Here is a 144,179-nt window from a genome sequence, read left to right as displayed (position 1 = left end):
TAATATCTGTTAGAGTGGTGTAATGACATAGGTTTTTTGAGTTATAGGGAATACATAATCATTGTCTTCCTATGTCAAAAGTAACATTCTGTGGATATATGTCCTCTGATCTTACCCTCTGTTGTCAGTTGATTCAGAGAATTTTGATGTTTGTGTTGACTTCTGGGTAGATTGAAATCTGGCTCTCTCTGCTATTTATGAACCCCTTTCAGTACTCCTTTATGACTATGAAAAGCTTGGTGTGGGTGTCTGTAAGGCACTTGGCGCTTTTGTGATAGTCCAAAAAAGACAAAGGTATTCTATTCCTCAAGACACTCTTCTTTTCTTAGTATCATGTCAAAATGAGTAGAAGCTCTGGGATGCTAACTGAGGCTTACAGACCATTTCTACATTGGACTCAAGAAGTTTCTGTGAGGTTGGATTCATTTCCTAGGCATTAAATTTCTTTCTGTCAAACTCATTTTTTTTTTCTGGTATGAGTTTAAAAATTCAAAAGCCATAAATTGACTACTTTATATTTCTCTTCCTTTCTTCTATAATATTATTACTATTAAGCAAAGGCTATCATAAGTTTTATATGTTCAGTAGAGAAGTGTTACTGATGAACAGGAAATACTGGCAAAAAATTTGGTTAATAGCTTCAAATAAAATCTCACATTCATAAACTAGATGTTTTGTTAAGACAAAGCACATACCATTAGATAATAGCTTGGACTTTGTAGACTCTTATACCTTCCCAATCAGATTCTGCTGCATGGATGCAATGGAATTACTGCTCATCAGCAGACTGGGGTCCAAAGATAACTGGAAATCCCACCTACTCACAAAATATGCAGAAATGAAAGAAAGCTTAGGGAAAATTGCCTTCCAACTCTTGAACTCTTGGGATGTTGGCATGTAATGATATGTCACAAATAAATTAGCATTGGTCTCATGTAGATTTAAATTTATGGATAAAGTTTCTACATTAGATAAATTTATCCCCTCTAGTTTTGGACCACATACTTTTAAGTTAAGGAAGCCATCCTTAATTTAGAAGAATTATTTTGCAAATGCAAACCAAGTTGTTTCCCCTCCCCCAGTAGGATTTGACCTACCCTTCAGCAAATTACTTCCATGGCAGTATAATATAGGCTTCTGTTAGAATTATAGAAGTTATAGATTGGAAAGGGTTCTTTGAAATGATCTGTATTCTCTTTCTTAATCCATTTGGGCTGCTATGGAATTTCTTTTAGAAGGGCACTAATCCAATTTAGAAGGGCTTCACCCTCATAAATGATTTACCTTCTAAAGGCCCCACCCACTAATACCATCATTTCTAGGGGTTAAAATTTCACTCTATGAATTATAGGACAAAAACATTTTAGACAATGGCACTCTCATTTTATAAATCGGGAAACTATATCACAAAGTAGTGACTTGTCTAAGAGAATTTATTCAACACATGTTTATTGAGTGCCAGTGATATGCTTGGTACTGTCCCAGTCCCCAAGACAGATGCCCCAGGTCTTCTCACAATGGAATTTCACATCTGTCACACACATTACAGTGAGAACATAGTTGTCCTCACTTTGTTAAGTGTTAATTTTACAAAAAGTAATTTATTCTTTAAAAATACAGAGCAGACAGAGATAAACAAACCAACCAACCTTTAGCTAAATATCTTTAAATAAGACAATCCCACTTGCAGAAAATTCCTGTGAGAGTGTAAAGAAGAGAGAAACTAGGCTTGGCTTAGGAGCAAAGTGTGTTCCCTTCAGTGATGCGGACTCGGAGGTTTATTCATTAGACTCATTCCTCTAGTAAGAGAAAGTGTGTGACCACTTCTTTTCCTTTTTTTTTTTTTCCTACTGTCCAGCTCTCTAGAGTGGTAGGACTAGATTAGAAGTCTCATTTTTAGATTTCTTATGTAGTTGAAAGGAATAAATTCACTTTGTGGGGAAGGGGGTAGAAACTTTAGGGGACTTTGGTTCACTTGCACTGACCTGAATAACTGCTGCAAGCAAAAGTTTTCCATAGAAAATATAGAAAAGAGAGGGGCACCGGGGTGTCTCAGTTAAGCATCTGACTTTGGCTCCTGTTATGATCTCGGGGTCCTGGGATGGAGTCCCTCATTAGGCTCTCTGCTCAGCTGGGAATCTGTTTCTCCTTCTGTAAGCTGCTCCTTCCACCTGTTCATTCTCTCTCTCTCTCTCTCAAATAAATAAATTGAATCTTGAAAAAAAAGAAAGTTGAAGTTAAAAAAAAAGAAAATTTAGAAAAGAGAGTCTCAAAATGATAACTTTATTTTTCCTGTTTAATTGTATTTTTCTGATTCCAAAGTAGTATCATTCTAAAGTAAATTATTTTAAAATTAGGAAGATAAAAATAAGAAAATATAAAATATAAAAATTGCTCATAATCCTATCATTTAGCAGCCACATTGACGTTATGTTTTATACTGTATATTGTTAATATTTTTCTAGAAGCATAGTCCTTTTAAAATCACTAAGGGGCACCTGGGTGGCTTAGTTGGTTAAGCATTTGCCCTCAGATCAGGTCATTGATCTCCAGGTCCTGGAATCGAGCCCCATATCAGGCTCCCTGCTCAATGGGGAGTCTTTTTCTCCCTCTCCCCTGCTCATGCTCGCTCTCTCTTGCTTTCTCTCTCTCAAATAAATATATAAAATCTTCTAAAAAATAAAATCACTGAGATCATGCTATACATATTTTTGGTAAATTTTTTCACATTATATTATCGATCTTTCTATATTATTAGGGAATTTTCTACAATATGGTTTTTTTAAATTAATTATTTTTATTAATATATAATGTAGTTTTGCCCCAGAGGTACAGGTTTGTGAATCATCAAGCTTACATTCTTCACAGCATTCACCGTATCACATACCCTCCCCAATGTCCATAACCAAACCATCTTCTCCCTACCCCCCTACCTCCAGCAACCCTCAGTTTGTTTAGTGAGATTGAGTCTCTTATGGTTTGTTTCCCTCCGAATCCCATCTTGTTTCATTTTTTCCTTCCTTACTCCCCCAACCCCCCCCCACTCTGCCTCTCAAATTCCTCATATTAGGGAGATCATATAATAATTGTCTTTCTATGACTGACTTATTTTGCTCAGCATAATACCCTCTAGTTCCATTCATGTCGTTGCAAATGGCAAGATTTCCTTTCTTTTGATGGCTGCATAGTATTCCATTGTATAGCTATATACCACTTCTTCTTAATCCATTCTTCTGTTGATGGACATTTAGGTTTGTTCCATACTTTGGCTATTGTGCACATCACTGCTATACACATTCAGGTGCGCATGCCCTTCAGACCACTACAATTATATATATTTTTAAAGATTTTATTTACTTATTTGACAGAGAGAGATCACAAGCAGGCAGAGAGGCAGGCAGAGGGAGAAGGAAGCAGGCTCCCGGCTGAGCAGAGAGCCCGATGCGGGGCTCGATCCCAGGACCCTGCGATCATGACCTGAGCCGAAGGCAGCTGCTTAACCCACTGAGCCACCCAGGCACCCCAATTGTATTTTTAGGGTAAATACTCAGTTGTGTGATTGCTGAGTTGTAGGGTAGCTCTATTTTCAACTTTTTGAAAAACCTCCATTCTGTTTTCTGGAGTGGCTTCACCAGCTTGCATTCCCACCAACAATTTCTCCTCATCCTCTCCAACATCTGTCATTTCCTGACTTGTTAATTTTAGCCAATCTGACTGGTGTGAGGTGGTATCTCATTGTAGTTTTGATTTGTATTTCCTTGATGCCAAGTGATGTGGAGCACTTTTTCATGTGTCTGTGGTCATCTGGATGTCTTCTTTGCAGAAATGTCTGTTCCTGTCCTCTGCCCATTTCTTGATTGGATTATTTGTTCTTTGGGTGTTGACTTTGTTAAGTTCTTTATAGATTTTGGATACTAGCCCTTTATCTGTTATGTCATTTGCAAATACCTTCTCCCATTCTGTCAGTTGTCATTTGGTTTTGTTGATTGTTTTCTTTGCTGTGCAAAAGCTTTTGATCTTGATGAAGTCCCAGTAGTTCATTTTTGTCCTTGCTTCTCTTGCCTTTGGCAACGTTTCTAGGAAGAAGTTGCTGTGGCTGAGGTCAAAGAGGTTGCTGCCTAGGATTTTGATGGATTTCTGTCTCACACTGAGGTCTTTCATCCATTTTGAGTCTATTTTTGTATGTGGTGTAAGGAAATGGTCCGTTTTCATTCCACTGCATGTGGCTGTCCAATCTTCCCAACACCATTTGTTGAAGAGACTGTCTTTTTTCCATTGGATATTCTTTCCTGCTTTGTTGAAGATTAGTTGACCATAGAGTTGAGGGTCCATTTCTGGGCTCTCTATTCTGTTCCATCGATCTATGTGTCTGTTCTTGTGCCAGTACCATACTCTCTTTATGATTATATTTGTAATAGAGCTTGAAGTCTGGAATTGTGATGCTACCAATTTTGGCTTTTTTTCAACATTCCTCTAGCTATTTAGAGTCTGTTCTGGTTCCATATAAATTTTAGGATTATTTGTTCCATTTCTTTTAAAAAAAATTGATGGTATTTTGATAGGGATTGCACTAAACATATAGACTACTTTAGGTAGCATTGATATTTTCACAATATTTTTTCTTCCAGTCCAGGGGCATGGAACTTTTTCCATTTCTTTGTGTCTTCCTCAATTTCTTTCATGAGTACTTTATAGTTCTCTGAATACGGATTCTTTGCCTATTTGGTTAGGTTTATTTCCAGGTGTCTTATGGTTTTGGGTGAAGTTGTAAATGGGATTGACTCCTTAATTTCTCTTTCTTCTGTCTTGCTGTTGGTGTATATAAATGCAACTGATTTCTGTGCATTGATTTTATATCCTGACACTTTACTGAATTCCTGTATGAATTCCAGCAGTTTTAGAGTGGAGTCTTTTGGATTTTCCACTTAAAGTATCATATCATCTGCAAAGAATGAGAGTTTGAATTCTTCTTTGCCATTTCGGATGCTTTTTATTCCTTTTGTTGTTTGATTGCTGAGGCTAGGACTTCTAGTATTATGTTGAATAGCACTGGTGATAGTGGACATCCCTGCCATGTTCCTGACCTTAGGGAAAAAGCTCTCAGTTTCTCCCTATTGAGAATGATACTTACTTTGGGTTTTTCATAGATGGCTTTGATGATATTGAGGTATGTGCTCTCTATCCCTACACTTTGAAGAATTTTGATCAAGAAAGGTTGCTGTACTTTGTCAAATGCTTTTTCTGCATCTATTGAAAGTATCATATGGTTCTTGTTCTTTCTTTTATTAATGTATTGTACCACATTGATTGGTTTGCAGATGTTGAACCAAACTTGCAGGCCAGGAATAAATCCCACTTGGTCATGGTGAATAATCCTTTTAATGTACTGTTGCTTCCTATTGGCTAGTATTTTGGTGAAAATTTTCACATCTGTATTCATCAAGGATTTCGGTCTGTAATTCTCCTCTTTCATGGGGTCTTTGTCTGGTTTTGGGATCAAGGTAATGCTGGCTTCATGAAATGAGCTTGGAAGTTTCCCTTCCATTTCTATTTTGTGGAACAGTTTCAGGAGAATAGGTATTAATTATTCTTTAAATGATTGGTAAAATTCCCCCGGGAAGCCATCTGGGCCTGTGCTCTTGTTTGTTGGGAGATTTTGGATGACTGCTTCAGTCTCCTTACTGCTTATGGGTCTGTTCAGGTTTTCTATATCTTCCTGGTTTAGTTTTGGTAGCTTATATGTTTCTAGGAATACATCCATTTCTTCGAGATTGTCAGATTTTTGGTGTACAGTTGCTCATAATATGTTCTTATAATTGTTTGTATTTCTTTGGTGTTGGTTGTGATCTCTCCTCTTTCATTCATTATTTTATTAATTTGGGTCCTTCCTCTTTTCTTTTTGATAAGCCTGGCCAGGGGTTTATCAATCTTATTAATTCTTTCAAAGAACAAGCTCCTAATTTCGTTGATGTGTTCTACTGTCTATTGGTTTCAATTTCAATGATTTCTGCTCTGATCTTTATTATTTCTCTTCTTCTGCTAGGTTTAGGCTTTCTTTACTGCTCTTTCTCCAGCTCCTTTAGGTGTAGGGGTAGGTTGTGTACTTGAGACCATTCTTGTTTCTTGAGAAAGGCTTGTATTGCTTACTATATACTTTCCTCTCAGGACTGCCTTTACTGTGTCCCACAGATTTTGAACTGTTGTGTTTTCATTATCATTTGTTTCCATGAATTTTTTTCAATTCTTCTTTAATTTTCTGGTTGACCCATTCATTCTTTAGTAGCATGCTGTTTAGTCTCCATGTATTTGGGTTCTTTTCAAATTTCCTCTTGTGATTGAGTTCTAGCTTCAGAGCATTGCATTCTGAAAATACGCAGGGATTGATCACAGTCTTTTGGTATCATTGAGACCTGATTTGTGACCTAGGATGTGATCTATTCTGGAGAATGTTCCATGTGCACTAGAGAAGAATGTGTATTCTGTTGCTTTGGGATGGAATGTTCTGAATATATCTGTGATGTCCATCTGGTCCAGTGTGTCATTTAAGGCCTTTATTTCCTTGTTGATCTTTTGCTTGGATTATCTGTCCATTTCAGTGAGAGGGGGTGTTAAAGTCCCCTAGTATTATTGTATTATTGTAGATGTGTTTCTTTGATTTTGTTATTAGCTGGTTTATATAGTTGGCTGCTCCCATGTTAGGGGCATAGATATTTAAAATTGTTAGATCTTCTTGTTGGACAGACCCTTAAATATGATATAGTGTCCTTCCTCACCTCTTATTATAGTCTTTGGCTTAAAATCTAATTGATCTGATATAAGGATTGTCACCCCAGCTTTCTTTCAATGTCTATTAGCATGGTAAATTGTTTTCCAGCCCCTCACTTTAAATCTGGAGGTGTCTTTGGGTCTAAAATGAGTTTCTTATAGACAGCATATTGATGGGTTTTGGTTTTTTAATCCATTCTCATAACTTGTGTCTTTGGATTGGAGCATTTTAGCCCATGTACATTCAGGGCAACTATTAAAATATTGTCTCTGTAACCAGCTTCCCCGCTCCAATACCTTGCAGCTCTGCCACACTCAGATTCCTCTGCTCTTTCTGTGACCGTGGGACCTGAGACCACACTATTCCCATGAGGACTCCACCCACGCTTAGACTCTGGAGCTATGTCCCTCAGTGGAGCAGGCTTCTAAAAGTTCTGATTTTGTGTTCCACTGCTCTGCCACTTGCCAGGAGCTGGCCCCTCCCCCCATGGTCTATCTTCCTATCGCTTCGGATTCACTTCTCTGCACTTCACTTTCCTTTCAGAATTACTGCTCTTTTTCTCTTCTATCTTCTGTTGAGTTTGTTTGATACCTACCAAGCTGAACTCCTGATGTCATTTCAGTCTGCTACTATCCTGCTATATTGCCTCTCTCCACGATATGGTTTTAATGCCAGAATAATATTTCATAACATTCATCTACCATGTTTTGCTTAATGTTTTTTTCCCTAGCTGCATTTTCAGATCATATTGTTTCTATTTTATTTATTTTTTTAAGGACAAAATCATTGAAAGTGTTTTATAAACTTGGGATCATAGCTTTTAAAGGCTTCTGGCAAGGGATTTTCCATTTTACTTTTTTTCTATTCCCTATTATTATCTTTACTATCAATTTACAGAATATCAGTTTTTTTATACAAAGAAATTATGACATCTGCTTCCCCTTTGAGTGAGCAGCAACTTATTAGAAAAATAACTGCTTTTTATTCTTTTCTGTTTAGATGGAAAATGTACTTTGGGTTTTAGTCTTTGCTTCTAATTAGCAATTATCAAGAATCATCAAAGGCATTTGTATTTCATAGAAGCATCTTCTAAGCTGACCCTAAAGTAGATATATGGAAACTTTTTTTTAACACTTCCCTGTGGTGCTCGTAGAATACAAGAGTTTTGCTTCAACCAGAATATATTAACTTTAACAATTTATTCTACACTCCAAAATACTTAACATTTTTATGTGTAAAGGGACAATGATTGTTCCAAAAATAAATTCTGATTCAGTCACCTGAAAACATACCTGTCCAGCCAAGCAAAGAGTTCATTTCGTAAACGGGAATGAAAAACACATCAATCATGACATGTCAGGAAGAGCAGAAGGAGAAACAAAGGAAAAAAGAAGAAAAAAAACTTGGAGACCTCTACAGTTAGCTCTTCACTGTTTTACCCAACTTCTTCATGTGAAATTATGTAAGTCATTATGCAGATGTAGGATAGAGTAAGTGTTGAGAGTGAGGCTTACTGAATGTCTCAAATTAGAATAATGAATACTTTGAGTTATGTTTTCCACTCCAAAACTAATTTTTACATGAGGTGTATTCACTATTATCCTTTATAATCATAAATTTTTCACAAGTTTATTCAAGTAAGTAAAACAAAAATAAAGGTAAATTATTTTATTTAGAACTTTAAAGATATTTTAAAAAATATTTGGAAATAGTTATTTACAAGCAATTACAAACCATTTTAATATATTATCAAAAAAAAAGATGACAAAGAATTAGCCCTAGAAATTTAGATGTGGGAGAAACATAATTATAAATTCTTTTGGTAAGCAGAAAATTAAACCAACTTTATATAATTGCCTGACAAATTTACTTATTGAGAATTAAGCTGGAGGATTAACAAATATGAAATAGATTACTTAAAGAGAAGAAGCTCAGTATTTAATCCAGCAAATGTATTTCAGTTCATGGAAATGGGTTTTTTGGTCTGTTTTACTTAATTCTTTTAATCTTAAAATTGGCCTTCAGTTTTGTGTGGAAGGACAAATGACTGTTAGCATCACAGCCCACAATGGTGTCTTTCATATAAAAAATGTAATCAAGTGTCCCATTAAAACTATTGGATATTTAACATCTTATTCTAAGTAGAGGATCTGACTAAATCTGACTTGCTACAAATCTTCAGGTGGTTTATGGCACTAAGGAAATAAAATATTCTATCTTGCAGTTTAACGTTATTTTTACTTTCAAATGCATTAAGATAATGTGTAGTCCAACATTATGAAAAACAATAGAAACCTATATTACTTGTGTTGTAAGTATTTGAAATTTTAGTATTTCAATAGCCTTTCCAATTTCCATCTCATATTACTTGAAGGATTAAAAAAAAAAAAAAAGAACCTAAAATTTAAAGTGGTATCAGTGATAAAAACTTAGTCTTTTATACAAGTAACATATCAAGTGCATCATGCTGGATTGCGAGTGTACATTTTAGGTTGTGTGAATATGATGCTATAGAATCTAAGATAAAATCAGTTTCTAAAATGCTGGAGAGATGATGATGAAAGGAGAAAGGGATAATGTTCTTAGAAAGCCAAGGAAACTTTCCCTCTGTACAGCTGCCCTTGTCTGTGGAGTACTCTTTGCAAAAAGGAAGAGCACTTGAAGCAGGAAGTTAAGCAGAAGCAAGGGCACATCGTGGAGAAAAGGGAGATGTCATGTACACAGATTAAAGAAAAGATTGCTAAGAGATGCAGTCACCTCAGAGACACATTTGAGAGAAAAATTTTAGCTACAGACATTAAAAACTTGATGCAGAAAGACAGATATTTGATTTCTAGGGAGTGGAACTTTCCAAACCACGTAGCACAAAATGAAAAACAGTTCTCAGGTGAGGTGTGCTATTATCATCAAATCACAGACCAAGTGAAATAATGAAGTTAGAATCAGTGATAAAATGGTGATGCTAAGTAATATACTTGAGGATTTGAATGAAGTGAGTGTGTCCTCCAAAAATTCTGGCCCTGGATTTATCCTCAAAATAAATATGCATGAGGTACAGAATTTCCTTTTTGGGGCACCTGGCTAGCTCAGTTGATTAGACATGCTACTTGATCTCAGGGTTGTGAGTTTGAGTCCCTTGTCAGATGTAAAAATTACTTAAACATAAAATCTTGAAAAAAAAAAGAAGAAGAAGAAGAAGAACAGCGACAATAATAACAACAACAATTACTTCACGGGCTCCTGGGTGGCTCAGTCAGTTAAGCATCAGTCTTTGACTCAGGTCATGATCTTGGGTCCTGATTTCAGCCCCGTGATTCTGGCTCTTTGCTCAGCCAGAAGTCTGCTTCTCCCTCTCCCTGTCCCTCTGTACTTTCTCTCATATTCTCTCTCAAATAAATAAAAAATCTTAAAAAAAAAATTCCTTTTCATTCTAATGATTATATTTTTTGAATCAATAACTTATTTGCCATTACTATCCACAGTTTGTTATTAGCTTTTGGGCATGCATAAGAGAAAAAAAAATATCACTTCATTTTGCTAATTTGTATTTAAGACCACAATCAAAACCTACTTTTGTTTTCTCCCTATAAATAAATACTTGACTTCGGAAATAGTAAAAATATATAAGTCTCTATTTGTATATACCAGTTTGTAACTTATTTGTTTTTTAACTAATGGAAGCTTAATTTGTAAAAAGCAATGTATTTTAGAACTTAAGTTCTATTGTTTGGGTTGTATTTCAGTAAAATTAAGGTGTGAAATGACTTAAAACCGTGAAACATCCATGGTGCTTTTGCTAGTTAGAATTTCCCTTGCTCCATCTCCATCTAAATATACATTTTGTTTTCTTAAGTGAGTTTAGAGTTTAAAATGGTTTGAAATGCTCCACAAAGAATAAAAACTTATCTTAATGCTAGCCGCTATAACAAATTACCATAGTCTGGGAGGCTTAAACAATAAGTATTTATTTCTCACGTTCTACAGGGTGGAGATCAGGGTGCCAGCATGGTGGGTTCTTGGTAACTGCCTTCCTCCTGCTTGACAGAGGACCTTTTTTGTGGGGAGGAGGGGAGCAAGTGCTAACTAGTTCTCTAGCCTTCCCATATAAGGGTACTAATCCCATTCATGTAGGCTCCACTTTCAGACCCAATTACCTCACAAAAGCCACATCTCCAAATACTATCACATTAGGATTAGGATTTCATAATATAATATTTGGGGGGAATACAAACTTCCAGTCCATTGCAGTACTGAGTAACTTTGCTAATCCTTAATTCATACTAAAACAGTCACTGGGAATGTGTGTTCAGAAATGGAAAATGATTTTTTTTTAAAGTAAATTAGTCAAAGCACTCTTGTTTTTGAACACTTAAATGATTTATGTAACAGTTTTCTTATAAAGTTATCTTATTTTGACTGAACCTGAGACTTTGCACTATTAAAGTGGATTTTTCTCTCATCACTGTTATTTAACATGGTAGTGGAAGTCCTGACCACAGCAATCAGGCAACAAAAAGAAATAAAAGGCATCCAAACCGGCAAGAAAGAAAGCAAACTTTCGTTATTTAGAGATGACATGATGCTCTTTATGGAAAACCCTAAACCTCCCCCAAAATAACTGTAGAACTGATGTGCAAATTCAGTAAAGTCCCAGGATATAAAAATTAATGTATGAAAATCTGTTTCATTTCTATATGGCAATAATGAACTAGTAAAAGAAGAAATTAAGGACTCAGTTGCACTGACAGTTGTACCAAGATGATGATAATAATAATAATAATACCTAGAAATAAACCTAACCAAAGAGGTAAAAGATTGTCTTCTGGAAACTATAAAACACTGATGAAAAAAATTGAAAGCAACACAAGGAAACGGAAAGACATTCCATGTTCAAGGATTCAAAGAACAAATATTGTTAAAAGATCTATACTACGCAAAGCAGTCTACACATTTCTTGCAAACCAATCAAAATAACATCAGCATTTTTCACAGAACTAGAACAAACAATCCTAAAATTTGTATGGAACCACAAATTACCCCAGATAGCCAAAGCAATCTTGGAAAAGAAAAGCAAAACTTGGTGGCATCACAATTCTGGACTTCAGGTTATATTACAAAGCTGTAGTGATTAAGATTGTATGGTGCTAGTATAAAAATAGAAACAGATCAACAGAACAGGACAGAAAACCCAGAAATGAACCCACAACTATATAGTTAATTATTCTTGACAAAGCAGAAAAGACTATCCAGTGGGAAAAAGAGAGTCTCTTCAACAAATGGTGTTGGGAAAAGTGGGCAGCAACGTGCAATAGAAAGAAACTAGACCACTTTCTTATACCATACAAAAAAATAAATTCAAAATATATGAAAGATCTAAATTGAGACCTGAAACCATAAAAATCCTAGAGGAGTACACAGGCAGTAATTTCTTTGACCTTGGCCATAGCAACTTCTTTCTAGATAGGTCTTCAGAGGCAAGGAAAGCAAAAGCAGAAATAAATGGTTGGGACTTCATGAAAATAAAAATGTTCTGCACAGAGTGGGAAACAATCAACAAAACTAAAAGGCAGCCTACAGAATGGAAGAAGATATTTGCAAATGACATATGTGATAAAGGGTTGGAATCCAAAATATATCATGAACTAATAAAACTCAAAACCCCAAAAATGAATAATCCAATTTAAAAATGGGCAGAAGACATGAGTAGACATTTTTCCGAAGAAGACATCCAGATGGCCAACAGACACATGAAAAGATGCTCAACATCACTGATCATCAGGGAAATGCAAATCAAAACTACAATGAAAGATAACCCCACACCTGTCACAATGACTAAAATCAACAGCACAAGAAACAACAGGTGTTGCATGAGGATGTGAAGAAAGGGGAACTCTTGTCACTGTTGGTGAGAATGCAAAGGGTGCAGCCACTCTGTATAGTGTGAAGGTTTCCTTGAAAAGTTAAAAATAGAACTACCCTATGATCCAGCAATTACACTACTCAGTATTTACCCAAAGAATATGAAAATACTAATACAAAATACAAAATGCATACACCCCAATATATGTAGCACCACTATCAAAAATAACCAAATTACAGAAATAGCCCAAATATCCATTGAATGATAAATGGATAAAGAAGAGTGATGCATATATATATATGGATATATATGGATACATATGGATACATATACATGTCCATATATATCCATATATATGGATATCCATATATATCCATATATATAATATGGATTTTCTTCAGCCATACAAAAGAATGAAATCTTGCCATTTGCAATGATATAGATAAAGCTAGAGAGTATTATGCTAAGGGAAATAGGTCAGAGAAAGTCAAATACTATATGATTTCATATGTGGGATTTAAGAAACAAATGAGCAGAGGGAAAAAAGAGAGAGAATGGCAAACCAAGTCAAACTAAGAAACGGACTCTTAATTGTAGAGAACAAATTGATGGTTACCCTGGGGTTGGGGCTTGGGGATGGGGGATAGGTTCAGTAGGTGATGGGGATTAAGGAGTGCTCTTGTGAAGAGCACTGACTGTTGTATGGAAATGTCAGATCACTGTAAAGTACACCAAAACAAATATTACACTGTATGCTAACTAACTAGAATTTAAATAAAAACTTTTTAAAAATTCTTGATTTTTCTTGTTGCAAACATGGTGTAACTATTAAAATATGTTTCTGTGATTATATTTGTTTCCATCATTCCCAGTGTATAAATCGGGACTGGTTTTTAAACCAGTGTTTTATCAGTTATTGAAAAGACTTTTTTCTCTGACAATTCATGTACTAAGATATAAGGTGAAAAATTACTGACAAGTAATCATACTATTCATTCAACTTCATTTTACTCTTACTTGATTGGTGGTTGCAAATAATTGGACAATTAATAGGACGTCTTCTTCGCATTACTGATCATTTACCAACTCTGTCCACCTGGCCCTTTATTAATGATATTTTCCTTTTTTATATAAAATTATAAAACTTTAAAAAATCTACTTAGAACCATTCAAAACCTATACTTAATTCTAACTTTATTACTGAAAATAAAATGAAATTTAGTTCCCACAACTCAGGCAAATTCATCTCTTTTATGTTTTAGCAATTTATTTTAAACTCAATTTAGATTTACAAAAATTTGCAAAAATTGTGCTGATATTCCCATATACCCTTCATTGAACTTCCTCTGAAATTATTATTTATATAACCATGCTATACTTATTGAAACCAGGAAATTAGTATTAGTTTAATAGTCACAGACCTTGTTCAAATTTCAGAAGCTTTTCCACACTAACATCCTTCATTTGTTCCAGGATTTTATCCAGGAGTCTATATTTCATTTAGTTGTTATTTTAACTTGGAATCCTCTAGTCTGTAATACTTCCTTAATCTCCTGTCTTTCAAAATCTTGGCACCTCTGAAGAGCACTTACCTACTGTTTGGTAGAATTTCCTTTAATTTGGTTTTGTCTCATGTTTTCTTCAGAGTAATTATGTTGTTATGTTTAATGTTGTTTAATTCATTTATTAGGGTATGGATTCCACTTTGGAATTCCTCCACATCCTTCTTAGTTTTAATTGTTTATTCCTGGGGGAGTTGAAGGATATGTAAAACACTACTACGTTTCTAAAAGTCAGATATAAAATAGTTATACTCACAGAAGCTTTTCTTCTTCATCTCTACTGCCCCTTTCCCATTCTTCCCTTCTTACCACCACTTGGCCACATATCCCCTGCAGGTAACTGGCGAACACTTATGTGTCTATATTTTAATGCCACTCTTCTTCACATGAAGGGTAACATAGTATGGGTAGTCTTCTGAACTTTTTTTTTTTTTAACAGTATATTCTATAAACCATTCTGCTGTCAGCCAGTAACTGTCTTCCTCATTATTTTTTACAGCTGCATTGGTTTCATTGTGTAGATGCACCATGGTTTTTTTTTCAAAAACATATTTTTGACAGTTTTCTCACTGTCCTATGTATGAGTACTTGGGTTGTTTATAATATTTTAGAATTACAAGCAATATGAATATATTTTTTCAAATAACTGGATCTACATCTTCAAGATAGTTTCTGACCTGTAATTGCATAAAAGTAGGGAATTATATAAACACTTTTATTAAGTATAATCAAATATCTTCATAAAAGTGTTGTGCTACATTCCATTGTCACTAGCAATGTATTTGAGTACTTATTTCCCAAAGATTGCCTCCAAAATGTGTGATGATAGACAGATAGATAGAGCAATCAATAGATAGATGACAGATATTGCTGGTCTGATAGGTAAAAGTATTATCTTTGTGTTTTTATAATTTCATGTTTTTAATTAGGAGTGAATATAAACATTTTATTATATATTTAAGGACAACTTTTGTCTTTTTTAAAAAAATTATCTGTTTATGTATTTTTCCCATTTTTGCATCAGGTTTTGGGTTCTTGGCCTCTTAATTTTTAAGAGGAATATTTATTTTAGGGTTATAATTCTTATATATGTGCTATATATTGTGAATGTTTTCTGCTGTCTTACAGTTGTCTTGAATTTTTCTTTTATAGTGAGTTTCACCATGTTTTTCTTTTAAGTAACAGAAGTTAGTAATATTTTCTTTTAGTGCCTCTAGATTTTGTGTCAGAGTTCAAATCTTTCTCTACACCGAAGTTAAAGAAGAATTTGCCATCTGTCCATTTGCTGTAGTTTTTCTGGTTGCTATTTAGTTGGATGAAGTTCATCCTTTAGTATATTCCTCAAGAAGGGCTAATGGGTGCACAATTTCTTAATTTCTTGTATGTTGAAATAGTTTATTTTCCTACTGGGTTGATATTTGAAAGACTGTCTTAGCTAGATAGGAAATCTGTGTTCCACATTTTTTTTTTCACTATTACTTGCTTTTAATGTTGCTTGTTTCCTGACTTTTAGATTGACTTTGATATATTAAATGCTAGAAAATTTTTTGAGTTTATAAGTCATTTGAATTTTTCTTTGTTGTCCTTGAAGATTTAATTTTTATCTTTGAAAATCTATTTTTTCCTAAGATATATTTTGTTATTGATCACTATAGGTTAATTTTTTCAGGTATCCACTAAAGCTTTTTTTAATGTAGATTTAGAATTTTTGCTATTCCTGGAGTATTTTCTTGGGTTAGAGTTTCAGATATTCCCTTCCATTGTTTGGTTTTTCTACTTCAGAGTCTATAATATAAATATTGTTCCATTTTGTCTGTCTTACATTTTCCCTACTTCGTCTTTTGCCATGTTTATTCTTTCTTTATGCCATTGACATATTCTTGGTTGCTTTCTTGCCATTCTTCAAAGTTCCTTAGTAAATTTCAATTGTGTCTAATCTCCCCTATGCTTCTAATTTTTCTTTTATTTCTGAAGTAATTTTTTCTTCTCAACTACTTTTCAGAGTTTAATCAACTGTTTTAATTTCTCCCAACTTTTGTGGACATTTCTGTTCATAGTTTTTTAAATTATAATTCACAGAATAATTGACGTATCTTCAAGTGCTTGGTTGGATACATTTAATTCTATTGTGCTTCTGCTTCATTATTATTTTTCAGGGGAAATTTTCCCCAGTTGTCTTTTGTGAAAATTTGCTTCCTGATTTACTGCAGTAATTGTCTATAGACTTTTTCCTTTGTTTATTTTAATGATGTTAAGTGTTTTTCATGGGCTCCTGGGTGGCTCAGTCAGTTAAGCGTCTGTCTTCAGCTCAGATCATGATCCTTGAGTCTTAGAATCAAGACCCACATCAGGCTCCCTGCTCAGGAAGAAGTCTACTTCTCCCTCTGCCCCTCACTCTACTTGTGCTCTCTCTCTCAAATAAATCAATAAAATCTTTTAAAAAAGTTTTCCAGACTTCAAGTTTAATGGCATCCTTTTCTGCTTGTCTCTTAAAATCCAAGTGTATAATAAGGGTTTTTCCTTCTGTGTTTTACTGGTAGCAGAGGTCATGAGTCTTGTGAGTTGTGAGTTTGTCTTTCAGGATCCTAAATTTCAACTTTCTCTTCTTTACCACCCAGTTGCCAAAATGTGCTTATTTCTTCTGTTTTGCCTTTGTCTCAGTCAAAAGCTATGTCTTTGGAAGTGTGTCCATGTAAATCAGGCTCGCCCATGTAAAGCAAATCTTTAATTTAAATAGCCTATCTGGCCCTTTATTTGGTGCCTGACCCATTAAATTATTCTTAATTTTAAACCCCTTTACTTATTCCATACTCCTGTCTATTCAATTACTCATTATGTATTTCCAGATTTGTGATGAATTTAATCTTTCTGATGTTTCCATAATTCTCCCTTAGTCCTGGCATTAGTATCCACTCTCTGTTTCCCATGTATATTTTTCCTGGTGTGACTTTGTTTGCTACAAGCATTGTTGTACAGTAGGGGTACATGGAAGCATGTAGAACCTAGATGGGGATTTGTTTTTCTTTTCTTTTTTTTTCATCATAGCTACATTTTTCAGTGTTGTTAGCATTTTCTGTCTTCAAGTAATGCTGATGCTAATAGTATACTTTTTCATAGAATTTTCGTAGCTGTGAAGACATTTATTACCTTTTAGGTACTAAATTTGAGGAAGTTGATTTCTAAAGACTACCATTTTCTTCCTTTATTATATTCTTAAATGCACATTTTCTCAAGTTGTTACATACTAAATTGTATAGATAATCTGGATGCTTTCCTCCTTCCCCCACTTTTGACCTCATTAAAAATTTAAATGCCACTGAACTACAACAACCTATAAACACATTTTATCATTTTTCTTGACATTTAACAATAGTTTGAAAGTAATTATTTTAGCTTCGAATAAAATAATGATTGTAATCCATCATCCCACACTTCAATAATTATTGAATCTGCATAGAAGATCATATCATATGCACAATAATTTTCTCTAAGTAAAAGAAGTTTATAATTTAATAAGTAGCAATATTCCAAGTTCTTAACAATAGATCTTTGTACATTATGTACTTCAAATGAAAAAAAAAGGAGAATTGTTGAGATTTTCTCTTACTTGACTTTCAAATTATTCTAAGATAATTGCTTAATAGAGTAAAAGTGTAGCCCATTATTCTTATTTTGTAGTTTTTCTTTCTGCAAACTTCCTCAGGTAGTGTGAATGACAATCACACTTCTACCTACTTTGAACTCTATGTCAATATAATTACCTTACCAGCAGTACTGCTCAGTTCTTCCCTATGTTCTGACTCATCTCAAGAGCTATTACAAGGTTATATGTGTTTACCAGGGCCCAACTTGTTCTATTTTTCTTGGACTCCTGCCAGACTTCATTTTAGTCTTCATTGCAGTTTAGAGTGGATCTGTGACTGAGTTATGGTCAACGAATGTGCATAAAATGATTAGTACCACTTCTAGATTCGGTCTTTAGAAACACCTCAATAATCATTCGTTCCCTTCCCTTAACTATTGGCTTAATGTAATGAATTCACACAATAGTAGAAGAAATGTGGGTTCCTAAATGAGTTCAAAAGTCATTGCATGCTCCCTTATCCTAGTTTGGATAAAAGATAGCTTTTATGGTGAAAGCTTCTGAAATTTTGATTATTATAGTGGTAAACTATTGCTAGCTAAATCAAGGACAGTTATCATCTGGGATCAAGACTTACTATGCTTCTATCCCTAAATTCTTGCTGAATGAGTAAGAATTTTCCCTACCAAGGTAGTTACAGATTGTTAATATTCTGTTTCTACTAAAATTAATTTTTTTTTTCAGAAATGGTTGAATCTACTGAGATAGTCTGACCTTGTAGACATTACAATTTATTTTAGGTCCTCAGAATTAATTTTCACCTTGTTTCACAGCTTCCTTCATCAGGAAACTTGGAACAATATGCTGAGACTGAGCCAGAGAGTATATATCACTATAACATCTGTATATGGTATATTCCAAATTATTCTATTCTGATATTGTAGACACAGTGAGACCCCACCCTGATCCTTGTTTAAGGATAGATTTATTTCCATCTGTGGGAGTGCTTCACGAGAAAGACTCTAGGTATCACCTCGTTCAGGGATTACCTCAGCTTCAAAGAGCTGCCTTGCCCAAGGTCCTGCCCTCCTTGGAGTAGCCCAGATCCTGTTGATGAGTGAGGTGGAATATTAAAATCTGAGCATTCCCTTCAGAGTTTTCCATTGTTTTGTTAGGCCAATATTGTAACTGAATTATTCTAATTACTTCTGATACTACCTTATTTTTCCATAGATGTTGATTCAAATAAGCATCGTGGAACCCAAACTCCATTTTATTGTATGTTTCCAGAGCACCCAACTCACTATACTTGACAATATATTACAATTTTTCTTCAAAGCTTAAACAGGTTAAATTTTTTTTAATTTTTAATTTTTTAATTTAATATTATTATTATTATTATTATGCATTCTAAACCTCTTGAAGGCTTTTCCTGTTAACCTAAATTATCTGAGGGAAGAATTCTTACTAGGTCTGACTATAATATTTCTTATGATTTAATTGACAAAAAACAAATGGATACCTAAACAAAATAAACCAATCCAGTAAGTAACGACAATAACAACAAAACAGATGAGTAGCCAGGCTGATAAGGGGAACTTAAAAAACGTGAAAGAAGGCAGCGTGATAAATTACACTGCCATGTTATTCTATTTAAAAAAGCAAGGTAAATACTAGTCCTACATAGAACAACTTACAAAAACACATAGTTTTTGTGAGGGTAACTACATTCCACAGTGACTGCTTAAAAAAATCATTTTATTACAAATGAGACCTATTTCTTCCTCCCAACCACCCCCCCAACAAATAAAATTAAAAGTAAAAGCTAATAACATCAAGGCAAATGAATAAAAGAACCAATGAATAAATATAGTTAAAACAAATCAACTGGGGTGCCTGGGTATTTTAGTTGGTTGTGTATCTGACTCTTGATTTTGTCTCAGGGTCATGATCTCTCTTGGGATCAAGCCCTGAATCAGGCTCCATGCTCATCGGGACTCTGCTTGAGGTTTCTCTGGTTCCTCTCGGTCTCTGCCCCTACCCAACACATGCACACTCTCTCTCTTTCTCTCTGTCTCTCAAATAAATAAATAAATCTTTTAAAAAGTCCAGCCAACAAACAAATAAGCCCACTCATGTTCTCTCATCATAACAATTATACTATGTCCCTTGCATCTCATTCAATATGGTGATTGAATATTCCTGGAGGCAGTGGATTTGTACCTACCACTCTTATTCTACAGTGGTGCTTGAGGGATCATTTTTTGTGGACACCAGGGATAATAACTGGGGTGCAACAATAATATTAAGGCAATATATTCTGCAGTACGTTGAAGCTGAGCTAGTAATTAGTTAAGTAAACTAGATACTCAAAAGGATGGAAATCAAAAAGGTTGGAAACAAGAGAAAATGATATGTGAAAATAGTCTGAGAGAGTGAAATAAAAACCTGAATGTTGGTTGAGGGATGCCTTTTATGAAATGGGAAGTATTCATTGCTAGTTTTAAAAATAACTTACTATTTTGAAAGTAACTCAAAGACAGATTTGAAACAAGTGACTAGGATATGTTATAGTGATTATGTATTCAGTTGAGAAAGATTTTGATTCAGTGACCAAAAATATAACATTGAAATATTCAGTTTGCAAGTTTGGTATTATACACAGAGCTAAGGTTTTGTTTTGTTTTATTTTTTTTCCTGAAAAATATCCCATTATGCATAGAAATTCCAAAGTATCTGCAGATTTTTGAAATGGATGTATTAAGACTCAGTTTCAATTCCCAAAGAAAGTCTTGTTGACAGAGCAAAAAGACATGAGATATGCTTGAGAAAGTGGAAGTAGTTGTTCTGTGAACACTTGAAACATCTACTGCCCTAATTATTGACTTTTTTTGTAAAATAGTCATTTGTAGTAGAATTAAATGTATTTCATTTAATTGAAGGATAGAAACTTCTATTTCCTACAATATCCAGCTGAGAAAAATAACGTGCAGAGATTTCACATGTTTTCTCAGTGACAATTAATGGGTAGCAGATTTAACAACAGAATGTATGTTGTCTGGCTTTCAAGGCCATCTAGCTCCCTTCCAATTCTCTATGAATATGAATTCAATTACTGAGAAACTATTGTATTTCTCATAAAATGAATATGTTGGTGAATCTCTGTCAGAGTAGTAACACCTTATATTAGGGGCTAAATGAAAGAAAGAAGAACCTCTTATCACAGTAAAGCACCAGAAATGAAAAAGCCTTCCACTCTCCTGTTGAGTGCTTCAAGTAAGAAGGACTGTAAAATAGAAATTAATAGTCCTCTGCTTTCTGGTGGAATATGTCCATTGTCTAGAATTAACCACAAACCTATATACTCAACCACTGTGTGATAAAATCATATGAATTGGAATAGAATCATAGTGGAGACATTTGAGTCTTCTGCTCATATCTGGCATTCTTTTATCCTATTATCAGGCTGTAAATATCTACTGCACATTGTAAATTTTAATTATGCAGCCATAAAATGTTATAGCACTAAAGACTATAGTATATTTGGTATTTATTTGATTTTAAGAAGATTTTACATACTTTATTTAGATAAAATTCAACCTAATTAAGAAATCAAATGATTTGTATATTTCACATAATATATTATGTAAACTTTAAAAATGTAAGATATAGATTATATTCAATAATGAGAATAAATTAGGTCCAAAGCACTTTTAAGATACCCTACAAATGTTATTTTTAGAAAAATAGCAGATGTATGAAGCTACTCAGTGGTGTGCTTTGAAATTTGTCAGTTTAAACACATGTCAGTCTTTGCGAAATGGAACAAATTAAATCTTTTCTATTTTTTATTAAAAAAAATTTATTCCATACCCAAACCTTGGTTATACATGTCTTTTATCTTAAACTGTGCTCTTTTTTATACCCAATTTAGCAAACATATTTGTATATGTAAGGTATTCTTCATACAGCTCTCCAAACTTTGTTCTTTGGTAAAATATATTTTTTTTGTTTTAATCACATGATCAAATGATCATATGGAAGCTACCATACTTTGCATATCCCAGTCTTCTCCCACAATTGATTGACTCAAAGATGGCTATTTGACTTAAGGCAGACCAATCGTTTCTATCCCACTTTGGTCCAGGTAATTTATTTAAGGTCAGGTATACGGAATTCTCTAGAAAAACAGAACCCCTAGGATGGATGAATGGATAGATAGATGTTAGATAGATAAATATATCTATTTTAAAGTATTAGTTCAGGCAGTTTGGAGCATGGCGTGTTCAAAATCTGCACAGTAGGCTGGTAGAGAGGAGACGGGGGCAGCACTACACTTCCAGTTCAATTCCAAAAGCCATCTGCAGGTAAAATTTCTTTTTCCAGATAGGTCCATTTTGCTTTATTAAGACCTTCAGTTGATTGAATAAGAGCCACCCATCTTATGGAGGGTTACCTTCTTTACTTGGAGTCCACCAATTTAAAAGGAGAAGGATTTATACAATCTGAAGAGAAACCAGAATATCAGAGTCCACCAATTTTAAATGGTAATCTCACCCTAAAAACACTCATACAGACACATCCAGAATAATGTTTGACCAAATATCTATGCACTATAGCCCAGCCAATTTAATACATACAATTAATTGTCATAGGTACATTGGTGAAGCTCCATTAGTTAATACTCTTGTCATGGAATTTAGGTCTTTGAATGGATTACTCAGTCAGTCTCACATGTTAGTCTGAAAGTTTCCAACTGCCACATTGTTCAGTTGTATGAGTGAAGTTATTCAGAGGACCCCCCCCAAAAAAAAGCCCCCCACAAAAAGTAAAGATGAGAAACTGAAAGAGAATTGAGAGGCCAATGGTATAAGTCTTTATCTGAGTCTGAAAGGATCTCCTAGGGCAGGAGATGGTGATTTTCATGTCTCAGTTCAGAGAGAGGGGAATTACTCTTTTTCTACCTATTTGTTCTATTTAGGTCCTCAAGGAATTGAAGTATGCCCACTTGTGTTGGTGAGGGTAATATTCTTTACTCACTTGTGGTTTCAAATGGTAATTTCTTTTGGAGACATTCCCAAAGACATACCCAGAAATATTTTACCAGCTATCTGAGCATCCCTTAGCCCAGTCAAGTTGACATGCTAAATTAACTATCATGTCAATCAATACATGCTAATATGAAAAAGATGCCAACAGTTCAAGGCAAGATTTCTCCAAGTTTGTTTTAAATGAAGTTCATTTAAAAGAAAATATTCTCAACTGAATAACCATTTATTTAAAGTATTTTTATTAAAATACTAACTTTAAATTATAAAATAATTATAAATCCCTTATGCTTGTAGCTATTATATACCATAATAATAAAAATACAAGAATAAATACAAATAAAACTATAAAACCAATTTTTAAAAAGTGAAATTAACATTAACCTAATAGAATGAATAATGATTAAGTATTCTAGTCACACCATGATCTTGATATTTGGTATTACCTGCTGAGGCACAGATTTTATTTTCCTTTGTTGCATGTACGAGTTTTTTATAAGGCTGCCTCAACAAAGAGCCACAAACTAGGTGGTTTAAACAGCAGAAATTTAGTATTTCATAGTTCTGGAGGCCAGAAGTCCAAGATCAAGGTGTTGATAGGGTTGGTGCCTTCTGAGAGCTGTGAAGAAGAATCTGCCCCATGCCCCTCCACTAACTCCTGCTGGTTTGCTGGCATTCTTTGGCATTCCTTGGGTTGTCGATCTCTGCCTTCATTGTCAGTTGGTGAAACATTTGTGTCTGTCCAAATTTCCCCTTTTTCTAAGGATACTGGCCGTAGTGAATTAGGGCCCACTCTACTAACTTTATCTTGATTAACTATATCTCCAATGACTCTGTTTCCAAATAAGGTCAGATTCTGAGGTACTGGATGTTAGCACTTCAACATATGAAGGGAGGGGGTGCACAATTCAAAACATAATAGTATGTCTCTTTTCGTTTGGTGAATCTACTTTTCTCTATTTGAACTTCTCTGAAACCTCCATTTATATAATATGACATGACTTTTTTTTCTTGTTTACTTTTTAAAATGTATACCTCTTAATGTGACTTGTCACTTAATCACTGAAACTGCCAGATAGCAAACAATTTTAAGGTCACTATCCAAGATTCATAATATGCTTAAGCTATGTTAAAGTAAAATGATGTATATTCTTTAAAAATTATGATTTATTGTAGAAATCCATACATAAAATCTCAGTTGGAAAATAATGGTTTGATGTGTGTAACAGATGCTTTGTAGTTCCACCCAAATCTTGGCACTCACAGTTCTGACAGCTTCTTACTACAAACACTATGACTCTCTGTCTGGAGGCATTCTATGGCTATAAAAATATTCTCAGTCTGTGGGCAAGGGTCAGGGCAGAGTGCAAACAATTTAATGCCCCATGAGTAGTATACAACCAGTTGATGGATGGAGCTGATGAATGAGAATCACACTATAGGTAGAATAACTTGGAAGCATTTTCTAGTGAGATTGAGCTTCAGTAACTCACAGTGGTAATTTGCTCACTTAAGTACCTATATTAACTTCCTTTCCTTCTCTGCCTCATGTACCTGCTCTCCTACTAGTGCTTCTTGAGAAGACTTACGTAGTAAACTGCTTATACCTATGAAAGTGTTTGCTTATGTGGGAAACTGCGATGAAATAATATGTTAGCTATAGCTCAATGCATAAATTTTAATGAAGACATTCCTGAACCATCAGTTAAAAGAGCAGTTTTATTTAGGGAAGCTATACCTTATCAATAATAGTTCTGTGAATCCCAGTTCCAAAGATCTCTCATATTCCAGCATATATCTGTATTCAGTCCTCCTTTCATACCCATGCCCCTTTTAGTATCTCAACATCCCCAGCACTCTTCACTAACTACACTGGAACTTTCTCGAAAAATGATTGATCCTTTCATCCATCGCTCCCTCATTCATGCTTTTCCGTCTGCTGCAAATGCTCTAGTAATTCTCCAGAGGAATTTCTGCCACCATTTCTAGACTCCACAAAGAATACTTCCCTTATTCTCTGGCATCTGTCTTACCCCTTAAACATAGTGTGGACTCCTTCTTATTTGTGGTGTACTTTTATACCTGAGCATTATTAACACATACCAAAATACTGTAAATATTTCCACATTATTAAAGTTTCATCTGTTTAAATGGTAAACACCTTAAAAGAAAATCCTATTCATTTCATTGTTTCCTGTGCCAAGTTGGTAGGTGTTCAGGAAAATGGTACTGAATAAGTGAACAGGCCTCACAGTGATGTTCAAGACTCCCTGCCTGGCCTAGAATCTGGGTCGGTATGGTGAAGTACTCTACTGAAGATCTGCTGGCAAAGGACAATATTAGGGTCAATGGTCAAGTACGGTGCATCCCCTATTCCCAAACTGCAATTAGATTCTTCTGCTGTATTCTTGAACTTGCATGCAACCAGAGGACCTGGGCTTATCATCTCCTTAGTTTTGACTGAGAAAATGAGATTTTGAGCTGAGAGGTGATGATGAAGGGGGGATTGGTATTAACCTGTTACTTGGAGAAGATGGTGGGTGTGGGAGAGCCGCAGGGAAACTACAGTGCAATTAGACATATACATGCTCTCGGGAAAAGAAAGGGCGACACTCCATTCCTCCTTTAGCCCGGGTTGCGCATGACCACGCACTACTCCCCGCTTCACCCAACCTATCTCCCCATCTGCTAGAGGAGCTCTCCTGGCTTTTAGAGAAGGGATCAGAACAGACAGCTCCTGTAAAGAGCCTTTTATCCTGTCTACAGCCTCCTGGAAGCCAATCCCAAACTGACAGCTTTGACCCAGGTTTGCTACTGCTAAATTGTAAACAAGAACATTGGTTATTACAGGTTCCTGGAGGTGGAGAAATATACACTGGTTCCTTCATAGCAGTGATGGCTTGTTGCTTGTATTCAAGAATAATTAGGGAGGAAAGGAAACCACCTGAGCAGGTGCAGCACCAGCCCTCATGAAGAACTGATTTTTTTTTTTTTTCACTTTGTTGGGGATATAGTAGCTGAGTTGGTCTTTCTCAGCCTACGTTTTCATTCTAGCCACGTTGATGGGAATCTTTATCCTTTGCCTATTTCTTAAATATCAATATTTTTCAAAGATCTTCACCCTTTATTTTCCCATGTTTCTTTTTTATTTCCTTACTAACTCATATATAATTTGCTTTGGAGTCATGAGTAATACATATATGTCCCAAACTTAATTCTTGGATCTGAGTATGATTATATTTTAACTATATATTAAAATAATGAAATGTGGAAACCATTCCATCATTCAGCTATCCTAACAAAATTATTGGCAGTGTTTAAGAGTTCCACTTTTAATCTTAATCTTTTTACATATGTGTATCATCTTATTACATATGTGTATCATCCTATATAGCTATATTTTCAAACCATATATATATATACACACACACACACACACACATTAAGTAGGCTCCATGACCAATGTGGGCCTTGAACTCATGACCCCAAGATTGTGAGTCACATGCTCTACTGACTAAGCCAGCCAGGCATCCCTTTATGTAGCTTTAAATAATTATGTATTTATAATTGTGACCTGACTTTCACTTGACTCTATATCTATATGCTAATCAAAAACCTTCATAAATTATTTCCACTGAGAGAACAACCATAATCTAATTGACCATTCCTTTATCATTGGGTACATTGACTGCCCTCAGAAGCTTCATGTAACATTTCAGGGAGCATTTGCATAGTTAGAACTTCTTCCCTTCTCTTACTTTTACATAGGAAAATGTCTCATAATAGAATTGAAATTAAGAATGCATAGGGTCAAAATGTGTGAATTTATAGCTTTTGATAAATATTCTAACAAAACATTCCATAAAAGTTGTCAATGCATATCCTTTTTTTGTGGCTTTAATTTTGATCTCATATATTACTATATAAATATACATATATATATATATAAAATTTACTAGGGGAAATAAACTTGCATTAATGTTATATATATATTTATATATATATATTATATGTTATATATATATTTATATATAACATTAATTGAACTTGCATTAATGTTATATATATATATATAATTTACTAGGGGAAATAAACTTGCATTAATGTTTCCACATAGGTTTACTTGATTGATTTGAACAAGTTAGGATACTTGTTGTTGTTGTTTTTTTTTTAAAATTTATTTATTTATTTATTTATTTGAGAGAGAGAGACAGTGAGAGAGAGCACGAGCGAGGAGAAGGTCAGAGAGCGAAGCAGACTCCCCATGGAGCTGGGAGCCCGATGCGGGACTCGATCCCGGGACTCCAGGATCACGCCCTGAGCTGAAGGCAGACGTCCAACCAACTGAGCCACCCAGTCGTCCCAAGTTAGGATACTTGTATATACTTTCTAGGTTTGTGAATTTTCTTTCATGTTATTTGCTGTATTTGTCAGCAGTTTTATATTTCTAGTTCAGTTTTAATGTGTTCCCTTAGATATGCTTTATTTTTTTTAATTCATTTATTTATTTGAGAGAGAGAGCAAGCTGGGAGAGGGGCAGAGGGAAAGGGAGAGAGAGAGAATCTCAAGCTGACTCCCAGCTGAGGGTGGAGCTGGACACAGGGCTCAATTTCATGGCCCTGAGATCATGACCTGAACTGAAACCAAGAGTTGGATGCTCAACCCACTCAGCCACCAGGGGCTCCTGGATATGCTTTGATCCATTTTTGGTATGCTTCTTTTTTAACCCTTTACATAATTGTGATCATGTTATAAATAACTTCGTCTCTGCTCTTTTAACAGGTTGACGTAAGCAAATTTATATGATTATGAAGTCCTCAGAAATACTATTTTTTATAATATATCCTGCCATGTTATAGAATGTTTACTTTTATTATCTTCAGTTTGTATCCTTTGAAATTATTTTTTCATTTCCCTGAGATAGATAATACAGTGAGACATATATCTATGAAGATAGCCTTTCTAAGGCTTTAGATATTTCCTTCAGAGAAAGACTAACATTTGTGCTTTGTGTTATTATTGGCCCATAATTGAGTCTCAATAAATATTGTTAAATAATTATATATATGAATTTAGTGTCTAGAATGTGTGAAGTAATTTTCTTTGTCTTCCCTGAGTAGATGATACCTAATATACTAAGTATAGTCCTTGATCATATCTTAGGAGGCAGATAGTCAACAAGTTGGATTTTTCTGTCAGGATACTAAAAGGATTTTATATTCTAATACTCTACTTCAGTTTCAAAATTAGTCCTAGAAATATAAGCTTGTGGAAAGATACATTAGAATCGGTGTTGGAATACATACATTTCTTTCCAAAGGGTGACGCATTCTAAATATTCTCAGGACTTTTACTCATCCTGCCACTTTTTCATATTAATTTTTTCATAAGTTAGAATCCCTAATGTGTTTTTGTTATGCCTCATATTTCCCATGCTGTATTTGTGAAAATAAATTAAATGTTCCATTTAATGTTTCAAAATTCAAATTCAAAATCTCATGTGTTGCTCGTCTTTTCATTTTATTGACATAATTTTGTATTCTGACTCTGTCCTTTAAAATATTAGTTATCTCTTGTCTATATATGTGATGAGAAAGACCTTAACTACCTCTTTAAATATTGCTTTTAGATCCTGCTCCCATGTCACCTCATCACCTACAGCCTTTACAGCTCATTAGGAATCCCTGAAATAGCGACTTTTGTAAGGGATTCTCTGGTCAGCTGCAAATGCACTGAATTTTACCATCATCTAGGTTTGCTTTCTTATTTGTAAAGTCTTTTAGGAGACACTAATTATTAATGTTCGCATTTTATTTTGCCCTTTTATATATAATAACAAATGAAAAATGGGATTTTGAAATTCTTTTCTCTCCTAGTCAGGATCATTGGTCTAGTCATTTTTTTAAAAATCATAAATACAATAAAATAACCATACTAAGAATAAATAATCATAAAACGGATAGCCATGTAGTAGTTATCTTTATTCACTGGCCCAGAGTTTTAAAATGTTGCCAAGCTATAGCTATAACGGCAAACTCTTACGATACCTCACCATTTCATCATGTTTTAATGTGATTCTTAATTAGAAGGATGAGGGAAAGGTGAGAAAGGGACTGAAGGGTACTTACTACTCACATCAATTCTTTTGGGAGGATGTAAATGCCATTTCCTTGGCATGACACCCTCCTTCATGCATATGTATTACACTATCATATTGACAAATAGCAACATATGTTCCTATAACATTAACTGAAGTGCTGCATGATATTAAGGGATCAAAAGCACCACAGATGCTAACAAAGATCACCTGAATATTACATAGCTACTTCTACAATTCTACCAACTTTCATGTGAGCAATTGTACCTGGATAATCACAGCCATATTCAGATTACAGTTCATAATTCATCTCCTTTAAAAATTGAAAACACCACCTGTTTTCATTCTGCTTAAAAAAGAAAAAGGAAAAAAAAAAGGTTTGATGAGATTAGGAAACACATCCAGTCTTTGTTTTTAGCTGGCCCATTTTGAAAATTGGGGTCATGGATGATGGCTTCCTGAGTGGGGCAGCAAAAGCAGTGGTAATGGAGAAACATTAAAAAGATTCAGATGTGTGGTTCTAAGCAGCACTCTCAAATGTGTGAGTGCATTGACATGCTTGATTATGCAAAAGCTGAGCTGTGCAAATCATAATAATAAGCTTTCTCATTAGATTTCCTGCATTTTCTGCTTCTTGATCAGCCAGAAATACGGCCAAGTGTTCCTGTTCTTTTGAAATTTCCCATTTACACTTGTTTCAACTACTCAGAGAAAAATGGGGAAAATAGAGCAGTGAAATAAGATTTTAATTAAAGGGGAAAATGGAAAATGTTCAAATTTCATAAAACTCAAAAGACGCGTGCTCTTTGGTTATAGTCAGCTTGAAAACAAAATTTTACTTGGCACTCTTTAAAGTTAAATCAGTTCATAAGTCAGTTCCTAAGTGAAGAATGTGGTCCAACAACTTTAAAAGTAAACCTAAAAGTGCTAATTTAAGAAGGCTAATCAAATCATTTGTTTTATAAAGAAAGTTTTGTTCAGAGAATCAGGGCCATTCAGAATAAAGTATAATGATAATAATGATGGTGATGGTGATAATAATAATAATAATAATAATAGATTTTTTTGAAAGGAATGACAAGATTACAAACATCCTACAAACAACTGTACATCCTACAATTTTCAAACATAGGCTCAGGTGTATTCAAAACCAATTTACTAGTTCAAAATGTTTTATTTCCTATTTGTAGTGGAAATAAATAAATGTAATTAATAGTTACTTTTAGGGGGCACCTGGGTGGCTCAGAGGATAAGGTCATGATCCTAGAGTTTCAGGAATGAGTCCCACATGGGGCTGAGTCTTCTTCTCCCTCTGATTCTCACCCTTCTCGTGCTCTCTCTCTCTCAAATAAATAAATAAAATCTTTTTTTAAAAAGTTATTTTTAGGAAAACTGTAAATAAAATTAGGAACTCATTAACATAACCAATGCTGTCTTACACCTGTGATGCATCATGTACATCTTATAGATACATAGTGGATTAAAATAATTTTGTGGTAACAGTCACACGGTTTGTTTGGCTTTCCAGTTTAATAGCAACTAAGGAGAAGCTGAAAAAAGTCTTGGTCTAAGTTACATACATTGACACTAGGTATTCAACGAATGAAAGCATTTGCTCTGTGGTAGATAAAAGCAGAGGCATTTTCCCCTTATTTATTGGAGCCAAGTTTGCTTGATTGTCTCATTATATTTGAAATTATGTTGCATACGTTATTTATGTTAGTGTTATAGTAAGAAAGAATCACAATAGGAGCAGGGGTGGGAAGTAATTTAAAGAGCAATTTTGAACCCCCCAATCCATAACGGCATAATTACCACAAGCTCTGGACTTCCCAGGCTTAAGGAAACTGTAGCTCCTAAAGTCCTGTCCTTGTTGCTTCATCACGGATCAAGAACAAATACATACCAGGGAGATGGGGACCTCAGATTTCCAAAATCTGACTGGACTCTGGGTCACGTATCCAATGATCTCCTATAACCTGCCTATGTACCTTAAGTTGGTTCACTCCAGCCATTCATATATTCCAAGCATTAGTTGCATGAATATTGTGAACATTAGAACATTCTGATATTTTCTAAGTCTAAGTCAGTGGTGTCACCTGGTTTGTATCTTCCATGCCCCAAACATATATTTTACTTTTCTATTACTTGTATATTCTCCTTACTGAATTTTAGTGTTCATTCATTAAATTCTTGCAATTGGCAGATGTGGAAACCACACAGGGTTCCACTCAGGAAAAGACCATGCAACCCTTTCCTGGACCTCGGGATGTCTCAGAGCTACAGTCCCCATGCTGCCCACCTGTCTTTCACAATGCTCTTAATTTCACACACTCTTAGGTATAAAGGCATCTGATTGTCTCACTTTGTTATCAGGCACATGAATTAAAAAAAAAAAAAAGACTTATTACAAGCACATTTCATCTCACCTCTATAGGAGTTTATATTCCATGAAGATCTTTCTACTTTCTTCCCTCCCTGACCTAGGCTGTTTCCATATTCTCCAGAGTTTAGAAAATGTTCCGTAGGACCCCTATACTTACCCTGCCCCCACCACTTCAACCTCTCTGCCCCACAGACACACCTGTGTTATTACTAATCCTGCCTCTGAACTACAACTTGCTCCTTTTCTGTCTGCATTTGCTCAGTATTCACTATGGGAATCTAACCAAAATCCCCTTAAGGGCCCAGTCATGTTGAGCTTCAACTGAGTCAAATGGATCGAAGTTACATGATTAAGATTTTAAGAACTTAAAACTTAGCACTTGGGGTATTTCATTATATTAATAACCCAAATTACAATTTTTTCAACAGTAGGAGGCAAGAGAAATTAACTTACTATTTCAATAGTTAAAAGTAATATGCAATTCATATTTACCATTTAGTAGAGAAAAACATTTAGATTTAAATATTCATGTCATAGATATGCAGGGGCAGCTCTAAGCAAAACAGATAATGTGGAATTATCGAATTGTGCTAGAAGTTATCTATTCCTGACCAATCCTCACTTTGTTCCTGCCTTCCCCTCCCTGGGAGTCAGCACCCTGGTCATGTTTCTTGTCTATCCATGGGACCATACATACTCACCATCTAATTTCTCTAGCAATATCCTGCAAATTCCTTTCTCATCTTACAAGGTTTACTAAGATTCCAGTGACTAGCCATGATATTTGTAAATCTGTTTTCATAGAGTGTTCAAGAAACAATTCTTTAAGCCAAAGTTACAGTTTAGTAAGGTGCTTACCCAACAACTGACCATTCTTTTTCTTTCTCACCAGACTTGTTCCACTTAAAACTATAAGCACTGTAAAAGCAAATACTTAGCTAACAATATTGTATTATATATTTGACGGTAGCTAAGGGAGTAGAATTTAAAAGTCCTCACCACAAAAAATTGTAATTATGAGAGGTAATAGTTGTGAGTTTGTGTGTGTGTGTGTATTATATACTCATTATGATGTTATCACTAAAATATATATCCTTTGATATATATATATCACATCATGTTGTGCACCCTATACTTACTTACACAATGGTATATATCAATTATACTTCCACACAGCTGTGGTAAAAAGCAGATATTTTTTCTCCCACTATTGTGTAGACAATGCTGAGTACTGAGTATAAGAAAAGAGAAGGTAGTCAGAATTTTTAGAAAAAGTTAACAAATTAATAAATACTAGTGTCTCTGATCTTATCATAAGGATAACTTTTTATATAAAAAAGCATGATGAATATATTTTGTATACATTTATAAATGATAATGCTAAACACTGTACATAGAAAACAACTTATAAACCCATATTTATTTAAAAATCAAACAATAGACTCACTTTATTTTGTTTTTAGACAAGGTGATGTAATTTTTTGAACTTATAAAGTGTTCATAAACTATTGTAAATCTGTAAGAATCATCCAAAGCACCCCCCATAACTCTATATTGTCCTTCCCTTAGCACTTAACATATTTACTTTCATCAGTCAATCTGGTAACATAAATTTTACTCGGCTCCAGATAATTCTTTAATGGGAAAGATTTTTTTCTCCTTGCTCAATTGTAGAAAATTGTTTCCATGTGATATCTCTTACTGGAGGCTTTGGTCAAAAAGGGTGTTATTCAACAATACTTTGACCTTTGACTCCTCCAAAAGATGCATCAGAAATATATCCATAAATCCTAGAAATAAATATTCACAGGCACTCTCTGTCAAGTCTTAAGACTGATTCCAGTCACTCCCAATTATATCTTAAGTATCTCATGAATGAAAAATCTTAATTTCTTTTCTCATTTGTTTCTTATTTTAAGATATTTTAAAATCTTTATATTCTATTGAAAACAGAGTAATGTCCAGGAAAAACATCTGGGGCTGCTTAACTAATCTGATGTTCTCAGGTTATTGTACTAATATTCAGTCAATTAAGAAATGGTGGTGCTCTTTATGCTGCTGTTCAGTGTGATCAGCTTTATCGTCTCTATTTTTTTTATGAGACCAATGTGTCCAATGTGTCCAATTAATAATTAGCTCCACAAACAATTAATTTTATATTAAAAATAAATGGCATCAGTTTATCACAATTCTAGTCAACTGCTAGAATTCAGTGCTGATTTGGGAATGGAAGAGAGTGTAGATTCATAAAGACTAGGAATTAAATCTTAGTTGAATTTAAAAAAAATTTTTTTTGGATTAGTAAAGAGTGGTGCTAAAGTTTCACAGTGAGCAAGGATATGCTGGACTTCATGAATGCTTGAATGCTGAGATTAACCTGTCCAATAATGTATATTAAAGAATAAATGATCAAAGACACCTTTGAATTATACAAGAAGCATATTTATAAAGGAAAGTTAACTAGTATCTGTTATTAAGAGAGAATACTTAGAAATTTTTAAAATTGTGAATTAATCCTGTGTCATATATTAGAAGTTCAGATTTACTTTTAACAAGTTATGGTATTTCCTAAGGTCTATTTTAATAATAATTAGTACTTACAAAAAAGCAGTAATTCAATTTGAACTCAGTAGCATGAAGATAATCTGTAAAACATTTCAATAGTCCTGGAACAACTGGACATCCTTTGCAAAAAGATGAACATAAAATGGTTCACAGATATAAGTGTAAAATGAAAACTATAGAGCTTTCTGAAGAAAATATAGGAGAAAAAAATCTGTGTGACCTTACATATAGTGATAAATTTATGAGATAATTTTTTAGTAAGGAAAAAATGATAGATTGGACTTTATTAAAATTAAAACCTATTAATCTACTTGAAATATCATTAAGAGTATAAAAGACAAGCCATATACTAGGTGAAAAATATTTGCAAAACACGTATCAGATAAAGTACTTGTATCCAGCATGTGTAAAGAAATATTAAACTCAAGAATAAGAAAATAACAACCTGATCTTAAAGTAAGCAAAATATCTGAAGAGACACCTCACCAAAGATAAACAGATGGTAAATAAGCATACAAAAAGATGCTCAATAACATTTGTTATTGGAAAAATGCCAATTAAAACAATGAATTAATAATAGAAATTAGAATGTTAAAATCTAAAACACTGACAATACCAACTTTTGGTGATGATGGAGAACAAGAGTAACTTTCCTTTATTGTTGATGGGAATGCAAAATGAAAGAGCCACTTTGGAAGTGTCTTACAAAAATGAACATGTTTTCTTAACCATATCATTCCACAATTGTACTCCTAAGTATTGATTGAAAATTTGTGTATGTCCAAACGTAAACCTGCATACAGATGTTTATAGCAGGTTTTTTCATAATCTCCATAAACTGAAAATAATCAAGATGTACTTCAGTAGGTGGATGGATAAACAACTCTGTTATAACCATAACAGAGAACACTTACCAACATTAACAACAAATGAGCTCTTAAGCCATGGAAAGACTTTGATGACTCTTAAGTATGTATTGTTACATTAAAAAAAAAAAAAACTCTTAAAAGAATACATACTGTGTGAGGCCATTTATATGACCTTCTGGAAAAGGCAGAGCTAGATGTACAGATGACAAATGGATCAATGCTTGCCAGGAATTCAGGGTGGGGGTTTGTGGAGGTCAAGTACAGGATTTCATAGGCTGATGAAACTACTCTGTATGATAATGTAATGTTGAATATATGAAACTATGAATTTGTCAAAACTCATTTGTTTCTTTACAACAGAAAGAGGGGATGTTATTTTATGCAAATTAAAAATAAATCATCTAAGAAGCCAGAGGATCCAGCAAGGAATGCAGAATGTGAACACATAGTCTTACTGTATTATAAATGTAGTTAACAGCCTCATCAAAGGACACCAGGGAAAGGGCACTAACTATCTTGGGAAATGAGTGGAGTGTACAAGACCAATGATAAGAGTAACTGTACATAAATATTGAATTCTAGTTGATATAGTTACTTCTAATGGGTGTAATGTTTAAAAAGGCTGAAACTACTGTATGGATACACAGTACTTTTATAATTAAATAAGTAGATGGAGGTAGTGAAAGCCAGGTTTCTTCTTTGGAGTGGGAGGTTGCAGACAAAGAAAGGGAGAAAGCAAAGACAATCCATATGACAATGTAATAGATTTGGAGAAATGAGTATGGACTCAGTTTTACTGATATATATGTAAATATATATATATATATATATATTTCTTATTTAGTATGAAGGCAGAATATACCATGGGAAAATAATTATTTTTCTCCTTAAGATTATGGAGAGCCACTAAGGAATTTTGAAGAGAATGGGATAATATATTTTAAATAACTTAGAACAATGTCTGACACAAAGTAAGCACCAAGTAATATAAAGAGTGCTGTTATTAGAAAGATCAATTTAGCAGTCGGGTTTCGGAAGGTGTATCATTGTAGTTATCAGGAGAGAGATGACAACACATATCTTTATCTTTTAATGAAAATTTAATCCATTTAGGCAAAGTGTATATCAGTCTGTATTCCTATCATTAGAAAAGTCCATAGAGAATATGTCTGAGGTCAAGCCAAGTGGTAAAGTCAAGATGAGACAAATGAATTTAGTATTTCCCATTCTACATGCAAATCACACAACTCCTATTTTCAGTAGCATATCACAGAATCAGGAAATGAAGGGTTGATGAGAATTTGCCTAGTTCTTTTTATTTTTTGGATTTTGCCCAATTTGTTCTTGTTTAATATCAAGAAGAAATAGTAAACACTGAGTTTAGATGTGTAAAGAAAAATATTATGGTATCTGAGGTTATAAACATACTGCAATATTCTTATCATTGAGAAGTTCATCAAATGTTTGGGAATATAAGCATAGACATATTGTAAAGATTGTCAGGATTCTTAGAAGTTCTCTGGAATTTAAATCTTTTATTTTACTGACTAAGAAACTGGTTCTGAGAGCCAAAATCTCTAGCATTAGGCCAAACATCTGTGGTGGACCTGGACCAAACCAGGACTTGTGCTTCTGTTTTCACCTTTTCTTCTACTTTATTTCAATTTTTCTGTAGCTGAATGTCATATACAAATTATTTCATTTAAAAATAAGTCTATCAGGAGAGGGTGGTGGGGTTATGGACTTTGGGGAGGGTATGTGCTATGGTGAGTATCCCTGGGACTAATAATACATTATATGTTTATAAAAAAAATTTTTTTTAAATTATGAAAATGAAAAATAAGTCTATGATGGTGTGCCTGGCTGACTCAGTCAGTAGAGCATGCAACTCTTTTTTCTTTTTAAGATTTTATTAATTTCTTTGACAGAGATCACAAGTAGGCAGAGAGGCAGGCAGAGAGAGAGGAGGAAGCAGGCTCCCCGCTGAGCAGAGAGCCCGATGTGGGGCTCGATCCCAGGACCCTGGGATCATGACCTGAGCAGATGGCAGAGGCTTTAACCCACTGAGCCACCCAGATGCTCCTGAGCATGCAACTCTTGATCTCTAGGGTCGTGAGTTTGAGCGCCACATTGGGAGCAGAGTTTACTTTAAAAAAAAAAAAAAAAGGCTTTGTTTTATGTTCTTGAAGGAATTAATTCCTCAGATTTCAATGAAGGTGGATTTTATTTGCTCTTCCCCATGAAGTGGAAATAAATTACCTGATTGCTAAACGTGAAGGAGATACAGGGTACATGTGGATCAGTCTCCTCTTCTCTCATGAGGGATGTCCACAAGAAGCATATGTTCTAGATCATTGTTCCATGGTGTTTGGAGGCAGCTGCTCCAGGGATGCCAAGGGATTATGATTATTCAGGGTTGTGGGTAACTGCTGGGTTAGTGCAGTTCGTAGGATAATTTTGCAAATTTGACCACAAATAGGCATTGTGTAGCATTAGAGAGCAAGTAGGCTTAATCATTAAAATCAATGATGTAAGATGAAAAAGCTGGAGTATTTAGGATGGAAGCATATCCACATGTTGCCTAATGGGTATTTTTTTCAAACATTTCCAGTAACCTGGTCCTTTCAATAGAGATCGAGTAGAGTTACCTGGAGGGCAGTAGCTTTTGGCCTGCATGCTGTGATTGGAAACTTAGTTAAGAATTTCAGTCTTTTTCCCTTCCAGGCATACCAGCTATAAAGTCATAAGTTTTTCTGCATGGCAGGTTACAATTTTCCTTTGGTGGGTTGTTCCTGTGGAAACTCAGCAGATCCATTTAGATGGGGATTATTATATGCCCTCCAAATTAACCTTGTTATCAGTAATAAAGGTGATATTTTGATTTCTTGATGCCTTTTTTCCTGGGGCACAGATATAGCTGCTGTTTACTGAGCATTTTCAAACTGCCATGGAGAAAAGTGTATGAAATATAATTTACCCTTTTCCTGATTATAAAAAAAGAATAGTATGTGGAAAATAGTAAAGTAAGAAGAAAAGCTCACCTTTAATGTTATCACTTAGTTTTTTAAATATATCATACATAAAGCAGGAAATAAATTTGACTAACAGTATATTCCTTTTCTATTCAAAATTTCAATTTTAAAATCTTCAATCTGCTTAAATATGGACAGATCAGATATATAGTTAAACTGAATTTTTTAACACATTTTAGTATTAAAAAGTATATTGCAGACAACCTACAAATACCTAAATTCTCATCAGCTATTTCTGGCAATTTTTATAGCATAGATATTTAATAGTTAAATATTCTTGACTAAGTGGCAGGTGGTTTTTTGTTTGTTTGTTTGTTTTACACTTAGCAAAAAAAAATTTTTTCTGGCATGTACATTTATTAGCAAAGAAAGTTTTATTTCAGAGGTTGATATTTATTTGTGCCAGGGACTTGAAGAAAGGGTATGGTTGTGGTGGGCAGATCATATAGACCTGTGCTGGCCGATACATTAGTCACCGTACGCATATGGCTACTAAAAGTTAAATTAGAAATTTAGTTATAGAGTGAATACTCCACAATATTTGGCATAAGAATATATGAATAAATACACTGAAGGAGGATGATTCAGAACTAATGGGTGACTCCGCGGACAGCAGTTGTACCACATTGTTGAGGGCGGAAGCCCTACTACCGTGTGCTTGAGGAGTGATAGTAACTGAGGCAGCCCATACACATTACATTGAAAAAGTTAATCCAATGGAATAGACAAAAACCTTAAATGTATTTATCAGCAATTATTTACAATACCTGGAAAAAACCCTGAAACTCTTAATATATTTTAAAGTGTTTGCCCTAAGTTCATCGATTACTTTTAGATCATTTAGACTTCAGTTGTGTTGTGCATGAATTCCTGGTCACATAAACCAACTTCTGGACTATTGCTTGTATATCAAGAAAATAAGAAAGAACTAAATCATAACTGTAAAATGTCAATAGCATATAAATTATTTATAATGGGTACTACTAAAAGTAAATGTCATCTAGACCCCGTTTTATAAACCATAAGGAAATAAAGAAAATGGATAGTTCCCTTCTTATTCTTAGCCTATCTATTTTAAATGCTTTGGTTAATAATTATTTAATAGAAACTTTATAATTCACAGTGTTAGATAATAAAAGGAACTGGAATTACAGTAATTTTGCATCACAAAACCACAACCTGACACTTAAAGCCCTGAAAATCAGGAAACCAGAACCATTACTGGGAAGGGAGGTAAAATACCTTGCTTGTATTTGTTTAATAAAAGGATAAAGCTCTCACCATTATAAAGGTGAAGGTTAATTTAATTGAGGGTTTCCTTTTCTGCCTTTCCAGAAAGTCAAGCGTTTTATTCTGCTGCAATTGAAATTTGTCTTCCTGTTGCCATTTTGTTCATCTTTTCATTTTGACTCCATAGAACTACTTTATATTGCCTCATTTTGCCTATTTCCAAAGGAATCATAATTGAAACTGAGATTATTTTTAAGGTCAAAGAGAAAACTGAAGGCAAAGATTAGGGTATTACTTCTGTGAGATCGTACTCTTCTTTCTTCTTCCCTTTCATGGGGTGCCTAATGAACTGTAAAAGAACCACTGTTTAGAGGAAGGGATATGATGAACAATCTCAGTGTTCTCAAAACTAATGATTACAGAGGAGAGAACATGCTCGAGCCATATTGTAACTGTGACATGCTCAGAGTACACGAATTGGTGTTGCTATCCTGTAACATTTTGCTGTCTAAAAATTATTTTTTTCTCAAAGGATATATTTTTCTTCATTTTCCTAGAAAATCAACATCTAAGTATAATTCCTTTAAACATCCTTTCCATTTCTTTGGTTTAAAATCTTTACCTGCCAAAGTTAAATTTTACCATTCTGAACAGTAATCACAATAGAAACACTTTCCCCCATATTTTCAGAATGATTAACAAATTATGAATATGAATTGAAAAACTTATTTTTTAAAAAAAATATCTTCTTGCTTTCTTATAGATTTCTACTAATTGGTCGTTCAAGATCTACCTCAAAAGGGTTCTTCAAAAATTAGTTAAAGAGAAATTAAATTTTGCCACTCAAGCCGTAAGTTCCTCTAGTGTGTCATCATCAGATTTGAGAAATCATCCCTTCCCCTTCCGTTTATTACTGACTTTCAAAACTTCCAGAGATTCATCTTTGCTCCTAGTCAGTGCTAAATTGCTGGGCTTTACCTATCTCTTTCTTGTACACTCTTCTTCAGTGGTTTTCCCAATCAGTTCATCATCCCTGTTTGGACTCCTTTGATTACCTGATAATGCTGGGATTGAAGCCAAATATACATCTTTACAGTTAATTTTGTCAGTGATATATAAATACTTTTCTTTAATAAAAATAATGCCCTTTATGTTTGAATGAAGTCATCTTTATTAATTCATTAATTCAATATTCATTATTCATTATTAATTCATATTTGTAATTCATTATTAATGACAGGAGTTTCTTTTTTTTCTTTGTTTAGATTTTTTAGTTTCTGATAAGACGTGTCTCTTGATTGCTTGTATTTTTAATATGCTTCACTTTCTTTTGTTAACATATTTTTTTTCATTTTTTGAATAATGTTATTGAAGTATATATTATATCTCATAAAATTGGCCTTTTTAAAATTTAAGTTCAATTAGTTAACTTATAATGTATTACTAGTTTCAGAGGTAGAGTTTAATGATTCATCAGTCTTACATAACACCCAGTGCTCATTACATCAAGTGCCCTTCTTAATGCTCATCACCCAGTTACCCCATCCCCCCAACTACCTCCCCTCCAGCAACCTTCAGTTTATATCCTATGATTAAGAGTCTGTTTAAAAAAAAGAGGGAGAGTCTGTTATGGTTTGTCTCTCTCTCTGATTATTTTAAGGTATACTGGATGAATGAGAGTAGTGTTCAGTAGGAATATAAACAGCATGTGATCATCTGTTGATACTGTTGGTTCAGGCAGTGGCTTGAAGAGTGCACTTAGCTGTGAAATACACTTATTTATTTAGTTTTATTTCCTGCCTGAACAGTGAATTTGACCAAATACATGACGTAGTGGGAAATTGTATATCTTTTAGAATCAAAGTTGGATAAAAGCATAACATCAAACTTTGTTACCTTCATAAAGTCGTTATAATACATGACTTGCAGTTTCTTCCACTATATACTAGGAATAAAATTTTTTTAAAAAAATGTATCTTCATCTCAACAGAATCCATGGAGAACTTTTTTTCTTTTTTTGGTACCAGGAAAAGCTATGATGTTTCTTTTCAACTTTTTTTTTCCTTTCTAAATGGAAACAATATAACTACTTACCCCATACTTTGGCTTGACAGTTCAGCAGCTCATGTGGAATTTTCAGCTGAACTTGACAATAGTCTGAATAGTCTTATGCTTTTTTTGCACTAGCCTTACCCAAAATATTTCCGTATTAAATAATTTATTTTATCTTCCCCTTTATCTTAATGTATTTATTTTGCTCCTGTCTTATAGCATGCATTAGTAAAAAGCCACTTCAGGACCTCATTTGAAATGAGGTGAGGATTAAATAAATTAATGTACTAAAATCCCATGACATACGTAATATAGATTATATATTCTAAATTATATGAAATGCTAGCCACAGTGTCTTACTCAAATGAGGACCCCATTCATATTTTTTCTTCCTTCTCTTGTGTTCCTTCCTGAGGCCAAAATGGAAATCTCATTCCTTTTAGTCATTCAATCACCTCAAAACAATTATATAACTTTAGTATCACTGGGATTTCTAATCCCCTTGGAACTTTGATAAATATGACTAACATGCCCATTTATGAAACATGTGTGGACTCACCGCCCTCCTTACAAGCTCTGCCATTATCTTCTTGTAGAAAAATTTTAATTCAGGACAGTCTTATTATAAAACACTGGCTCTCCATGTTGTATGGAGGATGTATTGAAATAGTAAAGCAGGAAGAGAGTAGGAAGCTGTTTATGTGGCAAGAGAAAGAATGCAAGTCAACATGAATAAAAGCCAACATGAATAATATATGCAAAATGGGAGATGTCCTTGATCCCCTTTACTGCAGCCTTCACTACATGACTACTAACCTAGTTCAGAAAGTCTAGGGCATCCTGTTTTTTTAGGATGGCTGGTGTTTGAAACCATCAGCAAATAAGTTCTTGATTTTTTTGGAGGGGGGGATGATCATGAGTTCTTTTCTACTTGTGAAACAAAGGAATTAGGCATATATGTACACACATATGTATATATATATAATGAAAGAGTATATATTTATTTTATACATTTATTTTATATATATATAATATGTGTGTGTGTATGTGTGTATATATATATTATATACTCATCCATTTTAGAAAGAAAGTGAACAGGTGGAGAGCCAGAGGGAGAGGAAGAGAATCTCAAGCAGACTCCTTGCTGAGTGTGGAGCCTGACGTGGGGCTGGATTCCAGGACCCTGAGATCATGACCTGAGCCAAAATCAAGAATTGGACACTTAACCTACTGAGCCACCCAGGAACCCTCAGTTTTGTTTTGTTTTTAATTAACTTTCTCCTTACTGATAAAGTTAATATTGAAGAATATTTCCTTCTAGAAGAATGCCAACTCTTCTAACTGGTTCTTCTTAGCTCCTGGACCTAAGTCTTAAAACAAGCAACCTGAGGATTAACTTGAGTATCAGCACAGACATACTTACCCAGAGTTAGTGTAAACATCATAGTTGTCCAGTGTGGAGAGAGGGAAGTGAGGTCCTGAGTGTCCCACACTCACTGTCTTATAATATATATTAAACACATCTAACTGAGAAATGAAATTTAACCCCTATTCAGGTACTCTGTAATGTAGAAAAGTAAATAAATGGGCAACAGATTAAGATTATTTAGACCTGAATCTCACTTTATTAAAACCAAAAGAATGAAGATATAAAGGACAGTGTATGATTGTAAGGTACATATTACAGAAACATCAGAGTACAGGGGGAAATGGGGGAGATTAAGAACCAATACACACATGAGACTTTTGGAATGAATAATCCAAATTTGTGATATTGTGTTCCATAATTAGGTCAACACAGGCTTTAGGCAAGGCATCCCCTTAATAAGCATCACCATCTCCACCATCTGCCCAAAGCTGCCCAAAAATGACCCGCTTTTTGGGGGGGGGGGTTGTTTTTTGTTTTTTGGGTTTTTCTGGTCAATGACATATAAGCCCAGTAGAATATGAGTCTGTTGTTTTAATCTATTTACAGCTAAAGTGTAGGGAATCTACAAGCTACTGACATTTTTACTAACTAGTCTTGAATTAAAGTGTCAGAGGCCTGAATCAATATTGTTCCCTATACTCTTCATTGTGGCATATTCAAGATAATGAGCTCGCTTACTCGCAGTAAGTACCTTTAGTTAGTAACTGGTGTTAAGTAGAAGAAAGACTCTTCTGATTCTCTTTTTTCCTTTGTACTTGTTGGTATTGCCCGAACCCAGACTCTCCTTACAAAATATTCTACATTGAGTCCCTCAAATTCCCAGGATGTACTCTGCTACCACCTGTGCTCTTTCTAAAACCACAAATTCTCTTTCATGAGAGTGAAAGTTTTAAATCTTAACCAGGACTGTGCCAGTCCTTTTCCTTTTGATGTGCGTGGTGCCAGACACGTGGTTTGTCACATAATTAACACTCAATAAATATTTGTTGGATGAATGAATGAATGAATGAATGGCTGTGATATTATCTATTTAAAAAAAAAATCTAAAACTCTGAATCTCTCTAATGCATGCAGGTAACTAAACTACCTGTACAACTTTTCCTAAGTTACCCAGTGTACTTGAGGAGGCTCCCAACTTACTGCCCTCTTCATTTGTTCATTCTTTCACTTACCTACTGGGTTATGCTTTGTGTGCAAGGACAGGCAGTAAACAAGAGACACATTATCTGCCCTTGAAAAGCCCATACTCTTGTGAAGGACAGACAAGAAAAAAATAATAAAACGGTAACATGTGAGGTGGTAACACATGAAAATAAGTACAACTGGGTAAGAATAATGTTGCCAGTCAGGTAAAGCCTCTTAAATAAGAAGGCATTTGAGAAATGACCTGAAGTAAATGAAGGAATTAACATGTAAATATCACAGGGCACAGCATTCCAAGCAGGAACTCTGATGGTGTGTGCTTCACCAAGATTGTGTTGGACCTTCTGTGACACTGCATCTTGCCTTTTACTCCGGGTTAAATGAAGAACAAATGGAGAGTTTTGTTCAGAAGACAAATGTGACCTGGCCTTTTTTATGGGATTGCTCTAGCTGGCTGCTAGGTTGAGAAATAATGTAGATCAGAAAAAGGTGACATGTTCGAATACAAGCCAGTCAATCAAAATAAGGTGAAAAAATTTATATGTTGATATTCCAAGATGTTGTGACTTCATGTAACTAAGTAAGATAAATTATAAAGAAGACTATAAACATGACCCTAGGTGGGGGGGGGATGAAAAAACAACCAGAAAGGTTGTATATGAAATAATCGAAGTAGTTTTGCTCTGGCAAAATGAAGTTGAAGAATATTTTCACTTTTTAAAAATTCCTTCATGTAATCTGAGTTTTATTATATTTATTTAATTTTAATAGTTAATTTTGTCCTATATGAATTGAATGGCTGATGTATGCCATGCCCTTTTTTTTTTAATTTTTAAATTTTTTAATAAACATATAATGTAGGGGCGCCTGGTTGGCTCGGTGGGTTGGGCTGCTGCCTTCGGCTCAGGTCGTGATCTTGGGGTCCTGGGATTGAGTCCCGCGTCGGGCTCTCTGCTCAGCAGGGAGCCTGCTTCCCTTCCTCTCTCTCTGCCTACCTCTCTGCTTACTTGTGATCTCTCTCTGTCAAATGAATAGGTGAAATCTTTAAAAAAAAATAATGTGACTAAATTTCTAAAAAAAAAAAATAAACATATAATGTATTTTTATCCCCAGGGGTACAGGTCTGTGAATCGCCAGGTTTACACATTTCATAACACTCATCATAGCACACACCTTCCCCAGTGTCCATATCCCCACCACCCTCTCCTGTCCCCTCTCCCACCAGCAATCCTCAGTCTGTTTTTTGAGATTGAGTCTTTTATGGTTTATCTCCCTCCCGATCCCATCTTCTTTCATTTTTTCTTTTCCTACCCCCCAAGCCCCCAACATTGCATCTCCACTTCCTCATATCAGGGAGATCATATGATAGTTGTCTTTCTCCAGTTGACTTATTTCACTAAGCATAATACTCTCTAGTTCCATCCACGTTGTCACAAATGGCAAGATTTTGTTTCTTTTGATGGCTGCATTGTATTCCATTGTATATATATATACCACATCTTCTTTATCTATTCATCTGTTGATGGACATCTAGCTTCTTTCCATAGTTTGGCTGTTGTGGACATTGCTGCTAAAACATTCGGGTGCACGTGCTTCTTCGGAGCACCATGTTTGTATCTTTAGGATATATACCCAGTAGTGCAATCGCTGGGTCATGTGGTAGCTCTATTTTCAGTTTTTTGAGGAACCTCCACAATGTTTCCCAGAGTTGTTGCACCCCTTGCATTCCCACCAACAGTGTAGGAGGGTTCCCCTTTCTCGCATCCTCACCAGCATCTGTCATTTCTTGACTTGTTAATTTTAGCCATTCTGACTGGTATGAGGTGGTATCTCATTGTGGTTTTGATTTGTATTTCCCTGATGCCAAGTGATGTGGAGCATTTTTTCATGTGTCTCTTGTATGCCATGCCTTTTAATAAGTCCTTGTGGGTATACAGAGATGGGATTAGTGTGTTCTCCATTCTCAAAGAGCTTAGAGATGAATGATTCTTTTACTATAAATGACCTACCAGCAGATGAAATGTGAGGGGTCAAAGTCAAAGTATGTCACTATCTTCCAATTACAGTGTCCTTACTGACAATATTGCCCCTATGAATTGTTCTTAGAGATTATTATATCCTTTTGATAGTTCTTCAGTATCAACTAATCAATAAATCTCGGACTTCCTTTACAGTCCTTTAAAAGTGACCTCTTCCACCCTAATCCAGGACAAATTTGTTCTTCATCCTGTCACCCAGACATTTAGTAGTATTATTTCAATTTCATTATCTTCTATAATCATGTTCAAATAGAGTTCAGTAGTTGGTGATTTCTACTTCCTTTTGTTTAATATGTGCTCACGTTTGTTAATGTCAGGTCCACAAAGTTATCAGTGACCCACTTTCATTCATTTCACATCACTAAATATTTGTTGCCTGAATTTTCTAGTGACTGAGTGAGGAGAGTGTTCTGTAGTTGTTTGACTTATGCTTTCAGACTCTATCTACACATCCAGGTTTTGTTTCTTGCACTTCTGACAAACATTATGAATACATTAAACCCAATTGTTTTGCCTACTCTACAGACACAATTATGCTGCATTTGAGGCTTAAGACACTGTAATTGTTTTTGGTCCCTAGTCTCATTACCTTCTTACCCTTCTCAACCTCCGAATGTATGCACCATCTGTCAACTCCTAAGTACTTTCCAACAGAATCCAAAGCAGCATCCCAATATTCTCTTTCATCAGTCTCAGCAATTACATTTGTCAATTTGGGAAACTGCAATAATTTTAAGTCATATATAATCATTGTGAATTTAACAAGTAAATCAAGGAGCCAAGGGCTACTAGGTTTGTCCCTCTCCCTAGTTTGTATTATTCACAGGCAAAATTCAATTTAATCAGTTGTGTTTCCCACACATTTAAAATGAAATCTTCTTAATAACCTGTTTTCCTTGCTGTGCTTCTTAGCTCGCTTCAGATGCATGTTTGATGTGAGCCAAGGCATCAGCTGTTTTTCAGAAATTAAATCATTAGTCCTATTGTTTTATTTTCATCTCATGTTTTTACCCAATTACATATTTTGCAAAGTTAATTTCACCTTATTAATGTGTTCAATATAATCTGTGCAAATGATATGAAATTTCCATATCTCCAGCAAATTCTTTCCTGATCCCTTCTTGAATCGTGGGGATAAGATAGAGAAGTTGAACCTCCCACCTTTTGCCCTCTGGACACAACTTTTCTTCCTCAGGGGGCTATTGAACAGATTCATTGGAGGTCTTATTTTCCCTTGCTTCTTCTAGAAATCAGGAATATAATTCATGCAGGCTTAGTGCTTTGTCAACTTTTAATAGCTCTAATTGCCTAATTATCTGCTCGGGTGCAATTATGAAACCTCCATACTGAGCTTGTTTTCAGGGCTATGCACACTGTTATATTGTTTGAATGTACATTAGTACTTTGCTTCTTAAACTAGGCACAGAGAATTTATCTGTGATAATGACTATTGGCCCCACATTCTTTCTACTATTGGGGAAAAGTGAGTGTCCCATCACAGTGAGTAAATGGTGGAAATGATCAGTCAAAAATTTTGTCATTGATTAGCTTGTAATTTGAGAATTTCCGTCTTTGTTTTGATTCTGTGAACCCATTTCAGCTTTGGCAGTATGCCCCAGCTTTCTGTGAATAATCCATCTGGGAATAAATTGGTGAATAACCTTGTCCACACTTGGAAAAAGAGTAAAAAAAGACAATTCAAATACGTTGTTTAAAAAGTAGATTTTAGCAGTATGAATACAAATGGACAATGACTGAATTTTCCCTTTAATTTGGATCTAACTTTCACTTAAATCTTGTTTTTAAATTTGACTAAGTTGATTGCTACCAAAGCTCTAGCTTATCAAAAAGTATTGTTGATAACGGCGTTCCTCAGGGTCACACAGCTACAGGCTACATAAAAGGTGTTTTCTGATTAGAGATACAAAAATGAACTCATTTCTCCAAAAAGTGTAATTGACTAAAATGAAGTCCTATACCGTATGTGTTGTGAAGATTCATTTGGTCTGGGTCTTCTTAATTACGGTTAGGTTGTATGCCATTCTTTGGTTAATTATACCTCCTTACAATAGTGAATAATATTTAATTAACTTAAATGCTAAAGAGGAGTTGTTTCTTCTTTAAACACATTTTGATTACCCACAAATCCAGCACATTTTTACACATACTGTATCTATTTGACAAATATATTTTGGCTTAAATATATGATAGCAAGTAGAAAAAGTAGGGTAGAAACGAATACATGTATTTTTTTTTTAAAGATTTAGTTTATTTATTTGACAGAGAGACGGTGAGAGCAGGAACATAAGCAGGGGCAGTGGGAGAGGCAGAAGCAGGTTCCCAACAGAGCAAGGAGCTTGATGTGGCCTTGATCCCAGGACTCTGGGATCATGACCTGAGCCGAAGGCAGACGCTTAATGACTGAGCCATCCAGGCACCTCAGAATACATGTATTTTTACTAAAAATCTAGTTCATAATGATCAGGAAGGGTTGATGGTAATGTGAGAAAGTAATCCCCTCCTTACATTTTGTAATGTCTTATTTTTTTCAAAGTACTTTACATCTATTAATTAATTCAATCCAGATTTATACTTTACACCTTTGCAACTTCCAAGTACACAGGAGTAGAAGTAGATAGAGAGCTATATTTGACTCATGCTTATGTGCCTCTACTTACTTGCTGGCATAAAATTTCTGACTGTAGAACTAAGTTAATCCTACAGCATAATGAGGACTTCCTCTGTGGCTCTATTAATTTTCTCTTGCTGCATAATAAGTTACCACAACTCGGCAGTTAAAACAGTACAGCTTTTTATCTCACTCTTTCCCTGGTTAGCAGTCTGAGTTTGACTTAGCTGGGTCCATTTCTCAGGGTCTCACAAGGCTACAGTCAAGGTGTTGTCCTTTCTGAAGTGTAGAGTCCTCATTCAGGCTCACTTGGAGTTTTTGGCAGAATTCGATTCCTTGTGGCTATAGGACCGAGGCCCTCAGCTCCCTGTACAGGCTCCATGTGGTGTTCTTCCATTGGCTCTCTGCACAGGTAGTTCACACCATAGCTGTTTGCTTTTTCAAGGCCATCAGGAGAGCATCTCTGTGGCTGTTAGTCTCTTCCTTCAGAGAATGTCTGGATCCTCTTTTAAAGAACTCACCTGATTAGACTAAGCTGATCCAGGATAATCTCCCTTTTGATTAGCTCCAATTTAATTGTCTGCAAAATCCCTTCACCTTTGCCATTTTCTATGGGTTAGAAGTAAGGCACAGATTCTGCCTGCATTGGAAGAAAGGAGATTCTGCAAAGGCATGGGTACCAAAGGATAGAGACCATCTTAGAATTCTGCCTACCACGGTGGGATTCAAGTTGAGCCATTTGTCTGTTCATCTTAATTTCTGATCATTACTCCTCATCATTTTTTACCCATTGATTTCAACAGCATCGAATCTTTTCTATAAGCAAGATGTGATGGGTACTAGAAATACAAAGATGAGAAGATCCCAATCCATACCTTAAAGGAAATTAGTTTAGTGAAGAAGAGAGAGCAAACATCACCCTTCGAAATTTAATACAAATCGAAGTCAAGGCTCAAAATTAAATACTATGGATATCAGGTGATATCAGAGAGGTGATATCAAACTGAGCAAGGTATGGATCACTTCATAAATTACACAGCCATTGCATATGAACAGTTGTGACCTTAAGCTCCCATACCTAAACAGAGCAAGAGATAAAGCATGGACTATCCATTTTTAACTAGTGAAGAAATAATATGAGGAGGAAAATTATAGTTTCTTTCTTAGCTACTTTATTTAGAGTAAGAAAGAACTGCCAATTAGAGCTGTCTGTAAATGCAAAGATGCATTGAGGAGTAAAAAATTTGATTTCTTGAAATTAGTCATAGGCCTGAATCCCTACTCTTGAGGAATGGTAAACAAAGAGATTTCTTACTAGACTTGTGTTTCAATCTGCTACACATAAGATTCATTTCCTATTTTGTGGATTTGATACTGTGGAAAAAAAAATTCTGTTCTAATTATTTTAACTCAACTACACCTTTAAATTTTGTTTTAATTTTATTGTAAGTCTCCTCCAAATTTAAGAGACCAAGCCTATTTTTCTATCTAAGCAAATGGATATATAAGTACTCAAAGTGTTTTCATTTAAAAAGAATGAACAACCACAGGAACCAAGATATAGAATCACAGGTTAAGAAGGGGCTTTTGAAGTAATCTATGAAAACCCTTATCGTCTTTCAGGTCAGATTATGTTGCTTGCCTTACTCTACAACATCTTGGAACTTCCATTTATTCCATTTTTCTATTTATTAGATACATATTTAGTTCTGCATAAATTAGGTTACAAAAACAAAGTTAAATAAAGGGTCATTTTGGAAATGGGTAATTATTTTTTTAACCATAGGAATTATACATAAATAATTATCTAATATTAGCAGCTAACCAATTTAGAAAGTATTGTACCTTGTCATTGCTGGTGCCTCCTTGGCTCAGAGAACTGAATATCTGAAAAATGAATGTCCATGCCTACTCTTCATTTTAGGTCATGGTACGAGGAGAAATACTGCTTAGAGTGGGAACCTACAGCTGCCCCCTCAAGCATTTATGAGTTAAACATTTACTAAATATGGAACAGAACTCTTAGCACCTCTTGCTTTAATTTATTTTTTTTCAATGTCATGCTGCTTGTAATTTTGAATAACTGCTTTTACCTGCTGGGAGGAACAGTAACCACTGAGCATTGTGTTTTTGCTCAAATCCTATTTGTTGTTATGGAAACAGCATCTCTATTAAGCTTCCTGCTGCACAACGGTTGTAGAAAATGTTACTTAAAATGTTCACCAGCAAAGGAAACGGGGGAAAAGTGAATTCAAACAATACCTGACTATTTCTGTTATATGACATGAAGATGTTTGAAATACAAAATGTAAATAATGATGACTGGGCAACTTCATTATACCAAATCAATGCATTGAATAAGAAAGGGACTATTGTGTAGGTATGCAAATGAAAAGAGAAAAAAGTAGAATGAGTTATTCAATTTTATGGAGTTCAGAGTGGTTTTGAGTGCATAGAATAAGAGGTTTTTTTGATTTGGTGGTTTCATGAGAGATGAAGCTTGGAGTTCACCTAGGTAAAAAGCTGGATTAGGTTGTCTATTATTCTATGGAATGCTCTTTCCCACAAAATGCATTTGTATTTAAACAACATAAATTAGATATCATTCATCTATTTCAAAATGTGACAACAAACTTATTTTCATTTACTTACATGATTTGCTTATGTAACTTATTTATATACTTATATAATTATACATTTGATGGTAATGGCTATGACTTTCCAACAGACACTTATATATATTTGTGTTTATAATCCAGTGGACTTCGTTGGCTACACTTCAGTATTTCAGCCCTGTATAATATTTAAATGAGAAAGATAAATGTAAAATAAGAGCTCAATTCCTAGCACAAAGAGTTTTTATCCTTCCATCCCCTGTTCTTGTAGGCAGATTCTAAGAATGAAAAATGTTTACGCAACATATTTGATTGTCAATATTATTTCTAACACAGGGAATACACAAAGCTCCATGCATTAAAGTTGTATTAAAGTTCTGTGTCAACATGAACGAAACAGAAGCCACCGATCCTTTGCCATTTACAATTTCTATAGCAGAAAATATGCGAAGTTATTTACAAACCTCATTAAGCTTCTTATAAACCCTGTGAGATCAGTAAATGGATATTGTCCCCATTTTACAGATGAAGAAACAAATGCATAAACAAATAACTTTCTCAAGGTCACAAGCTAGGGAGTGATAGAGCATTTCCAGTTATCTAATTTTTATAATTAATTGGTAAATTTTTACCAATAAAGTCTTTGGTATATTTGGACTTTATAAAAAGTAAGCTTGTTTGCAGTGATAATGTTATCTTTGATCTCATAGAAATGATGGCCATGTCTTCAAATTAAAAAAAAAAGTCCAGATTCCTCAAAAATAGTTCCCAAAACTATAATTTTTATGATCACTAGAAAGTAGTTCTAAATAAGAACTAAAACACAAGCTCACTCCCTGCTGAATAAATATGTTGACACTATACTCTAGAATAAAATATATCTGATTTCTTATATACCCATGGCATTTGTAAAGGAGCATACGGAGAAAATCAGTACAAAATGGAAGGGGTATAAAAATGAGGAAGGAGAATTTGGAACACCTTTGTGTTCTTACTATATACAGTTACCTCTAAAATCCTTGTAGAATTTACACTTAGAAAGCTGGTTACAACGTGATTTATTTTTCTTAAAACAGCAACAACAATAACAATAGGAGGGGAAGTGAATGCTTTGCGATACACCACTGGGCCCCAGCCAGATTCCTCTTCAGGGCTGAAGGACTGATGTTTATCATGTCCTGAGAATCCGCTGGGCAGCCACCCTGCAGCACTCCATCCTAGGCAAGAAAGAATTGTCTAGTCCAAGGACATGTCCCCCTCCCAGGGCAGACTGACTCTTAACTAGTTGATGCAGGAGTATAAAGGCACAACCGCCCCCCACCCTCCCCAAGCTGCAACTTCTGAAAGCCTTCCCAGCTTCAGAGTTCCCTTTGGAGCTCCTTAGTTGAGGCCATGGCTGAAAGTGCATCACACCCAAGTTTTGCCTGTAGACTCTATTTCCCCAGAAATCTAACCTACAACAGGATCTAACACTTGTTGTAAGTCCATACATATGCAAGTAATTTTTCTAAGTGTTTTATCTGTTTTAATTCATATATTCCTCTCTACACAATTAATATCTGATTTTCAAGATGAGACATCAAAGCAGAGAAATTACATAATTGGTCTGAGATCGTGCAGCTACAGAAATTCTGGACACCTGAAGTATGATTTCAGAATGTACGCTCCTAAACACTAGGCTGTACTACATACTAGCCCGTGAAGTTTATGACACTCCACAGATTTGAATCTCATTTGCATTCACTAAATACATAGTGCTGAATTATAAGTGGTAAAAGATGGCCAAATAGCAAATACATTTTATGTAACAAAGTAAATATGAAGTACATCAAGGAAAATATTCAACATTATGTCCTCACAATCTTCTTGTGAGTCTACATTTAAAGGAAAGTAACACTTTCAATATAACTGAGTATCAATGTGGCTTGCAAAATTGGAAGGAGGTCAGGGATCAATGTAGAATTCTTAAAGAAAGCTTCACAGAATAGAATAGAATTGATAATGTCTTTGAAGGATTAGTAGGATTCAGAGAGGCAGGAGGGGGTTATAAAATTGGAAAATAGTGCCAGCAAGTAGGATGCAACTTTCAGAGATTTGAATTTTACACATCATGCTGGCTTTCAGTGTTAGATATGGGAGAGTAAACATGCATACACAAATGCACACACATATTTATGCATACATGAACACCACATATAAGGAAAGATATGTGGTAGAGCCAACTACAGAAAAAGCACATTTAATTGCCATTGTCATCTATGTGGAAAGACATGTGTGACCAAATATGCTTGAATGCGTTATACCAATGTTGGGGGTTGTTGCTTAAAGAGCCTGGATATAGCAAATATTTGTAAATGCCTTGTTATATTTTTCTCATCTGATTTTCTTTTCTTTTCAAGATTTTATTTATTTGTTTGTTTATTTATTTATTTACCAGAGAGGAAGAGAGAGAGAGAGCACAGACAGGGGGAGTGACATGCAGAGCAGGCAGAGGGAGAAGCAGGCTCCCCGCTGAGCAAGGAGCCCGTCACGGGACTTGATCCCAGGACCCTGGGATCCTGACCTGAGCTGAAGGCAGTCCCTTAACTGACTGAGCCACCCAGCCGTTCCCCTTCTGATTTCTATAATGAATTGTGTAACCAGAAAAGAGGGAAAACATGTACCTCTAGCCTTCTTTATGGTTTTAATTTATTTAATGTTTTGAATAATTAATATTAGCCTTTTGTTATATTAATATGATGATTAACAATCCTAGAAATATTTTTCTATCATATAAATTATATCGATATATCCATTTATATAATTTAATTAGTACATGCTCTACTATTTTTTAAATTAAAGTGTAACACTCTTGTATACATGGAAACATGTCTGGATTTATCCTAAAGAAACAATTTTTAAACCAGAGTTTCAATATGAATAACCAGCAATCTAAGTTAGAAAAATAAGTCAATCAGAGAAACATAATTATATGATTTCACTCATAATGTGGAACAGAAGGAATAGTGCAGAGGTCAGTAAGGGTGGTGGGGGAACGGAATGGGAAGAAATCAGAGAGGGAGTCAAACCCTGTGAGACTCTTGACTCTGGGAAACTGAGGGTTGTGGAAAGGGAGGTGGGTGGGGAGATGGGGTAAATTGATGATAAGCAGTAAGGAGGGCACATGATGTCATAAGCACATGTTTGTTATACCGAACTGATGAATCATTGGACATTACATCAAAAACCAATGATGTACTATACCTTGGCTAATTGGATTAAAAAAAATAGGTCTTAACTTTTTCCCAGAGCAGTACTTTCTTGTGATATTTAATATAGGATAAATCAGGGCACCTGGATGACTCAGTTGGTTAAATATCTGCCTTTAGTTCTGGTCATGATCTCTAGGTTCTGGGATGGAGCCCCTCATCAGTCTTCCTGCTCAGCAGAGAGTGTGCTTCTCTCCTCTCTCTCCCTCTGTCCCTCCCCATTACTCGTATTCATTCTCTCTCTCTGTCTTTCCTTCTCAAGAAAGTAAATAAAATCTTTTAAAAAACAATATGGATAAATCAGGTTAGGAAATCTCTATTAAATAAATATTTATTGGGCTCCAGAATGCTAACATGCATAGGTGGGTAGAAGGCAATGCTTCCCACACTGATCTGAACATAGGAACTTTAATTGTTGGAGATTTTGTCGATTGGTGTTCTGCAAAATATAATTTGGGATACCCAGTTTTAATTTATATTTGATTACCTGTTGTGCTTGTTTTGAAAATATGCAAATATTTGTGTGTGTGTATTTTGGAAGAAGGGTAGTTTGTTTGACAGACAGAATTCTGCTTCGTTCATCATTTGACTTGGCAAAATAGATATACCTCCACCACCCACCACACACATGCATACATAAAAAGAGGTTATGGTTTAGCTTGGAATCAGCAGTTTTTTCCATTTTTATTCATTGATTCATAGTTTTTATTGGTTCTAGTGTTAGCTTTTACTGAGTTGCAATTATTATCACATAAGATTTTACATGAAGAAAATCAAATAACATTTCCTTCCCGATTGCTGCTAAAGTAATCAAGATTTAACAGCTTCTGGATATAAATCAAGTCACACTAACATCTCCAATCCGATTCTTGACCCAAACTGCTCACACAGTTTTCTGCAAGTTGTTACAAATGCCCTATTCTCACTAACACCATCTGAGCCAGAGGGGAGGGAAACCTAAATCTGTATTCTAATCATCTATCAGAGATATCTTATGTCCCCTGAAGTTTGAAAATGGGGACTTGCACTAAATCTGACTATTCTGGGAGGAAACAAATGCAGTAAAAAAGCTAGGTTCGAGGGGCGCCTGGGTGGCTCCTTTGGTTAAGCAGTCAACTGGGGTTTCAGCTGGGGTCATGATCCTAGGAGTCCTGAGATTGAGCCCCAGGGTCAGACTCTGTGCTCAGCAGGGAGTCTGCTTGAGATTCTCTCTTTCTGCACCTCCTCCCATGCCTGTGGGCACGTCCTGCTCTCTCTCAAATAAATAAATAAATCTTTAAAAAAAAAAAAAAGTGAGTATGGATGTATGGATGGGATGGGATGGAAAGAATAGTTGTTCCTCCTGGACTTGATTGCAGATTGGTGGCATTTTAGACCATAAAAGAGCCAGAGAAAATATGCGGGAGAAGGAGGTGTCCTTTTTTATGCTTGCTACATCCTCCATCTGATTTTCTGTTCCGCATGACTGCAGATAGCGAAGTAGAACAGCTGAGTTGACACTATAACAGAGGCATGCGACTTGAAACAACAGTTCATTAGTTCCCCCAACAGTAATAATGATAGTTTTTTTTTAGTCACTGTTGTTACTTTATTACTCCCTTATCCTTTGTCTGCCAACTCCCCTCCACCCCCCCCCCTTCACATTAGGGTAACTTTTCAAATATGTACATGTAGGGGGAGGGAGGAAGGAAGATTAAAAAAAAAAAAAGATATGTTTAATAAGCAAGATTCAATCTAAATGCCTGCCTTCATGTATCATTGCACACTCTCAAGCTTCACTTATATGCATTTAATTTGTGTGCTAAGGTTATAATCCTGTGTTCATAAACAAATACAAGAACACTTTGCTCTCTTTCCAGGCTTGATCTATATTAATTTGATTAAATTAAGTTAATTAATTTAATAAGCCCTATTGTTCTGAGCAAAACCCAAGACCTTTTATTTAAATCATCTATAGTGGCCTTAAACCTACCCTTCAAAATGAACCTTTTTCTTTTTGAAGCCTGGATGCCAGCCATGGATGCAATATAAGTTAATGCCAAGAGAGATCGTTTAAGTGCGGTTATTAAGGAGACTATGATTGATGGAGTTTGTAGCTGGTAATGTGATTCCCCTTTGGCTGCTCAGTGAACATCGGCAACAGATCAATATCTCATCTGCATGAGATTACAGCCACTTTTGACAATAGCAGTGAGAAGAGGTTAAAAAAAAAGAGCAACATATTTGGCTGAGAATCATGATGGCTATTCTAGTTTAAAAGGTAATGCAAATAAATAACTCCTTTCTTAGAGAAAAATGATCTGATAGAAATTTTTGTTGTTGTTGTAGTTTTTGTACAGCATTGATCAGATTGATTTTTTTTTTACCCCTCTCTTGTTCATTTTTTTTTCTGTTTTAAACAAGATAGATCTTTAACACGAGCATGCAGAAAACTGTGTCTACCCACTAAAAGAAATCACAACAGGTTTAACAAAAACTTTAACATTTTTCCATCTAGAATAATCCAAAATGTTTGAATCATTTAGAAACCTTGACAGCGAATCAAGACAGAAAAAATTCTGTTTTTACTACTTCCTTTACATTAATTAGATGAATTATGCTCTTGAATCTAAACCCGCATAATCACTGGTACTTTTCTTTTCCCTTACTCTGTGTACCCTCTCATCCTCCACACATCAGGTTGGATTCTAGGGTGACTCATCTATTCCTTGACCCTACTCCGGACCTTTCCTAAACTGCCGGAAAGCAAGACCTTAATATGTATCCCTACCTGGCCTGTGTCAAGTTGCTTTTAACCTACTGAGTACTGTCATTTTCCCAAAGATTGCTCCCCTTCAACAGTAGAGTAGTGGACCTGAAGGCCAAGAGAGTCTGGGCAGTACCAAGTTGTGAGACAAAAGGAAGCTGAAACAGTGTAACCACGGAAAGGATAGGAAGCTCATAGGGGTGTGTTTCTCAAGCTCTTGAACTGATTTGTATACAGTAGATTTGTATACAGAGAATTTATATACAGTGATTTAAAGTATTTTGTTTAAAAAAAAAGATTTTTATTTAGATTAGATTTTTTTAAGTATTGCATCTCAAACTAATTTTCCAAGGTGGTAAATTATTCCTCTTCATGAAAATAGTATTGAATCATCTCCCTATGCTGTAGTATTGTCTACCTTTAAACAGACTGTAATTTTTATTCAGTTTTATTCAATTCTGCGGGCTATTTATTTTGATGTCATAAGCTCCTAAAGTCCTGGCAAAACAAGTAGAATTGAAAAGAAGGGATTATGGAGGTGTAAAGCTTAACAGAAATAAGGTTCAAAACAAGATCAGAAAATCCATTTCTGGCATAAGATTACTTATTAATATGGAATAATTTTCAGACTGAGCTTTTAAAATAACAAGGATTTTTAAGTTAAACTCACATTCAAATGACATGATTTTTAAATTTTTTTAAAAATTAATTCTTTGTATACATAGATATAGTTTAGCATATATGGGATTGAATATAGCTATCTCTCCATATAGATTTCTATACTAACTTTATTATTTTTTTCTGCATTAATTTTAAAAGATTTAGTGACCCAGCACAAAACAGGTCTTGTAAATTGTATTGTGTCCTCTGGAAATCTAACGCAGACTGAGATTTGCAAATTGAGATTTAGGACTGCTTACTAATGTGCCTGTTCTTGAATATTAATGGCATGCATGCAAAGATGCCTTTCTGAAGAAAAAAAAATCAAATAGTTAGTTGCATAGCTACCTACCATCTGAGGCTGACCAGCTAGTTTTGATAGGCTTTAGTAAAAAATGGTTCAAAATTAAGCATACCTTTCTGTGTACCACTGTTAAGGTTTTAGTTATTCTTTTTCTTCTTTTATTTTTATGGAATGGGGAGGAGGATCATAGTATAATGGGGACCACATGTATTTTGAAAATTCTCTAAGGAGTAGAATCATTTGTAACCTATAAGGCATCCATCTAAAGCAAGTGAAAATGAGCCACACTTGTCAAGAATTAGAGAACTGAATGTTCTTTTAAAATCATCCTTTCTTAAGCACGAGAGTTTTGCTTTTAAGAATGTACTTCTAGTCTCACTTCTGAGGATCTTGTTCCACTTCCTAATTTAGACTCAGGGAACCAAATGAACAATTTTATTGATAGGGCTTTTTCAACTTTGATTCTAGGAGTTTATATTCTTTTATATTTGACTGACCTAATCCTCTGAGCTGACCCTGTCGTATTAAAAGCATTTCCCATGAGAAATTAAATACCTATCGATTTAATTCTTTTCTTTAAGAAAAGAGCTTCTAAGAAAAACTTATCCTCTCTATTGTGGAAAATAAAAGTACTGAAACAAAGTTTTTGGCACACGTTATAGCAGTTGTCTTTTAATTGACTATACTTTAATATTGTCCTTCCAGGTGTCAAAAGTCAAAAATCTTGCCGTGTCTACCATATATGTAGTATGACATACCATTAAATATATATATAATATATATATGTATGTATGTATATATGGGAATGAATATATATATATATTCATATATGTAGGAATGAATATATATTTCCTAATATAGAGATGTTTTGTTGCTGTTTTTCATTTACACTGATTTCTGTGAAAATCAGACTGAAAGTATGTGACATATTGTGGTTCCAAATGGCAAGTATTACATATTATGATGATTCTTTTCTAAGCTTAACTTTGACACAGTGTTTATCTGTATTCTTTGAGAGTTAACCTAGCATTGATAGTAACTCTATGATACCTATTTTCTCCATAAAACTTGGACTTAGCTTCAAGTAAAATGTTATAGAAATCAGATTAAGAATGTTTCCATTCTGTCAATATCTTTTGTATTGTATTCCTTCCTTTCACTCTGTTCACTTCACCAATTCTAAAAGAGATATTTTCAGTAAGAATATTGGCAAAGAATTGAGCCTTTTAAAGTTCAAGAACTACTGCAAATTTGCCTTTATATGTTACTATTATGCATCTTCCCTTATCTATTACCTATCTCCATCATATTGGTTCTCTTAAATCACTAAGCTAAGAAAATTAACTCCTGCTTTCAGAAAGCAAGGCTATTCTGCCCTGCAATGCACATTCCTATGAAAACTACATAGACAAACTAGACAAGAGCTACTTTCTGACTATCCCCACCTTCCCACAGGATGTGCTGGGGTTACTGACTGTGAAGGACCCAACTTTATGGGTCAGTAGTTGCCTTCTGAAGCTCCAACTTAGCACTTCTCAAACCTTATGTAGTGAAGGAACACTTTTCTCTTATCTCAGAAACCACTATTTTTGTAAGATACAATAAAACTGAATTACTAGAAAAAATATTCACATACTTGGATGTCAGAGAAATGTCACACAGCTGTAAAGATTTCTAAGTGCTGATGTGACACAGAGAAACCTGCCTCACAATGTGCCACTTTGGCAGGTGGATTATTTTGAGCTGAAGACAATGAAGGCCCAACAGACTCAAGACAAATTTTGTTCACTCCCCCTTAGCTGCGTGAAAGAGCTTAGATAGGAGGCTTATACCGTGAATGAGCTATTGCCAGAGATAAATTTTTACTTAGGCAAGGTATGGCAAACATTTGTTTACCAAAAAGTTGCTCTCCCCATCTTCCTGTGAATTGTTTTCCTCCCTTTTGGAGTCCCAGAGACTCCTACTCCCTTCTCCTTAGCTCAGAATGGCATATAAACCTCAATCGCCTGACTGTTGGGAAGCCTCAGATCTTTGGGGTTAAATTTGTTGGTTTGTTTTTTCTTTTTTCCCCATTAGTCTGTCTTACGTCAATTTAACTATTAGATCAGCCAAAGAACCGGGAAGGGAAGATGGGGAAGGTTTTTCTCTCTTGCAATGTTGTAAAAGTGACTTCTTCAGGAAGGCTGGTATGTGCTGCAGTGCTTGAGCTCTTGTCATGGTGCAGAGCAAGCGTCTCTTGACTGCCAGGCTATTGAGAGCACCCACTGTGGTATGGAGAAGTGTGGAAGCTGTATTTTGCTGTGTTCTTTCTGTATTACACTGATGAGTCGAGAAATAGCAAGTGATTCCTCTTTAGCAGATACAAGAGCCAGAGAGTGTAGCTGTTTTTATCCTCAGACCTCATTTCCTCGGGGGGAGGGTAATATAGCAAAGATGATGATGATGATAACAGTAAGAATAACGAGGGAAAGGAGAGGGACAAGGGAGAAGAGGGGTAGGAGATAAAGAGGCTATCGGGGTTAGCATATGCTTCTCTTGATTCTACTCTTGTCCTATAACGAGCTGCAGGAGGAACAAATGCAGGGCTAATTAAGGTGGCTATAGAATTTTACTCCTTTTGCCCTGAGAATTCTACTTTCTCATTTGTACTGTAGAAATGCTTAAAAATCTGAATGGATACAACTATGGCAAATATTGAGACATCAATCCATTAGCAATTCTCATAGTGCAGTACTGACTCCAAGAATTTAAGACAGATGAAAATCTTGGCAAGGCTTTTTGGCCAGTCTTTGATAAAAATATGCTTTAGGGCATACTTATTCCTCTGCGCTATTTTTTTTGTTGTTGTTGTTTACTTTAAAGTGACAAAGTGTAGTCATGACAACGTTGATAAGGTTACTGTCTACAAATTCCTCAAACTCAAAGTAAATGCAGAACCACAGTCAGAATGCTAATATCTGGCAATCTATATTCTACAAATAAGTAGCATAGAACTATGATGTCAGAGATGACTGTGAAAAGGAATTTGGAGCACTTTAAGCTATTTTGAGAAATCATTATCAGTAACTTCTTTGATCCTATAAAGTTCATCCTCAACACCTTAGAGGACTACCATTTTTTTTTTTAACATGACTTAAATTTGTTTATGCAGATGCCGCTTTGTCATAAAACCCCAGTATAATCCAGTAGAACAGAAAGCCATCAACCTTTCACTGTATCTTGAGAGCAGGTGACTCACACATTGCAGTTTGTTGGGTTGAATACTAGGAACTTTGATAAAGCAAACTTAGAAGTTTTATTTTCTGGTTCTTACCTGCTTCTTAGAAAGCTAATATAGGCCTGCCTAGGTGGCTCAGTCAGTTAAGTGTCTGACTGTTGATTTCAACTCAGGTCTTGATCTCTCAGGGTTCTGAGTTGGAGCCCTGCATTGGGTTCCATGCTGGGGGTAGAACCTACTTAATAAAAGAGAGAGAGAGGTGGAGGGAAGGAGAAAGCGGATGTATATCAGCTATGATATATGCCACTTCCTGAAAATTTCCCATAGGTTTTTCTATGTTTAGACTATTATTAGAGTTTTATTAAGTTATGATATGTTTTCTGGCTCTATTGGATCTTCTGATAAATTACCAGGACAAGGATTATTAGTTGAAAATCTTAACGTTATGTGGGCCTTCATTGACTGGTGATTGTTGTATCTGACATAGCATAATCAGTAATACATTACTGATAATAACAAGTGGTTATATTTTCAAGAAAATCATCCAACAAGAATAAAAAATGATTTCATTGAGATGTTTTATTTAAGTTTTATTAAGTGCTTTATTCATTATTCATTATTGGGACAAATAGGAGTATAGACTCTAGAATGAGTCTAACAGGATTTTTAACACAATCTTGTTATATCTCTCGATTTAACATTGGAGGAGATACGCTACTCCACTTATGTCAGTTTTCTCATTATAGTTGGAATAGTAATGCTACTTACACCAGATGATTTCAGTGAAGTTTAAATGAGATATTCCAGCAGGTGCTCTACACAGTGCCCAACAGATAATGCACAATATATACTGGTTTCACTGAAGTTCATATTATTAATTGGTATATTTGCATTTCTACAAAGATTTTTATATCATTTTTATTACTGCCAAAGTTAATATAGCCCATGAGATGTGAGTGGGCACATTTTTTCCATAGAAGCCCAAGTGTTTTGTTTGAATAACATCTTTTCAGAACAAAAGGTAAATTCCTATTCCTTGTTTTCACGTTCATTGTTATAAGGCTTTGATCCAAAACTATACTAGTTTTCCTTTTCATAAGATCATGTTCATAAGCTCTTGAAAACTTATTGTTACAGAAGACACTCCTTCATTTTACTTATTTATTTATTTTTATCGTGTTATGTTAGTCACCATACAGTACCTCATTAGTTTTTGATGTTGTGTTCCATGGTGCATTGTTTGTGTATAACACCCAGTGCCCCATGCAATCTGTGTCCTCCTTAATACCTACCACCTTCAAAATGATAGTTGGAAATGGTAATGAATTCCTTCTGAAGATGCTTATATACAACCGGCTGGTGGCAGAATCTGAGATTTTCTCCAGTAAACAACTGTTGTGTTAACAGTGCTAGCAATTGTATAATGTTCCTCATTTTAAGGAACGCCTCTGAAAAACAACTTTATGAGAAATTGTAGCTTTCCTGATTACTGATATACCACAACATTGGTGCATCTTGAATTTAGGGTCTTTCATTAGTACTGATAGAATCACAGCAAGTTCTACAAAAATCTATCCCTCAATCTTCTGGAATTCCTAGGTTTCATTGTTTTGGTGTGCTTTATGGTTTAGTAGTTAATAGCAAAGACTCAAGAGCTAGATTTATTGGTTTACATAATCCCAGATTTACATAATCCCAAATTATGTTTTCCCAAATCCACCCAAATTTATTATTCAGGCAGGTGGCTTTCCAATGTAAGCAAAGATGTTTTTAGCAGTATTGAAATCTTTCAACTGTTATAAATGTGGTTCAAATGCCAGCTGTGCTGCTTACTAGCTAGGTGAGCTTGAGCAAGTTTACCTTTTCAGGGTGTTTCCGTTTCTCCATCTATAAAATAATAGTAAGAGTTCCTACTTCATCAGGGCGCCTGGGTGGCTCAGTGGGTTAAAGCCTCTGCCTTTGGCTTAGGTTATGATCCCAGTGTCCTGGGAGCGAGCCCCTCATCCAGGCTCTCTACTCAGCAGGGAGCCTAGTTCCTCCTCTCTCTCTGCCTGCCTGTCTGCCTACTTGTGATCTCTGGCTGTCAAATAAATAAATAAAATCTTAAAAAAAAAAAAAAAAAAAAAGAGTTCCTACCTCATAGGTTTGTTTGAGGTCAAGCAAGTCAATCCATGCAAAGAGAATGTGCCTTATCAGGATCAAGGTATCATGTCATTTGGAATATTTTAATAGTTACTAAGTTATGTTCTCAGTTGCTTTTATTCAAAGTATTTTCAAGATAGTTTCTTCCCCTGACAACATGAACCACACATTCTTGAAATTAAAAGGATATGTGCATTGCATATTCCTGGAAAATTAAAGCAGATATTTATTTATTTGCACATGCTACAGAGAGCAGCTATACGAGCCAGGTTACATTTATTCTGATCTGAAGATATTTTATAAATAATCTTACTTTTAAATTTTGTGGTCACAATATTGTAGAGAACCCCTTACCCTAAAATACATAAATACTATAAGTAGAATCTACTCTTTCATTTGTGAATCTGAGTTTTACTGCATGAAACCTTCAGTTGGATAATTATGAGTCAGTTTTTCATCAACATGTGCTATTAAAAAAGACTTTTTGTGAATTACACGGGCAAGGCAATCCCCAATTATGTATTCCAAAATCTCCCCAAATTTACTGTTTAGGCATGTGTTTCAGCTCCCCAGTTTAAGTAACAGTGTTTTCAGCATTGTTGAAATCTCTGAACTGTTACACAAGAGGCTAGTGAGAAGTGTGTTTATAGTCATCAGACAAGTTTATAAAAGATCATTGTCTTAGGTGAGGCAGGGAAAGGGGAAAATCTTTCTATGGCACAAATGCAGGGTATACAAAGTTCCATAATATCATCTTCTTTATTAGCTTCAGAATTAATGAAACTTTCAGCATATAAATATAAGGAAGCAAATGAAATAATGTCAAATTATAATGAACTCCAATCCTTTTGGTCTCAGGTAAATGTTAATGCCTGATAGGAACCTTTTTTCAGTTTCTATCTATAGTTCTTAGAAAGGCAATTACATTATATGTTGTGGCCCAGCTTTCTTTTTAGGAGGAATCTTATCCTCAGCATTAGAAGATTTTGATTTTAGAGTTAAATAAATATCTAATTTATGTCTTAGTTACTAATTTTCACTTTGGCCAAAGCTACCCTGATCCAATTTCTTTTAAGTTTGGTAATTTACAGGAAGAATAAAAGACTGAACATACACACACACACACACACACACACACATAAAGGAAAATATATCTTGATGTGAGAAGCCTGTTCTGATATTATTTATGTTCTGAACATACAGAGAAATCATTATGGTCATTTCTGATATGGAAGTAGGAATGAGTGGGGAGGAAATAATAAAAGATAAAATGATAGATGTCTGTACTGTAGCAGAATACTCTGGACATAAATAACTAGATTAATTTCATGTCAAATACACTGAAAGGAAGTAATCATGTTACTTTAGTTTTATTTCTAAATGTTTAGAATGCCTGCATTATATGTAAGTTTGATTCAGTTTTCCATATTTCCCTTTCCAAAGCAAATGGAGGAGATAGTGTAATTCAGTGCTTATCAGAAATTCAGTGCTTTTTTGGTTTGGAATATTCACATATAACAACTCAAAAAGTATCATTAATCCTTTTCTATATTTATTTACGTCCATGCTGGAAACAGAAAAAAAAATCAGCTTATAACATCAAAGACTCCATGATTTTTAGCACATTATATTTGAAGGAAACTGAGTTTTGAACAATTGATTCTCATTTTTGAAATCCCATTGCATAAGCAGCTTTGCCTGGTAACTAGTACAATCGTGTGTGCATTTCATTTCCATTCACTTTGTATATTCTGGATGAGTCTGGGTGGTAGTTTGTTTTCCTGCATAAAGAGAATGTGCAAGCTATTTGAAGTCTGAATTGTAAAACTTGATGAGCAATCATAGTGATTGTAAAAAACATCTTAGAGAAAAATGTCAGTGAAAATGGGGGAAAAGGTAAACAGATTTAAGGACTTAGTAGTAACTCATTAAGTAATATGGGCTTAATAGAAAACATTCTTTTATATCCATAATTGAGATATGCAACAAATAAGAGTATGTAAGTATAGGCAGACTTAAATGAATATTTCAGCCTCTTAGATATGTCATAGTTATAATAAGGGTATATTCTTTTGAGATTAAAGATAAAAGTGACAAAGCATTTTATGCCGGCTTCTCAGAAGATAATGTGGAGGAATATTAAGGGGAAAAAAGAAAAAGACGAATCAAAGCATGGTTATATAACATATATTGCCCAAGCTCCCTGAATTAATTTAAAAGATACCTTGGGTATACCAAATAGATGTGAGTAAGAGACAAAAAGAACTAATTTGTGTGATATGGAAACTTGAAATTATTTTGACTTCGGCTTCCATATCTATAAAATGGGGGTAAATATTATGCCTCTAACATCAGACTATTCTAAGTATTATGTAAGCTAATGTGTAAAGAATGGTTACCTTGTTTACTGAGGCCCAATAAATAAGAGGATGATAGATTGCATTTCTCTTCCCCAGAGCACACCAGTGTAGTTGGATCATAGTAATAATCACTGCTGGTCTGCCACCAGCACCAGTCATTAGAATTCCAAATACTTTCTTTTTTCTTGTTTGGGAACTTTCTGAAGTGTTTGAAAACTGACAGTACTTGGTTAACACTTGAAGTGTCTTTGGGTAGTTCTCTAAACTGGCGCTGCTGATTATCTCTCATAAAATTCCCTCAAGCGCAAGTCTGCATCCTTGCCTGCTCTCAAGGCCCTGTCAGTTTTACGTGCACCCCCTACCCAATCTACACTCTGTGAAGAGTTACTATGAAAAAAGATGCAAACTTCATCTGTCTTCCTCTGCATAGTTGTATTCAGGCCATAGAAGAATGCATGCTCTAATCTTCCATTATTTCTCTGGTGATAAAACTCTTTGATGTGTCTAGCTTGATTAGAGCCTCTCTCTGTATAAAAACCTGACATAGGTTTCTGAGGATGGGCCAAAATCATGAATGTCAGTAGAAGTACGTGAAAGATGAACAATATGGAGTTCTTCCATAATCAAATCTCTCTGCTTTTTGCCCACCCCACCATCTGACTCTTTAGTGCTGACATTCATATCCTTTACAGTGAATTTCTTCCTGTTCATGTATATGGTCTGGGAGTTTAAGTGCAGGTTTCTTGGGATGGGAGTCCCAGTTTAGGGAGTGGCTATTGCCCTCAAGTGTCCAGTCACCATCCCCACAGTAATGCTCAGCATGTTAGAATCTCATGCTCAGCAGTTTGAATCTCAGCACATGTACAAATTTTCTAATGTTTGAGTCTTGCTCTGGGTTTCCTACTACATAGGAGTTCTTAAGCAAATTTTGGAGATTAAGCATTAAAATACATATAGCACTAATCTGCATGGCTTAAGGTTTTAAAGTTTCCTTATAAATGAAGAAAGATGTACCTTATAATTAATCTAAGGCTGTGGGATCATGGTTGCATAAAGGAAGGAGGAAAAGGAAGCAAAAGGGAAAGGATCTGACTTTGGTGGGAAGGGAGACATGAGGGACAGATAATCTGACAGGAAGTGCAGGAATCTGATGGTTTTAGTGGTATTGAGGAGCAAATGATATGGATTAAGAGTATAAAATAAAAAACCGTGGCTTGACATACAGAATACCATCAGTTTTGATGTCAGCAGTGAGTGAACCTGAGGAGAACAAGATCAAGGATACTGTAGAATATATTATCATAATTTATAAATGTAAAACATGAATAAATGATGTATGTATTAGGAATACTTCTGCCTTGAGGTTTCAAAAACTTGATCAGTGGTTTAGAAAGATCTGCTATCTCTGCATTTGAATGAATGGATACCTGTTTGCAGTTCCAGGAATGATATTCATATTCAGAGCAAAAACAAAGAGATGGGCAGTATTAGCATTTCCTGGCTTCTTGTTAGATATTTCAGAATGTCCTAGTTGACTTACAGACACACACGCGCGCGCACACACACACACAGGGTGATGGTAGTTGTTCTTGTTTTTTGTCCTTTATATGTGTGTATTTGCTTTTCCCAGATATGTCACAGCCCTGTCCCTAGCTGCAAAGTAATTTTAGAAATTTACCAGTCAGCTTTCCAGTCTCCACATTATGGTTGGCAAAGAAAGAGTTTGGGAATAAATGTTGGGTGACAGAACAGATAATGTCTGCCATAGATGTCAATTATTTAGACAATTAACTCTACCATGAGCAAGTCTGTGAGTTTCAAAAAAAAAAAAGATAAATACATGCATGGAGTAGTCTAAGGGCTGTCAAATGTCATTTCATGGAAAAATGATGTATTAAAATATAAAGGTCTTTCTATATTTGAGTCTGAATTCCAGTACCCACTCTCTCTCTTGAGCAGTTTGTCCAAGTTTGTGAAACCAAGAGATCATAAAATTTTCTCGCTAAGGAGAACATAGAAACATAATAGCAATTACATTAAAAAAAAAAGCATGTTGAGCTCATTTGTGGGATAAATGTGAAGATTCTATTTCCTTTAATATTTATCTTCTTATCTTGAATGAAAAATCTATGCTTTCTTCTTGGATTTATAACAAATGGTCATAATTCTGGGATTAAATTTTAAAAACTGAGTTTCAAGTGGAGTATCTTCGAGAGCTCCTTTCCTCTTCCCTGGAATCATTCAGAAAGGGCCGGTATTTTATAACAGAATGATTTAGCTAGGTAAAGCCTTGCCTTATCAGGCTAATACTCTGCTTATGATGCAAGTGTAATCACATGAATGTAAATAATCTTGACTTTTCCTTTTTGCTGAAAAGGACTGAAAGCTGTAGTAGTATCTTGAAGTACCCAAGTATTTATGTCAACAAATTTCATTTTCTCAAGTCTTCTCAGACATCATCATGACCTCAGTTTCTCCTCTAATTTTGATCATGGCTAAAGAGAAAGGCCTTTTGTTTTGTGTATTTTTCAGATGGCTTATAATATCTCCAAAACTCTCCAAGCCCATGACTTGCTCTGTTTTGTTTGGCTCCACCAAACCTGACAAACATGGCTTTGTCATTTTCGCTTATAGCCATTGTGATTTTAGGATAGATGATCAAAAGCGGGAACAAAGATTCAGTTTAGCACATTGGTAACGGAAGCCTAAACTGCATCTGAAATCGCCAAAATTAAGGGAAAAATGAGACAAATTACACAATTTCATCACCATTGTAACAAGATGAGTGGTTGAAATGGTTATTATTCTCTTGCACTCCTGGAGAATTATCAATCCATAATTAGAAAAGTAATTTTCTTATTCTTTTTCATTGAAGGTAGAAGGTCCACATAAACAATTCAGGGTGCCCGGTTATATCTGAATTTGAATTTCAGATCAATACAAAGTCATTTTTTAGTGTTAACTATTTATAAAGTATTATATAGGATATACTCATACTAAAAAAGAACCAATCTTAATCTGAAATTCTGATTTAACTGATTATTTATATTATTATTACTAAGTCTGGCAACCTCACTTAAAGGGAGATTCAGTGTTTTGTTTTGTTTTGTTTTTCTCTTCCCAAGATCCACAAGCTCCAGAGGAAAAAGGTGTTGGAAGTTAATAGCTATTTTGATTTATGTTCATAGATGGGGGATTGTAGTTTATTATCTTAGATGAAGGAAGAATGTTTTTTTCTCCAATGTACTAGATATGTATGACCCAAATAGTGGAAATCAGGAAAAAGTAACCCTTGAGGTGGAGTGTGAGGGCAAAAGTGGTAACAGTCAATGAGCACCAGGAAGAATCTCCTGTTGGTGACCTGGAGACAGGGTCCGTGGCTTCCTCTGGTGTTACCCGCAATCATAAGCATACTAGTCTGAATAGAGATTGGGTCATGAGACTGCTACATGGAAAGCCACAGTATCAGAAGATTAATTTCCAAGAACAGGGCTAAGTGATTACCTAAGAGACTCCTGAAATATCTAGTCTACTGGTATAACTTTGGAGAGGAAAATGACACCGTGACAAAACTATTCATATGGAGCTTCTTGCTAACCTTGGCTCATGGATCTTAGAGCCTCCCCTTACCTTATTTACATAATGCTCATGTGCAAGGTCCCTAGCACCTAATGGGAAAATCCCATCTCTCCCTGAGGAATAAGGGGACAGGTATATGGGAATTGCTTTTGTCAGACTATGATTTGATACCACCTCCTAAGATGGCAGAGCCTTCCCCACTGGAAACTACTATATTTAGAGAGCCACTCAGTCATACCCTTCAAGTGAACAGAGTTCTAAAATGTGCATCTCAACCACATGAAGTAGAGTCAAGAGAAAAGTCTACTTGGAGGGTAGAAATTAATACTAAATATTGTATTTTAATGGAGATCATTTTAGAATAAGAGGAGTGTGTGTGTATATAAATATATATATACATATTATATATAAAATATGGCATATATATGGCATATATTTTTCCTCTCAGTATATTAAGATACCAAGTAGAAATTTTGTGTTATCAAAAATCTGTATGCAGTTCAGTATCTACCATAATGATATCTGGTTATTAAAAATTTTTTGAAAATTTGCAAAGATATTAAAAGCTAAGGTAATAAATCAAATATGTCATTACATTTTTTAATTTTAATCTGTTTTATTTTGTACTCCACCTATTCACATTCTTTTTATATGAAAAAAAGAGGTTTGCAACGGAAGGTATTAATTCAGTTAGAAGCCTCATGAGTTAAGTGAGATAGGAGAACTTCCACAGCTTGTTAGTAAGGAAGAAAACATGTGTTTTTATAAAACCCAACTCTTGTACTGCAGTACTTAGTTCACATTTTCTGAGGGAATTTTAATAAAATTGGTTCTGGTTTCTTTGAAAATAACTGATATTTTGCTCTGCATTATGCCATAGTTCAAACATAGTCCCACTGAGCTATCTCAGGGCACATTCTTTCCAAACCTACCTCTGTACAGATATGGTCCTCTGCATTTGTAACCACCTTGGTAAATTTGTAGGTTGCAAGACTAACAGACAAGTATTAGTAAGCATCATGTTCACCTTTTAACAATGCATCAGTGAGTCACTTCTGAGACGGACTTAAATGCAATTGAATGTTCAATCTAGTATGAATGTGAAGGCATTTAAATAAATGCAGTGTGTTTATCTGAATCTGAGATCATGTTGTACATGTTTATTTGAATGCATGATGTGCAATCAATCAAATAAATGCACTGAGTAGATTTATGTCATTCTTTGATAGCACATTCAAATAAATGACTCTGACATTCATAGCAATAAAAAAATGTAAACTAGTAAGGATGTTTTGTTTCACCTTTTTTTTTTCCTAAACAAAGTATAAAGGTGATATAATTTCTTGACTGGAGTGGTAAATATTTTGTGTAATGACCATATAAGACTGATTTTCATTAATCATATGCAAAACATCTGCTCAACATGTACCCTTCCCAGATGAATCTGTCACAGGAACTTTGGTCAGTTAATTTTGGTCATTATAGCCATTGATACCAATCTCTAAAAAATTTGGCTATTCATAGGGAAAAACTGCCAGTTACCCCCAGTGACCTACCTGTGATTCTGGCTGCAAGAGAGTAGATTAAGACTCAAGTTTACTACCTTTGGTGTAAAGATACTTTTGGTGGGCCACAACTAATACAAAGGAGAATATAGCAAATATTTCCTGCAGAGATATATACACCAACTCAAGGGGAGATTGAACATTTGTTTTATTTCACCAAAATAAACAGCCCAAAACAATACCAAAAATTATACCAAATAACCTTAATTTTTATAAAAATAATTTTAAATTAATACTCCATTGAGATGGATTCCTGAAGCCCCTGTTTTAGTATTTTCTGTTATTATTTTTGTTTCTTTTTGTTTTAAATGAGAAAGATGGGGAAGTTTGCCACGTGGTTCATTACATGGATAGTAGTTAGGGGACTCGTTGATTCTGAAAGAACAACCAAGGGGCACCTGGGTGGCTCAGTCCGTGAAGTCTCTGCCTTCCGCTCAGCTCGTGATCCCAGGGTCCTGGGATCGAGCCCTGCATCGGGCTCTCTGTGCAGCAGGGAGCCAGCTTCCCTTCCTCTCTCTCTGCCTGCCTCTCTGCCTAATTGTGATCTCTGTCTGTTAAATAAATAAAATCTTAAAAAAAAAAAAATGAAAGAACAACCAAATAGTTAGTAGGTAGATCTTCTGTTCCTAAAAGCAAGGAATGTTACATCTGGCATAGCTGGGCAATAACACACCCAGGTAGGCATTTGACAGAGATGTTAAGTTGAATACACCTTTGACAGTGATCCTTTGCCACAGTGATCATAGACAATACATTATTCATAAATATGGTAACTTCCAGTAGTGTTGAGGTATCCTTCTCTTTACACAAGCAGGCACACACACATCCTTACTCTCATGTGTATTTCTCAATGAATGTGGGTATCCTCTTTGTGTTAAGATTCTCAAGTATCCATCTTTGTTCTCTTCCAGAGGCACTAAAAAATATAAGCTAGTCTGAGCATCAAGGTGAAGTGACACACATTAAAGCGTGTGTGCACATGCTGTCTTTGTTATGCTCATTGTTCTGTTTTGCACCTAGCACAAGTGCCTGGAACATGGTGGGCACTAATTGTCGAATGATATAATGGATTTACCTACCCCAAATTAATGTGATTGGGAAAGCTGTAGTAATCCAATGGTGAAATGGAAAACACTTGGTACAGTGGAAAACAGACTGGTTCCAACTCTACCACTCACTACTTTAGCACTTTGGGTAAGTTGCTGAACTTCTCTGGGCCACACTCTCTGCAACTACAACATGAGGAAATTGGGCCAGTGATAGCTCAGATCTTTTCAGATCTAAGATTTTATGATTTGTTAGATCTCATCTGAGAATTTCATTTTGCTATCAAATCAATTTTCCTGATAATAGTTTATTAATTCCAGAAGCTCACTGTATATTTGTGACCACAGACTATCATCTGTAGTTAGAGACTGCCAATTCCCTATTATATCTAATTTTGTTTAACCTGAAATTAGAATATAAAATTCACCAACATTTTACTAGTCTTTTAATATATATATGCCCTTTGACAATTATTTTTGTTGTATCTAATTAGAAATATCATTAATAACCTTAACAAATTAATTACCCACGTTCTGAGCTTTGTGTTTTATTGTCAATAACATTTTTAATTGCCTACAGCTCAATTCCTTTAAGACCTGATCCATTTTTTTCCCAGGTAATGGGTCTTTAAGCTTATGCTAATTTACGGAGCTAGATGCATATTATGAATAGTTAGTAATTGGTGCTTCTTACCTCAAAAATCATCTTTTTCCCCCCATTGTATGACCGTGCTATATTAGGTAAACTTAAACGAGCTCACTTACATTTGGATATTTTCATCCATGGTCCACTTCTTTATTGGGATTTGAACTGGATTTTCTTAAACTCTACTAGTTTAATGCGTATAATGGATATGAATATTCTTCTGATTGCATAATGCTTTTACAAATTACTCTGTTCATTATATACCAACGTATCTTTCTTCTAAACTACTGTGATTGTGTGTGTGTATACATGCAGATTATGTTCAGTTCTTATATTATAATTTGACACATTTCTCCAAACTTTTCATATGACTAAGATCAAAATAGTAAATATTAGAGTAAGTGAAAATAATACATAAAATATTTGATATTATGTTTTTAAAGTATTCATTATATGTAACATTAAATATGAAATATCTAAAGTATAACAATATTTTGAGCTTTCCTCAAAAATTCACAAGCTTATGGGGCACCTGGGTGGCTTAGTTTTAAGCCTCCGTTTTCGGCCCAGGTCACCATCTCAGGGTCCCGGAATCCAGCCCCACATGGGACTCTCTGCTTAGCAGGGAGCCTGCTTCCTCTCCCCTCTCTGCCTACTTGTGATCTCTGTCAAATAAATAAACAAAATCTTAAAAAAAAATTTAAGAGAAATTATCAAGCTTATACTCCACAATAAATCTGTAGACTAGGAAATATCCCAAGCCCATTGAAGTATTGGAAATTAAATAACATGTGCTTACTTTCTCTATGAGTTCCCATTGTTTTTCAAGTTATGGTGACAGATTATGCTGAGTCATCCATACTTTTCTGCTTTTTACAGCACATTTTATTGAAGTGACAGCTGAGGTTAGAGATTATTGTTAACTTCTGTTGGTGCTTGCATGCCATTGGTTAATAGGAGTCTTTAGAAGTATATGGTGTACATTATGCATTTAAATTTCACACATAGCCATTTTTCAAATAAGCTTAATATGGGAGCTTCTTCCTTTTATCTCAGAGAAACCTCCCTTTCCTCAGGGAAATGAAACCCATTCAAAGACGGACCATATGTGAATTCATACTAAAGATAGTTTTTACCATATGTGCTATAAGACTAACACTCCAAGATACTTTCAGCTTTGACTCTGAATTTCCTGTCTTTTGTCAGTTTAAACTGAGCTCTTTACGTTACAGTGAATTGAATGTAACTCATGTGTATTATATGCTGAAGGTAATATTTTAAAATAAGTGGAAGGTAATTATTCACTTATTTTGTATTCATTGAAGTAACATTAATCATAGTGACTCCATTTTGGATTCATATGGAATATAGTTCATAATTTTAAAGAATTCAACTATATGTGTTATCTATATTCATAATCTGCCTTTATTGTAACTATGATTGTCAAACAAAAAGTCATTTCGGTGATCTAACAAGGATATATTTTATTCCTATGTTGAATTTATTATTGTGATAACACACTAGCTATACATGAATAGATGATTCACTTCAATCCTGTGACTAAGTTTCTTTAAACTTGTACAGCAACTAATATTCAATATATAACCTAGAGAAGTAGAGAGAAACATCAGTGCTGACCTAATTTCTCTTTTTCCACTTATTTTGGGGTCAGTGACAGCTCAAGAATCTTAATAATCTTAGAAGTCAAATCAAATCCAATAAAAAATCATATTAGATTTTAAACTGCATCAGTGGTGATCAGAGAATTTATTTTAAAGCATTTAAGAAGATTCACAAAAGAAACTTTACTAAGAATTTAAATATACCTATAATGTCAGCAACCACCAAATAATGTAAAAATTGTATACCTTGCTTACCAAAAAACAATTGCTACCTTCTACAGTTTCCCCCTTTGTTAAATTCACAGTTTTGTTTCTGCCATACTATCCTTATAGAGGAAATTTTAATATCAACCATGAATGAATTGATTTGAATTGCATTGGCATTGAATTCTTATGTAGTAATTCAGGAGGTGGATTAGAGAGCAATTGTGATCCAAAGATTGTTTTCCGCAAAGTTCTTTTGAATTATGCATAAATGACATTTGGATTTTGCTGTTTAAAGTTTATAATTCGTATAGCTTTTTAAATATTAATGAGTTGTTTGGGAAGTTTTACCAAACAGATAATGACCAGTCAGACCAACTGGATAAGGATCCTGAGAAGTATGTGGGGTATTTAAACATTTTCACTTAGTTTATTCTATCCACTGGAACAGTCATGTTATTTACTGCATTATAATGTTTAATTACTTCATGGAAGTCTATTGAAAAGTCATTCTCAGTTCTTTCAAATGTGATCTATAAATGCAGAATACCTGAATGTAATGAACTTTCCAGAAATAAATGGATTACAGTGAAAGACTTTGATCTGTTTGGGAACTGATCATGTAAATCAAGCTGAAACACTAGAGAAACACTGTAACAACTCATGAATTATCCAAAATACATTGAAAAGAGAAAGGAAGTAAAAGGAGAAAGATTGGAAATCTTCTGACTGACATGACTTCAAACCGTGACTATGTCTCCACAACCAAAAGAAAAAAAGAAAATGTCATATCTTACTGCAGCGACAATGTTTTTCTGCACAATTTAAAATTATAGGGGTCTTTTAAGAATTGTTTTATTTAACATCCAGGTTAAATAATTTGGGAATTATTGGAAGTTTTAAATTCTGTTACGTTTTTAAAATTATGCTTTACTGACTTAGCCATTATTCAAGAACAATGGTTTTACCCTTAAAACGTTGTATGGGAATTGAGTTGTATTAAAACGTTAAAACGTTGTATGGGAATTAAGTTGAGATTATAAAGTGACTCCAGATATTTGCATTATGACTATATGTATCAGTTTATTTCTACTATGTAACACCCACTCCAAAATTTGATGGTCTAAAATAATAACCATTTGTTTAACTCATAAATAGGTTGGCAGTTTTTCTCTAGGTTTAGCTTAACAAATTTCCTGATCTATATTGGGCCTCCCTAGGTGTCCGCAGCTGTGTACCAGATCAGCTGAAGACTGGAGGATATTGGTTGGCCTCAGCTGAGGTGGTTTGTGTCTGGTACAGCAGAGGAGCCCAGGCTTGTTCATATGGTAGGTCATAAGGATTTCGAGAGAAAGAACATCATGAAGACTTGGCTCAGAACTAGATCAGTATCTCTTTTGCCTCATTCTTACTGACCAAAACAATTCACAAGTGAGTCTGGATTCCAGGAGTGGAGGAATCAATGCGGGCGATTATGACATTTCTGCCGCAGCATGATAAATATTCCTCTTCTTCTTCTTGTGAAATTTATAAAGTTACCAGATTGACTCAAAACTGCTACCAGAGGCTTTCTTGAAGACATTGTTTGGCTTACAGTCTAATATATTTCATTTGTCTTAGAGGCATTTTGTCCTTTTACTTATGGAATGGAGGGGCTGTCAGAGAATGATACCGAGAAGATGTCAGATGAAACCAAGCTTTCTGAAAATAGCTCATTATCATGTTTGCTTTTCATTTATGCCATTTCAGTGGGTAAATTTAGCTTGTGTTCTGTGGTTTAGTGGATGGTTTTCCCACCTTCCCACCCCCTTCCCTGAGTTAATGTTGCACCCCTGTCTGTATAGAATGGGGCAATATTATTTAAAGACCTAGCATATATTAAGTGTTGAAAAAAGACATTTTAAAAGCAAACTCTGTGGTTCTCTGATTATTGATATCATGGTAGATGATGAGATACTAAGTTTGTAGTTGCATTAATATTTTATGGATAGTAAAGGACTAAACTGGTATAAGAAACTAAAGGTTTTTTTTTTTTAGAAACTAAAGGTTTTTAAAGTTTATATTATTCAGTTGTAGAAAAATAGATAAAATTTAATGCATGCAAAAACAAAGTGCCAAGCAAAAAATTTGCACTGTTCGTCTGACATGTGATGAGAAATAACAATTACAAGCCAGGAAAGGATCACTTGCCACATGGTTGATTATGCCTAGTGAATACCACCTCATCAAGATAGGTATTTGAGAAAATTTAGACAACATGATCTTCTTCTGGGAGAATGTTTATTTTGCAGCCAGGTGTATTCTGGATTTGCATAGGTAAGAAAAGGTATCCTGGAAAATGAAACAAAGTTTAGAGAAGAGGAATAAAAATTATCAGGTGAGGGAAGAAGATCTTACCTGATAGTAAACTAGGACTATTATAATTTTTCAATCTAGAATGATTAACTCTAAGTTGGTATTTATGGAGTCTAGAAAATCATGAAATTTGCAGCTAGAATTTTCACCATATCCTGAAAAACTAGAGCTTTGGTGTCACCTTTAAGAATTATTTCTTAGTATACTATCCTGGTTATTCTCATTCTGTTAAATTTTCTAAAGTTCTAAAGATGGAATCCATTGGAAAATGGTTAACCATGGTTAAGCACTCATTATTTCTAGGGTTTAAAGTGATTATAATCTAAAATCCACAACCGAAGTGAAATGTTTATGCCTTCCCTCTAACCCCTAAAAATTACCAAGACTTAGTTCTTATTACTATCTTTATAGGGCTGAACTTTATATAAAGTCTCTATAACTCAACCCTTTCACCTTACTGGTAGAAGAAAAGAAGGTCCAGAAAAGCTGAATGACTTTCTCCCATCACACAAGTAGTTCATGAATCCTAATTTTGAGAGTAAGGTCTCAGACCCATATATCCAATATTTTCTTTTTGCCTTTAACTCTGGTCTAGCTTTCCCCCTGCCTGTTAACCTTTGCCAGTGGATTTGTCAAGGGTACTTCAAGGGTAATCTTGTGATTCTCAAACCTCTGTATCAAAACTGCTCTTTCTAATTCCTTTATTTTGGTAGTTGAGCGTTATTTCCTAAATAACCAGTTAGGAAGCCTGGAATGAGGCTTTCTATTTTATTTTTTTCCTGTACCATTTCCATCAGAAAACATATTATTCATACATGAAGTTAATAAATATTTATTCATAAACTATCATGTCCCAGAACTGTGTGAAGCTCTTGTTATGGAAAAAAAAAATTTAATTGATAGGTTCAATAGACCTATGTATCTTTTCACTCAATTTCTGTATCAATTTCTGCCTTTCTATCATCACTACTACCAAACAGTTTTTCTCTTCACTATTTCTCTTTTCCAAAGAAATACTTCTGTAAGAATATCAATTATATTGCTTTCCTAGTCAGAGTTTTCATTGATCTTCTATATGTTCAAATCCCACCTCAACCCCTGTTTATATTTCTTGCCTTATAATTAATTTAACTGCTTTTATAATTTGAATATAATTTATCTGCTTTTAACCTCTATTTCCTTAAGTTTATTAATAAGAACATTTATTGAGCATTTCCTATGGTTAAAACTCAGTGTTAATTATACTGAAGAAGACAAATATAAGATATGGTATTTGAAATCTGAATGCTAGCACTTTATTAGAGAATATAGAATCTTGGAAATTATGAATAGCATTAAAGCCAAAGGGAGAACATTCACAAAATTCAAAAGACAGAGAGGCTTCCTTTGATTGGGGAATTCCTAAAGGAAGGATTTCATGGACATTTTAATTTAACCCTTCAATTACTTTCCCTGCTACTTTTAGTTTATTTTCCATCCTGACTTTAATCTTAAATAATTCTATTCTTGGGCACTTGGGTGGCTCAGTCAGTTAAGCATCTGCCTCCAGCTCAGTTCATGATCCCAGGGTCCTGGAATGGAGTTCCGCATCAGTCTCCCTGTTCCACAGGGGTCCTGCTTCTCCCTCTGCCTTTGCCTCTCTCTCTCATGAGTAAATAAATAAAATCTTTAAAAAAATAATAATTCTAATCTTGAAAAATCAGTGTTTCTGGATAATACAATGTGTGCATACTACTTTTAATGAATGTTTAGTGAAACCAGAAAATTAAAACTTTTGCAGCTATGTTACCTGATGATCTCATATAAGTGTCCACATAATATATTCTATTTTAAGTTCTGTATCAAAAAAAAAAAAAAAGAGAAAAAGAAAAAGAAAAAAAAAGTCTGTTGGTAGTCACCCAGCAATGTCCCTCTACTTGATAACTTGGGTGCTTAAAGGAACTTGCTGTGGAACATGGTCTGGATCCCAGATAATGATTTCTGTGGCTCTCCTGCCTAAGCCTGAGGGCTAGCTCTGCCTCCAAAGCTAATTTCTTCTTATGCTTGCCTCTTCCTGCACCAGGACAGACCACAACACAACGGTGTTTACATTGTAAGAAGGGCAGTAGAAAGGCTTTGTCATGGTGGAGCAGTGCTGCAGTTTGGTCAAATTTTGCTTTTTGCTCTACGTCCCATCCTCTTCTTTAAATTTTTACCATGGCATATATAATTTATACAATTGAAAATACTTTTTGGGGGTGCCTGGGTGGCTCAGTCGGTGAAGCATCTGCCTTGAGTTCAGGTCATGATCCCAGGGCCCTGGGATCCAGTCTAGCATGGGGCCCCTCTGCTCTGCTCAGCGGGGAGCCTCCTTCGCCTCTGCCCCACCCCCTGCTCCTCCTCTCTCTCTACTCTCAAATAAATAAAATCTTAAAAAAAAAAATCTTTTTGGAAAGATCCACAAGCTTTACAATACTGAGATTATGATCATATTTTCTTTGAACACTTGGAATAGTTCTTCTCCTGATTCACACTATAATTTCTTTCACAACCATTCTAAACTAATTATCTTCTGTTCTGGTCATCTGGTTAAAAACACTGTTTTCAAGTGTATGGCTCATCTTTACTAAGCAACTTGCAAACTCTTTTGCATTATATTTTTCAAATTTTAGAACAATAAACTTGTGAGTAATTATTGATAGTGACTGATTACTTTGTTACTAAATTCTAAGGTTATCAAAAATTTGGACAGGAGGAATATTGTTAATACTGATCACTCTTCTTAAGTAGGGTTTTTAGCTCAAAACATTATTTATAAGTAGATGAAAATAATTTAAGAAATTTGAGAAAACAAATCTAAGTTTTCATCAAATTCTTTTACTCAGGACACACCAAAAAATAGTGCATATGTTTGTGGTTTCTATTCTTTTATATTATCTATATTATCTTAGAATTTCTATTTGAAGAAATCTTATCTGACTTAAGATCTCACTCACAAGCCTCTTCTTTTTTGAAGCACCCCTTGATAAATTTCTAACAATCAGTTGAGGTTAACATACAACCCAAAAAATCTCTGGCTTACAACTACAAAGGCTTATTTTTCATATTTTATGTCCACTGTTGGTCAGCTACAAGTCTGTTCTATGTCATTTAGATGACAAAGCAGGCTATATCCAAGAGCCTGCTAGTCTTTTTAAGAGTTATAAGAGAAACATGGCAAACTCAAACTAGCTCTTAAACTTGGAAGTTATTCATGCATTTCTGTTCCCAAGTCATTGACCAAAGCGGTTAATATGACCCCCTCTGAAATCAGATGAATGAGGTTGTACCATAAGTCACATGGCAAATCAGGATGCCAACAGGATAAGGGAGTATAATCTACACCCAGGAAGGGATAGAAAATATTTTGAACAACAATATAATCCATAGCATTGATCATTATGATGGAGGTCGGAGAGGAAAACAATACAAAGTTTTAAAATGTTCCTTTTGTGTTCTTACCAACTACGTGATTTCCTAGAATATATATAAATCTTATAATATAATATAAATCTTATATATAAATCTTAATGGATTTTTGTTTTTTGTCATACCATTCACTTCCCTTCTTTACCTCTTCTTCCCAGGTCAAAATTCTACCATTTCAATCACAATTCTGTATACTTCCTTGAAGGTTTTCTTGATGTATTCAACCATATTTAACTCACTTCTTATTCAAACTAATGTACTCTTGACCTCTGACAGGGGTATTAGGTGTGCCACCCTTACCCCCACACAGTAGAAAATCCATGTATAACTTTCTGCCCCAAGACCTAACTACTAATAACCTGCTAATGAATGGAAGCCTTACCAATAACATAAACAGTCAATTAACACATGCTTTGTATGTTTATATGTATTATATCTTGTATTATTACAATTAAGTAAACCAAAGAAAAGAAAATGTTGAGAAAATCATAAGGAAAAGGAAATACATTTACAGTCCTGTACTGTATTTATCAGAAAAAAAAATCTGCACGTAATTGGGCACACACAGTTCAAACCTGTGTTGTTCAAGTGTCAGCTGTATATTGATGTTTTTGGCACTAACTTTATTCAGGTCTCCACAGTATTTTTGCAAATGGTGTTTGTGTATTTTCTCCCAAGTCAAACGTATGCTAATAACTTGACAAGTCTGCAGCATTGATCTATTTTTCTCCATTACGCAGGAGAAACTGAATATTTAGGCTGCAGTACCCAGTGCTGCCACTACAGCTAGACTCCCTAAAGACCTTTTCTGTGCAGGATGGAATGTGAATAAATGTATTATTTGTAAAAATATGGATAGCTTTTGATTTCGTATTCCATTCTCCCAGTATGTGCTTGGTGTATACAGAAATCTGTATCAGTCCCCTGTTTCTCTGAAATGTTTACTGATTGTGTTAATAGACAATCCTGGGATTAAAGAAAAAGCATATAAAAAAAAAGAAAAGAAAAGGTATATGGATCTCTGGCTGGAGATCTAGTGTATTTATAACATAATATGTATTTGTGAGAATTGAGGGACTTGCTTCCATCTCTTTTTTGAAAAGAATATTTGCGTATCATAGGGCAAAAGGTAAGAAAATCACCAATTATTACAGAAACCACTGGAAGAGAGAGTTACTTAAGGAAAATGATGTTCATCAGAGTAAAATGCTCTATAACATCAAGTATAGAGGAGCTAGAAAAGCTTCTCTTTGACCAGGGAATTAGAAATTGAAAATTGGGGACACCTGTGTGGCTCAGTCAGTTAAGCCACTGCCTTTAGCTCAGGTTGTGATCCCAGCACCGGGGTCAAGTCCTGCAGAGGGCATCTTGCTCAGCGGGGAGCCTGCTTCTCTCTCTGCCTGCTGTTCCCCCTGCTTGTGTTCTCAATCTCCCTCTCTCTCTGACAAATAAATGAATAAAATCTTAAAAAAAAAAAAGAAGAAGAAATTGAAAATTTGGAGAAAGGGGCACATGACCTAAATATTTAGCCAGTATGGTATGTGAACACCCCATTCATAGAAGTATGGATGAAGCTATTTCAAAAAAATGCAAATGATTTCCCATGGCCATCGAGTCACCTTCATATCACACTATTTGTTATTCTTATAATTGAGTACTGAGAGATAGAGTTATAGTTCTTAGAAAAATAAAGACCGGATGAAAGAGAGAGTTTGAAGACATTTCCTAGTGTTTTACCATTTTTTTCATGAGTAGCTCCTATTAAAAAGGCTAACATTACAGTAATACAGTAGTGATCTTAATGAAGCCAAATCAGCATAAATGAAATAAGCACTTATCTGTTGTAGAGTATGATCAATTAACTCTTAATAATTGATTGAATTTTCTGCTACAGTAGAATCAGAATCCTGGTCATATTATTAAGCACCTAAAATATATATGTTTGCTATCAGGAAATAAACTTTGACATTTTGGACTTACAGTGAAAGGAAAAAATGGGGGCTAGATGGATGAGAGATAAAGCATGTAGAAAAATCAATCAAAAGGAAAGTTGCTTGACATCTGTCAGAAAAGAAATTTCAAAGAAGTTAAAGGCTAAAGCAAGGTAGTAAAGGACATAAGCTCAGTTTAACGACTTCAACTGTGAAAATAAATGATGAATTGTTTGAAGTAATCTTGGTAAAGTACCAAAGTGGACGTTCTATCTGCAGCCCTTCAGAACTAGACTTTCCTTTGGGAAACTGAATTCGGTCCAATGTTAGTTCCCATTGCTTGGTTGGGGCTGATGCCGGTCATTTCTCCGTTGCTATTCCTGACCTAGCTGATCAGAATTCTTTCTGCCATAAACAGAGGGATGAGATCTGAGATAGATGCATAATGAAGCCAGCCTAATGAGAATCATGCTATTGAGTTTTCTTGAAACAATTAGAAATCTGGAACTATCCTTTCCATAGAAGTATCAGCTGACAGTCTGGAGGTAGTGGTCATCATTACTATTATAGCCCAGAAGACTGTTGAGAATGGAGCCACAGACAGGAAAGAAAGCTAATAAATGAGGAGAGACACCATAACAACTCTGTTAGCCATGTGCTAATATTACCATTTTACAGAAGAAGAAACTGAAGCTCAGATACTTAATTTTCCAAGTCATTCAACCAGTAGAATTAAGTGGGTAATTCAGGACACAAACTTAAGACTGCATGATTCTAGATCTCATACACCTTCACAACATAAGCCTGAATTTTATACATGCTTTCTTATTTAATTTACTCAGAAACTTTTGAAGTTTATAGGGTGTGTGTCATAACCCAACTGGAAATGAAAATCCATGTAGGCAAAGTTAAAATATACATCCAAGATAACAAAAGAAAGGGACGATATATATATATATATATATTATGAATTGAGCCAATAGATATCATTAGATGTATTGGGAATTTTGAGGAAAATATTTAACGTGATAGGATGATTTACTTCATATCAACTCTTACCCAGTCAAAACTCCTCAAACACTGACCTGAAGTGCAGTTTAAATTGAGCATATGAGAGATGTTGGGAAAGGAATGAGCTCTATGCCTTCAAAGAAAGACTGAACTGATAGGAGATATTTTCCTCAGAGCATTAGATTTTGAGTTCTTAGAGGAAAAGATCAAGTTACTGATTCATTCCCTAAGAATGAAAAGCAGAGTATTTATTGTTCAGTTTTACTCAATGGATTTTAGCTCTTTATCAAATTACTGGGCACAATTTTCACAGAATTTTTGGAAATTTACATTCTAAAAACACATACAGTTCCAGACTAGCCTTTTAAGCTCCAGGAGATCAGAAGCCCTGCCTTTTGGGGCGCCTGGGTGGCTCAGTGGGTAAAAGCCTCTGCCTTCAGCTCAGGTCATGATCCCAGGATCCTGGAATTGAGCCCCGCATCAGGCTCTCTGCTCAGCAGGGAGCCTGCTTCCTCCTCTCTTTCTGCCTGCTTGTGATCTCTGTCAAATAAATACATAAAATCTTTAAAAAAAAAAAGAAGAAGAAGAAGAAGAAGCCCTGCCTTTTTTCTTTGTTTTTTTCTCCTTTTTTTTTTTTCTTTTTCACCATCATTGTGTGAGTTAGTCTTAGATTTGGATGCATAAATAAGATAGAATCTTATTTATGTCTTACATAAAAGATGTCTAGAGGTCTAGAATAAGCTGTCAGTCCAGGTCTGGTATGCTGGCATGAAGAAGCAGTAAACACACTGGGACAAAAGGAGCCCCTTCACATCTGAACCCTTTACACCCTTTTTCAGAGGAAGTGGCATTATCTTCTTCCCACTTAGATATCAATGGCCAGAACTTAGACTACATACCTAGTTGCAAGGAAGGCTAGAAAATGTCTTTTTTTTTTTTTCCTAGCTGCCGTGAGCCCCGAAAAAGAAAAAAAAAAAATTCTGTTTCTAAAGAGAGAAAGAAAAGCACGTGGACTTTAATCATTACTAAAATTACCATCTCTAAAGTGCCTAGCATGTAAAGGTCCTCCTATTAAACTGTTTTCCTGAAGTACTTTCACTCCTTCAGATCTTTGCACTTGGTTCCCTCTCTTAGGGTACACTTGCTCTTTTGCCTGTTTGCTCCACGTGGGAACACTCTTCCACAGCAATAAAACGGGAATAGCACAAATTAGCTTTCAACAAACATGTTGGTCTTTGTTACAAATTCAGTCTTGGATGAAACACAAAAGGGGTTTTATAAAAATCATTGATGTTGAGCCACAGTGCTCCTTGACAGTAATGAAAAGAATAGGCATCGTTTTTATTATTTAAATTGTATGGTCATTCTTGACTAAGGCAGCTGGTTCCTTGTAAAGAAAGGTTAGGAAAGGTCCTCGAAAGTATCTTTAATAATGCAGTCAGACATTCTCTTCTGGTTTTGACCTTGATTTTTCATTTCTGTGAAGGTCTAAAAGATGCATTAGCTGTGTGCACAAAGGTTTTTCTTTCCCCCTTTTTATGCTTAATGGTTTTTCTTCATGAGGGGTGCTGAAGTGGTTGCTATTAAAGCACATATGTCTTAAATCAAAACGGTCCTCATTTATCTTTGTTTTATTAATTTAATTCATACATGAGGTAATATTAAGAGCAACTATGATGGGGCACCTGGGTGGCTCAGTGGGTTAAGCCTCTGCCTTCAGCTCAGGTCATGATCTCAGAGTCCTGGGATCGAGCCCCGCATGGGGCTCTCTGCTCAGCGGGGAGCCTGCTTCCTCCTCTCTCTCTGCCTGCCTCTCTGCCTGCTTGTGATCTCTGTCTGTCAAATAAATAAAAAAAAAATCTTTAAAAAAAAAAAAAGATCAACTATGAGTTCTGTGTTGGCCTAAGTTCTAGTAGAACACATACACATTACATTCTAGTTGTGTAGAGCTTGCTTTCTAAGTGGGAGAGAAATATAAAATAAGTGAATCCACTACTAGATATATTTTTACAAATTTTGATAATTCTACAAAGCAAGGGTTCCATAAAAGAGAACAATATATAGGAGACCTAGGATTTCAGAGGCAGTCTCTCATTGAGGAGATGACCCCAGTTGAGCCATGGTCTGGAGAATGGGCAGGAAGAGTTATATAGGTAAGAATTAAAAGGGAATATTCCTTGCAGGGGGCATGAGTAATACAGATGCATCTATGTAAGGGAACTGGAGTAGTGAAGTGTTTCCGTTTATTCCGCGGACATTTATAGAGCACCTGTTCTAGGCATATGGCTCGGCAAGATAGTAAGGTATTGATTGTGGCTGGCCTCAAAATGCTTAGGGGAAGGAGAAGAAAGCACTTATAGGAGTGCAGTGTAGCAGTATACACTGTGTGTACGCTGTAGACACAGTGTAGCAGTATACAGCTACTTGAAACATTTCAAACTTATAATAGGTAGAAAAGATCATTGTCTATTTTTCCTAGAGATGGGAAGGAAGAGGTTCATTATTGGTAAGGGACTAAATTTTGAGCTGTGGGGGCATAATTTTCTAACTCATGAGGATCCTGATTCCGTGTCTTGTTATCTTCTGTACAATTTGTCCCTCTTTGTCTTTATGCTGTGTACAGCTTTATGTTGCTAACTGAGGAGAAACAAGAAGACTTAGAATCAGTCATTTTTGAATTAGGCATGCTGGCAAGTTTCCTAACAGAGTAAGTTAAGAACTTTTATCTATTTATTTATTCACTTTTCCACAGAGCTTTTTAGTACAAGCAAAATCTCAGGTAGAAGCCCAGTATTTAAAATAGAGGCTGCCCAATAACTACTTTTGATTGAAATCTTAGGGTTAGGAAGCTGACAGCCTGATTATAAACCCTGCTCTCAGTCCATGAGGAAGCAGGTGTGTGACCCCTGTCCTCTGGTAATGTAGATTTTGGAATATAGGAAACGATATTCTGGTTATCTTTACGTTTGTCTTTTAATATACACCTTTTATTAATTGACACTTTATCTATTTAAAAATACATTTTTTGCCAATTTTAGAGGTTTCCACATGAACAACTAATTTTTAAATATTGATTTTTTTTCTGCCTTAGCTAAACAGAACAATTTTATTTTATTTATTTATTTTTTTAGATTTTATTTATTTACTTGACAGATTACAAGTAGGCAGAGAGACAGACAGAGGGGGAAGCAGGCTCCTCACCGAGCAGAGAGCCCAATGTGGGGCTCGATCCCAGGACCCTGAGATCATGACCGAGCCGAAGGCAAAGTCTTAACCCTCTGAACCACCCAGGCGCCCCTAAACAGAACAATTTTAGAGGAGGAAATAGTTCTTTCTGATTTCGCAGAAAGCAAAAAGCATCAGAAACCCTTGAAAATAAAGCTACTTCAAAAATATAGTTTGATGAGAAATGTATATATGAGGTGATTCTGAAGACTAGTGATTTGTGATCAAGTTGTTATTAAATAAACACTTTTAAAGAGACAGTGATAAAAATGTAAATGAGAAGTCCTTTCTGAATCTCTTAGCTCAATAAACCTAGAGTGAAGCAGCATAATATTTCTATAACAGTCACAAGTTATATCCAGTGATGTGATTATCAACTAATAACAAAAGAAATTCTAGTTGAACCAGAATATTGTTGTAGAGTAAAAACTTTTTTTTAATGTATAGTTTCCTCCTCTTGAATTTCATTTATAAATCATTGCAGGTTCCAGCTTTTTCTTAAGGGGAGATAAAAAACAGGAAGTTGAAGAGATTTGGTTCTAACATTTCCAAAAATCAAAGAAGAAAATCAAATAGAGAAATTATGGCTATGTCTAGATAATGCAAAACTTACCAGCCATATAATTAAATTCCATTAAAAAAAAAAACTACTTGAACAATTAATAAGATAAAGGCAGAACTTTGACGTTATACTTGAACAGATAAAAGTATTATTGATATTTTCTTTATTTTAATTTCCTTTGTTGATCTTGAGGAAAAAGAATGGCTGATTTTTGACAGTTTTTAAAAGGCCTAGGGAAAAATTCCTTATAAAAAAGAATATTGGACAATGTATGATTCATTCCTGCCTGTGGAAAGCTTATGTGGTTCATCATGTACATTGAAAGTCCATTCATATGGAAGGGGCCACAGGAGGAAAAGTCCAGCTGTAGTTGCTAGTCACATTTCAAGAGGCAAAAACCTATCAAAAACTCAAAACCTTTTTTCTCTCAAGTCTTAGAGAACCACCTCCCCCTGAACTCCTTACAAGTTTAAAAATCAAAGTACTAAACAAAGTACTGAAATATTATCAATGTGCATTTTCAAAAGGATATTTCTTCCATGTTTCAAAGAAAAGAACATGATAGAGGTATGAAACACTATTTTTAATATCTAACAATCCTTGACTGGTATGAAACAGGATGAGTCAATCCAAAAATGATGATCTGGATTGAGTAAGTAATCAAATTTATCCATTAGAGTTCTGTTAGTAACAAATGGCTGAAAATCAAACTCAAAATGGCTTTAGCCAAGAGAGAATTTATTAGGTCATATTACTGGAAAGGCAGTTGTCTGAACTCATACATTGGCTGACTTTGGGCAAGAAGACAGGAACTCCATGAGATCATTAGGCCCAGTTGCTATATCTTCATCTCCTTTTCCTTTCTCTGAACAGGGTGTACTCTTGGATGTCTCATCATCATAACAGGGATGATGATGTTCTGTTCCTACCTCTTTTTGTATTTAATCCAGTAGGACTATGTGCTCATATATCCCCCATTAGGCACATGCAGCCAAGAATATAGGACATGTTGATTGATCTGGGTGCGTATCACATGACCCACCCTTTAGCTGTTGGTGAAGCCTCTCTTGGAACGTATGATCCAGGACTTAGTTGGGAAAAATGCACAGAAGAAAGTAGAGACTATTGCTGGAAGAATGGGAAATGGGTACCACTGCAGCAAAACAAACAAAAAAAAAATCATTATTATTTAATACAAATTTTTGATCAATTTTGGGAGATTATTTGTGCTTTGGACTGAATACGTTCCTCAAAGATTCATATGTTGATACTCTCATCACCCGTGTAATAGTATTTGGAAGTGGGGCCTTTGGGAGGTAATTAGGGTTAGACAGTGTCTTGACGGTGGGATCCTCATGGGATTAATGACAGTAGTAGAAGATGAGACAGATCTCACTCTTGGCACCATGTGAGAAAAACACTAAGAGGGCTTTCACCTGAATCAGACCATGGCGCCCTGATTTCAGACCTTCCAGCCTCCAGAGCTGTGAGAAATAAATGTCTGCTGTTTAAGCCAGCAAGTCTATAGTATTTTTGTTATAACAGCCAGAAATGACTAAAATAATTTGCAACCTTAATGCTATAATATGTAATTTTAATTGATACAGTGCTCATAATACACTGCACTTAATGACTTCTTAATCATTTCTTTATTATTCCATTATTGTTCCACGTTTCAGAAATAATAAAATACTAAACAGAATCACAATATACATTTTCAAATATTGATTCTTAATGAGTACACAAAAAATCATGAAATGGACAGATCCATGAGCTTAATGTCTCAAATGTTCTTGAGATTTGAAAATTATCTTTAAATAATTAGGAAAGAAAAAAATTCTTGCCTCTACTATTACTTCATGAGCAAACTAATCTCCTCTCCTATTTAAGTCTAAGTTTTTACTATGCTGCTGTCCTTTTTGAGTGTGCTAATTTTAAATTATTATAACAGATTAAGGATTATGTAAAAAATCTTAGAAATATTTTAGGAAAGAAGCAGAAGAAAGATGAGATAGAGAGTAGGAGAGGAAGAAATGAAAGATAAAAGGAAGGAAAGAAGGAATAAAAAGAAAAAAGGAAAGAAGAATACATTTTATTCTTAGCATCAACAGCAAAGCATTGTTTATTTTTAATGCAGATACTTTAATGCAGATACCTATTATTAACCAAAAGAATTTATTTTTGGTGTCTAAGTTTCTTTAAAATCATTCTGTTAACTAAGATTTCTTTGTTTAAAAAAAAAAAAAAGCACTACTGAAAAAACAAGCCCTTTTCCTTGGCTGGCTTTCAGTCATTTTTTTTCCCCCTAAATGCAGAAACAGCAGACTTTATCATCAGAGACAAAAGCACACCATTTCCCAAACCATCCTGAGTGTGAGCTACAGGGCATGACCACGGGATGGTGTTATCTGGTCGTGTTTTATGTTTTCTATCTCTCAGCCACTGTTTAGTTAAATAATTTCCTTTTTGTCCTCGGTAGGTGTGAGAAAAAGTTTGTTTCAATGAGAAATTCTTTCAGTGTATTTTAACTTAAGCATGAGAAGATTCAGTCCATGCTATAGCATACAAACACATCTTGGAGAGTTTAAATAAAGAGGGGTAAAAATGTGCTAGATATGTACAGATGTCTCAAGCAACACTGGCTCAAAGATGTATGGATTACACTTAATTGTCTTCAGGATGCATTCTCATGTCACATCAAGTGATAAGCCTTGTTTTTAAAATGGATAATGGTATTTTTTTCAAGATTTTATTTATTTATTTGACAGACAGAGATCACAAGCAGGCAGAGAGGCAGACAGAGAGAGAGGGAAGCAGGCTCCCTGCTGAGCAGAGAGTCCAATGCAGGGCTAGATCCCAGGACCCTGGGATCATGACCTGAGCTGAAGGCAGAGGCTTACCCCACTGAGCCACCTAGGTGCCCCATATTTTAATGTGTAATGTGTAAAGACAGGAAGACAGCAATAGAAATATTTTTATGATTATTTCTCCATCACATTCTGTGTGGCTTATTCCAAATTTAAATATGATGATTCTACAGGATTTAACCCCCTGTCAAGTTACTTTGTGTGGCATTGAAATGATTTCTAAAGGTGCTTATAACCGCTCAATGAGAAGTCAAAGTAAAGTAACCTACTGAAACTTTCTACTAAATATTTAACTTACTACACATTTTACTCAACGTTATATAAAAACACAGAGGACTTCATATTTTCTGTAAAAGGAATATTTGTTTTTTAGCTCTGTATAAGATAGGAATGATTTTTTCATCCACAACTTAAATTAGGAAACCACTAAAGTGTTTAGAAGGGACTAGAATGTCTTTGTAAAATGTTCCCTCTCCCTCTTGGGAAGGGTCAGAATATACTACGGTATCTTGAGTGCCCCTGGCCTCTGGGCAGTGAAGCCAAAAGAGCTTGTCTGATGCTTGGGGCTCATGCACACAGAGCCACAGGCCCCCAAAGCCTGACATCCTCTCTACTGGCACCTCCCTGACTTGCATTCCCCCCAATTTTCATGAATGTAAATTGGGTTGCTCAGGTGGGGTAGTACTGATGACTAGTTATAGTTAACCTGCACACATCACTTGAACCAGATGGATTCTACTATTAGTCACTTCTTTCCACCTTACCAGCACAAACTAGTTTACAAATCAACCCATCATCAAAAGGGAAAGCCTAGAACAACAAAGTGTTTTTCAAGGGAAGAAGCTGGTCACTTTATATTTCACTGTAACTTCAAGCCAACCTGTAGTTCCAGGGCAAATCCTCTATCCTAAGTATGTAGGGCCTGTCCCTCTTCCCTCATTTGAAGATTATACTTCTTATTTTCTCCTTTCATCCTCCAGCAGTTAGTTTTATAAGCTTAAGAAAAGAGAAAGTCTTAGAGCTTAAAAAGCAGACATAATTACTACCTTATAAAATTTATGGTTTTTTGTTAAAAAGGAGGGGTTGGGGAGACATCTATCTTTAATGCCTTTAATACTCGGAAATTTTCTAGAACCAGGACCAATTGATTAAGCTGCAAACCAGTAGAGCTGCCCTTTAGCTTGTTACTGCTTTCAGCCCTCGGTCTTTTTTTACTCATAGGACTCTTGAGGATAAAAGCCTCCCCACTCTCAGATTCTGGTTGTTTATCTGTGTATTTACGGTTTAAAAGTATCTTTGCAGTTGAACAGAGTGTTCCTTACCCAATGGAACCCTTTCCCCATACAAATACAATCAATGAATATTCTGTGGGAGCTAATTTTTAAATGCCTTTCCTATTAGTTGTTATTTCAAGCAAAAGAATGAAAAAACTCCCACCCTGGTAAGTGAACTGTCATTCAAAAGATCCTAAGGCCCAAAGCCAATTTTAGGGCTTTTTCTCATTTCCTTTCCAGGGTGACTGCCAATTTCACATTAACCAGAAAATATCTCTCTATTCTTTTTTCAGCCTTTCTTCAGCCAGGAAAATTAACCTTCTCCAGGATGTGTTAATCCCTTTATGATTTTCTTTGTCTAGGTTTCTCATTGCACCAAGAGATACATTGTTTCTATTTTAAGTTATTAGACCAGTCCATATCTTCCTATAAGACCTTTATACTGGCCAGGAGATCATGTGACCTGCCACCTAGGAGCTGTGTGTCTCCTCTTCATATCAGTGTATAACACCCTTCCAAATAGTTAAGTCATGCTTGCATTGCATTTCGTTTGGACTGCTTCTAAGCCACATCGGTCTCTCCCAAACTACCATATAACATGAATTGTTTCGCACTCATCTTTCATTGGGACAGTAGTCAATGTGTGTAGTTTGATTGTGTTTTTTTCTCTCTTCACGCTCCCCTGGAGAACTATTACTAAACGTATTGTTTGGCTTACAATTTATGGAGTATGAGAACTAAAAAAGCAGCATATTTGCTTGTATGTCAGATCTGGGGAGGACTTAATGCAAACAAAAGTAAACTTTTGTTCTTTAGGGAAAGGTTAGACGTTTAGACTAAGAAAACAAATGATCTACGTTTCACAAAAGAGGTTTAAGAACTTCACAGCTTAGAAAATTAATTTACAGCTTAAAAATGAGTAAGCATGATTTTCTCGAGTGCTTCCTACTCTCATATACATCGCTGAAATGCCTTAGTACAGCTGAGCATGGTTGGCAGACTGGAGGCAGCCTGTTTGAAAGCACAATTTTCTCTTAATGCTTAAGGATCACTTTGCAATTGCTGTGATTAATTGAAACAATACATTTAAATGTTGCTGAGCTGCCACTAGTTTATTAAAGGAGGCAATTCACTTCCGGAGCCTCTTTATTCCATGCAATGCCGCTGGGCTCTGGTTCCCAGACAGAAGGGACAAGGTTGCAGGTACCGAGTCACTTTCCACAATGTATAATTCCACACAGGAATGTATCACAATAACTGTTTGGTCTTTACTGTCGCCACTCTTGTGATTATGAGGGCATTATATTTAGAGTAGGGCAATTTAAGTTCCCGTTAGCCAGAGCTGGTGATCATCTCTCACCCCTGACCTTCAGGTTAATGAGAAGTTCCTCTGGGTAATTGTCCTCCCTTAAGACAGCCCTGTGCTATGTAATCTTTATCGCTGTAAAATGACATTTAAAGTTTGTTTTACATGAGCAAGTAGGAGAACATTATTTCTGCAGTGAGCAATAATTATCTGCCTTCTAGCTGAAAATACATGCTGTGGATAAATTGTGTTCATCTGGTAGCCTTTGTTTGTAAGACAAGTTAATTAAAAGAGGAATGTTGAAAAATATGTTTGCCCACTGAGTGCTGATGGAGTAATATTATTACTTTACAAGAAGACATTATGTACAAAACAACTTTGGTTTTGTTCCGAAGTTATGAAAGAAAATGAGGCAAATGAGATGTTCCCGCAAGCAAAATTTTGATCACAATAAAAAAGAACAGATGAGGCAAAATATCTATTTATTCTAATCAAATAATAAAAGTCTACCATTCTCTGTACCCAGGTGGTATTTGTTCCATTTAGTCTGGACAAGAAATATTAAACCTAACAACATTATCTTATTAAAATATCCAAATAATTCTCTATACTTAATATTAGTTGGCTGGACTCTTAGTGGGATCAGTGTCTTTACTGAAAATGTGTTAACTATCTAATGCACACACATACTATAGTTATCTCCTATATGCCTTGCAAAAAGCATGCTTGTTATTTTTGTGAAGAGACCAGTAACTCAAATTGGATTTTATTCAGCATTTGCTAGGGAATAACTTACTAATTTTTCATTGTAGAAATTTGTCCTTTTAAAAAGCATCCTCACAATCAGTAAAGTTGTATATCTAATCATTGAGAGCAGGGTTCATACTTTGTGTGGAAAATAAATTTTTTTATAGATTTTATTTTTTTATTGGACAGCGATCACACGTAGGCAGAGAGGCAGGCCTCTAGGGGCTAGGGAAGCAGGCTCCCTGCTGGGCAGAGAGCCTGATGCAGGGCTCGATCTCAGAACCCTCGGATCATGACCTGAGCTGAAGGCAGAGGCTTTAACCCACTGAGCCATCCAGGCGCCCCTAGAAAATAACTTTTAAACTAATTTTTTCTATCAAAAATTTTCAGCAGCCCCTCACTTTGTTCATTTTAACAGTAACTGATCTGATAGCCGATCTGTCAACAAAATTCAACAGTCCTATCCCATTATCAAGAAACAGAGGTAAATCTTTCTAAGATTACCTCTTGTCTTTACTAAAGTAACACTTTCATCAGGAGACCATCATCACAGATGGGGGCTTTTCTCTATTGCTGCTTCAACTGGCACAGCAATGGGGGATGATACTGCATTAAAACCCCTGACTTTTCTTGGGAAAGGCGACGGTGACATACAATTAGGGTTGGGCTAATGACTCCCATTTGGTTAGTTCAAAAACCTGTTTATATAATCAATATTTTCAAATATGTTTATGCCTTAGAGGTGAATATTTTGATCTTTAGCATTAGGAAATGGAGGTAAAAGGGATGTGGTCCATTTGTAAAACTTCCCCCAAGCTTATCATGTTTATGCTCACCAACTTTGAATTATTTCAAAGAAACCTGTGGAGAGTCTTTATTTCTGACTTAGGCTATTCGAGAATCTGATGAAATATATATAAAGATATAAAGCTTCTCCAAAAAAAAAAAAAAAGACACATCACACGATTTTGCATGCAGCTTTAGGAGATTAACGGACAACCTGAAGTTCATGGATTCATGAATTCAAGGTTAAGAACATCTGAAAGCAGGTCTTCCCAAATTATAATGTCATTTCCATTTTGAATTTATTACCACCCCTTTCCAAAATATCTTTCTTTATTTAAAATTATCCTTTAAAACCCTGGTAATCATCGGGCATTTTATACTATTTTCACTCACTGAGGCAAAATGTTAAATTTCTATAAAGGGGATTATCTATTTTGAGAATAAATCTTTCCCAAGGTTAACTCTAGTTTGAAATATGAAATATGAAGGTATGATATATCACACCTTCCCAGTCTTTCCCCACTTGGTTCTTCTCTGTCACTCTCTCAGGAATCCACTTCTGCTTACAGCTCTTGTTCATTCTGTTTTTCTATCAAGCCACCCTCAGGAAGTGAATTCAAATGCTAGAACTTTATTCCTACATAAACCTTTCTTCTAGTTTTCAGGTGAAGAAACTTTGAAATGATTTTCTTATGGTCTGCTCAGAGTCTCTAGACTAGGCAAGCAGAGTCAGGATAAGAATCCAACATTGCTAAACTCCCTGATGAGGCTAATAATTTTTCATTTTATTTTTAACCTATGCAAATGATTTAATAGTGGAGTAGCACTCTAATATGGCATATTGGTCAGGTAACCAGGATAATATAGATGTCATATGTAAAAAAGATGGCAACTGACATTTGTGTTGTTCCAATCACTTGGATTCTATTAGATTCAAATGCCCATTTATATTTTGTGTAAACATGTGTGCATTTGGTTCCATTACTCAGAGATACCCTTATTTCCATCCTGAACTCATAAACATATGTTATAACACTGTATGTAACCTCTTTGCAAGATGTATCGTATTCACTTGGAAATGGCAAAACATAGGTGTTACTCTATTAATAAAGAAACAAACATACTCATAAATAAACATGTGAGTAAATGAATATATACTTTTATACATTCCTACCTATAAACATTCACACACGCATGTATAGCATAAAAAGGAAGGTATGAAATTTAAAGAGAGAGAAGATGGGCAACTTTAAATATCAAAAAGTATCTGTTAAAAGAAAAATTAGAATATAATAAAAAATAAAATACATGAAGTGGAGTAGAATAGTCCATCACAATGCCAAACTTCTCTTATATGTAAACCTGGTCATGGATTTACAAAAATATGGAATATTTTAAAATAAGTGATGAAAAGGAATGTTTGGACAATAAGACAATACATTAAAGATATCATTTAGACTGACAACCCACTGTTTCCCAGTTATTTATTCCTGTCTATAACACTACTCTAAAATTTAGTGGTTTAGAATAACCATTTTGTTTTGTTCATGATTTAGTGGGTTAGAAAGTGAAGGACGGCTCAGCTGGGCAGTTTGTCTCTGATCCAGGTAGTGGCAGCTGGGAAGCTGGAGTTTCCATTTCCAAAATAACTTCACATGGTTAGGTTTTTATGTCTTCATTTATTGATCCTTATAGGCAACCATGAGGTTTCCAGTTCAGAGAAGAGACTGATTATTCACTCACACGGTGATCCCAGCACTAGCTCACCATATCCTAGTCCCTTACCAGGTGACATGTTGAGGGTAAGATGAAATCTGGGTGTAAAGGGTATTGTACTACGGAAGAGGAAACAGAAATTATGAATTATTGGAGCTTATATAAACAGCTGGCATGCCAAGCCTTCCTCCCCTTTGCAAGACAGAGACGGTGAGAGAGACAAACAAAATTCTCTCTGGGGAGAGGAGGAGAGGGTCTCATAAAGAAATGACCTGGGGGAAATAGATTTCTAAATCTCTGAAGGTCTTTTCCTTTAGGGTTATTATCATACTCCTCCACCCACAGTAGTCTTTGCTCATAAAGCCCTGACTGAGCAGAACTATGAAAATACAAACACTATTTTCCAACACACGTATCTGACACTTCAGTTCTCTTTGGCCCATTGTTCTCTTTCATTCTCTCTTTCTCTTTCCATAGCATCTTATATCCAGAGCTTTTCCAGGGTTCTCACAATGTGGGTTCTCAGGGAAACTATAATTCTCACAGGATAGGTGGTTTCCAAGAGGCAGGAAGCAGAAACTGGGACCAGCAACACTTCTGCTTGTTCTGTCGATGACAGCAGTCACTGGGCCTTCCCAAGACTCAAGGGGGTGGAGAAATAGTCTTCAGTTCTTTGTAGTATGGGAAGAAGGTTGACAAGATCACATTGTGGAAGACACAAGATATGGCATTATGGTCATCTTTAGAAAATACAATCTGTTAGGTGCCATTAATTTTGAAAGATGGGCATTAAGGAGGGCATGTGATGTGATGAGCACTGGGTGTTACCTGCAACTGATAAATTAGTGAACACCACATCTGAAACTAATGATGTACTGTAAGTTGGCTCATTGAATTTAAATGTTAAAAAAGGTATTTTGAAAGAAGGAAATCATTACAACGAATGAATACTATGGTTGGATAGATAAAACCTACCATTCAAATAAATAAGTAACAAATAGACAAATAAATGCCTAATTATGGTCTGGGTATACCCTACTGAAGATCCTGATCTATTCCCAAGGCTCCTTAGACAGAGACATTGAGCAGTTGTTCCAGAGAAGAGGATATTTGACTAGTCCTTGCAGAGGTTGATTTGGTTTGGATGGATTGAGAGTCTAAGCAGTATTTGGCTTCCCCCTCAACTCATTACATTGTCTAGTTAGACTAGACCTAGGAGCTCATTGGACCTAGGAGCTCAATTTTATTTTGTAGGTGAGCTTGAGACTTGAAGATTTTCTTAGATTGCTTCTAGGCCTACCTATTATTGCACACTTCTCAACCATTCTCCATTCGTCAAGGTTTTGACTAGGCTTTGAAGTCTTACAGCCATTATGGGATGATGAAAAACAAAAACAAAAATGAACCTGAGACTGGTTCTCTCTTACTCCATCATCTACCTTCCCAGTTCCGGAAGCCATATACTATCACCCCTCCAGCTTTTTTGAAGATACTTGCTAAGATTTGCAAATGGTATTTTATTTTTTCTCCTTTCCAAGTTTTAAAATAATAATAGCCTACCTTTAAGTTACAAATAGATCTCAAAGAAGGAAGATGGGGTTGGGAAGAGGGTCAAAGACAGTAGTCCTGGTTCTGCCTTGTAAGCTGCATAAGTCATTCAGAATTCCTGGACTTGTCATCTTGGCATACTGGATTGGATTATCAGAAATGCATCCCTGAAAAGGCACTCATGGAGCTCTAAACACCTGATTATGTTCATAGTTCACTTCTGAGGAAGGCAGCCACGAACAGGTCTTTTGTCATGAAGTTGCTTTATCTCATGCATAAAAGATATGTTAAGCAAAAGCAATGCTATATCCCAGGCACAGGCTAACATTTATTGAAGGAGTGAAGCATGCAAGTTCTTTGTAAACACTATTATATTCAGTTCTTCCTCCAGCTCTGTAAAGTACTATCATTTCTCATGTTTTAAGACCAGAAAATTGAAGCGCTTAGAGATGTTACAACATCTATGTACACACAGCAAATGAAGAGAGGACCTGAGAGCTAAGACCAGCGAGTACAAATACAGAGCCTGCCCTCATAACCAACGTGCTGTATTGCATAGGAAAAGACACTTCCCGTAAAAGGGCAATAGAGCATAGAAGTTGAAGGCTTAGATTCTGGAGCCACATGTCTGAATTTACATTCTGGCTCCCCTTCTGTGACCTTGAGCAAGTTAATCAGCCACTTTTTTTTATCAGTATGGTCGAATAACTATAGTACCCTCATACAACTGGTGCTGTGATTAAATAACATGTTAATGTAAAATTCTTAGAAATGTACATGTTCTATAATAACAATAACAATACTATAAAAGTATTGGCAACCTCATTATTGTTTCTTTTCAAAGTAGGTAAGACAGCATTGTCTCTTGAGAAATGTGACCAGCAGCTGGCCGCAACAATGGTAGATCACTTAATCTCAGGTTTTATTCTAAATAATGCTGAGATAGTCCTTTGGTTATCCATGGGTTATGAATACATCCTACTTTGTGAACCACTGGGATTCACACTGAATGCCTATGTACTCAGTTAATCTTGCTTTTCTGTCTCTGGTGTGACTCTTACAATAAAGTCTGTGAACTCTAGTTCTAGGTGTCTTTTCTCCACGACCTACCAGAGAATTGCTTTAATTACCTAATTGTGCCACCATAGTTATTCTAATTTAATATTAACATGTAAATTAAAGATGTACACACTTCATTTCTGTAAACATGCTAGCATGTTTTTTTTCATCATATTGCTCACTTTGGACTTTTTCTCTTATTCCATTCTTTCTCGTGCTTTTCATGCTCTCTCCCATGCTTTTTTGGTTTTGTTTTTGTTTTTGTTTCCAGTTGCTTTTATTTTGACTCTCACTTCATGAAAGGCGAATTTTGAAATCTGAAATTTTGAGACTAAAGTGGATTTATGTCCAGTGATAAAGCTAGCTGAAACCCAAATGTGAACATATAAACCATTATATTTTCATCCATTCATTACACATTCCTTCAGTTTATTTTGTCTGTCATTAGAAATCAAGCATGATGTCAGCGTTAGAAAGCATCTCACTTTGTTTCCTAACAAAACTTAATTCATAGACTGTTATTTATTTTTCACTGACATTACTATATTAGTGTGAGTTGTTGATAAGCTAATTTACAATGGGAGACAAGATCAAGGCTTACCCTTAGGCTGGTTTATCATAGTTCATATATTTGCTAACAGGCTAGCAAGTGAAGCCTTTGAACATATAATGAATTTACAATGTCTACCCATTATATCACACCAGGTGATTAGTTAACTATTCCTTGTATATTTATATTCTTTTATATTGAGTTTCAGCAGCAAATGAATAGAGTTGTATTACATCAGTAGGATAAATTCCAAATGTTCAAATGTTTAGTCATTCTGAAATCATACACCACAATTTATTATATTGATAGTTTACTACAGTACCTTGCATTCAATTTATAAATTAATTACAAATCATAAAAAAAAAGCACACACAATTTTGGAGCTGGAAGGGAACCTTAGAAATGATGTTGTCCAAGTTCATTTTATAGATAACAAAATGAAATGGCAAGAAATGGAAAATAACTTGTCAATGTAATGGAGCTAGTTTGAAACAAGACTTAGAGTAGGCTTCCCTGACACTTCTTATTTGGTAAAGCCTTTTCATTAAACATCACATCAAATCATCCTGAAATTACATTTGTTTTGCTGTATGAATAATTGCTAGTAACTGAATGTGTTTTTTAGGGGAAGACATTTTTATAAGTGCTTAACAAATTAAACGATGCTTTATAGTCATTGCTGTTTTGTATCAAAGAGAAAGATACATATACTGGAGTGGTAAAAAAAAAACACCCATAACTGTTGAGAGAATAGATGGTAACACTCATCTCGGTAAGGTTGAAGAGGCAAACTCTTATTATTCATTGTGTGTCATAAAAAGCTTACATAAAAAAGGACTGAATATAGTTAATAGGGATAACTCTTAAAAATTATATGGTTTACTCATACCAAAAATAATTTCGGGATGTTATTATACATTCAGTTTAATTTCCTGGTTTAACTATCCAGCATACCATGTTTCAGTCATACTAGATAAAACTTATTCATCATGTTTTAATTTATTTTTTTAAAGATTTTATTTATTTATTTGACAGACAGAAATCACAAGTAGGCAGAAAGGCATGCAGAGAGGGAGGAAGGGAAGCAGGCTCTGATGTGGGGCTCTATGAGGGGCTCGATCCCAGCACCCTGGGACCATGACCTGAGCCGAAGGCAGAGACTTTAACCCACTGAGCCACCCAGGCGCTCCCATCATGTTTTTAAACATGTCAGAAATATTTCCCTAACATTATTTTTATCTCAACAATTTCTTTGAAAGTGTATGTTCATAACATTTAATTAAGAAAAATTTGGAGGTCAGATATTCAACTTTTTTGACCATCTAAACTCTAATTTACTGAACTTAAACTGTGGTGCTCATGACGATGCTAACCTGAAGATGTTTGTCTTCTGGTCTATCTCCTAAAAAGAGGCCTAGAAATATAAATTGCGAATGATAGCATTATATGGTTTCCTTTTATGGAATTATATGGGACTGAGAAATCAAGTCCACACTGGGGATCCAAGTTCTTAAAATAAACTTTAATATTTTATACTTCAATTTAATTTCTGTAAGATGTATCTTTCTGTTTCTAAGAGGAAAAAGACATTTAAAAGTCTCCCTTAAGAATCTTTCAAGAATTGAAACAATGAAAAGTTCTGGAAGAGATAATAATTTGAGAAGATAGGGATTGGTGAATCAGAAGATTGGTTACTAAATTTTCCTTAGTATGCATTTATAGTTTTAAAATTTTTAATTATGTTTTGATCATTAACTATAGATTTTGGACATTCCAAATGTAAGATCAACTTGAAATATATCCATATGATATACATGTATTTTAAAGTCTAAGTGTGTGTGTGGTTTTTTTTTCTCTCCATGATAGCTGCTTACCAAACAATGAAAACAGCAGCCATGTGAAGAACACTTTAAGAATATTTACATAAGAAACGCCATGTTCATATTTTGGTCGAATATTAGAGTATTTCATATACAAGCAAAACACAGCTGAGATGGAGTGTAATTAATTTACACAACTGGATGTGGTGTATTTTACAAAACAGTGATATTTTTCACAAAATTACTACTATTTACATCATTTCATCATGTGAGTCAATTAGATTCCTGTCAGGAAGGCCAGAGGCAGATTAAATGAAGAAATAAGCAGGTCATTGTAGATGATTGAATAAAGGAACAGAGAGGGAGGGAAGATTCAAGGTCAAGATGGATACTTCAGGGGGGCCTGGGTGGCTCAGTGGGTTAAAGCCTCTGCCTTCAGCTCAGGTCATGGTCCCAGGGTCCTGGGATCGAGGCCTGAATCGGGCTCTCTGCTCAGCAGGGAGCCTGCTTCCTCTTCTCTCTCTGCCTGCCTCTCTGCCTACTTGTGATCTCTGTCAAATAAATAAATAAAATCTTTTAAAAAAAAAAAAGAGTTGCATGCTGTCTGTGATCTCTGTCTGTTAAATAAATAAATAAAATCTTTAAAAAAAAAAAAGATTGATACTTCAAACCCAGTTGATGACTGAAGTAGAAGAAAGAGGGAAGTTAGAAGGACAAGATGGAATGGAGCAACTTTTAAACTTCTCTTAAAAGAAGTTTAGCTGAGGGACGCCTGGGTGGCGCAGTTGGTTGGACGACTGCCTTCGGCTCAGGGCGTGATCCTGGAGTCCCGGGATCGAGTCCCGCATCAGGCTCCCAGCTCCATGGGGAGTCTGCTTCGCTCTCTGACCTTCTCCTCGCTCGTGCTCTCTCTCACTGTCTCTCTCTCTCAAATAAATAAATAAAATCTTAAAAAAAAAAAAAAAAAAAAAAAAAAGAAGTTTAGCTGAGAAAAAAAGCCAATCAGTAGGATGCTTTAGACATGCATGGTAGACATGCATGGTAGACATGCATCAGTAGGATGCTTTAGACATAGACATTAGAACAATTTTTTTTCTCAAGCTCACTTTCTTTCTGAATGTTTTAAAATCTTTCCTGGCTTATTAAATGGTTCAGAAGCATGGAGATACTGCCTTTTTTTTTTTTTTTTTAATGACAGCTATGTTGAGATATAATTCACATAACATACAGTTCATCCATTTAAAGTATACAGTTCAGGGGCGCCTGGGTGGTTCAGTGGGTTAAGCCGCTGCCTTCGGCTCGGGTCATGATCTCAGGGTCCTGGGATCGAGTCCCGCATCTGGCTCTCTGCTCAGCAGGGAGCCTGCTTCCCTCTCTCTCTCTCTGCCTGCCTCTCCATCTACTTGTGATTTCTGTCAAATAAATAAATAAAATCCTTAAAAAAAATATAATAAAGTATACAGTTCAGCGATTTAATATATTTACAGATTTGTGCAACCATGCATACAATCAATTTTAGAACATTTTATCATCCCCAAAAGAAAGTCTTCATGTATTAGCAGTTGGTGTCCATTTTCCTAAACACCCTAGTCCTAGGCAACCATTAATCTACCCACAGGCACTGTGGATTTGCCCATTCTGGACATTTCATATGATGTAATCATTCAGCATGTGATCTTCTACGAATGATTTCTTTCACTTAACATAATGTTTTCAAGGTTTATCTCGGTTGTAGCACGTATCAGTACTTCATTGATTTTTATTCCTAATTAATATGTTATTGCATGGATATACCACAAATTATTTATCTATTCTTCAGTTGATGTACATTTGAGTTATTTCTGATTTTTTTTTTTGGCTGAGATGAATAATCTGCCATGAACACTGGTGAAGAAGTTTTTCTGTGGATATATTTTCATTTATCCTGGATATATTCCTATCCTTGGCATTCCTGGGTCATATGGTAACTCTATGTTTACCATTTGGAAGAAATACCAGAGTTTTCTAAAGTGGTTTTTTTTTTTTTTTTCCCCACAATAGTTGCATCATTTTTTATTTTTGGTCATTTTAAATTGGGTTATTTGTCTTTTTGTTGTTGAGTTGTTAAGTTTTCTTTATATATACTAGATTCAATCTCTTATCAGACATATAATTTGTATATTTTTTTCCATTCTGTGGTTTGTCTTTTTATTTTCTTGTAAGTGTTCTTTGAAGCACAAAATCTTAAATTTTGATGAAGTACAGTTTATCAAATTTTTGTCTTTTGTTGCTTGTGTTTTGGTGCTGCAACCAAGAATGATTTGCCAAATCTGAAGTCATAAAGGTCTATCCTTAGGAGTTCACCGTTCTAGGATTTTATGGCTTCAGGACTCACATTTAGGTCTTTGACGCATTCAGTGTAAAATTTGTATATGAATATCCAGGGTCCTAGCACCATTTGTTGGAGCATTAATTATGTCCCCACTTAATTATTAATAAAATCAATTATTATTGTTATTATTATTATTATCATTGTAGAGAATGAGAGTGTGAGTGGGGTTGGGGAGAAAGGACCTGAGGGGCAGAGGGGCAGAGAGGGGATCTTAAGCAGGCTCCACCACCCTGCTCATAGCCTGATGCAGAGCTTGATCATAACCCTGGGATCATGACCTGAGCCAAAATCAAGAGTTGGCCACTTATTTGACGGAGCCACCCAAGTGTCCCCCGACTTAATTATTTTGGTACCCTTGTTGAAAGTCAACTGGCCGTAAATGTGAGGGCTTATTTCTATTCCACTGATGTATGTATCTATCTTTCTGCCAGTACCAAACATAATTACTGTGGCACGGTAGTAAGTCTTGAAATTACAGCAAGTCCTCCAACTTTGCTTTTTTCAAAATTGTTTAGATATTTTGGTGCCCTGAATTTTGATATGAATTTAAGGACTTGTCAGTTTCTGCAAAGAAACTGGCTGGGATTTCATTAGAGATTGTGTTAAATCTGAAGATCAGTTTGGGAGTATTGACAACTTCACAAAATTAAGTTTTACAGTCCATGAAGATGGAATATCTTTACATATATTCATATCTTTCATTTCTTTTGGTAGTGTTTTGTAGATTTCATAGTATTATTTTTGCCATTTCTTTGGTTAAGTGTACTCTTCAATATTTTATTTTTTATCCTTTTACAAAGGAAATTGTAAATTTCATTTTCATATTGTTCAATGCAAGGTCAGAGGAATAGAATTGATTTTTGTATATTGATCTTATGTCATGCACCCTTTCTGAACTCATTTATTAATTCTATTAGTTTTTTAATAGAATATTTAAGATTTTCTATTTACAAGATCATGCCACCTGAAGATAGAGGTAGTTTTAACTCTTTTCCAATCTGGATACATGTTATTTCATTTTAAACCCAATTGTGCAGGCGAGAATCTCCAATACAATGTTGAATAAGAGTAGTGAGAGCAGACTTTCCATCTTGTTCCTAATCTTAGGGTTTAAGATTCATTCTTTTACCATTAAATATAATGTAGTTTAGGTTTTTTTTTTTTTTAAAGATTTTATTTATCTATTTGACAGAGAGCAACCACAAGTAGGCAGAGAGGCAGGCAGAGAGAGAGAGAGGAGGAAGCAGGCTCCCTGCCGAGCAGAGAGCCCGATGCGGGACTCGATCCCAGGACCCTGAGATCATGACCAGAGCCGAAGGCAGAGCCTCAACCCACTGAGCCATCCAGGCACCCCTGTAGTTTAGGTTTTAACAAATATTCTCTGTCAGGTTGTGTTTGGTGCTGGATTTAGATAACGGGTACTTTATTAAAGATTTTTAGTTCTACATTAATGAGATAATGTTTTGTAATTTCCTTTTCTTTTGAAGTCTTTGTCTCATTTGGTATCCATTTAATACTGGCCTTACTAAACAAGTTGGGAAGTGTTTCTTCCTCTTCTGTATTTTGGAAGATTTTATGAAGAATCGGTATCAGTTCTTCTTTAACTGTGTGGTAGAGTTCACCAGGGAAACCATATGAACTTGGGCTTTTCTTTGTGGGAGCTTTTGATTAAAAATTTAATCTCTATAATTCTTTTTTTTTTCTTTTAAAGATTTTATTTATTTGACAGACAGAGATCACAAGTAGGCAGAGAGTCAGGCAGAGAGAGAGAGGGAAGCAGGCTCCCTCCTGAGCAGAGAGCTAGAGGGAAGCAGGCTCCCTCCTGAGCAGAGAGCCTGATGTGGGGCTTGATCCCAGGACTCTGGGATCATGACCTGAGCCGAAGGCAGAGGCTTAACCCACTGAACCCCAATCTCTGCAATTCTTAAAAGTGTATTCAGATTGTCTTTTTCTTCATCAGTGGTTTGTGTCTTTTAGGAATTTATGCATTTTTTATGAGTTGTCTAATTTTGGGTCATTTGTTTATATTCCTTAAAATTCTTTTACTTCATTTCCTTAAAATCCTTTTTGTTTCTATAAGGTCAACAGAAATGGCCCCTCTCTCATTCCTCATTTTAGTAATTTGAGTCTCCTATCTTTTGCTTTGTTGGTATAACAAAAGATTTATCAGCTTTGCTGATTCCATTTAGTGTTATATTGAGATAGTTTAACTTAATCCTGCCATTTTACTTTTTGTTTTTTATATGTTTCATGTCGCTTTTGTTCCTTTTCCCTCCTTTGTATTTTCTTTTTCATAAAGTAAACATTTTATGGAGTAAAATTTTAGTTCTTTTAATGATGTTTTCACTACATAGTTTGAGTTACTTATTGATTGCGCTTGGCTTACAGTGTATATATTCACTTATCAGAAATTGTTTTCAGATACATAATTAGTTTATTTCAGTGAGAAAGAAAGATGTTGGTGCATCCTCCAAATTAGCCCTATCTTCTATATTCCATACAAACATCCATAGAAATATCTCCAACAATAAGTTGTTATAATTATCACTTTATTTAATTTGATGTCTATTGAAGAACCAGGAGACGAAAGCAGAGGAAGTATTTATGGTGGTTGTGTATTAGTCTCCTTTTGTTCCATTTTTCGTTCTCTTCCTTTGTTTCTCTTGACTCAAGTTACCATCTGTCATATCCTCACTCTAGTACATATTTGTTTCCACACACATCCTTTGTGTTTTTATCTTTGCTATGTTGCAGCTCTGTATATTATAGGCCCAACAATCTGTAAACATATATGCATAAACATTTATGCAATTGTTTTAAATAAAGTAAGAAAAAAGGAAAAATATTGATGTTATTCTTTCTTTTATTATGTAAAAACCTTCATTGAGCCTGTGTGTGTGTGTGTGTGTGTGTGCACACATGTACACATACACATATTTAAATTGCTGCTTGGTGTCATTTGCTTTTAACCTGAAGAATTCCCTTTGTATTTTTTTAAGATAGGTTGGTCTGCTAGCAATAGATTTTTCCAGTTTCTTTATTTCTGTGTATTCTGGGAAAGCTAATTTTGTCTTCATTTTTAAAAATAGTTTCTCTGGATATAAGATCCTTGTTTGAAACCAAAGGAACAAGCAACAAAAACAAAAATAAACAAGTGGGACTACATCACGCTAAGTAACTTGTGAATAGCAAAAGAAACAAAATGAAAAGGCAGACTGTGGAGTGGGAGGTATCTGTATTATAAATATTTCTAAACTATATATCTGATAAGGGGTTAATAGCCCAAATATATGAGCAACTCATATAACTCAATATCAAAAAACAACTATTAATCCAATTTAAAAAATAGGCCAAGGACTTGAATAGATACTTTCCAAAGGAGACATACAAATGCTCAACAGGTACATAAAAGATGCTCCAGATCAGTAGGCATCAGGGAAATGCAAATCAAAACCCCAAGGAGTTATACTGCATTGTTAGAATGGCTTGTACCGGAAGGGCAAAAGATAACAGGTGTTGATGAGGATGTGGAGAAAAGGGAACACTTGTGGACTGTTGGTGGGAATTTAAATTGGAATAACCATTATGGAAAACAGTATGGAACTTTCTAAAAAGATTAGAAATAGAACCATCACATGATTCAGCAACCACACTTCTGGGTTATGTATCCAAAGGCAATGATAATGGGATCTTGAAGAGATAAGAGATCTCTGCACTCCTTTACTCATTACAGTATATTTACAAGAGTGAAGATACGGAAACAACCTAAGTGTTCCACAATGGATGCATGAATAAAGAAAGGTGATATATATATACTATCTAATATAAAATTAAATATAAAATATCTAATATATTGAAATATCATCTAGCCATAAAGAAAGAAGAAAATCCTGCAATTTGTGGCAACTTGAGGGAATCATAAAGCATTTATTAAGTGAAATAAATCAGACAGGGAAAGGCAAATTCTGTTTGATCTCATATGTGGAATCTAAAAAAATTAAATTAATAGAAAAAGAGATTAGTGATTGACTGAGGCTTAGAGTTGGGAGGAGTAGGGAGATATTGGTCAAAGGGGTCAAACTCCCAGTTATATGATTAATAAATTTAGGGATCTATTATGCAGCATGGTGATTATAGCTGTTGGTACTGTGTTGTTTACTTGAAAGTAACTCTTTAATATTCTCACCTCACATGTACAATAGAATGGTAACTATGTGTGGTAATGGATGGGATAACTAACCTTATTGTGGTAAACATTTTGCAATATATATGTATATCAAATCATCACTTTGTACCCTTTATACTTATACAATGTTATATGTCAATTGTATCTCCATAAAGCTGGGAAAAAGGAGATTTATGTTGATATTTTTTTCAGCACTTACAATGTCATTGCACTGCTTTCAAGCCTCCATTGTTTCTATGAAGATATCAGCTGTTAATCTTATTAGGATATTTTGCAAGCCAGTAGTAATTTTTCTCTTTGAAATTTTTCTCTTTGTATTTCTTTCTTACTGAGGTATGTCTGGGTGTGGATCTCTGTGTCTGCCCTACTTGGAATTTGCTGAGCTCCGTGGATGTGTGGATGGATGTTTTTTAATCAGTTGTGAAGTTTTCAGCCATATATTTCATTATTCTGAAACTTTCTAATTCTTCTCCCTCTCCTCTTAGTACTCTAGTCCTGTGCTTTAATGTTGCCCCACATTTCTCTAAGGTTATGTTGATTTCCTTCATTCTTTTTCTTGCTGTTCTTCAGATAGCGTTCCCTATCAATTTGCCTTCAACTTTACTGATTCTTTCTTCTAGCGACATTTGTTGACCCTCCGTAGAGTTGTTTTTATCCTCAATCACTGAATGTTTCAATCCCAGAGGTTCCATTTTGTTAATTTTTATAATTTTTGTTTCCTTATTGATATTCTCTAATTGATAAAGCACAGTTAACACAGCTGCACTTATTTCTTTATGTATTGTTTCTTTAGGTTTATGAACGTTGAACATCTTAATAATGGCTTCTTTGAAATCTTTGTTAAATCTGACATCTAGGCCTTCTCGTAAGAAGTTTGCATTGCTTCCCATTCTTTCCCTATATGGGTCACACTTTCCTGTTTCTTTGTATGTCTTGTAGTTTTTTGTTGAAAACTGCACTTTTTAGATATTTAAAGAAGCTCTGGATACTGATTCCCTCTCATCCTCAAAGATTTTGTTTGTTTGTTTGTTTTTTGTTTTGATTTGCTTGTCTAATGACCTGGCTAGACTATTCCAGTCATGTCTATTTCCTCTCCTGTATGAATCCTCTGATTTTTCAAAAGCGTCGGTTTTGGATATCTTTATAGCCATTCTAAAATGACAGTGGTTTAAGCAGGACTGTCTTATTCTCTGATATGTCTGTTAAGGTGCTTGCCTTGGTTAGCATCATCTCAAACTCCATCTCCATTAATTTGAGGCTGATTGCTCTATTGTTTTCAAAAATAGCCTGGGAAATAAATTACCCCTCAGTCTAATCTAGCTAAATTTAGCTTTCTTGGGACATCTGGGTGGCTCAGTTGGTTGAGCCTTCTACTCTTGATTTCAGCTCAGGTCCTGATCTCAGGGTCATGAGATCAAGCCCTGTGGGCTTGATCTGGATGGAGTCCTCTTGTCCCTCTCCCACCCCCCACTACACCTCTCTCTCTGCCTTTCTCCCCTGCTTGTGCGCCTCTGGTGTGTGCACTTCTCTCTCTCAAATAAATAAATTAATAAATAAAATCTTCAAAAAAGATAGCTTTCCTTGCAGGAATAGTTTATGAGGCCAGTCTGTGATCTTTATTCTGACCCCAAGAGTGATCTCTTTAGCTTTCTTTTTCCTTAGTGTACTCTGTTAAACTGGCTGTCATATGATCTAGCTTCTTCTCAATGAGCTGCCAGCCTCCTCCTCTTAACTGCTTACCTTCAATACCTCTGCTGTTTTCAATCATAACTATTTAGGCTTCAACTCCTCACATTGTCAGTTACTTTCAGGGAAACTCTAGACCTCTTGCTTCTTGCAGATTACCTCATCCCCTGGTCAGAATCTCTACACTACTGCTCTGGGGTTGTGTAAGGGTCTAATAGCCAGCTTGTTACAGCAAATAAGGTGCTGGGTAAGATGGTAGCCTTTGGTGTTCTCAGTTTGTAACTACTCACATGGAACTTCCACTCTATAATCAAGATGGGGAAAGTGCAATCAGGTCCTCAGTACTTTTGGCTTGCTGCTCCTGGGGTAAGTTCTTTGCACTGTGAGTGGGGGCTGGGTAGAGGAAGTGAACCTCAGACCTCATGGACACACTGACCGTATTTTAGCTTTGCAACTTACAACTTGGAGGGGGTGGTGTTCTGACAAATGCTGGCATCTGATAAAATACTGTGTTCCTTGACTGGGACCTAAGAAGAAAGGAAGCTCCAGGTTTTGTCTACATTTGTCTGGAGTTGAGCTTCTGACATTTTGAGCAGCAGGATGAGGCAAGGAAGGAGATGGTCAAGACTCAAGTGCCACAGCCCCCCAAGGTTTTATACAGATTTAGTAGATTTCTTTCAGCATTTTTTTCAATTTTTTTGTCCTTAGGATAACTTCCAGATATTCATTTGTTTTTGTTTTGTTTTGTTTTGTTTTACTTCCAGATACTTTAAATGGTAACGTATTTGTTTTTTAAATTTTCACTTCACTGGTACAGTTTGCTGGAAAGTGGATATGGCCTCTCATTGTGCCACTATGAAAGTTGGGAGCAATTTGAATACAGCTGATATTTCACGTAATAGGGATGGTAATATTTACAATTTTGACAGATAACCTGGCAAACCGACTCTGTGGTAGAGATAGAGTCATTAATCTCATGGTCGCTTTCATGGATCCTGTATCTATTGGGATTATATTAAATATTAAAATAAAGGACTATTTGGATGTATTTAGAAAATGATATATTTTCTAAATGATATATATAAATGATATTTAGATATATTTAAAAATATATAGAAAATGAATAATAAGAAGCAATAACAAAAATAACAGTATAAAAGAGCATTACGGTATGGTAGTATAAAGAGAATGGTTCAGCATCAGGTGATAACAGTGTAGCAGAGTGATTTGGGAAGGCCTTACAAGCACGTGGTAGTAGAGCTGAGGTTGGAAGTCAAACATGTAAGCAGTCCAGGGAGATGATTGTGGAGAGAGGAAGATGAAGGAATTTTCCATAATCATCGTAGATGATTTTGGTGATTATGAAATCATAGATTTCACATTTTCAGCAAGACCTTTGGCACTATTCTAAGTACTTTAGTTACACATTAACCCACTTCAAACCTCACAAGAGTCTTACACTGTTAGTACTGTATTATGTCTGTTTTATAAATAACATTGAGGCAGGTAAATGGCATATCTGAGGTGAAAATACGGGAAGTCAGGGACTTTCCTGAAGGGCAGATATTATAGAGTCATACCTAACACCTGTCAACCTTACAGAGAGGAGTCTTACTGAAGTTTTTAGTATGAAAGAAGATTTGATGGAAAGAAGACCCTGAGTTTCAGCTTTTATTTTGGGCTTTTGGGTGAAAAGATGACAAAAAGCATAGTAGTCCAAGTGATTAATAAGATCAAGGGGAATTTGCACTTTGTTTTGTTTTTGTTGTTGTTGCTGTTCTTTAAAGGTTGATAATAATCCAAGCAAAGAGCTACTAGAGATGGAGAAATTAAATATGCAGGAATCAGTATAAATAATTGAATAAGGTCCTAATGGTAGAAGGAATTGGGATCCAGAGCAAAAGAAAAGTATTATAGAGGAGTTGGGCTTTGGGGAGCTATTTTTTTGTGATAAAAGTGATACTCTTTGCAAAGCTTTGAGGTTGTGGTAATTTCTCAAATTAGTAAGAATATAAAATTTAAAGCTAAGAAGTAACTTGGAATCAGTTGACAAAGGAAATAAAAACATTTACCTTTTCTCAAAGAACAATGTTGCCAAATGCCAGTGGAATCTACAAATTCAAATATAGGAGCCATCAAACGTTTTTCAAATAAACTAAAAACACAGATGCATCTTCACATGATCTAAAATAATCATGTTTCTAGAAGCTGTTTTAAAATTTTGTTTATCTAATAAATGCATTATATGTGTGTTAGTGGGATAGAGTCATTTTATTTTCATGTTAATAGAGGGGATAAAAGAGAAAAACCTTAGAGATTAGGCAGATGTACAGAAGTAAGTTAAAAAAAAAAATGATCATAGCCACCCTCAAATTAGCTATGTACCTGAAGGGAAAAAAAACATGCCATGATGAGATTCAGTAATAGTTCAATTACAGTAGATCTTGTGAAAGGCCAGTTAGAGGCTTGACAACAAATATATCAAGTTCAAAAATAGTTTCTGAGAGTCAATTGAAGCACTGACAAGCAATTATATATTTACATAGAAATCCAAAATCAAATAAAGTTGGCTTAGTTATCCATATAGCAGCTAATTGACCAGATGTATTCCAAAATAAGACAATCTCATATTTGCATCATAGAAGTAAATGAAATTGTTAAACCAATTTCATCTAAATAAAGGAGAATAAAATGAAATTTGCAAACATTAACATAAAATTCAATACCTGACATAAAGCATTTGTGGAAATGTGAAGAGCTCATAGAAGACTAAGGAAAATGGATTGCCTTAAATGTCCTTCAAAAAGTCTTTAAAATGACTTGCATCAAGAAAGAGTAACATGACAATTATACTAACAGAGAGGTTATAACTATTTGGTATCTATGTTACAACAATATGTACTCTATCATAAAATGAAAACAAAAGTAATGTAATGTTTTTAAGACATTGGACAATGAAAGTACTAAGTATTTAATCACCATTGTTTTTATCCAATGTTGTTTTCTTTACTCTGACTTTGTATATTGATGATGTGGCAATTGAACTGAAAGTCAGATTTCTTGCTTATATTGTGCATGTTGCAAGTTTGATCTTCAAAAGCTAATAGTTGGGGCGCCTGGGTGGCTCAGTTGGTTAAGCAACTGCCTTCGGCTCAGGTCATGGTCCCGGAGTCCCGGGATGGAGTCCCGTATCAGGCTCCCAGCTCCATGGGGAGTCTGCTTCTCCCTCTGACTTTCTCACCTCTCATGCTCTCTCTCACTGTCTCTCTCTCAAATAAATTAATAAAAATCTTTAAAAAAAAAAAGCTAATAGTTATGCCATTTATCCCTTTCTTATTTCTTGTATTGCCCTTAGAATAATTGCTGATACATTAAATTTTATCCTTTGCTAAAACAAACACCACCCCCTAAAAAAAAAAAAAGCCATAGCAACTTTGCCAACAATCTGTACCTGAATAACCATGCAAAAAAGTAGAGCCCAGGTATGGGCTGGGTATCCAAAGGAGAATGGTCAAAGGAGCATATAGAATCTAGAGGGAGGAACCAAGTTTAATTTTTTCCTAGCCCAAAAGGCACATCATTAACTAGATGTTAGGTCACATATTCTGAAGTTGTATATGAAGTTCACATTTAGCCTTTTCAAAACAGTGCATTTTAATTTATTAATTTGCAGGGGTGGGAGATAGGTGGCAGGTAAAAATGAAATAGATATGAAATATGAAACAACACAAAGGAAAAGAAGAGGTATAAAAAAGCTAGAAGAACCTGGTGAAAAGTTAATGATTTTAAGGTAGCTGTCCTTAATAGAGGACAAGATTGGGAGACACTGGTCACTTAAATTTGGCCTAAATTCAGATTTGTTTAGGAGAGAGGGAGGGAGGAAGATAGTTGTACCGCAGGTAAAGAGAGGGAGGAATAAACTATTTGATATAGGAGTTTTGGTTTTGTTTTTGTTTTTAAGATTTTATTAATTTGACAGAGAGCAAGCAAAAGCAGGGGGAGCACCAGACAGAGGCAGAGGGAGAGAAAGAGCCAGACTCCCCACTCAGCAAGGGGCTTGAAGCGGGGCTCAATCCCACGACCCCAGGATCATGACCTGAGACAAAGGTAGATGCTTAACTGACTGAGCCACGCAAGTACCCCTGATATAGGAGTTTTATGCTAAAATTATCTCTGTACACCCAGACAAAATATTCCAGATTTTTCAAGATTTTACCACTTCATGAGTAGGTAAGAATTGTGTACCCTTCTTTATAGCACTGTGATAGAAGTGACACAGCTCAATCTAGATCCATGCTATCATGAACCAGGAAGTTCAAATACAATTTCAAGGATTCAGACTCAAGCCAGGGTTCAGCCTCTGGCCCATAAATAAATTCTGTTGTTTGCCTTTATGTATTTTAGTGTTGTTTTCACAGTTAAGAAGCTACTTTTGATAATATTGAATGTGTATGCAAATCTGTAGCTCAAACAGCATGTTGTAGCATTGTTTCTAATAAAAAGGAAGTATATTTTCATCAGTTGTGTGTCACTGTATGTATTAGGATCTCAATAAAATGAAATATTATTCAGTAATTGAAAAGTAGCCATACATGAATATTGGTTGACATGGAAACATAATCATATATTATTGACTGCAACTCGCTGCAAAATAACTACATCCATGAAAATATATATTTTTTTCCCTGTCTACCTATTCTTACTACTCTCTCCACTGCAGGTAATCTAAATGTTTTCTGTCTTTTTTATTTTGTTGTTCTCTATATAATGGACATTCCTATTATACCTGTGTTGTTAGTTTACAATATTATTAGTGAGCTATTACCCTACCTTTTGAACATTGTGTTCTTTTTTAATATAAATCTGTTTCTGCACATATTGCATGGAGCACTGGGTGCTACATGTAAACAGTGTATCTTAGAATCAAAAATTAACGATGTATGGTGACTAACATAACACAATAAAAATTTTTTAAAAAGATAAATCTGTTTCCTTATGCACATATGATCTTTGCTTTTTTTCTAAAGATTAGTAAGATACTTCATTTGATACATTTGTCTTATATTGTCCTTATGATTGAATTTCCAGCTAATCTTTAGTGGAATCTAGCATACTCAGGACATGAACCTTTACTCTGTAAACCAACTGTTTTTTTTTTTTTTCTATTATGCTAAAGTGTAATGTAACCTATACAAATGAATCTATTTGATTTTGAAATCAAGGTATAATAACATCATAAAATAAGCTGAGTATCTTATGCTTCTTTTTATTTTCTCAAAGAACTTTACAAGAGGTGAATTAAAATTTTGGTATAATTTTGCTGTACATATATTCATGCTCATTTTATTTTTTAATTTATTTGCTACTAGTCTATTAGTTTATCTGTATTTTTGCTCTAGTTTAGGTTCCTGTTTTTTTCATGGCAAATATGTTTATTTTATCAAATAAAATTTATTTTACAATAAATTATGAAAGGAATCTATTTTGTTCTCTTTATCCTCATTTTGCAATAGGTTGGGCAGATGGACCTGTCTTGGGTAGTTATTCACTTCACAGGTTTTTAATTGAAATCATTTTTACCTTTCATATCTTCATTGAAGTAGAAAACATCCTCTGTATGGCATAGTTGAGGAAAAACAGGACAGCAATAAAAGGTTCATGCAGCCCTTATATTATGCTAAGAAATAGTCTAAGTGTTCCATGTTTAAGACCACAAGCTCTGGAGTCTGATTTTTGCCAAATCTGTGATCTGGAGCAAAATATTTAATCTCTACAGGCCTCAAGTGTATAATGTATAAAATTGTTCTAACAACAATATATATCTCATTGGACTGTATGAATATATAATATGTAATATTTGTGATTTTCTATCTTTTTCTTGTTATTTCTTGTTTAAAAAAAAAAAGAGTTAATGGAGAACCCTAATATATGAGAGAGAAAACTAGAACTGTTCCTTTTGAAATGGGCCTGGGGGCTCACCAACTTACTCTGCCTTACCTGTGTTCTACTCTCCACTCCTAAACTGGTAGCCCAAGGAGTACCTCTTAGATATGAAAACATTCAGGGAACAGAGTTAAAAATAACTCTATAGTATTATCATAAATGAGTGGTATTTAGCTACATTGTTAATTCTACCCTAAATAGAGTTGGTAGTCTTATCAATGGGGTGAAAGAGAGGGAAGCAATGACATGTCTTCTTTCTTTTTTGATATCACCACAATAAACATTCCACTTACTATAAGCAAGCCACTGGACCATATTTTGGCATGCAAGGGATAAATAACTGAGCATAGGTAGTGGGGCTAGTGTCTCTCTGTTTAGCCTTAGCTTAAGCAGAAGAAATTTGTCTTTGATGACAGAGAATTCTGGGGTCAGATCCTGGCCTCTGTGTACCAGAAAACTGTATGAAAGTTAAGTAATACTATGAGACTGAATTTGTTCATTTTCTTAACTTTATGAAATAGCACACCTTGCAAGATTATTTTGAAGAATTCTGGTGATATCTATAAAATTTCAGATTGTCTTTAATTTTAATGTTTGTAATGCGTGGCCCTGACACTGTTTTATTTTCAAGCCAAATGCTACTGGTATAGGTTGTATAGTACTATTACTAACAATAAAGATGGCCTTTATTGATTCAGATGTGCCTCTTTGGACTTTACATAAATTATTAGGGATTTACTAATTCTCTTACAGGTGTTACACAGTTACCTGACTGAAACTATGCGTGGTGCTTAAAGCAGTCTCTGACTTTATCGATGTTGATCAATATATCCTATCTAATGTTTTGGCTACTACCTGTTTTGACCACTACCAATGTGGAAATTCATCCTGATCTTTATCAGCCTGAATATGCCTTTGCCTAAAGCCAGTAAGGGTGACTACACATCATTCCTGGTTGAGATAATCTGACACCCTGAACCTTATAAGACATTAAGAATGCTAGAAACCACAAATTTTTATATTATAAGACTATACAATAAGGTTATTAAGTGGTGGGATGACCTTCCTAGATCATGAATGATTCATCCTAAATCATGTAATGAAAAAATTGATGAAAACCAATGACCGATATCATCATAAAATACACTCCATTAGCACATACTAAATGCTTCCAAAATGCTACTATAGAAAAATATATACCTCTTATGATAAAGATGACTAAAAATTAAGTAATATTTTAGTAATATCTTCTACTCTACAATAAAAAGTAATATCATCTTCTCCAAGTTTTTTAATTAGCATGAAGTATAGTATGAATATCTCAGGAAATATAGACACATTTGTATTGGAATTTAAACTTTACATCTATTTTATATACATGTGAGAGTATATATGTGTATATTTGTGTGTGTGTGTGTGTGCGCGCATGACATGAACTTGTGATTTTAGGAAAATTGTCTCACTTTTCATTCATGTTTCATTTGCATATGTCCAAGAATTCCATAAAAATGAGTTAAAAATAAATGAAATTGATTCATACCTTTGAATAAGGCAGTACTTTCACCTTGATATTCTTATTTATTAGTTCTGCTCTAAAGCCTACCTAAGTATGTATATCAAAATGAAACAAAACAAAGTAGAACTTCACAAGTGACTCTGATACATGCCACCACTAAGATTTCTTGAATCAAGCTGTGAGCTGAAACAAGTCCTTCTTGCTGTCTTCTGGAAGGTCTGATTCTACAAGTTTTTGGGAGTCCTATCCAATCTCACTATGTAGCAAGAATGCTTTTCAGGAATGTTTCAAAAGAAAAGCTAATAAAGTGTTTCCTTCCATGAGAGAAGAGGGCTCCTTGTGATCTTCAGTACCTTATAAATCATGAGTTTTTGAAGCTTGTTTCTTAATGCAATTACTGGGAGAAATGAAACAGTAAATGTGGTGGGTATTAGTGTTATCCATCAACTATTTCCTTTTCTCTCTCTTCCTAGGTGAATGGGAGGTTTCAACTTTCCTGCTGCCTTTAAATGTGAACTACTACAGCCAGTGATATGTGAGAAGTGAAGCATACCATGTTTAAACAGTAAGTTGAAATGCTTGCACACTTACAGTGTATTCTGTTCTTTCCTCCTGCAGTGGGGAACTGTGTATTCTAGAGAGTGACTATTGTATCCGCATTAGGACCAGTTTAGAACATGATGACATAAAGCAGAGCCCAGCTGCTTGTCTGAAATGGACATGAATGTGTCTGAAAAGTTAATCTTTTTAAACTATTTTTAATTCCTTGAACTTTTTGAAGCTATTTATTTATTACTGCAGGATAACTTTAGCATACCCTGAGTGAAGCAAAAGTTAAAATATTAAACTAGTAGTCATGGAGGTCAACTCTAGTTTAGCATAACCATAACAGGATTGTTAGAATTGTATATAATGATTTTTTTTTCTCATTTTGAAATTCTTATATTGTCTCACATCTTAAATTCTCTACATGTATCAGATTTAATTCTCACAATGACTTTAAGAAATATTTAATAGTTCATTTTCATTTTTACATCAAAAGAAATAAAGACTTACAAAGGAAACAGAAGTTTACATTCCACCAATATTGTACAAGTGGTAGGTAACAGAAACAGGTCTCAAATGCAGATATTTTTAAATTATAAAGCTCATGCCCTTAAACTTTATGTGATATGCTATCTCTTTTATATGCCCCAAACAAGCAAGTAATATTAACTAGTCAAATATTGACTAGTCACCAAATAAGGAATACTTATATATTCCACATATACAAGGGAACTACATCAGTGAGAGCTGAGGAAGTGGTAGATAAGAGCTAATATGAAAATGCATAAGACAGTAAGTTTTACAATGGGTAAGGTGAAGATTTCAGGACAGTGTAGAGTGGAAATTGGATTTAGAGGCCCGTGTATGCATCAGCAGTAAACAGGAAGTAACAGAACTACTGAAGGAAAAGACATTGAACTTAAAGTGACTTAGATCAGAGAAGGTTGGTCACAGAAGTGATGAAAACTGTAGTTGTATATCGTGTGAGCTTAGGGACTGCCAGGATCCTCAAGTAAGAAACGGCCTAGTGAAAAACTGTGAGCATTGTGATTTTTCATACTCTTGCTGTTGAGAATCCAATGGGGAGACTGTATTCCTAATGATCCCTGGAATAGATTCGTACCCTGCAAAGTGTGATAAACCTGTTAAAAGTAATTTGTGTCTTTTTTGTACATCTGAGTTCTATAACAAGATTTAAGAATTCCTTTTAGTTATTCTTATTTCTGTTTTATCTGTAACTATATAAATTACTATGTGTGTTGAGTAATTTTAAAAATTATAGGCTTTGAGTAAGCACATTTAAAATTAATAGAAAATTTCTTCAAAAATAAATAGGGAATTTTAGACCAAATCTGACACTGGGTGTGATGGACATTTCAGGCAGTAGATTTGAAAGCAAAATGTATTTCTAAACACATACTTCTGAAAGTTGAAAACGTTAAAACCTGGGAGAATCAAAACATTGTTGTATTTCTTTGGGTCATCTGGAAACCAGATAGCAGGGTGTGATTGTATATCTGTTTCTGTCCATACTGTTTCTATGTACTGGCAAATTTTAAGATGCAATCAAGTAGGCTCTTTATATATATGTATATATATATATATATTTTTTTAACTATCTCTTAGAAATCATCTATAGTTCCCCTGATACAGTTAGCAAAGCAAATATTACAATTTTAGATTTTTTTTATTCACAACAGAGAATTATAGTAAACAATGAATCCAAATTATGAAACATTTTCCCAACCATTTTTGCTCAATATATTTAACAATTAGAAGTTTATCAAGTGTATGCTTTATTCCAGCTTTTTTTTTTTTTAAAGATTTTTATTTATTTATTTGACAGACAGAAATCACAAGTAGGCAGAGAGGCAGGCAGAGAGAGAGGAAAGCAGGTTCCCTGCTGAGTAGAGAGCCCGATATGGGGCTCGATCCGAGGACCCTGGGATCATGACCTGAGCTGAAGGCAGAGGCTTTAACCCACTGAACCACCCAGGCGCCCCGTATGATTTATTCCAAACAAAAGAAGGATTAGGGAAATACACAGTTAAATAGTCAAATGTTTATTTAGAGATGATTTTCTTGAATCTTCTTTAAATAGAGAACAATTACACTTAAATTGTTATTCTTCCTTTCTTTTTGTAAACTTCCTCATTTTCTGTTTGAATTTGTAATTATGTGGGATATTATCATATTAAAGGAAACACTGTGGAACATTACACAAAGCTTTAGAGTTAAAAATGAAAGCTAAACTTCTGTTTATTTTATTATCTTTTTTTGGCAGAAAAATTTGTTGTCATTGTTGATAATAGGATTCACATAGTCTTGCCATTCTTAGGTGGCTGAGCATTTATTACTTGATAGTTTTCATTTTCTTTGCTATGTTTCATTTATGTCACCAGTGGAGGTCAGAATCATGACTTCATTGGGAAAGGCATGAACTCCCTAAACCAAACTTTTGAATGACTTTTATTAAAGTCCATGTCCCTTTTTCCATGAACTCCTAAAGGAGTTAGTAAATCTTTTAGTTCATCACAGGATGCTGAATTCTTGCCTCTAAATGGCTGACTTTGTGTCAGTTGCAAATTCCTGGTCCAGTTAGTAATGACGAGGAAAGTCAGAGTCACTTGACAGAAAATATGGAGACACGGGTACAAGTTTATGTTCATATTTCTCTGGCAAATTGACTCTTGGGGTGATGGCATTAGACCGCCATGAACTGACTAATCAAAAACAACACAAACCAACAATTCTTATTTCCTGGCTTTTATTTTATTTATTTATTTTTATTATGTTATGTTAGTCACTATACAGTACATCATTAGTTTTTGATGTAGTGTTCCAAGATTCATTGTTTCCATATAACACCCAGTGCTCCGTGCCATTTATGCCCTCCTTGATACCCATCACCAGGCTCAGCTATCCCCCTACCCCCTTCCCCTCAAAACCCTCATTTTGTTTCTTGGAGTCCATAGTCTCTTATGGTTCCTCTCCCCCTCTGATCTCCCCCCCCCCGTCATTTTCCCTTCCTTTCCTGGCTTTTAAAAAATGTTTTTTCCATTTCATGTCCCGGGAGTGTTTATTTAATATATTATGTAGTCTTGGACCCTCTGCTTACTTTATCCTTAGCACCATTTCTGACTCACTTAGAATTTCCCAAATCTTTCCTCAGATCACAATATGTGCTTCACAGCTCTTCTTCTTGGGCTCTGTGGATCTACCCATTACCAGTCTAATTTTAGAGTTTTTAAAAGATGATGCAACTCCTGAAGATAATGCCTTATTACAAACTCTGTTAAACTAGTCTAAATTATTTTATAGCACTAGTTATTGAGAAATGAAAATGCAAAGCTTACATCTGTGTATCCATGGCAACTATTTTCCTTGATGACTATCTAATTTTGTCTAGAGTAAAAAAGTTTTCTAGGTTCTTTCCAGACCATTTAGATTTTCTAATTTCTGTAAGAACTACAGCCAAAACTTACACAAGGATAGCAACTTTTTTAATTCAACTGTCCCTTAAAATATTGTGCAATGTTGATTTTTGTTCTCAATTTATTATACTTAAACACCATGTCAAGAATTAAATTAGAATAAAATAATTCACTTTGATCTCAGTATGATGTTCCTTGGTTTCTGTGTATTGCACAACCTGTCTCAGAGTTGCAAACTGTATGAAACTTGAATATTAGCAGCCTCTTGCACCCTTTCAACATTTTCAGATATTTGCCACCAGTCAATAAATTTCAAATACTTTTCATACTCTATAAAGTGTTAGTATGCTGATATAGTCAGTCTATTCTTGTCCTTTGTATGTCCTAACATTTTTTAACTACCTAACAACATTTTCATCTTAAAGTCTTTTTGCAGGATTTTATTTCCAATACATCTTTATATTGCTAATATTCTTAAGTATTTAAAAATGACTTTCTTCTGTCTCCTTTATAAGCATGCTGAAGAGTATCCTTGAAAAAAAAAATAGGACTAATCTAATACTCTGTAGGTTGAATTCCATAGCATTGGTTTCTTCTTTAAAAATTCTCTCCATATGCTCCTCTGTGAAATGTTACACAACGCCAAAATATTTATTTTCATATTCAGTTGAGAAAGGGTACCCAAATCATATCCATCATATAAATTCAAGAATAATCATAATTAAGATCTATTCATCACCTTACACCTTATACAGTGCTTTCAAATAAATCATGTCATTTAAGTAGGCATTTGTACCATTTTTCATTTTAAGGAGAGACACAAGGGGTGAAATGAATTGCTCCAAGCTGTGTAACTAGAAAGCTAGAAAGTAATAGACCCTAGCTCAAGATTTCTACTTTCAAATCATCCTACTAGTCTGACCAATTTCCCTTTGTTTAACTTAACAATAAATCGTAATTTGAAAGACAACATTGTATGGATTACTTTGTGACTAGGTTTTGCCCTAAATCACTTAATAATTTTACAGTGATACATGCAAAGAGAAAAATGGAGAATGTGACGATCTCCGAGACCCCACTTTCATTAATGATACAATGAAAATCATACCATATTTATACTCTGTTCAGTTATGCAGCAGATGATGAAATATGAAAGTTGTCCAAATATTTGATTGGGTACCAGTTTCATTTCATATTATTTCTAGCTCATTTCATCTGTTAAAAACAAGATAACAGGCCCAAAGAGGAGTCACTTACATTAAGCCCCACATCACCAAACTAGGCCCTAAATTAATTACAGTGTTCGTCTCAGAAATGGAATCTTAAACCAATCAGGAATCACCTGGTTAGCTGTAGTGAGGTAATCTGCTTGATAGAGCCCTGCAATCCCTTAAAGGAAAGTGACCTTGCTACAACTAATCCACTTTTTACTAGTGTAACTTCCTTGCCCCACTCCCTAATACCTATAAAATTGTTTCATTTTGTATAGCTCCTCATGGTTGCTTTCTTTGTATCTGCGCCACAGAATACTGCCCAATTCATGAAACATATAAACCGCAAAAGATGTTTAAAATATAGTCAGTTACATTATTTTAATACATTCTGGAAAAGAAAAGCAAACGAACCCCTTTACCCCTGCCCTGCCTCTATCGCCAATCATTTTTAAAAATTTTTATTACTTATTAGTTTAAAAAAAATAAATTAACATATAATATTTGTTTCAAGGGTGTAGGTCTGTCTGTGATTCATCAGTCTTACACAACGTCCAGTGCTCTCCACAACACATACCCTCCCCAATGTCCATCATCTAAGCACCCCATCTCTCCAGCCTCCTCCCCTCCAGCAACCCTCAGTTTGTTTCCTAAGATTAAAGAATCTCTTATGATTTATCTCCCTCTCCGGTTTCATCTTGTTTTACCTTTTCCTCTCTTCCCCTATGATCCTCTGCCTTGTTTCTTAAATTCTATGTATCAGTGAGATTATATGATAATTGTCTTTTTCTGATTGACTTATTTCACTTAACATAGTACCTTCTAGTTCCATCCACATAGTTGGGAATGGAAAGATTTCATATTCTCTTTGATGGCTGTGTAATATTCCTGTGTGTCCGTGTGTGTGTGTGTGTGTGTGTGTGTATAGTTTGTACTACTAGATGAATTACTTTTTGAAGATATAGATCCTCCACTGATGATCTTTTAAAGGTAGGCTAGAGTAGCACAGAGAAATTTGATTTTTCTGGCCCAGATAGATAATTTTATTTTATTTTATTTTAAGATTTTATTTATTTATTTGACAGAGAGAGAGAGAGATCACAAGTAGGCAAAGAGGCAGGCAGGCGGCAGGCTGCAGGCTTCCTGCTGAGCAGAAAGGGCTGAGAGGTGGAACCCTTTCCTGAAATTCTTGAGCACACACATAAAAAAGAACCCAGGAATTATACCAAGCTTTTATTGCAGTCGGTAAGATGATTATCAACTTCTAGTTTACCTAGATGGGGTGGGGGAAGAGGGGAGAACAAGAGTGAGGGGGACAGAGAGAATGAATACATAACAAATAATTAAAAGGTAGTAGATATCTATATCCGCATATAAATGCATGTTAGCAAGATTTTTGCTAACAAGAATCTTGTTAGAGATACTTACAGAGAAGTATTTTTTTATCTTTTAAAAGTATCTTTTATTTTTTTAAAAAAGATTTTATTTATTTATTTATTTGACAAGCTGAGATCACAAGTAGGCAGAGAGAGAGAGGAAGCACTGCAGGCTTCCCGCTGAGCAGAGAGCCCGATATGGGCTGGATCCCAGGACCGTGGGATCATGACCTGAGCCAAAGACAGAGGCTTAACCCACTGAGCCACCCAGGCAACCCCAGAGAGATAATTTTAAAATGTGTTGTTCCTTTGTCTTTCCTCTTTCAGAAATATTTTTTGCTAGGTGCCTATAGTTAAAACCTGCTACTCATGTAGTTTGGAAAAAGATAAAAGGAACATCTGACTAAATTAAAAACAAAAACAACAGGGACGCCTGGGTGGCGCAGTTGGTTGGACGACTGCCTTCGGCTCAGGGCGTGATCCTGGAGTCCTGGGATCGAGTCCCACATCAGGCTCCCAGCTCCATGGGGAGTCTGCTTCGCTCTCTGACCTTCTCCTCGCTCATGCTCTCTCTCACTGTCTCTCTCTCAAATAAATAAATAAAATCTTTAAAAAAAAAACAAAAAAAAAAACAAAAACAACAACAATAACAAAATGAAACTTCAAAGCACTTTAGAGGGATCATAAAACATAATTTTATGATGTGCATAAAATTATTGATGCTAGTTACAAATATTTGTGTATGGGACGCCTGGGTGGCTCAGTTGGTTGGACGACTGCCTTCGGCTCAGGGCGTGATCCTGGAGTCCCGGGATCGAGTCCCGCATCGGGCTCCCAGCTCCATGGGGAGTCTGCTTCGCTCTCTGACCTTCTCCTCGCTTGTGCTCTCTCTCACTGTCTCTCTCTCTCAAATAAATAAATAAAATCTTTAAAAAAAAAAAAAAAAACAAAAACAAAAACAAAAAAAAAAACAAATATTTGTGTAATAATGGGTACTTCCTAGTCTCTCATTCTCTCCAGGGCAACTCAAAGCAATACTATTGCAGCATACATGAAAGCAAGGGTATGATCCTAACTTGTATTTATATGGATTCAGGGTTTGGAAAATTAGATAAAATAAACATGTATTCTTTCAGTGCCCAACCAGTACCAGTTAAGAAATTCTTTATTGGAATATGAAAATATCTTGACTACTCGTGTTGATAATGCATGATATCACACCATCTAAAGATTAATATCTCAAGGGAGCTAATTAGAATATAAATATGTTGAATTAAATATAGGCTCTTCTCTCTACTGTCTTTACTATAATCTAATTAGGAAAAGTTGTCTAAGACTTAGGTTGGAATCCCAGCACACTTTGGGGGGATATTCTTATTTATATTGACAAAACCTTTATAGCTTTATTGAATGCCTGACTCTCATCGCCAAAAATCCTAACAGCAAAACAACTTTGAATAAGTAATAAGTTGGTACTGGGCTGTACTGATCAGTCTCAAAGACTGTCCATATCTGTGGACTTTTCAAGAGCCTCCACAGACAAAACCGAACCAAAAGATCAGTCAAAATCTTCTGGTTGAAAGACAGGTTAATCTTGAAGGCTTACTAAATCATCTGAGGAAGAATAGTTGAGATCCGTTGTAATGAACAGTCTTGGGGCTAAGACAAGTTAATAGCATTATCTAGATTTGATGAATTTTTCCTCCTTTCAAGGATGGCATTTTTAGATCTTGATATTTTAGACTTCTAGATTATTGGTTTTCATGCAGACCCCATTCCAACCCCATTACTTGTGATTTCCTCCCCACCCCCCCATCTACCTTTCTCTGGTGGTGCTTCAGTTTTCATAAATTCTGACTGACAAATGGGTAATTATGATACCATTTTCCTTAGGTAAGTTGAGGACAAAATGAAAGCGCTTTTAATTAATATTTTTACACACCAACACACCATTTTAAATTCTATGATCTTCCATATTCTCTTATTCTTTCCAGCTTTGAGTCAGGGCTGCCACTCCGTCTAGTAGCCACTTATTAGTGTGCAAGAGCTCTCCTTGCACCAAGACTGGAAGTGGAGTCCTCTCCCTCTGTGTTTCCCAAATCTCCATGAAATTAGTTTCCTTTTCAAAATCTATCCTGATCTGACTTAACACCTTTAACTCTGAGCCATACTGACCTCAAGTAGTATGCTACTGTTCCCTCTCAACTGCTCAGCCCAATCCTAAACTGTTCCTTGTTTAGTTCCCTAAATGCCAGAATATGGTGTTGAAAAAAACGTCACCTGAAGAAAAAAGATAAAAGTAATAGACCATTGCTTTAGACCATATTTTTTTTTTAAAAGATTTTATTTATTTATTTATTTGACAGAGAGAAATCACAAGTAGATGGAGAGGCAGGCAGAGAGAGAGGGAAGCAGGCTCCCTGCCGAGCAGAGAGCCCGACGCGGGACTCGATCCCAGGACCCCGAGATCATGACCCGAGCCGAAGGCAGCGGCTCAACCCACTGAGACCATTGCTTTAGAATCAGCCTCCCTGATCATCTTATTCGCCACTCTTTCTGTAGCACAGGGGTCTTTTGCACATGTGGAAGCCCAATCTAAGGAGGAAAAATCATTTGACATAATAATCTTTAGGGAGTTGAAATACTTTTACAGAATATGCAGATTCATCCCCCAACCTCAGTCAAACTCTGCTTTTCAGAAGGGAGCATAGGATTGTATTTTGTATAAACACTGTGTCTAGTGAAGTGTGTTCCCCAAACAATAGGATTCTCAAAGAGGAATACTAACTTTGTTGAAATGCATTTTGTCCCTACTACACTAGGGTCTATTAGTGTAAAGGAAGAGTCATTCAAATTTTAAGACTTCAAATTATAATACTACCATAAAATGAAGGTTAAAAGGCCTTCGTAATTAAGGTAAATAAAAATGATGACATGAGGTCTAACTAAAATATCTGCTTTCAGAATTGATAATTGGAAGTATTTCAGTAACTTCTCATCTCCCTTCAGGAAATGTTTACCAAGTGGATATATTAACGTAAAAAGCATTTTCTCTTTTTTTCATTTTTGGAGTCAATTATTTCTCAACATGAGGTAAAACACTGTACCAACCCAATCAGAGAAACTTCAGAGCCAGAAATAATCATGATCATATTCATTAGTTACATTATAATCAAATAAGTAATAAGGAAAGCAGAGCTGCTATAAGGAAATAGGTGTATTTACAAAAATGATCTTTAAGAGGATTATGGATGTCTTATTTCATTAGAATAAAAGGAATCCTCACTTTCATTCCTTCTCCTGACTCCATTTGTGGTGAAGTATTCCAAGTGGATTCATTCTGTGGTAAAGAGCTGAACACAAAGAAACTGTTGAAATAGAAGGCTTTTACAAAGCAGCTACTGAGATCTACTTTTTTGTTCTGAGCTAGAAGTCTATTGAATGTATGCACAGGGGTGCTTTGTTTTCAACCTCCTCACGGTGGTGTTGTCTAACGATTTGTTTTCAAATTCTATGCTTATGAAGAGAAATGGACAGGGTCCCTTAACAGTCCTCAGATGAAAGCAAACACCACAGCAGATAAAGTATAAACATTATACTGACTGGAAATCATAAGAAGGAACAGCAAGGAATCGAGACACTTTATTTTTCATTCAATGAATAAAATGTTTGGTCATAGAATCAAATTCATTAAACACTCTTCAATTTGTATTACGTTATAAATACAAATCTTGCAAAATCAGTCTTCTATTTAATTAAAAATCTTGAGTTCTGGCCAAAGAGTAATTTGTCCTAAATAGTGCTATTAATTGAACACACTTGAAGAATTTATTTGACATGTTTCACCTTGGTCATTACATTACAAAATTGGCCCTGCCTAGAAGTGCTTAGTCGTCCTCTCAACAAATGGTTTCTGAAGGTCTGCTTTGGGATAGGCACAGTGAGATGGCTAACTTGCTGAAACTTTAAAAGATAAATGACTTGTAGTTTTAGTTGTGTGAATTATTATGTGGAGTACATTGACCCAGACAGTAAAATTAGACAAGGAAGAATTTATTCAAGAATATTACAAGAGGGAGACAGGCTAGAACTAAGTCTGAGCTCAACTCTACTGAAAAAAAAGACAAGAATTTTTAAGAGCTGGAGTAGGGGACCATAGGCAGCCTGTGTTTGCTAATCTGACCTACTCAAAGAACAAATGTTCCCTTGGACTGGCAACTAGCTTTTTAAAAATATTTTTGAGATTACATTTCAAAGGGACAGGAGAATTTATAAATTACTAAGATAAATGCTCTAAGAAAGGGGAGGTCAGGGCCTTGGGTCAGGAAGAAACCTGTATAAAGACTAGTTCAGGGTAAGGGGAACATTAATGTTCCCCTTGGTCAGTGGAGAAGAAATAAAAATTAACTCTAAACTGAGTTCAGATGATTAATGTAATTCACATAGATAATCTTAGCTAACGAATCTGTGGTAATATCATGTGTTTGTTCATTTTGATTCACTTTAGAGTATTTATTCATCTCTGTGAGGAGTAGAGACCTGCAAATGTCAGTTTTGCTTGTCATTGGAGTGGATATTAAAATGAACAAAAGTTTATGTTGTATACATCACCCTGCAAACATGAAGTCTCCATAATCATTCAGCATATTATGGTGCTTCTGTTCAGTATAGTGCTGTAGGCTGGGCCTGTGGAATCCATTGAAAACACTTGCCTCTGTTGAAAACCTACCCTCTGTTTTTTGATGAAACAAGGACATAGGAATACATACATTGTGTCCGATGTTGATGTTTAGCATTATTGTAGGAACTATTTAAGATGAAAATTGCCACAAAGCATTTTTTGGATATAAAGCAAGTTAGAGAACACTAATCCACTCAAAATTTTAGCATAAAAAATTTGCTATACACACATACAGTTTCCTTTTGGGAAAAATGCTAGGATATACATCTCATTACAGGACATGTATCTCATAAATGAGGTACAAACAAAAGTGACCAGATATTCTACAAAGAGAAAAACATTAGGTCTTTAGGACTACCTTTATAAAATTGCATTGTGAAGAGTCCTCTATGATTGGTGAAATAATCTGGAGAGTGAAAATAATGTTGTTTTTTGTAACTGCCTAATATCATCAGAGTGACTCTTATTGTTTCTGAGAATAAAATAATTGAAGCAATTTATCCTCAAGACAAGTGCTATATAACTCTATCTATTATTGCTGTTGTGAATATAGTCAAAAGTGTTTATAGTACAGTTTGAATAGAACAGACCAGATGTCTAAGTGTTGTTTCTCTTACTAGTTGTGGAAACCTTGCTTGCCAAATGACAGTGACAAATGGCAAACTACCTATTAGAGTACAGAGCTTCTTGTGGGTAGGTGATGTTATAGTTCACCTTGTACACATATTGGGTCCTATTAAGCATTTAAACACTACTTAGGGAACACATATGTAAGAGAAATGTTATTTGTATTTGGATCTTGGCAGTATTTCAGTACAGAAAATGGAAATAACCAATACATATTTACTTAATTCCCATGGAAAGAGGATATTTGAAAACTAAAGCCATTTGCAAGTTTTTTTTCCCCTCATAATCACAGAATTACCCTATAATTTATTATCCAAATTAGGACCCTTTTGTTCAGAAAAGAAATACTAAAGAAGATAGGGTTCTCAGTCATATATTGGAGTGTCTATTACTCTACCCATTTTATAGAGAAGGAAACTAAAGTTTATTTATTGGTAAAGCTTGACTCTATATAAGGTATCTTAGAAGAAAATAAATAGAAGCCATTAGAAAACACAAATGTTCCACCCATATTTTGATAAGGTTTGTGGAACGCTTGTTTCCTAAAGCCTTTCTGTAACCTTCAAGTCCCTCTGGGCACCATTCTTGATGTGGGGGTACTGGTGAGAACCTCATTTGTGATTAGTGAAAATTACTCTAGCTTAAAGCTTTCTAAAGCTACAAGGGGATTAATTGAAAGTAACCAAGTACATTTTACATAATGAGAATTATGTACAGTTTATAAGCCATAAACTTAAACATAAAAATATGTGTTGGAGGGGGTGTCTGGGTGGCTCAGTGGATTAAGCCTCTGCCTTCGGCTCAGGTCATGATCCCAGGGTCCTGGGATCGAGCCCCATATCTGGTTCTCTGCTCAGAGGGGAGCCTGCTTCCTCCTCCCCCCCTCACCCCGTGATCTCTGTCTGTCAAATAAATAAATTTTAAAAAAGAAAAAAAAATATGTGTTGGAAAACTATAAATATAGTGAGATAGGGTTCCACTGTTAACCTTACATTGTTCCACTAAGTAACTTTCCTATTCCTGGGGAATAGAGAAATATGTAGCTAGTTGATTGTTTTTATTTTAAAGAAATTGTTTTTGTTCTTGTTCCATCTAAATTCCTCTTCTCCGGCTGTAGGTTTTGTTTATTATTTTCTGCATTGCAAGATGGTTTGGACCTGCTATGTTTTATCAGAAGGTGGCTTTTGGTTTGTAGAGAAGTAGGCTTATGGTTGCAAAAAGTTCACACTTCAAATTAAAAAAAAAAAATCTATTGTCGTATTTTTCTGTTTCTATTCTTAATTTCCCAGAAGTTGTGTAGATCCTCTGTGGCCAATACCGTCAACAATATCTGCCTCAGAATTTTGCTATCTCTGTGTGTTGTATCGCATTGAGCAGGTTTTATTTTGTCCTCCTGAGCATCCTCTTCCTTCTGTAATTATCAGGAAAATTGTGGGGAAAGTACATTTCAGAAGAAGTCTGAGCCAAAAATGCACCATCCATTGGGCAAAACCAATGATGGAGACATTTTGTACCAGTAAGCATATTCCTTGACTATAACACATCAGGGTTTTAAAGTTGAAACATTTCATGGCAGAAATAATATGATTTCAAATTCAAAATTACCTAGTTTTAAAGTATAGTTAGTCATTAATATAGTACAGTATCTCTGTTCTATGATTTACCAATGTCCCATAGAAATCTCTCTTTTATCTAAAAATATATTGGCAGATCCATCTAATTCTGTCTGAAATGCTGGCTTTGAGTAGGTACTTTCCAGTAAGCTTTGTGCCTCTACCCTTTCTAAAAAGTAGTTAATAATTATTCTTTTCTATTCCCTATTGAATGTATAGTTATTATGTATTTTTAAAAAATGTCTTGTTTTAACAGATATTTATTTTGGTGAACTGTTGGTTATTGTTCTTTTTTAAATACCTGAGCAACCATACAAGTTCTAATCATACCAGATTAGATACTTCTGTTAAAGTATAAATTATAAAAGAGGCAGTTAGCTTAAATATATGATGGCCGGGGATAAAGGTTTCTTCTGAAAATGGGTATTGTGTGCTTAATTTAAAATTTTTAAGACCTGTTCTTTCTCAATAATACAAAACTATATGTATATTTAAGAAGTAGAGAAGCTAAAAAAAAAAAAGAAGAAAAGAAAAGAAAGGAAAAAATTGTACTTCCATAATTAAAGTACTGTAAGAAATTGATTTACTCCTTCTACAGTGTGATTCAAAAATCTGAATGCTTGACTTTCATACACACTATAGTCAAAAGTACATGGAACTGATTTTGTCATTAATGTTATTTCAATTATATCTTAACCTTTACTAAAGTGCCATTTTCTTCAGTAGATATGGACAAATCAATATTATGCAATTGTATACACATGAGTTATAAAATTACAACACTAGAGAATTTATAATGAAACCTTGACTCTAGGATTGACCAAACATGAAAAGAATGTCTGAATAAGTCTAGGGATATCAGGATAAAAGAATTGATGTGAATAATATCAAAATCTAAGTCAAGTGTTACCCTTTGTATAAGTTCTCATTTGCTCCTTTGTGAATTTTATCTTATATTTGCATAACGAAGTGTTACTGACCATTTATTGTATACAAGTACTGGCATAGATACATTATATATCATAATTTGGCCATGGGCATTAATTTTAAGTAGCTCACAGTCTGAGACAACAAGAAGAAACAAGTATACACAATTTCAATCACAGCACACTTAGTGCCAAGAAAAAGTAAAACACATACATTGCTACTGGAATACAGAATAGTACTCAACCTCAGGATGTGTGGAGGACAGAGAGAATCCCTAGGTGTAATTGAAAGTTTGACGTCATTGTCTGTGCAAAGAAATACCAAAACACAGTGTGAAGGTAAAAGCAGTGAGTTTTTGGAGACCAGGCTGCATAATGCCTTGGGGAAAAATGGATTCTTCCCAAAATTTCCAAGGAGAAACCATAATTTTTCAATTTTGAAGTCAGAATCTGAGAAAGGTTAGATAGTCCTGCCATGTCTCTATAAAGTTTACAAATAAGTTTTCATCCCCCAATAGTTTTTATTTTTTTGAAGATTTAATTTATTTTTTGACAGAGAGAGAGAAAGAGCACAAGCAGAGGGAGTGGCAGGTAGAGGGAGAGGGAGAAGCAGACTTCCTGGGGAGCAGGTAGCCTGATGTGGGACTCAGTCCCAGGACCCTGGGATCATGACCTGAGCCGAAGGCAGATGCTTCACCAACTGAACCACCCAGGTGCCCCCATCTACCCTCGCAATAGTTTTTAAACATTTCATTAGAAAAATATCAACCAGTCTATGATTCTAAATTGTTTCATTATCTATTATTATCAATTTGACCTCAGGTGAAGGATAACAAACTTTGACTGGAAACAAATCAATACCTATTAGGGAAGTAGCTATAATGGAAGAAAACAAATGGGCTCTGGAGCCAGACAGGTCTTTTTCAAGTGGGCTCAGATCTCAATTTCTCTATGGCTACCACCTTGACTTTGCATTTCATTCTGCTCTTTGCTCTCCTACATCCTTGGACCCAAGCCCCTTTTATTCTGTTCTTTCTTTGTTGCCCATTGTATTTATCTTCTTCCAATATATGTTATAACCTATTTATTATGTTTTTTGTTACTGTGCTCTTCTGTGAGAATTTATGCTTCATGAGGACATCTGGTCTCTTTTGTTCATTGGTACATTCCCAATGTGAAGTACAGTGACACGTAATAAATGCTAAATAAATATTGAATAATTAATAAATAAACAACTGTTAGCATTATCACTCACTAACTATGTGTTTGTTGGATATGCTCAATCCTTTTGAATCTTACTTATGTATAAATCAAGTCAAGAATTCCTACTCCATACGGTTTAATTTTTAAAAAATGTATATATTTGTATTATACAGTTGACCCATGGAGGTTAGGGATGCCAACCGCCCACACAGTCAAAAGTCTGTATAACTTTTGACTCCCTAAAAACTTAACTACTAATAGCGTACTATTGACGGGAGCATACTGGTAACATGAATAGTCAATTATCACATACAAAAAATGTGTTAATTTCTAAAGAAAATAAAATCATAAGGAAGAGGAACTACATTTAGAGTACTGTACTGTATTGAAAAAAATCCATATATGATTGAATCTGTGCAGTTCAAACCCATTTTATTCAAGGGTCAACTGTATGTATCTATAGATATACATATATACAAAGAGAGAGATTGAAGGAAGGAATAAGATAGGAAGAAGGAAAGGAAGGGAAGGAAGATACACTAGAACCCTGAGTATAAGCAGCACTTATATGTACCTGGTTATCATCATGTTCCTTCTTCCTAATTAATGGACACATCTGTAGCCAGAAGTTATTCCTCAAAGTGTAGATCAAATTGTGCTTTGTACCTGAGTGAGATCTTTGAACCCAGTCACACTGATCAGGGTCCTAAATATTCTGCTTACAGCTTAAATACAACTTCTAGAAAAACAATATGCAGATGCTAGCTTATTTGGACAAGTTATAGGGCAGCAAGTAGTTGCAAGTGGCAACTGAGTAAAGGGATTTGTTGGTATGGAAACCGTTGTCATTAACATACATTTTTTATTAATTCATCATGTTTCCATAGTTTCATTATACATTCAGAAAAATACGTCTTCTTTGAAATTAGTCCCGAACACACCGGAAGACATTGAATTTGACAGGTGATCTCTAATAAAAACAAAAACAAAAAAAAATGTAGCAGTGTTTTTAGAATTAAAGTATAAAGGGCAAAATAAACAAAAGCATTTTATAAAATTTTATGTAAAAGAACACGCATTGAAAGAGACATCCAGTGGCTTCCCAATGATTCACAACGCGAGACAAGGGACAAAGCCAGGGAGTCTATTCAATACCTCTTGTCTCTATAGAAACAACACTATTAACACCCACTCCTTTTCTATTTCCATGGTGACAGGACACAGAAGTACCTTAGAAAGAAAATGGGTAAAGATAAGAGATCTTTTAAGTGTTGATGGAGGTGAGTGGAGGCTGGTGATGACAGGAAGTACGGATGCTCACTAATCTCAAGTAATTTCTTATAGTCATGGAAGGATGTTGCAATCAGGCTTTAGCTCTAGTGATAGATCAGGGCACCATTAGGCTACTCCGAGTTTACAAAATGAACATTCCCAAACCACCTGAGTGATTTTACATGCAAATCTTACTAGAGTTTATTTGACAATTAAAAGCAAAATAAAGGGTGGGTTTGTTTGTTTGTTTGTTTTGAGTTTGTTTAAGTAATTTCTGCACCCAAGGTGGGATCAAACCCATGAAGCCTAGATCATGAGTCGCATGTTCCTCTGACTGAGCCAGCTAGGCACCACCAGAATTAGTTTTAAAAAGTGTTTAATAAAAATATAAATAAGGGGAGTCTGGGTGCCTCAGTCAGTTAAGTGTCTGCTTTTGGCTCAGGTCATGATCATGGAGTCCCAGGATCAAGCTCCTCATCCAGCTCTTTGCTCAGTGGGGAGCCTGCTTCTCCCTCTGCCCCTGACCCAGCTCCTGTTGTCTCGCTTCTTCTTTCTCTCTCAAAATAAATGAATTAAAAAATATCTTTTAAAAATATACAAATAATATGTTCTCCCTTATATTTATTCATACACTATTATCTCATTTTATCATTGAATTGCTACATAAAAGGGAATAGCATTAATGTTGTTTAGTTTTTAGAAGAAATAATATGATGGAATCAAGTGCATAAAGTCTATTTTATAGCTTAAGTTTTTTCCAGCTTCTAGTTTATTCTGGTAAATTCGTTCTTGAAGGAAATTTCCCAAAAATACCAAAGATTTAGAAGATGAAAAGAGAAGGGAAGGAAAGTACTCAGACAATTTTAATACCTCTATAGTGGAATTATTCACAGCTAAATAGGCTCTTAGCTCTTTTTCTCATTGACATATGCCAAATATAATATTAACAATGGAATGAAGGACAGACATATTCTCTGCCATCCCCTGTATCATTTCCTATGACTTCCTGAAAGTTAAAATTACTTTAAGTTACAGGGAACATGAATCAGGAAAGCTCATGGTAGATTAAATAGTATAGAGAAATGAATGAAGTACTGTCCTACTGCATGTACAGCTCAGTTGGATGGGGATAGCCATCCAAAGGCCTGTGTGCTCTATTCCATGTAGTGGACGGAAATCTTGTGAAAATATTAAGATTGGTATATCTTTCATCTTTAAATAAAAATGCATTATAACTTGCAACTGTGTTTGATGTTCCATGCTTGGTTCTTTCATTGTGAGGGGTTATTGATCTCTTTGTTTTGCTTGTTAACATTTCCTTCATGAAGTCTCTCTTTCTGGTTTTGAAAGAATAAAGATAACACCCTTGAAAGATTACTGCCATGCCTTCTTTTATAGTGATGCACCTTTCAGTAGAAAAGTTTCCCCAAGTACAGTCATATTTGACACTCCCAGATTTGAGGGACAGTAAGGTAGCTGTGACAGTAAGACTGGATTCATTGGTGTAATGGGAAAGGCCCAGGTACCCTTGCCATGCTTTACCGTCCAGTTGGTGTTTGCAGGAGTTTCATTCAGTAAAACCTTTCAAGCACCAGGATATGATCATTTTTATCAGTCATTGGTGAAACCAAGTTGTAGCTTAAAAAACATAATTTCAATTTAAAAGTAGAACAAATATTATATCAGCATTACTCTCCTTAAATATGAGACCTAGATAAGTAAATTAATCAGTGAATTAATCAAATCACATTAGTATCTCCTAGATTATAACAAATCTTTTATTATTCTTATTCTCTGCAATTTTAGAGCTGGGTAAGATAAGATTGTACCTGAACCATAACACTTATGTCATTATTTAAGGATAATAATATAGTTAATTTTATAGAAAAGAAATTATCAGTAGAACTGGCCATTTGTTATTATTATTCAACTCTAAAGAGTATGTCAGTAGTTTCTCATAAGAAATAATCTCATATATGTCTATCTCTACTTTTAAATTTATTTGATGATGTTATCCTTAAGTATTTTGAATTGTAATTAAAATTGTATATTCATTGTATGAATGATAATGATGAATGAAGAAATTTAAGTTGATGAATTTAAATTAAATTAGGTTATCAGTGTTGCTAAAATAAACACCCACATATTTTGTATTATAACAAAATTACTAGTTTTTAAATTATTAAATATGTAAAAAGGGTACAAAAAAATTACTAGCAATTTTTACATATAATTTCCAGGACTTCTTCAAACAGATGGTCCAATAAAAACATTTTCTTTTTTCTTCCTATTTTTATATTTGTGGCTATACTTTATTTAGAAATACATAATGAACTAGTATGAAATATGTGGTATGTATAAATTGCTTATTTAACATGTAACTTAGTTGCTTAATTTTATATATTAAGTTATTGCAGTGGCAGTTTAACCACTATCTTATCTTTTCATTGGCTTTCTGTGAGCCCAACCCACGTAGTAAGATACCTCACATATGGGAAGTAGTATGTTTGTATCATTGAAAATCTATGGGTTGTGGTTTTGCCTTTTACTAGATTATTAAAATCTTTTTTCTCTCTAGGTCACATATCAGTTTGCCAAAGCAATTTTTAAAAGCTAAAAACACTTTGCCAAAGTAAAGTTGGTACTAGGTGGTAGAGTGGAAAAGAGTGGACTTTGAAGTGGGGCAATTCTGCATTTGAATCTACCTTTGACAATCCTTTACCAAGTGAGTGATATTGACCTATTTAGTTATTTTACCCATTCTTCATTTTCTCATCTGGAAATAGGAGAAACAGTATCCGTAAGGAGTTTTTGGTTATGAGAAATAATATCTGCAAAAACACAGCCAAGAATGTAGAATGTGATTCATGTTTAATAAATATCAGATGAAATATAACAAAACTTTAATAAGACAAAGCTTTCCATGAGTTTCCTCTTCATAATGTAAAATAAAGGAAAGGGACTTAATATGTAATGACCACTTTGTTTAGTCAGCTTCTGCACCAAAGTCAATACTTTTTTTCCCTATTTTAAAGCACCTTGGGTAACTGAAGCACTCAAGTTAAATAAAAGGGCATAGCTCCTCCCTCTCCCCCAACATGTAAGTCAGTCTTATGACATTGACACATTAGCCAGAAGTCTCAGGTCTTTCCCCAGACACAAGATTTTGCAGAACTTCAGTTCATGCCACAAGGAGACCAGAGCAGTCAGACTTCTTCCATTTGACTTGCACGGGCCACTTTTTCATGGCCATTGCAAGGTTGGGTAGAACGGAGGGTAGAGCCCACACCTCTTTCTCTATCCACACTTCTCAACAGTTTCTTTTCTATCATCCTTTCTACTCACATTTTTCTTATTCTAGTAATCTGTATTTACATCTCCAGTCCTGGGTATTTTAACATATGTTATCCTTACTCATAATTTTTTGCTGAATAAAATACATACTAAATTGCCCTTTCAAACCTAAACAGGAAATACTATTATTACAACACAATACTAGTTTTGTATAATTAATCTGCGAGATAAAATAGTGCTGGAAGGACTGAACCATTAGAATTGAGAATAATCTTCTAAAATGAGGAAATAGGACATAAATGTTTCTGGAGTCCATTTCATGTAATCAAGTTTTATTTACCCACACTAATAAATGTTGAGTGAATACTACGGCATGAATAATCTCAGATAATAACCTTTGAGAAGTAGATAAACCAATGGTCATTCCCAGAATTTGAAATGCTTGATTTTTGTGGGTATGCTGGTTTATATCACTTTTATCTAATTACTCTGTTCCAGTCTGTTTGATATAAAGATGTGTCTATACTTTCTATTACTTACTCTATACTTTCTGTTTATATACTAAATATACAGATTACTTATCAAGCAAAGTTGCTGGTTGTATAGGAATTGCCTCTATTTTAATCTAGGTGGGAGATAATTTATTTAAAAAATGTAATAGAATAGCAGTGTGGCCCTATGGAAAGTAGTGAATCCAAACTATATTCTTAATCTTAATGATTAGATAACAAGGAAAATAATTACAAATGGCATTAATTGAATTCACTGTTGTTGCATTCCTAACACTTTCCCCTACGGACTTTCTATGCATCATTTCACAAAATGCCACAAATTTCACAGGTTGCCAGATTTATCAAATGAAAATATTGGATGCCCATTTATCTGAATTTCAGGTAAACTTTTTTTTTTTCATTATAGGTATACCCCATGCAATATAAGGACATACTTGTTTATCTGAATTCAAATGTAATTTGGTATCCTATAGTTTATCTGGCAACCCTAAAATTTTTTTAATCATTATACACCATTATTAGTAATCCCCATTATAAAGAAAAGAAATGGAGGTTAAATCACTTGTTCCATGCTATATGGATATTTAGTTTGGAATAAAATCAAAATAGTCCGATAGTCCCATTTCATAGTTCACGCTCCTCAGCAGTTCACTTTCCGCTCTACCTCAGTGGCAACCCCAATGAGCCAAAAGCCTGCTGCATGTGATCACCGTGGTCCCTTCTCAACTCTAATCACCCATGATGTAGTCCTATTTATCAAGGTACAAAGCGGTTTACTGTTTAAAAGTTAATTCCACTTCCTTGCTCCAAAATGAATGCCTTTATTTTCACAGCATCATTAAAACAGCACTAATGTAAATAATTTTCACATTTTTTGAGAAACTTTCCAGAGATCATTGTGCCATAACCAGCCAATCACTTACTCTATCAGAAAATTGATTTCTGTAATATATCCAATGGCCCTTGCAGTTTCTCTCCAAAGTTTTATGTGCTAATTACTACCTATTTACTTGTAAAAATGCTAATAAAATGTGCATCGATTTAAAAATAGGGGAAAATGCTCCTTCAAGTAACTACTGTGGTTCATTCTCTCTACTGTAAAATGGATCCTGGCCATGACAGTTAGAAAAGTTGTATTATGCATACTATGGACTTGAAAGCTCAGAGGCGAAAAGGACCTCCCAGTCATATAAAAAGTAATTTTAAAGAGTTGTAGGGTTTGGGAGGAAGGGTGATAAGGAGGTGTTTCACTTTGGACTCAGTAAAAGATTTTGAATTTATTTTGCCTAGTATCACCTCAGTCAGGTCCAAGTGACACATCTCATATCATGAGTTAGTTCATTGATAGGAGTCCAAGATTCTATCTTTATTCCAAAATGGAGGCAGGGTAGTTGGCAGCACACAGTTCATCTGACGTGGTTAAATGGGGGAACTGAGCAATGTTTCAGATCCATAGTGGCTTTTCTCTGATAGCAGAGAGGATTGTCTTATAATAAAGTAATGGGAAAGACAATTTATACATATTCTGGACAGAGATAATGTAGGATATTCAAGGTAGATCTACAAATGGAAACTGGACAATCTATGAGCTTGAAGGACTGCCAAGTAGCTCCATGACACTAGTGTCAAATGGTAATTGCTATGACTGTGGCAATAGCCAAAGACTTGGCAACTTTGTTTCCTGCTCTAGCTCTGAAGAACTGGGTCCACTTGTTGCCATGGAGAGGGAGAAGGACTTCACAATTAGGGCACAAATAACATAGAGAATAGGAACCTATATTTATTAATGAAAATCATTGGTCCCCTCTGATTTACTGTTTCTGGTCTTCACCTTCTCCATGACATGTTATCTATATACTGAGAATTAATACTTTTTTCTTTTCTTCATGCTCAAATAATATTTCTTATGCCTCTGAATTAGAGTTTTTCTTCAGTAATATCATTATTTGTTGATAAATTTACCTATGATCATACATAATGAAATATGGTAGAATGCATCTAATATGATTTCCTATTATGTCCCTAATAAGATGTCTGTGATTTAAAAGGTGTTTAATAAATAGTTGTTAAGTGAATAAGTGGAAATAAACTATGTACTGATCTTAGACTCTATCATGAATATATAATGCTTATAAACAGGGGAATTCTACAAATACTTAATTATTATTTAACAATTAATAGGGCCAGAAAATAATTTCCAGACCAAGAAAGTAAATGATTTTGTTTGAGGATCAGATATAATGGAAAGTAGTATGGTTTAATAGAAAAAGCATGGTCTTGGAAATAGAACTAGATTTTCATTTGAAATTGTCTGCTTTGAGTTATGACGTCAAAGAGTAATTATTTAACCTCTTGAGACTCATTACAGCTGTCACTATAAAATGTGAACAAAAATTATAAAGAAGGAGGAGTTATAAAGTGGTGAATTCAATCTCTGGTACATAGTAGATGATCATTAAATGTGAATTCACTCCCCCTTTTCTGGAGTCTTCTGAGATCAACATTCGAACAAAATTAGTCATGATGATGGAACATGCCAGGTTAAAACTACCTAGAAATACTGAAGTTAAAAGAAAAAGATTAAGCCTCTGCCTTTGGCTCAGGTCATGATCTCAGGGTCCTGGGATCAAGTCCCGCATCTGACTCTCTGCTTGGCAGGGAGCCTGCTTCCTCCTCTCTCTCTCTGCCTGCCTCTTACTACTTGTGATATCTCTCTGTCAAATAAATAAATAAAATCTTAAAAAAAAAAAGAAAGAAAAAGATTAGGTCAGCATTGAGTTATTTAATTATGAAGAGAATAAGGTGAAATTTGCCAAATTTTATTTAAGCCATTTTACAGGCTTAAATAAGCCTACTTTTAAAATTATTTATTAATGACAATGTTTACTCAATTCAGTTTTATAATTGTCTTGTTTCAGTGTAAAAAAAAGTACTAAAATTTTCTTGACATGTTTGCAGTATTTTTTATTATCACACCTAACATCTTTTCTTATTTCGTAACTCCACGTGGAGTCAGTCTCTTTATAGTTTTTTCTTTTGGAAACTATCTATGTCAGCCTCCTCTGCATGTCTCTATCACATGTATCTTGAACTTTCTGGTGTGTTATGTAAAACAATACCAGCACCTTCTGCTTGAAGTAGGTAAAAATGACAAGATGAAAAGCTGACTATGAAAAAAAAAAAGAACCCTGGCTCATTTGCAAAACAGCAAAATTTTTCAGTTCCCTCAAAGAAAAACATTTGGAAACAAAGCATAATTTTCAACTATTTTTACACGGGATAATTTCCTTTCAGATCTGTGGCTAGGGCTCATGATAAAATTAACACTTTTGGTAATTAATTGACTACCTACTTGATTGACTATTCTACTTGATTGAAAAAAATGTCTAGCTAGAACTATTCTTTCGTTAAGGGATTGAGGACTTGAGTTAAATAGTCAGAAATAATTTATGACTCTTAAAAGATTAAAATATAAAAGTTAAAAGATCACCTAACTATGATTAACAATGTAAAGAGGGTATTTCTGTCTTTAGTGCAGTGATGTGAATATTCAAGCCAATACTATTCACCTGATCAGGAAACTGTCTCAGGGGTTTAGGATAAACAGGTATATTTTAATTTATGGAAGTTAAGAAACCCAATAGCCATTCTCTTGATAGTAATCAGGGAGGCTGCTCCACATTTATCTCTGTTTACCTTCACCAGGTTATAACCTTGAATTTTCTAGACTTTCCTAGAATATGGTCTTTTTATAGACAAGGGATGTCAATAATACTATAATATCCAATATCTTTGAAAGTTTATTTTTAATGCTCTATGCAATTACATTTCAAGGGAGGAATCTCAGGAGCATTTGTAGAAAGAAACCATGAAACTTATGGTGTGGCTTAACATTTATTGAAACCTCATTTGCAGCACAATGTGACAGATATCCATTTCTCCCTCATCCTCACTGCTAAATCCAACTTAAAACCCTGGAAATAGTCAAAGGTACAACAAAAGGAGCTTTCTTAAAATTGTTAGGAAGACAACACACTGATTTAAGACCCCAGGATGAGAGGAACAGAGTACCAAGGTGTTTTACATCCTCTTATCAAAAAATAACAACAACAAAAATTAACCAAGACCACGCATTTCCCAACACCTAAACCAGGAAAGGAGGGCATTCCTAGTAGGCCTGTTCCTCTCCTGGACTGAGTGGGAGCTGTGTCTAACACACCCGATTAGACCTGGTAGAACCAGCAAGGCCTGTTGGTCTGTAGTTCCACAACAATGACTCTCTTTTCCTTACTGGCCCTGGACCTGAGAATTCTTTACCTGGTCTAGAGACACCAGGGAGGCTGATGGGGAAGGGGTTGTGTGGGATGGGCGAACCAGTATGAAGATCACATCACAACACAACACAAGTAGACTGGGGGCCAGTTTTCATTTCCAAGAGACAGGAGTGGTCCTACCATAGTAAGCATCCAGTCAGGGAAGTTTCCTCATCCATGAAAAGCAAAGACTACCATCTTCCCCCAAGATACACCAAGTGGGTACAACTGGGGAAACGCTTTCTCCATCCTTACCACCAGCAGTGAATAGGAGGAAGATCAGAAGTTCCAAGTAAACCTAGCGGATACCAGTGTGGAATATCTGAAAGCTGTACTGTCATTAGAACTCATACCCACAAAAACAGGCCAGGCCATGTATGCTAAACCTAAGCATCTCACCCTGAACACTGTCCATCCAATCCAACAAGCATTATGTTTAGCCATTCCCAAGATTTAGAAATCAAAGAATTAGGTGGAGATCAATGGAAAACTGGCCAATGAAAATATTCATGTTCTATCCATGGAAAAATGAAGAAAATACTGAAGAGTGATATACTAAGAATCCAAGCTATCTGTCCACCTCTGAATAAAAGCAAATGCCACTTCAGAGTTAAGGTCAGTCATGCAATCAGGTTTGCGTGGCAAGGAAACAACTTTTGAAAAGGATGGGCTTTCTAATGTTGGATCTTATCAGAGGACTCAATGCCTAGTGACAATTTTTTTTTTTTTTAACATTTGATCACTGCTTTATGAATCTGTGGCTTTGCAATACCGACGTCATCAGGAAAAGGGACAGTTCACTCAGATTCAATGGCAGGAAATAAATATCAAAGCATCATTACTGGCATCAATACAGAACCTCTACCTGACCAGATCCTTCCTTCTTATCCTACCCACTAATGCCCCACAACCCCACCCCTGGCAGCTACCACTTTACTGCTGCCTGCTGTCCCTTGCACATACGACATGTGTCATGCAGCCCACCCTAAGCCTGGCTTAGAGAACCACAAGTGAAACAGGCCAAAGTCTCTGTGCTGCACATCTGTCCCCACTCACTTTTACACCACAAACTTCTTCAAGGATCTGGTCCTTCAATAGGATTGATAAATAACTTTTTAGGGGGAAAAATAATTAAAGGAAGGGGGAGTAATTCTGATTACTAGTTATCAAACTAGTTATCTCCTTAAAGCAGAGCAGACCACAGATTTACAGTCTATCAAATGAAAGTGAAGGTGGCCTGGGAATAAAGGCAGAAGGGGCAGGAGTCCTTCGTGCCTCTGCCCAGCAGGCCTGGAGGAGTTGGTAGGTGGTCACAACACTGTGCTCAGAGGTCTAGCCAGTTGTCCCTACTCCACAGAAGCAGCTGCCAGTTTGGGGTGTTTGAGTTTAAAAATTTCCTGGCAGTATCAGAGAATCCCTGAAGGCAAACGTTTTTTGTTTTTTTTTTTTTTTAAAAAAAAGGTGGAAATGGGGAAGTAAAATGAGAGCCATTAGCCAGGAGCTTCGATATAAAAATAAAAGTAAAAATAAAAAGAGAAGGGGGGGAAAAAAAAGAGTCGCTTATATGTTCCAGAGGGTTCTGAGCACAAACTGAAAGTAGGATGAGACAATACAGGAGATGGACAGTTTGTATTGCTCTCATCCCCCATCTGGAGATTTTACTGTTTTGGGGCTCTTCAGGCTCTGACTCCAAACTGCAGTCTGAGCCTCCATTAAAGGCAGAAATAGTACTGCCCCTGGCTCTGGTGTAGAGGCTATTGTTTGAGGAGTGGTAGTTGGTCCACAGTTGGACACTTGATCTTGCCTTTCCAGTGTATGGACTTGCTGCTCCAGAAGATCATTCTGCCGCTTGAGGTCATCAATATCTTGCTGGTGTGTGTAGTTTTCCCTTTGCATATACTGGATATACTCTGTGGGTTTGTCTAGGATTTGGGCCCCTGGTGCCTGCTGTCCTTTGGAGTGAGGGAACAGAGTCCCACAAACTGTGAAAGCTGTCTTTGATGTAGTTCCCACATTTTTGTTCCAGTGAGCTATGATGAGCCTGTTTGTCAGCTGCAGATTGAAACCTTGGTTGCTCTTCATAGCTGTCCACCTCCATGTCCTTGTTGTCACTCATTTCACATGGCCCAGGGAGCAGCCACTGCAGCCATGTCAGGGAAAGGCGGGGGGGAAGAGGAGGAGGAAGTCAAGAACAGCAAGGAACCAAGACTCCCCACCCCAACACACACACACCACTCATTCCCCACTAGCTCTCTCACTACACACACATAACATGGGTGAGGACCACCTCCTCACTCTAGCGACAAATTCAATAACATTAGAGAATTGCATTCATCATCATTATCCTGATGGTTAATGTATCACCCTTGGGAAACTTAATTTTCTTTAAATATCAATCTGATCAACTCTCAGGAGACAAAAGAATAATCAGAGAACATTAACTTTAATTGTCATGCTGAGCCCTCAGGGTGGGTTCAGTGTCGGTGCCAACCATAAACCAGTTTTCTTCTGAACTTCTGTTGGTGCATAAGCACCACACCAGGTACAAGATGTATGTTCTGTCAAATTGAGAAAAGACAAGATGGCAGTGAACATAGATAAAGACTGCTGTTGAAGAAAAACTGGGCAATTTTCCTTTTTCTTCTTAATACAAAAGATAGCTGAGAGTTCACATTTATACTTCAATCCTGCTGAAAAGAGAAGGGAATCAGTCTGAATGCATGTCTATTTAAGGCTGTATGTAATGTATGTGTATTATTTATTTATTTATTTTTAAATTTTATTTTTTCTGTGTTCCAAGATTCATTGTTTATGCACCACACCCAGTGCTCCATGCAATATGTGCCCTCCTTAATACCCACCACCAGACTCACTTATCCCTCCACCCACCCCCCAAAACCCTCAGTTTCTTTCTCTGAGTCCACAGCCTCTCACAATTCCTCTCCCCTTCTGATTTACCCCAGTTTACTTTTCCTTTACTTCTCCTAATTTCCTCCATGTTATTCCTTATGCTCCACAAGT

At 35.2% G+C, this 144,179-nt stretch overlaps 1 pseudogene; it reads right to left on the bottom strand.

The window, feature by feature from the left end:
* Positions 1 to 25,331: 25,331 nt before the first annotated feature.
* On the bottom strand, positions 25,332 to 143,274 carry LOC122918027 (annotated as a pseudogene).
* Between the last annotated feature and the right edge of the window lie 905 nt (positions 143,275 to 144,179).

The sequence above is a fragment of the Neovison vison genome, chromosome 1 (genome assembly GCF_020171115.1).
Source record: "Neovison vison isolate M4711 chromosome 1, ASM_NN_V1, whole genome shotgun sequence".
Taxonomy (NCBI): domain Eukaryota; kingdom Metazoa; phylum Chordata; class Mammalia; order Carnivora; family Mustelidae; genus Neogale; species Neogale vison.
Note: the sequence above shows the minus strand (reverse complement) of the source record. Positions and strands in the feature narration are given on the sequence as shown.